Source organism: Monodon monoceros, unplaced genomic scaffold (genome assembly GCF_005190385.1).
Source record: "Monodon monoceros isolate NGI ecotype Baffin Bay Population unplaced genomic scaffold, NGI_Narwhal_1 Super_Scaffold_7, whole genome shotgun sequence".
Classification (NCBI taxonomy): domain Eukaryota; kingdom Metazoa; phylum Chordata; class Mammalia; order Artiodactyla; family Monodontidae; genus Monodon; species Monodon monoceros.
In genome coordinates, this window is record NW_021703784.1 from 12,789,056 (window position 1) to 12,930,517 (window position 141,462).

At 54.7% G+C, this 141,462-nt stretch overlaps 1 protein-coding gene across 2 annotated transcripts; it reads left to right on the forward strand.

Moving 5' to 3' along the window:
- Nucleotides 1-4,270: 4,270 nt before the first annotated feature.
- NECTIN1 (nectin cell adhesion molecule 1) lies at nucleotides 4,271-93,853 on the forward strand. Of its 2 annotated transcripts, XM_029208436.1 has the most exons (8): nucleotides 4,271-4,514; nucleotides 55,460-55,810; nucleotides 56,343-56,645; nucleotides 57,071-57,188; nucleotides 58,645-58,796; nucleotides 91,923-92,070; nucleotides 93,132-93,207; nucleotides 93,716-93,853. In XM_029208436.1, the coding sequence occupies exons 1-8, from the start codon at nucleotides 4,436-4,438 to the stop codon at nucleotides 93,851-93,853; spliced, it is 1,365 nt and encodes a 454-aa protein (XP_029064269.1). In that variant the 5' UTR covers nucleotides 4,271-4,435. The 2 variants fall into 2 exon arrangements, with proteins under 2 accessions (XP_029064269.1, XP_029064268.1); XM_029208435.1 differs by lacking the exons at nucleotides 91,923-92,070; nucleotides 93,132-93,207; nucleotides 93,716-93,853 and adding an exon at nucleotides 68,331-69,059.
- Nucleotides 93,854-141,462: the final 47,609 nt, after the last annotated feature.

Consider the following 141,462-nt stretch of genomic DNA (forward strand, 5'->3'; position numbering starts at 1 on the left):
GATAGATAAGTAGCTGGTCAAAAGAAGTAGAAGAGCATTGAGGCAGCTCCAGCTTCGGTGAAGCCCAAGGAAGCAAGTTTGGTGGCTGGAACCTCAGGAAAGCCCAGCGGCTCCTACTCAAAGCCCTGGAGCAGGCTGAGAAAGGGCTGCAGAAGCAGGCAGCCTCAGTGGCCTTACTGAGAACTTGACACTGGCCTCAGAGGCTGGCTGGCCAAGGAAGGCTTCTCAGGCATTGGGACCTAATCATTTGTATTGGAAGACAATCCACTGCTAAATCAATGGGGTATTGTGTACTGGATCCTGGAACATAAAGTAGACATTAGCAGAAGAAAAAGACATCGGAATAAATTCTGTAGTTGAGTTAATAGTATTATACCAATACTTATTTCTTAGGTTTAACGAAGGTACCATGGTTATGTAAAACATTAATATTAGGGGAAGCTGGATGAAAGACACTTGAAAACTCTGTACCATTTTTACATCTCTTCTGTAATCCCAAAACTATTTCAAAATAAGAAGTTTTAAAAATACATGTATCCCTCTGGCACTGTGGCAGAGAGGAGTGAAACTGGATGCAGGGAGAGAGATTACAGTAATAACGATGACTAACACTTAAACCGTTCTTCCTGTACACCAGGCATTGTTTCAAATACTTAATGTGTTTAACTCATTTAATCCTTGCAAGTCCATGAGTGAGTATTTTATTCCCCCTCATTTTACACATGAGGAAGCTGAGGACAGAGAGGTTAAGTCAGTGGCCCAAGGACACACAGCTGCTAAGTGACAGAACTGGAGTTTAAGGATTCAAATCTAGGCAGTCTAGCTCCAGAGTCCTGTGTGCTTGAGCATTACATTGTACTCCTTCCCCTCAGTGTGCACTGGCTCTACTGCAAGGATATTGCAAGGATCAGGCAGAAATCATGAGTGCACGGACTAGGGTGATAACAGTAGAAGTGGAGCCATGTCACTAGACTTAAGACATCTATTGGAGGCATACTCAACATTTGCTTTTGAATTGGAATATGATGGTCAAAGAAGAGGGAAGAAGCAAGAATGACTCCTAGGCTTCCTTCCGGCTTAAGAGTAGGGACCAGAACTTAGTCTCCTGAAGCTTGGTCCTATGTTTCTTCCCGTCACTGAGGGAAACATTCCAGACCTTTCACAGTCTACTTTCACTTTCTTGTCCCTTTCTCTTATGATCTTCAAAATGCAAAACAAGCTGGACCACCTGCTGCTCCCAAACAGGCCCCAACCTCTCCAACTTTCATGTCCTTGTACAAGTTGTTCCCTCCACGGAAAGTGTCCCCTCCATCTCCCTTGGTCCAAATCTGATCAACCCTTCAAGGCCACCTCTTCCAGAAGCCTTCCCTGCTCTCCACAATGAGAAGCACTCAGTGTCTCCTTTGGACGCCAGCATCTTTTTGGCTCTCTTTGGCAGCGAACAACTTCCATCCTATAATATAGTTATTTGAGTGGGGTCGTGGCTCTTGCTGTCTTTGGTGACCTCAGTACATATAGTAGATGCTCAAAAAGATATCTGTTCAGTGAATCATCTATCTGAGTAAACAAGCGCTATCTTATTTCTCTTTGTCCCTTCCTGGCTCCCTTTTCTGTCTACTGCAACCCACCGCACACGCACACACACACACACAACACATACAAGCTGGCACCCATGTTGGTGCTTTGCGTGTTTCAGGGACTGGTTTAATCCGCCTCCATCTTCTCCACCCAACCCATCCCCAGGCAGCCATGCCAACCCCCAGGCACAGTCTCTCTGGAAGTCCATTTAATGGCAGGAGATCAAAGAAGCCTTACCCAAGGATGGAGAGATGGGAGAACATAAGCGGGGAACTAGCAGGCATTGGTGCATCTGGAACTGCCCCTTCAACCTATCCAGTCCATCTCCTACAAGTGGTCCTATCCTGGAGGAGGTGACAGCCCAATGGTGAATGAATCAAGTATTCAGAAGCAGAGTCTGAGGCCACTGCAGTGAACTCAATCCAGCACTGGTCCTTGTAGGGCCAGACTGGACTACCACAAACCAAATTGATAAGGCATTCTCCAGGTAAAACCCTCATGGTGGCTACCCGGTATTCACTGCAGGTCTCTCCTTTCCCCGAGTCTTAGGCTCAGGTACAGATTAATGCCCCTCTCCTCCAGCACTTGCCTCTGTCTGATAGATAACTCACTCAGCCCCTGTGTGCCTTCCCCACAGAAGCCTTCCCTGATCCCCACCCCACCCCAGACTGAACTGGGCACTTTCTCTGAGACCCGTCAAATCATGTGTGCACATCTCTGGGACACACCACACACATTAAATGATTGTTTATAACATCTGTTTCTGTTTGTCTTCCCCCTCTGCCCCCTAACTAGACCGAGTGCGCTTAGGGCAATGACGATGTCTCTGTATCCCCAAGCCTGGTATGGTGTTTGGTACAAAGAAAGCCCAATTACATTTGTTAAATGTAAAAGATGGATGTATGAGTGTGAATGTTCACGTGAGCGCTTTAGTCTACAGGCTTCAGCAGGAAACCAACAGACACTCCAGGACCAGATCCCAAATAGTGGGAAAGCGGTGTCCTCCTTGCCCATCCTCTTTCTGCTCGGCCTACTCCCAGGAACTAGAATTTACATTTTATCAGGAATGGGCCACTCCCCCTCTGCTCCTGCCTGCTGGGCAAAGGGCAGCAATGGGCAAAGGGAGCATTGTCTGGTCAGGCGTCCGGGAAGAACTTGCTTCTCCTTAGTGGGAAACTCTTTCTGTCTGTCTCCTCTTGAGGGAGAGGATGGGGTCCGGAGGGAAGGAACAGAGAGCAGGCGCCGGGCTGCCAAGGGCCCAGAGGGCCCAGCCGCCTTGGCAGGAAGCCAACCACACCCGGATGTGGTGGGTGGTGAATGGGATGGGGCGGAGAGTCCCTGCCTTGCCGCGGACACTGGATGGGTCCCTTTCGCGGGTATCCTGCAAATCGCTCAAAACAGAGGTTCCACAAAAGGGGCAGAGCATGATTTCTTGCTCTATTTAGGGAGGGGAGGGGGCTTCACTTTTTGGAAAAGGAACTCCTGAAGGGAGCGTGTATTAGAAAAGACCAGAAACCTCAGCGGCCCCATCTCACCCACGAATGCCCACCACCGACTTCCCTGGCAGCTTCCGGAGGATCCCCCCGCATAGCTGCCTCTCCATTTAGCGTTCAGGTGATGCGGAGAAGCAGGAGCTACTGGGTTCTAATCCGAACCCTGCCACTTTCTGCTCATGCCCCTGGGCGAGCCGCCTTGCCCTTCTTTGGGCCTTTGTTTCCTCATCTGTAAAGTGGGGCCAGGGTTGGAGGAGAGGGCCTGGAGAAGACCTTTCGCCTCGGACACTGCTGGATCCTGGTTTCTCCGTACTGCACGCCCGCTCCTCCACAGCCCCGCCTCCACCCCGTCCTAACTCCACCCCCACCGAGCGGCTTCTCCCCTGACGCCGGCCGCTAGGGGTCACTGCCTCCCTTTGTCAGCGACGGAGGAGGGCGGCTAGCCCTTCGGCCCTCTCCCCGGCGGAAAGGCGACCGAAGGGGCATCTCCCGAGCAGTGGGCCTGAGCGCGACCCCACGGCCCTTGCTAGGGATCCGCCTCTGCCTGGGGCCGGAAGGTGTGCGCGGCGGGGCGGAGGCCGGGGCCGAGCGCGGGCCGCGCGTGGGAGCCAGGAGGGGGTTAACGCTAACCCCTCCCCTTCGGGCTGACATCACGGGGAGAGCGGCTGAGAGGCTGGAGCTCGGCGAGTGAGAGAAAGAGAGGGAGAGGAGCGAGCGCGGCTCGACTCGGTGCCCGGGCAGCTCCACATTGTTGCGGATCGCCGGGACCCGGCAGAGCGAGCAGCTGCGGCGCTGCGGGGACGCGGCGCCCCGGATCGCTCTCCTCGCCTGGAGCCGCGCCGCCCGATCGGCTGGGCCGCCGAGCCGCGCGCCCTCCGCCTGGGCCCCGAGCCCACCGCGCCGCCCGCCCGCCGCCCTCGCTCGTCCCGCCACCCTCGGAGGACGGCCGCCCATGGACGCCTTCAAGTTGGAGCCGAGCGGGAGGGTGTGAGCGCGCCGGGGGCCGGGAGCCCGCGCCGGGCAGCCGGGCGCGCCGGGGGTGGGTCCCTCTCCCCAGCCCGGCTCTGCGTGGAAGAAGAGGGCGGGGACCGGCGCGGGGAGGAGAGCGGAGGAGGAGAAGGGGGCATGACTCGTGCAACTTGCGGCGGGCATCTGCCGAGCCTCTGAGCCGGCGGTCGCCCGGGGCCCGGATTGCGTCCGCGCCGATCCCACCCAGCCCACCCCGCCCCGGCCGACGGCTGAGGTTGACCTGGATCTTCAGAGCGCCCGCCGGCCTGCAGGGATCGCCTTCGTCTTCCGGGCTGCTTTCTGGAGCGCGAGGAGCGCTCTCCTCGCGGCCCCTCTCGCCGGCCCCCCGGCCCCCGATGGCTCGGATGGGGCTTGCGGGCGCCGCTGGACTCTGGTGGGGACTCGCTCTCGGCTTGACCGCCTTCTTCCTCCCAGGTAAGCACGTTTCGCCTCTGCCTTTCCCTTCCACACACACCCCCCCCAATCCAGTGCCTCCCCCGGGGCTGGGAGCTGGATGGCAGGCACGTCTGGGTTGTAGGGAGTGAAAGGAGCCAGAAAAGTTGGGTCACGGCTTAGGTAAGGGGGTAACGGGTGGCACGGCGGAGAAAGAGAGGTTGAGCAGCCGAACAGCCTGCCCTGCAGGGAAGCAGTAGGATGCACGTCTCTGTGTAGCAAGAAAGCACTTTCTCCGCGCAGTTTTTCACACAAAAATAATAATATGTAATAGCGTTCTATTTATTCAATAACCAGCTCTCAGCTCCGGAAGCAGTTTGCAAACACTTCATGTTACATAAATGCAAAATAATCACCGTAATCACCGTCTCGGGGTACGAGACAACAGCCCCAGGGGGAGGGCGTCAGTCTCGGATCTGGTGGGCTGCAGGGCTTGGCGGATAGCAGGGGGGCTTCGTTTCTTCTACCAGACCCTTTGCCAGATGGTTTCGGGCGCTGCCGCACCGCGTCGCCCCACCACCGACGCGGAGAGCCCGCTCCTGCGGCAGGGCTCACCTGCGGCTCCTTTACCCGGAGGCTGAGGCCCCGGCGGCGCGAGATCGCAACCTCCCCGCCTTGCGCAGGGCTGGGCTTCGCCTCGGAACTGCAATCGCAGTTTGGGGGGGCTCTCCCCGCAGGAGGCACCGCGGGCTTCGTGCCAGCCAGGTAGCTGCATGACCCACTTTCCCGAGGGTGCCCCGCGTGTCCTTCCTTGAGATACTGGCGGCCGAGGGGTTAACGCGACGCCCGACCCCGGGGGTGGCCCGCGGTGGCCCCTCTGACGGATGGGGTGGGGGCGGAGGCTGGGACTGGCCCGGGCGTTTTGTGCTGGGGAATGAACTGGAAAATGCGTTTAGGAGGCAAATCCGACCGAGTCCCCTCGCCTGGATTTAACCCTTTGTGTCCCTGGGGAAGCTGCCTGGCTCCCACGGTGGCTGGGGACACCGCGCGCCAGTCGGGGCTGGCGGGTGGAGTGGGGGAGGGGTTTGGGGGAGTTCCTCCAGGCTTCGTGAAGGAAACCTGAGACTACCTCCCGCGCTAGCTAGATGGGGGGCTTGGGAAGGAGGCTGGGCAGAGTGGGGGCTTGGCTGGAGCACGTGGCCCCGGCCTTAGGTGGCAAAATAAGGGGTCGAAGTACAGAGAAACCGGCTCCGCGTGGGGCGAGAATGTTGGGTCTCGGCTGTGCCTGCAGCTCCGCGGAGGAGGTACGTGCGGTGTTGCAGACTCGGAGGGCTGTCTGTTATCTGAGGGCCAGCCACGTTGTGTGTTTTGCGGGGCTGGCCTGCACTTCTGGGAGGGAGGAACCTGGCCGCGTTCACTTTTGTACCCCGTCCGCCACCAGCTCACTGCCAGGGCTCCGAAAATGCCTCGGAGTGGCCGATGGCGGAGAAAATGGTTTGTGAAAGTCCGCACCACGGTGCCCCCGGCCCTGCAGCCTGGGGGGCGCTGCCCTGCTAGGTGTGCGGGGTAAGGGTAAGTTCCTGGGCACACAGGTGTCACTGCCCATTTCAAAGTGGCATGGTTGAGTCCCTCCACGCAGCAGGGTGGCGGTGAGAATAAGAAGTCTTTATCTTTCCCTGGACCTCCTGGGAAGCCAGCAGGAGATGCTAGAAGCTCAGGCTCTAGCACTTGTCCGACACCGGGGTTTGGGCTTCCGGGAACCCTTCAATCCCATATTACCCACATCCGGTACCCAGCAAAAGGACAGCTTTCCTGAGGCCTGTGTGGACCAGCATACTAGGGGTTAACCTAATCCTGGGTCAGACAAAGAGCGGGAAGGCTTGGGGAGGGGACGTTCACTGCCCCCCCCCACTCTCCCCTCCTTTTGTTACTCTCTTACCCAGCTTTGTGGTGCTGTGCTTGGTAGTTCATTCCTTCTTTGGGGAGCTGGAGGCCTGCCCTGCTTCCTCCCACTCAGGAAGTGGGGGCAGGGAGGTGACACTGTCACCTGGCTCAAGTGTAGACACTCCTTCCACCAAAAATCCAGATTGAGGGGGTGGGACGCAGAGAAGGAACCACACAGCTCAGACAGGCAGCTAATAAGCCTCCTTGATTGATCGTAATTGTCATGACTGGGTAGCGTCAGTCAGCGGGGCAGCCAGAGTTCCCCGACCCGAGAGCCTCCTTTACCCGGTGCCTGTGGCCCTGGTGCCTCTGTGAGGGGAGGAAGGTGGATGTGGTAGTGCCCACACGACACTTGGACAGAGGCTGGTGGGCCCAGAAGTTGCCCTCCCACACCCCGTTTACCATCACCCTCAGGCACCCTCCTGATTGCCCGCTGCTGCTTCTCTCTGGGGACTTGGCAGCCTGATGCTCCTTTCTGGGTTCTCCTAGGCTATGGCAGGGAGCGTGGAGGGTGGAGGAGAGGAGCCTGGTCGGGGGGGAGCCCCCCCCCCCCCGCGCTGTGTGTGGTGGCCCACGGACTTCAAAACACTCCAAATCCGGCTCTTGATGTGTAAGCACAGAAGTATATTTTCAACAACACAGACTTTACCGGGCAGGGTGGTGAAGCCCCACAAGCCTCTGAGATGAATCTGTTCACTCAGAGGACAGGGCCAGTGGGGCACGGGGGCTGCATCCCAGAGGGACAGGAGGAGCCCGGGAGAGGAAGCAGAGAACCTGTCTTAGAAGCAGGTGCGCTGAGCTGGTGTCCCACCTACACCACACCCTCCCTAATTGGCTTCCCCAAACCTTTTGTCTGGAAAGAGAACACACGCCCCAGGTGTCACGCACACCCTTGGAAGACCTGTCGGGGCCACAGCACCCCCTTCTCTGCAGCCTATGCAGAGCTCGCTGTCATGGTGGTTTCCTTCGAAACCTGGGGTGTCAGGACTGTTGGGATATTCTCCTCTCTCCCCATCGCTCACAGACAGTGGTGTGCTCTGGCTCGCTGGGCAGGACGTTATGGCAAAACCAATCCTGCTGGTCTGGGGTTTGCAGTGCCGGTAAGCAGGAATCCCAGTGCCCATTTCGGAGGCAGCGCTGTGGAATGTCTCAGACTCAGATTCAAGGCCGAATAGTCAAGGCTGGAAGGGAGGAGGAGATATGGCAGAGCCTGGGCCCAGCACCCTGGGCTGAGTGGTCTAGAAAGTGTCTCTGAGCCTGACTCTGTGTTTACGGGACAGGCCGCCCCTTGTCGCCTGATACTGGCCTAGACTCTGATATCCATTCCATTCTCGGCTGCTCAGCTTTGCACAGTAAATCCACCTCGTTGGCCTGACCCGGGACCCAGTTGTACACTGCCAGGATGGTCTCCGGCCAGAACCCTAGTGCTGACGGCTGAGCAAGTGGGCCGGGCTGTGGAGGGTGGGGGCCCGGGGGTCAGCCCCAGTTGCTGTGCCTGTGATACTGCCATTGTTTAGCAGCTGGCTAATGTTCATTGTTCAGCACAAACAGAAAATACCCAAGGGAGGCGTGAATATACCTTCAATTTTCCTGATTGTATCTTTCCTGGTTAACCTGGTAAACTGAATGGCTCCTACCTGCTGGGGGAGACAGTGAGGGTGTCTGTATATTCACCTGTTATGCTGATTTTTTTTTTTTAACTTTGAATGTTAGCCAGTGAGCCAGGCTAAAATGGACATTAGCCAGCTACGGGGCTTAGGCTGTAACATTTTTGACAATCTGCCTATGGCCTCACCTTCAGTATAGAGTGGGTGCACACACACATGTGCAAGACTGTGTGCATGTGTTGGTCATCTACAATTTACTGTGCACATGCAGACCCATGGGGACTAGGACAAGGAGGTGTGTGCACTGGGATCTATGGGTCACCATGGTGCAGGGGCCGTAAATATACATCAAATATATATTCACATGCAATTGATTTCTTACGGCTTTCCAACTAGGATTTTGTGAGTGGCCGTGAGCCTTGGTAACACCTGTGTTTATGTCAGAGGGTCAGTGAGGGTGACTTTGGAAGAGACCTGAGATTTGCCCTTAGCCAGCTCCTTCCAAGATGAGCTGTCATATCCTTTGGGCTTGGGAAGCCTGGACACTGCCTTAGTTTTCTGCTCTGCCCTTGGCCTTAGACTGGGCCACTGCATCCTCACCGGGAGATGCTCACCTGGAGAGACTTTCCGCTGCTTCTCAGGATTTCTGAACGGCTGGGAGGGGCCACAAGAAATAGAGTTTCAGCTACTATTTTGGCATCTTTGCTTCCTGCATGAATATTTGGGGAAAAGGATCAGCTGGAGAAAGGGGATGTACTCTGGGCATTTAAAAAGGAGCTCTTGAGTCGTGGGCTGTGAAAAGCCCTGCTGAACCATATGTGTGCCCAGGTTGGCAACATACATGTACCTGGAAGCATTCAGCAGAAAGCAGGAGCCCCCTTGTTGAAAAGGCAAGCGGGGATGAGGGGCAAGGAGTGGGGAAGAGGCCAGTCCTGGGATCCCAGGACCCTGTGCCCGAGTCCAGCTGGTAAATGTTTCTGCCCCATGATGCCCGCCCCTCTCCATAGAGACCAGGTCTGCGGAGCCAGCAGCAGATGTGCTGGCTGGGGCAGGAGGTAACGTAAGATCTGAGCAGGGATCACCTTGCACAGGGAAAGCCCTGAGCTGGAGATAACACCCCTTAGTCCGGTTAACCCTTTAAGCTCTGGATTCTCTTGTGCTGTTTGGAGCTGGGAAATGGGGAGAGGGAAAAGATAGGAGAAAACACATCAAACCTAATATCTGAACACTGACAGGGAGAGATGAACTCAGTGCAACAGGAGAGACCCAAGAAGGACACAAAGAAGGTCTTCCTGACAGCAGACTGTAGGCTCTTCAGGGCAATGGATAATCCCAAGGTTTATTCTGGGGTAGCGGAGGGGCAATGCTTATGTATTCTCAGGAACTCATGAGATCTGTGCCTTTCACAGTCTTCTGGGGTAGAGTAGCAGTGGCCCCAGGCCCCAGTCAAGAGGGAGCAGCAGATAACTCAGTTCCTCTTCCCACAACCCGGAGATCACCCCATCTTGGCCACCCAGCAGAGTGAGAGAGCAAAGCAAGGCCAGCTGGACTGGATTTGAATCCCATCTCCACCAATTGCCAGTAGAGTGGACTTGGTTAAGTTGCTTTGTAGGCCTCAGTTTTCCCATCCGTAAAATGGGTTTCTGCTAATACAGCTTTCAAAGGAGGTTTGTGAAGATTAGATCGACAGTAATGTATGAAAAGTGCTTAGTGCATTGCCAGGCATGTGATAAATGTTCAGTAGTGGTAGCTGCTCTTATTCCCTACACCTTTCCTCTGAGTGGTCCTGGCCCCCACTGTGTCTGCCAGCTGGGCAGTGCCAACTTCACAGTCCCTTGAGAAAGAACCACTCAGCTGCCTGCCCACTGCTGACCTCTCTTCCCCACCTGGAAATGATGGCAAAGGCTGCAGCAGCCCTGGGGGACTCAGGTGGCCTGGTTGGCTGCAGACACCTACCTGAGCCCAGCCCTGGTGGTCATGTATGGCACGAGCAGCAGGTGCTGTGCACCTTTGTTCTGCAGCCTGTCACCGAGCGCTCTCCCCTGCACCTGCCTCACTCCCTGGCTGGGACCCAGCTGGGCACCATGGCCCATCTGGAGTGCTGGCTGGGGCAGCAGCCTGAGGCTGGCATGGAGGGCCTGGGACTCAGCCCCTGCAAACTTCCACACTTGGGAGAAGAGTGGGCCACAGGACCCTTTCCCAGCAGTCCACGGTACCGGCTCTTCAGGCAAGATGGTACAGTCCGAGAGGTAGAGAATCTGTCCTGGGGTCATGCCCTTCTCACTGGCAGAAAGTCCTTTTGGTTTCTCCAGCTGAAGGCTTAGTCCTTTCACCAATAATAATAAAGATGTTTGTGACAGTCTTTTCAGTTCATAGTTTCAGCTGATCCTCTCAGTGACCCCATGTGAAGGGTATCAGTAGCTCTCCCATTTTACAGATGAGAAAAGTGAGGTGTAGGTTTAGTACCTTGCTGACCATTTCATGCCAGTGTAGCCAAATTAGATTTCAAGTCTTCTGACTCCAAATTCAGTAGATGAGGAAGATGAGATGGGCTGGGCTGGACAGATGCGGAAGAGGCTGAGCCAGGCCACGAGAGAATGTGTCCGGTGAGGTGGTCATTCACTTTGCCAGCAACCACCAGCTTACACTCTCCCCGACAACAAGCAGAGCATGGCGGCTCCCTGGAGAAATGAGGGATAAGTTAAGGATCTAGGTTGGAGGGTGGCCCAGCCGGAGCTGACCAGAGAGCCCAGGTTGGCACAGAGCACAAGATGCCCAACAACAGAACAGCTTGGGGGAGGGGGCATGTCAAGGGGAGCATGTCCTTTCAGATGCTAGAGCACCACTCCCGGGGATCCGACCTGAGACGTGGGCACGGCCCCTGAGGTGTAAGCACAGAGCCTCCGGGCACAGGCAGGCACACAGCCAGCGTGTGGGCCTGGCCCGGGGCAGAGCGGTGCTCAGACAGCATTGTGGACTTGACTGGAGCAGTGGAGGGGGTGGGGCGGGGATTTGGTAGGCAGAGTCGATTCCCTCTCCTAGGCTATCCCCCACCCCTCTCTGGTCCACGCAGACCCCAATTTCATTCCCAGTTTATGAGGAGTCTCATTACCAAGCCACAGACAATAAAACCCGCCTGGCCACTCTGGCCCGGATCTCATTAGAGGACATTAGTTCCGCTGGCTTGGTGGCTCCGTTGGGACACAGCTGCAGGCGTGGCCCAGGCAGCAAAACAGGCCAATGGCCATGGGCACAAGCATGTCCCATTGGGAGTTCGAGTTTGATCTGTGGGCCTAAGCAGGGTCCTCCTTGCCCACCCGCACCCGCACATTCCTGGAATGCACGTTCCCCAAAGCTGGGAACATGGAGTCCCTCCTGCCCACTTGGACCCTCAGTTCTGCTCCCCACCTCAAGGAGGCAAGGACACAGCTCCCTCCAGGGCTACGCATAGGAGTCCTCCTTCTCTGAGAAGCTCAGCAGATCATTTTCATTCCATAGAAGAGGGCACAGGGAACAGCACGCCCACCCCCACACACAGATCTGAGAGACACGTCCTAGCAGCAGAGGTGGAGTCTGGAGCCTTCCACACAGCCTTGGCCTGAATCTTAGCCCATCTTTCTGTCCAAAAGGTGGGGGTAGAGACCTGGAGACCCCATGTGAGAAGTGTTTTTCATTCCCTATAGATGCAGTTTCACCAGCTGACAGCCTCCACAGGGGCTTCCTGGCCCCTCTCCTCTCCCCAAGGTGGAGTGACTTGCCCACAGTCGCTGTGATGGAGCCCTGGTTCCATCTTGGGGTTCTTCCCACCAAAGACGGGATTCTTTCTTTCTTAGCAGATTCTGGTGTCTGTTGACAGCCAGCCCCTCTGCCTGTGCCCTCCCCCTCTGCTTTATCTTTCTTCCCCCGCAGACCAGCCAGTCACCACCATACCACCAGGGCTCAGTGAACGTAGCCATGAAAAACAAGACGAGGGCAAAGAAAACCGTGCCCCTTCTTGGAGCCTCAGTCTTGTAGAGGAAAGAGAGTGCCAGGCCGGAGTAATTGGTTCTTAGCGCACACGGGCTCACTTGGTGTGCTCCACGCGGGGGTCACACAGGCCAGCCCACACTTCAGCACGTGAGCGCCCGCCAAATCAGTCAGCGGAGGTGGGAGCGCCAAGCTGTTTGGGAAGACATCGGCAAGTCAGCCCTGCTCTGGAGAAACGGGGGCTGGAGATCTATGCCAGCCCCTGATGCTCCCCTGTAAGGCCCTGCAGCTTGTCTGGAATTCGAGCCCCAAGTGGGATTGGTGGGCTGACTCCATGGGATCCATTCCCTGACCCCTGAGCAGCGCCCCAGGTATCCCCTCCGTCACTCCTGGTCTCTCCTGGGCAAATGCTGTCAGCTGCTGGGACAAAGGAAGTAGACGAGGTGCCTCAGAGCCGAGCCAGCCTTGCCGCCACTTGACCCACTTGACGTGGATCCCACTGCAGGAGGGGCTGGTGGCAGTGTCCTCATTCGGGGACTCCTGCAGCAGCCCCTGGCTCGCCTCCATCCCCAACTCCTGGCTCTCTGGCTCCAAACTGCCTACACTGCTTCTTGGATGAATGTACCTAAAACATGCCTGAGAAGGATACTCACAAGCCCAGAAGCATTTGATGGCTGCCCCCTCTCTGGCTCAGCTCCCACCACCTCTCCGGGCATGGCAGGCCCAGCCAGCCACACACCTCATGCTTTCCCACCTCAGTGCCTTTACACGTGCCGTTCCCCCCAAATCGCCCTTATTTCCCATATCCAAAAACTGAGGTCGAGCGCTACTTTTATCATGAAGCCCCCAGCTGGAGATAACCTCTCTCACTCAAAGCCCCCACCTCCCGTCCCCAGCACCTCATCCATGCCACCCATGGCAATAACCACTCTGCATCTTGCTGTAGTTATTTGGGCCTGGGATTTATCTTCATAAGACTGAGAGCTCCAAAAGGACAGGGCCCATTGTTGATAGAGCTTGGAATCCCTAGGGCCTTGCACAGGGTTGGCCACACCATGGGCTATCTGATAGCACTGTAGTAGGTGGATACATCATTGCATAGTACATGCTAAGTGGATATGTCGTTGCTTGTTTGGACAGTGATGATGATAACAATAACAGCAAACTGTTATCAAGAGTTTTTAGACACTCAGACACTGTTGTAAACATCTTACGTGTAATAACTTATTCGGTCTTCATAACAATCCTTCTTGTGGAGGATCCTTCCCCCCGTCTTTAACTTATGAACAAAGGAGACCTGAGCAGAGGTTAGGTAACTCACCTCTGGTCACATAGCTAGTAAGTGGCAGAGGCAGGATTCAGATCGAGGAAATCAGGTCCAGTGTGCATGATCCTACCACTTGGCTAAGCGGCCTCTCTTCTGGGTGATGGAGGAAGACAGCTTACTAAGCCTGGAGTAACACAGGACCTTGCCTCAAGAATGCCCATCCCCCGGGCTTCCCTGGTGGCGCAGTGGTTGAGAGTCCACCTGCCGATGCAGGGGACGCGGGTTCGTGCCCCGGTCCGGGAGGATCCCGCATGCCACGGAGCGGCTGGGCCCGTGAGCCATGGCCACTGAGCCTGCGCGTCCGGAGCCTGTGCTCCGCAATGGGAGAGGCCACAACAGTGAGAGGCCCGCGTACCGCAAAAAAAAAAAAAAAAGAATGCCCATCCCCGCTGCATAGCATCTTATAGCCTACCCTCCTGCTCCGTTTGATGGTGCAGGAATGACCTGGGGCCTCCCTGGAGCACTGGGGAGTCATTAGTGCTTATCATCAGGGAGCTTCGGCCGTGGTTACTACTCATCCTTTGGATGCCTTACAGGTACTAAAAGTACAGTTGTTACATTCCTGGTATATCCTGCCACCGTCACCGTTGTGTCTTGGGAGTATTAATGTGCCTATGCTAGAGGGAAATGTCTTGCCATTATTGCTCTTTCATCCCCTGAGCCTTTGAGCATCACTGATGCCGTTTGGGGGCCTCCCACCATGTTTCACTGTGAGACTAGAGGCAGGTGTAATAGCTCCTCTCAGAGAATCTGCCTGGAACTGCCACCAGCAGGTGTTCCCAGGCTGGCCCCAGATCCTGGGTGGGTCCACAGCTCAGCAAACTGATCCTATGCCAGGGCCTGTCCTAAGCTTCCGGAAGGTTCCCGTCCCTCTTGCCCTCACCCAGAGATCCCAAAAGATGGCAAGGGAGGTGGCCCCTACCTGGGGAGAGGGGCAGGGAGAGGATTTAGGGTGTTCACATGTGCCAGCTGCTTTGATCTCCTGGGATGAAAGGGCCTGGTGCTTCCTGTACCACAGGCAGGTTCAAGACAGGGAGCCAGGGACAGAGGCATTGGCCGCCTTGCAGCTGAGGTATCGAACTGTCCCAAGAAGGAGGATCGTGGGAGTGGAAAAATCAAAACCCTTTCCCAGTGTTGTGGTCACGGACCAAGAGTGGACTCCAGATGGCTCACGTGTGATCGTCCTCTCGAGGGTCACCTGGGGCCAGTGCTCCTCCAGCACTCCCTGACCCTGCAGATTACCACGGGTGCTCAGGCCTCACAAACTCCCTTGCTTAATTAGGAAGGTAACTCAGCTGCAAAACAGTCATCTGATATGTTTCGACGCCAAAGAGAAATTCCTCCTAGACCCTCTGCTGTTCTAGATTATCCATGCTCCGTTAGTTTGAATTACGGTGCAACTTCTGTGGCCCAGACACAGGCCAGAGCTATGCGATCGGTTCCTGGAGCTGGAATCCTCCCGGCACCCGGGAAGTACTTGGAAGCATAGGAGGAAGGAGGGCTTAAGACCCATCTGCCCTCCATGCAAACCTAAGGATTGCCTTGTCAGCACAAAGGAGCCAGCTCTGCCCAGAGCCTGCCTGCCCCGGGGCCTGCGATGCCCACGGGCGCTTTTGAGTCAAGCCACTTTCGTGCCTTCTAGGCCAGGCCTCCTTTGAGGGCTTTAAGTCAATGGCAGAAGCTTCTACAGCGGCTTCTGGGTAAAACTTGGAGCAGAGGCAGGGACGGGCTTCTCCTTGAGTGTGAATAAGATCGGAGCGGAGCAGCCACACTGCACTGGATTATTTTATTATGATTGCCCACCTCCCCCGTCCCCAAACCATCCTGATCTCATTGGCCTAGATTGCTGCATATCTCAGAATGATGGATGGGCTGCCTCTCCCTTCCCAGGCAGGGTGGCCGGCCCTGCTACCGAGACACCTCCTCCCCAGCCCCTTCCCAGATTTATTCCCTGTGTTTACGGTGCCCAGAGAGTAATCAGTGTCCTGGGCCGGCTGCGCACTCTGATTATCTCTACTCGGTTGATGGATGAGCCTTTGGGGAACTTAGATGACAACCCCCTGCCCCTGCTCCCCTGTGCCCTCCCCTGCCTCGGCCTCAGCACCCTTCCCAACCTTCGACGCCTCCCAGGAGTCAGATAACGGGCCTCTGGGCTGGAACCGAAGGAGCGGGTAGTCGTGGAGGAGGAGAGGTGACGGTCTTTGGCCCCCCACCTCTCAGCACTGCTGTGGGGTAACTGGAAAGGGTCTCTGTGGCTCCCCCTTCCCTCCAGGGAGCCTGGGACAGCGGGCAGACAGTGCCACCAGCTAGCTTCTCTGCAAGTCAGCCCCCCCACACATACACACACACACAGCCCAGCTCTGCTCAGAAGCACCCTTCCCAGAAAACAGCTCCATTATCCTCTCCCATATCCCATCACTCCATTACTCCTACCCCCTCGGCACTTGTGTACACAGTTTGCACTGTAATGATAATTTGTGCTGGTTTATGTGTTTCTTTACAAGTGTTTTTATGTCCTCTGTGTGTGTATGATAGAGGTTTATGGTTTGTGTGTGTATGTGTGTGCCCATGCATGAGGTCACGTGCTCTGTGTGTGTGTGTGTCTGCTCCTGATCAGACTCTGATTGCCATCTTCTCCCCCACGGAGGTGGGGGGGGCTCTCACCCAGCTCCCTGCGGGGAGGGCAGAGTCTGGATCCTGGGGGGTGAGGGGAAGGGTAGGGAGAGGTAGGCAATCAAAGATGATGGCTGTCGAGGCAGGGTCTGCACTGTCCCCCAGCCACCAGGCAGAGAATGCAGAAGGTCAATCTTAGATAACTGTTTTGTCTATAGGATCACAAACAACTGGTCTGACTATATTTTTCCCAGCAAATTGACTGAACCCACTGTTTGTTTTGGAGCCAAGCGGTCTCTGCCTTTTATTACTTACGTGTGGCCGTGTATATACCTATGTCTTGTCTTCTCCAGACTTGAGATCCCGTCACTGGAAAATGGGGATGTGATACCGGGAGGTTTAGAAGTGGTAAAGAATGCATGTGGCCACGTGGTGTGATTAGCACGGTGCCTGGTACAGAGCGAGTCTTCACACCACTTGGCTGTTATTAGCTACTGCCCGCCTGGGGACCCCGGGTCTAGAGGAAGGTCACTTCCCAGGGGCTGGGAAGCCAGGCCCAGGAGCCCTCCCAGCAGTTCATGACCCGCTGGGTGGGGTATCCCTCAGCAGGGCTCCTGTGACCTCTCCATGGTGATGAACTCAGGAAGAGTCAGGCGCTCAGGCCCCTGGTCTCTTGGAAAACCACCCCCCTGCCCAGATGGTCACCTGGAAAGGTGCCTGGTGACCCTTGGAGCCATCCTGTGTTCCCTTCTTAAAGGGTAGTTAGAAGCAAGAGTTACACGCCCTCGACCAAGGTACCCCAGGTGCAGGAGTCCGGCTGCCCCCAAGGCCCGATGCCAGCCCTTACGGGACTCCCACTGCCCTGGGTGTATGGTGGGAGAGGGGTGGTGGGCCCATTCCTGCACCCACTCAACCCCGTGTGCACTGATGCCTCCAGCACAGCATGGGACAGCACCAGCCCTCTGACCTCACACACAGCAGGTGACACCTCAGAGTGCCACCTCTGCATGCCTGTAAGACAGTGGCCTGGCTGGGAGATGGAGAGGAGGAGCTGGGGCCTCATGAGGTAATCGCCTAAGCCCATCACTCTCCCTAAACCCTCCCTGCTGGGACATGAAGGGGCGGGGGTGACTATTAAAGGCGGGTTATACATCTGAGCCCACCTGTCCCCTCCCAGCCCCAGGTCTGGGAAGAGCCTCCCAGCCGGGCCCTCAGCTGAGGATACCTCCTGCCCTGCAGGTGAAGTTGGGGAGGACCAGAAGAGTAAGTCGCAGAACCCTAGAGTCTCAGGGTTGGAAGGGGAGTCAAATAACGTAACACCCATTCGCTTCTTAAAACCCCCCAACAACATCCCTACCTGTTGGTTGATCATCCAGCTTCAGCATGAATACCTGCAGTGATGGGGAACTCACCACCCTACATGGAAGCCCATACAGCTCTAACTGCCCCAAATTCTCCCTTGTACTGAGCTGAAGTCTGTATCCCTGAAGCTCCCACCTCTTAGTCCTGTTTCTACCCCCTTGGAATCCTGTAGAACACATCTGATTCTGCACATGGGGGTCCTCCAGGCATTTAAAGATGGCCTCTGGCACCCGGAGTCTTCTCTCCCATGAACTCAGCCAGCCAAGTCTGATACCCCCTCCTTCTCAGATGCTTTCCTGGGAACCAAGTTGTCTAGATCCCCGGTAACAGGTGTGATGCTCCAAACGCCGGCTGACTGGCCCAGGGATTTCAGCCTAGGCGTCCCCAGCTGCAACCACTGTCCCAGGGGCCAGGAGGAGGGAGTGGGTTAGCTGTCTTCACCCTTCCCCACCTCCGCCTCACCTCTTCCCAACCCCTGTTTTCCTTTGGATTAACAATAAATTGCAGTGAAAGATCCGTTTATCTCCAGTGGGAATTAAGGAATTAAGCTGGTGAGGGGCCTGAGAGAGGGAGCATATTGCAGATTCAGGGCATAGAGGACAGTGGGGAGGGCGGGGGACCCTCTGCCTGCAGTCACCTCACTGTGAGGGGGTGGGGGCAGCCCCCTAATTCTCCCAGCAGCCTGTGCCCTAACTGGCACAGGTGGGGACCGGTTGGAATGGGTGTGGTCACCAGTGGGAGGCGGTGCCCACAGGGATGCCTCGGGGGGGGGGTGGTCTCCTGGCAGCCTCTCCTGTCGCCCCTTGGTGTCTCGTGCCATTGTGCAGTGGCTCTGTGGCATGTCACGGCGCTGGGAGAGCGAGCCACGGCATGTGGCGGGGTGAGGCACCTCACCATCTGACCTTGTGATACACAGACTGTGATACAGATTCTGCAGCCGCAAGTCCGTCCCCCCCACCACCACCGCCGCAGGCAGTTCATCAGTACCGTCCAGGCACTGAAAGCGCGTCCCCTCCCCGCCCCAGAAGACCCTTGCGGGCTTCTTAGCCGTGGATTCCCGTGGCCATTGGTGAAATGAGTCTTTGGCCCCTGGAGAGTCTGGCCTTCTCTTTATCCTGAGGGTAAACCAGAAGCCTCCTTCCTGAACCCCAGAGGAGGTTAGTCAGACTCCGGCCCCCAACGCGTCTCCACACGCCTGCCCCCAAAACCCAGGAGGCGTGGCTTGGAGCCCCCTCTGCCCTGTCCCGCAGGCTCGCTGCTCCTTGCCAACGCCCCACCCCACCCAGCCTCAGACGGTGGTCCCCTTGCCAAACCTGCCAAACCCTGAGGCTGAGCAGGGAGAGATAAGGAGCTGAGCTACGCTTGGAGGGAGGGGGCGGGGAGGGGAGCAGTGAAGAGGGGATGGCTCCTCCCTTGGCCGCCTCTGGATCACCCAGACACGCCCCCATATAATATTTTCTATCGCTGCCATCCCTCTGTCTCCTGACACCCCACCAGGTTGGGGAGAAGGAGTCGATATTCGATGGTAGCAGCCACCGGGAAGGGCGGGGTAAGATAAAGAGCGAGGCGGGGCTGGGGACAGTCTGTGGTGGGTGGGGCGGAGGTGGGGCAGCCTCCAGAGCGGGGCTGGGGAGTTCCAGAGGTGCTCGGGATTCAACACTGGTGTAGGGGTGAAGGCGCAAAGTGGGCCCTCAAGTCCAGGAGTCTAGCTGGTTAATAATTAGTAACTCTGGTTAGTAAATCATTGGTGTTTTCTCCCCAATTTCAGCTCCCCCACCTCCAGCCCTGGAGAGCCTTCTAGGCTCTGCCCTCCCCCTCTCCCAGCTGCTTTCTGGTCTCTAGAGCCAGCGTGGTGTTTAATCTCCAAGAGTAATTAGTGACCTGCAGGCCTGCTCCCACAGGCCCTTTGGATGCACCTAGATATTGCCTGCTGGGAGGACAGACCCTTTGACCAGCGCAGAGAGCATCTCAGTACTCACTCTCCTTGGCTCCCATTGACTGATTTGGTTGGGCCCTTTCTGCTGGCCAGATGGGGTCCTGGGGTGATCCTGTGGGTAACTGTTCCCTAATCCTTTAGGTGAGGTCAGTTAGTTTACAGATGTTCTTTGAGCATCTATTAAGTGCCAGGTATGTCAAGAAAAAGTACTTTAAGCCATTCAACTTGACATTAAAGGCTTTATTCAAAGGCTCATGGCGTGGGGGGGGGGCACGTGTCCTTGAGGTTTGGCCTTTGGGTGGCATTTTCATCTGTAACTACTGGAACACTTCCCATTGGGAGTTGTCCTGGTTTCCACACCTTTTCGTGACTCCTTGGTGCAATCCCGTCCTGGTGGCTATCAGAACAGTTCTTTCTAGAGCTGTTTTTGTAAGCCGTGTGGTCAGGGGACGGGGGGTGGGGGGCGGTTGGCAAAGGAAGGGCAGAAAAGGGAAAGGAGACAAGGGCTGAAGCGAGGGCACTGGGAGCCTCTCCTGCCTGTTTCAGTCCTTGGCAAGAGCTGGGGCTGACCCCGGTTGTGATGTACCCTTTGAAAACAGGTGTCCTCCTGCTCTGGGCTCTGGGATGGCACACAGAGCGGGTCTAGGGAATTACTCAAGTGATTAAAGTCTGCACAGGGCTGCACTGGGCTGCGAAGGAGACACCTGGGCTCTAACCTGGGGGAGGCTTCCTGCGGGGAAGTGGCCTTGATGCTGAGACCTGGAGTCTGAGTGGGAGTGGCTGGGGGAAGCGGCAGAGAATGACCAGGGCAGTCTGAGGGAGGCCGGATGCAGACACACATGAAAGAAGACTAGAGTCTTCGGGAATGTCTTCAGGATGGGGGAGCCGGGAGCCTGTAGCCATGGAGGGGGCTGGGAAGGCTGTGTGGGGAATTTTGGCCTTCAGAGAACAATCCCCTCTATCTGCTCTGTCCAGTTTCAGCCTGACCTGCTCCCCAGACCAGCTGGTCTTAGCGCCAGCTGGACAGTCCCTCTTCAGGCCCCACGTACAATCCTCCTCTTCCCGGGACACAGCCCTCGCTGGACTCTGCCCATTTCTGTGCTTGGAACCCCAATTTTGCATTCAGTGGAGCTCTGGCCAATTCTTCTCCATCCTCTGCATCTGATTTGTCGCCAGTTTTTATTGGTCCCATTTCTGTCAGACCCCCACCCCGTGCCAGTCCCGACACCATCACCCTCTGAGACGTCCGGGGGCCTCTCCCCATTCCTGGGTGGCCTGCACACACTGAGAGCAAGGAGAAATTGGGGCATGTCATGCTCCTGCTCTGCCTGGAGCCCTCCTGGACTCCCCGGTGCTGCTGTCTTAAACACAGGCTCCGTGATCGAGGTCAGGGCTCTAACCCCCCCAGCTAGCACTGCTGACGTCCTGGGCCAAGTAATTCTGTGTATTGTAGGGTGTTTAGCACCATCCCTGGCCTCTACCAGGTGGATGCCAGTAGCCTCCTCCCACCACCCCCCACCATGTGACAAGAAAAAATGTCTTTACACATTGCTGAACATCCCCTGGGGGCAAAGTTACCCCCAGTTGGGAACCACTGGTCTAGGCTCTTGCTGTAGCCAGAACCTACTTTTCCAAAGATAACCTCCCCCTGCCTGACTTGGGCACATTCAAGTTTGCAGCCAGAGTTAACTGCTCCTGGCTCCTCCACTCCTGCCCCTGGGCCTTGGCTCCAGCTGCTGGCTGAGCCCAAAGCCCCAACATATGAAAATACCTGTGAAATACCTGGTTCCCAAATGGCCCCTTCCCCAGTCTCCTGGTACTATGTTGTCTGGTACTGTCTCGCTTTCCTCCCCTCACCCTAGACGCCGAGGTCTTTGCAGGAGAGGTCTCAGCCTTACAATCTCTGCAGGCTCTAGCTCAGTGCCCTGTACACAGTAGGTGCCCCGTAAATGTACAGTACACCGATGGGAGCTGCTGGCTTGCCCTCCTTCTCAAGCCCAGTAAGCCCTGAGGTTTCCTTCCCCCGCGCACCTCCCTGTTTTCCTGGCACTTTGTTTAACCCCATAGCCAAGATGCGAAAACTGCTCTGCTTCCCTCTCTCCTGACACCTCCCATACTCACGTCGTGTTGTTTGTGGCAAACGAAAGCATCTTTTTGCCATTTAGTCAACATTTACTAAGTATTTACCTCCCATGCCTTGACCCCTAGGGAGCAGGGGGCTCTGTAGTCGCGCATAGATGTGTGGTTTCCCAGGGTGTGTGTTGGTGCATTGCTAGGTGCAGGTGTTTGTGTCTGACTTAGAAGTTGTGCCATCCACGCCAGGGTTTGTTGGGGGTCTGCTCCTCCACTAGCTACTCCACTGGCTAGGCACCCTGGGCTTGTCCCCTCTACACGCCCTCCCTCACTTTTCATTCCTTTGCTCACGCTGTCCCCTCTGTTTGGTGAGCCCGATTTCACTGCCTGGTAAAGTCCCAGTCATCCTGCAAGGCCCTTTCTTCTCTAACTCCTCTCCCCAAGTTCATCATTTTCTCCCTGGTACCGTCATGGCGCTTGTGAACATTCCTACCATAGCACGTGATCACGGTATTAGTTCATGGATTCCATGTCCTTAAGCCCGGGACGATATCATTCGTGTGTGTGTGTGTGTGTGTGTGTGTGTGTGAGTGAGTGAGTGTGTGTGTGTGTTTATAATCCCTATTTTCAGGCACTTGATAGATTCTTAATACATGTTTATTAAGTAAATTGAAGTAAATTGTTTATTTTCCTAAAGCATTTTCTTTGTACTGTTCTAAGAATGTCTCTGATTAATGACTTTGCTTAATCATTCTGCACGTGCCCCCATGTGTTTCTGTGCCTGCAACCGTGCACATACATACACGTCTATATGTATACAGCACTATTTAACTGCACACGTGTGCTTGGTTGGACATGCATGCGTGCGTGGGTCTCTGTTTCAGTGTTTCTGTAGATTTAAATGTGGCTCCCCACCAGTGCAGCCCCTCTCCAGGCCCCTCACCTTTGAGAATTGAAGGAGTGAGGGTGAGGGGGACTGGGTGGTGACTCCCCCCAGGCAGCTTTCTCCAGCCACCTGAGATCTTCCTCCCAGAACTTCCTTCTGACCCCAGCCCATGGTCTGTTGGAAGTGACCAGGGGCTTCCTGTCCATCCTGGGGCAGCCTAGGGTAGGCAGGTTAGGTTGGAGGGCAGAGCCTTCTGTGGCCTAGTCACATCATACCCCCTTCCCGATCCATCTCTGCCCTGTTTAATTGGAATTTGTCTAGTGGAGACCATCTGTTCCATTCCGTCCTGTTTCCATGACAACCAAGTGGCTTGAGACTGAGGTTTGTGGTGAGAGAAGTGGCCTGGGGGATGCTGGGAAAAATCAGTGATGTCCTCCCCCTCAGACCGGCTCTGCCTCGCCCTTTCCTTTCTGCCCTGCCCTCACCCCCAAGCCCAGAGCAAAAATAAAGCTATTGCCTGCCAGGGCGTGAAGTCCCCCAGCATCCCCTCTCCCAGCTCAGCCCAGCCCTGCTCTCTCCCAGGCTCCTTTGGGTTTCCTATACACGGCTCCCTCCGGCTTCCATTCATAAGCTCTTGCCACCAGCAGACTGGGGAGCTAGCCCTGTCCTTCTACCCACACCTGGGACTAGAAGGGAAATCTGGGGGCACAAAGCCCTGCAGTTTCTGCCTGCACTTTTGAGCCTCAGCCACCCCTGCCTCCAAACCACTTCCTCGCCCCATCCAGGCATCTTAAGATCTCCTTCAGCCGGGGATGGCACACATGCACACCCCTCACTTTACAAGCATCAGAACTTTCAACCCACTTTGATGGTTGATGCATTTCCCGTCCCCAGCCAGTGTCCAGGGAACCTCGGTCCCCACGGACCTTCCACATGACAGGACTTTGAGAGTGGGGTCCCTTGCTTCCCTCCCAAGGGAGTGAGTGCTCCCTCCGCCGCCTTAGAGACACTCAGGGCGCCCTGTACCCAGGGCTCTCCCACCCACCCCACCCCCTGGCCCTAGTGAGCAGGGTGGCCCCGGCAAGTGCGTGGCAGATAGAAGAACTCTGAGCCTGGGGGGTGGTGGGCAGCTCTGCAGCTGGATGGTCCCTGGATTCCCAGGGGCTCAGACAGACTCGGACACACTGGGATGAGGGTGAGGCTTTTTCTCTCCTATTTCTGGACAGACAGTTCTGTTTTCATAGTGTTATTTTCTGCCCGAATTTCCCCATCTATGGCAAAGCCTCTTCCGTGCCTGCTCTATTACCAGGGGACCCGCCTGTCTTCAAAAATAAGTGGTGTGGCTTGTCAGGTGACCCGTCTGTCGCTCTGGTCCCAGGCATAAGGTGCCGCCCCACCTCCTGGATGTGGGGCAGGGAGCCTGCCCAGAGGTGGGGGTCCCAGGATCTCCCCAGTGCCCACCAGCCCAGCAGAATCAGTCTGGGGCAGAGGAGGGAAGACCTCAGAACGTCGATGCTCAGAGCAGCTGTGCTGAGCAGGGGACACCCAAATTTGGGGGCTCTGCACCCTTGCAGAGGTCTCCTAGTGGCCGGCCTGCCTGTGTCGGGGTGGGATCTAGCTCCCTGCCACCCATCCTTCTTCATGTGCCTCTTATTATTGAGACATAATTCACCTACCATAAAATTCACCCTCTTAAACTGTACAACGCAGTGGGGTTTAGTATATTCACAAAGTCGGGCAGCCATCACCACTCCCTCATATAGAACGTTTTCGTCACCCCGAAAAGAAACCCCGTACCCATTTGCCATCATTCGCCATTACCCCACCCCCTCCAACTCCTGGCAATCACTGTCTACTTCTGTGTCTCTGCATTTGCCGGTTCTGCACAGCTCATATAAGTTGAATCATACCCGGAGTGGTCTTTTGTTGCTGGTGTCTTTCACTGAGCATCCCATGTGCCTCTTTCCATGTCACCACCCTGATTCAAGAGCACCAGTAGCTCCCAGTTGCCAGCAGGGTGAAGGGGGTGAAGTGCAGACCCTTGTCTGGTACAGAGCCCTCTTTAAACTGGCGGCCAGTTCCCTTTGGTGTCACCTCCGCACCACACAGCCAGCACGTTAGCCACAGCCAGGCTTTTAAAGACCGTCTTCCCTCTTCCTGTTCCCTCTTCTGCCTCTGAGGGACTCCTGCTTATCCTGCAAGACCCAGCTAAAAATCTCACCTCTTCTGCGCTCCTCCATCACCCTCAGAATCACTCCTCATCTGAACTCCCATGGATTTTGGTTCATACTTTAAAAAGCAAACAAACAAAACACAGCACTTATCACTCAGTAATTATTTGTTTTCATGTCTGGTCCTCTGCTAGACTGAGCTTGCACAGAGAAAGAAAATGTCTTACTCTCTCTTGTTCCTCTACCTTCCTACCTCTTGCCGCTTCCACCATCGCCTCTACCCAAATGAACTAGCGCTGTGCTTGGCACACAGTATGTGTTCAGTAATGCTTCACAGACTCGAAAGAGCCAGTGTCCAAAATATCCTGGAGGAGAGAGCCCAGTGCAGGGGGCGGCGAGGGCAGCGTGAGGCTTAGGCCGGTGAGGTGAGCGGGAGGCCAGGTGCCCAGGGAGCTTTATGACAAGGTAAGGGTGGTGGCCTTTACACCTGTGTCTGATGAAAACCTCCCCATCCTTCAAGGGTCCCTTCAGGATGAATGGACTCTCCCTGACCACCCCAGCCTGCAGGGATATCAGTGGTCCTAAGTGTCCTTGCCAGATGGAAACTACTAGAAGGCAAACGATGGATTCTAAAACCCTCTCCCTCTTCACCCAGCCCCATGGGGAAGAATTGAGGGTCCTCTGGGACCCTCTCTCCTCCTACAGACATTGGCCAACTGAGTATAAAAGCGGGATGATAATACCACGTACTTTGAGGATTTCCTTGAGGAGTAAATGAGAGGGGGCATACAAATGCTCTGAAAGGGCCGGGAGGGCACCTATTCTCACATGTGCTATCAGCACAGATTAACTGAGGGAAGGGAGCGGAGGCCCGGGGTCTCTGGCTTGGAGGAATCACTCCTTCTCTTTTCTTGTCTTTTATGTCATTTCCAAGAGATTAGAAACCCTGATGGGGCAATTCCATACTGTTTATTTGAAATAGGCTGGAAAGCAGACAGAATTGTATTTTCTTGGGAGGACGGTGATGAGGGGGACAAATTAAGCCTCCACGCCTACTCTGAGCGCTGGGGATGTGGAAAAAAGAGAGTGGTGCTGGGTTGGGGGCATCGGGAGGTCCCTCCCTCTTCACAGATGCCAGCAGTTCTGGAGCAGAGGGAATCGGGTCGTTCCTGCTGCCGGCAGAGCAGTGAGGGGCTGGTGGCCAGGGTGGGGCAGGACCAAGTGAGGCCGGCAGCCTTCTCCACGGGGAGCCACCGGAGCCACTGGCCCTCCCCACGGTGCGATCCGGTTCCCAAGGAGGGTGCCTGGCAGACCTTCTGCCCCTGCAGAAGCAAAGCTGCCTAATTGCCTTTTAATCTGGGGATGTCAGTCCGATGGTGTTCGTGCTGAATTGTAAGGGGAGATAACATCTTTCCCTTTGAGTGAAACGCTATTTGATCTCTGTGTGTCAGAGGAAGGCCTGTGGGACGGAAGGTGGGACGGAAGGAAAGGTGGAAGGAGAGGAGCGAGGGCCTGGCTCCTGGCTGAGCTGAGGCTCTATTTCTCCCCATAACAATCATAAATAAAGGGGAACAAGCATCCTGCTTGTCTTGGCTCAAGGCCATTGTTAGGTGCAGGCTTCCTCCTCACCCCTGCCCCTCCCAACCTCCTTTCAGGCCCAGGATGGGGAAGACAGATTGTCTGCAGGGAGAGAGAGTGGGCTGCCAGCTGTCTTACCTGGAGAGGTGGGAGAGGTGGGCTCCCAAGACCTGAGTGCACCCTCCCCCGCCCTGCCCTGCCTCTGGCCTTGGCTCTCCCTCCCCACCTTTGCAGAGGCTGCTCAGATGTCCCAGGTGATTACAAGGGCCTCCTGACCAGTGCCTCTGCCTCCACTCCCTACTGTGTCGGTAGTCTTGTCCAAACCTAACCTAGTTCTCCGCTTGCTCCCACTCCCCAACGGCTCCCGTCTCACTCAGAGGAGAAGCCTGGGCCCTCCATCATCTGGCCCCTACACCTCTCCCCTCCAGCCACACCCACCAAACTTACCAGGCACACGCCCGCCTCAGGGCCTTTGCACCTCTACTTCTGCCTGCCATGCCCTTGTCCCAGGCGGCCACACGGTCGGCAGGCTCGCCTCCTCGGTCCTTCCCTCAAATGTCCTTCTCTCAGTGAGACTTTCTCTGGTGACCCTTGGTCTGAAGTTAAGCAGCCCTCGCACATACCCACACAGCCCCCCTGAAAGTCCTGCTCCAGGAGCTGTCCCTGACCTGTGCATCCCAACCCCCCCGACGGTGCCCCACTTCCTGCAGGGTTTTATAGCATCTACAGGGTGCTCTCGCCTCATCCTCCTAGCACCCTCTGCAGGCCAGGGTGGGCATCCCTGATTTACACTTGAGGAAGGCTCTGAGAGGTCCAGGACTTGCTGGAGATTTCCACATGTGAGCAGCAGGCTCTTAGCTGGAGCCGTGCACATTTTTTCTAGAAGCTTCTGCCGGGCTGAGTGGAAGAATGTCCGAGCCCTCCGCCAGCCTTGGATCTGTCACCGTGGCCTGGGATGCAGGCTGTCCTGTCGTGGGAGCGGCTCACCGCCTGCTGCTCCGTGTCCCAGCTCATCTAGGTCCCCTCCCACCTCCTCCCCTCACTCCCTGGCGTGCACACAGGCCCAGCTGATCTTTCAGCCCTTTTTCTGCATCTGTCCACCTGGCTGGAGAGACCCTCCTGGGAGGGGGCAGGGTGGCCTGTCTTTACCCCAGCGAGGAGAGTCAGACCCCCTCTGAGCCCTCGCAATGCTTAGTACTCCAAGTTATAGATGGAGAGGTGGACACTGAGAGGGCCCGGGAGGACCCCCCTGATGCTTGGGTCGGCTCTCTGCCTCCGGAAGCCCCTCTCTCGCAGCTCTGGGCTTTCTCCATCTCAAGAAATTCTGGGGTAGCTCCTGAAAGATCCAGAGGGAGAAGGAAGACAGCCCTGCCCTCGGTGCACCAGCAGGAACACAATGGCAACCAGGGACACCAGCTATGCGGCCTTGGGTGAGGCACTCCTTCCACCCCAGGTCCACGTCCCTGGTGCTAAGGTGGGGTCCCCAAGCCTGGAGCTGGAGGGGCTCACAGGAGCAGGTTTCTGAAGGAGCTGAGCCCAGTGGGTTGGGAAGAGCGGTGACTGGTCCTGGAGAAGAGGCGTGATGCGGTGGAGTAGATGATCTGGAAGGGCCGAGCACGCGTTAAATTAACCTGGCAGTGAGCTACCTTGCGTCGTATGTGATTGACCCTTTGGGGATCTCACTTGGAGCATTGAAGTTGGGGGGAGTTATCTTAGCAGTAATGCAGGGTGACAGGAATCAAATGTGGAAGTCACACAGGAAGCGGGATTGCTGACATGGGCCAAGTGTGCTTTCGGGGAAAGAGCGTCAGCCTCGGGGTTAGGAGTCCTGCTCAGCCACTTGTCGCTGAGTCACCCTGGGCACTCTCTGGCCCCAGCTTTCCCATCTGTACAGCAAGAATGTTAGACTAGGGCTTCCCTGGTGGCGCAGTGGTTGAGAGTCCGCCTGCCAATGCAGGGGACACGGGTTCGTGCCCCGGTCCAGGAAGGTCCCACATGCCGTGGAGCGGCTGGGCCCATGAGCCATGGCCGCTGAGCCTGCGCGTCCGGAGCCTGTGCTCCGCAACGGGAGAGGCCACAACAGTGAGAGGCCCGCGTACCGCAAAAAAAAAAAAAGTGTTAGACTAGCTGTCCCTGTGCAGTCCCTGCTGACCCATCCTCGGTGTACAGTGATGTGCGTGGGACCAGTGACTAGACTTCACCACTCGGGAAAGTCCAAGGCACTCAGAGACCAAGATGGACACAGGAGAATGTGCTGCCCCCCAGGGGCCAGCTGGTCCCTGAGCCCTGGGGATGTCCGAATGCCTTTGCTGTCAGGCATCTCTCTGTCCCTTTGGCAGCCAGCGTGAAGGCCCTTCCTGACTACCTTTGGGCCTCAGAGCGGAGCCAGGCAGGACCTGGCCCCCTCTGTCTCTGCCAGGAGCGATTCTCAAACCCGCCAGGGTCCCAGACCCTTTCCACTGGGGTGGGGGAAGCTCAGCACCTTGGCCCCTCCAGTTGTACCAGGCATCAATCCGTTCTCGGTGACTGATCACTAAGGCCTGCATGCAGGCGCTGGCAGGGTGCTGGGATCCAGCCTTGAGCAGGTGGGCGCCGTCTGTGTTCTCATGGAGCTTATGGTCTAGCAGGGAACAGTGAACAGGTTACTACAGGTGTGGCAGTAGCCAAAGAGATGGCCTGGTGAGAGCACACAGCAAGGAGGCTTAACCCAGTCTGGAGGGACCTAAAGGATGAAGGGACACTGGAGAAAGAGGAGAAAGAAAAGGGAAGAGCACACGTGGGGGCCCTGCATCTGCAGAAGGCATGGTACTCCTGGGTGCTGGTAGGCGCGACGGGCAGCAGCACCTTGAGCTAACGTTTCCCGCGCCAGGCTCCGCTCTCAGTGCTTCGCTTGTAGAAATTCACTTAATCTTCCCAACAACCTGTAGGGAGTTTACTGGCATTTTCTCCATCTTTATAGATGAGGAAACAAGTACAATACAGAAAGTGTATAGTCACACAGCTAGCCAGTGGCAGAGCTGGGATTTGAACCCAGGAGCCTGATGCCAGAGCCTCTCTGCTGTACAACTCGAGAGAACTGGGATCTCCAGCAGACGCCCCTGATGAGGTAGGACCAGGACAGGAGCAAGTGGCAGGGCCAGGCCTGGCCCAGCCATAATCAAAAGGGAAGACACGCTTTCTTGCAGCACAGAGAGGGCTTGGCAGTATACAGACAGCCTCTTCCCCCAATCTGGGACTGGCCTGGATGGCATCTGGTGGTGGCTGACCCTCTCCCGGGCTCTGAATCAAAAGACATGGGGAAATGCACTTGCTTTTCAGTGAAAGGGATCAAGATAAAACAGCAGGAAGAATTTCCCAGCTGTCATGACCATACGCTATTAAAACAGGCAGCCGAGGGAGGTGGAGGCCCCTCATGGAGAAGGTCAATGTCTTGGTTGCGCAGAGCTGCAGAAGAGGGGAGTGGAGGCTGGGGAGGTATGGGATGACCCCTCGGCTCAGCTCCGAAGGTGAGATACAGTCAGACAGATTGCAGGGCACTGTCCCACAGAAAGAGACATCCGCTGTCCCCAAGCTGGTGCCACCCTTTTCCTGGGACCCTGCCTGCCCCAGCCCTGCCATCAAACTTCATTAAATTGCATTTTCCCAGAGCAGGGCAGGCCAGTGACAGAATGAGTCAACGCCAGCTTGCTACAACTGTCGCCCCTGGAGCCGGCGGGCATGGAGGGAGATAATTGGGAGTGGTTTGACAGCTTAATGTCTGGGGTTGGCCTCCCAGAGCAGTGGAGGGGTGGGGCAGGGTGGACGCAGGCAGCCAGCACGGAGGAGGCAGGGTGATGGGGGCTGCGTCCATCCAGATTGACCCCACCCCCAACACCTTTCCCTCCATTTCCTTATCAGCAGCTTGTTGGGCAGGAAAGTAAACACGGGGAAGGAAATTAGATCTGGAGAATAAATGAGGCTCTCTTTATTAACTTGTCAGAACTAATTAACATCTCTACCAAATTCATCTCCTCTCCAGCTGCCCCCCTGAGCAGAAGGAAGGGAGGAGTCTGGAAGAGGCCGGATCTGGGCTTCGGGGTCCCGTTCTAGGGACTGCAGGCTGAGAGGGACCCCACCAAGTTCTCTTGTCCACTTACCTGGGGTGCTGAGTCCCGTTGTGGGTGACACAGCTCAGGGGTAAAGCCCCAGAAAACCCCAGCACCAGGTCTCAGCTACTTCACCTCTCTGAGCTTCTACCGAGAAACCGAGTCAGGGCCTGCCTCTCGGCCAGGGGTGTTGGGAGGGTGTGAAGCAGCAAGTATTGATACCTTCTGGGTGCAGACTCAGCTCTCGATGTTACTATGGGAGATGGAACATAAGTAAAGCACTGGAAAGATCTCACAGTTTCTTCGTATTCACAAGGTCATTTTGGTTTGACCCTAACAGTAACCTCAGGAGGTATTAAGAAACAGTCATTGGTGTTCCCATTTCACAGATGACCCAAAGGGAGCACAGAGTGGTTAAGGACCTTATGGAAACCACACAGCAAATCGCTGTAGAGGCAAGACCAGAACTCAGGGGGGCAAGTGCTCTGCTCCCCGGCACGGCCCATCCCACCCCCACCCCTGGGCTCTGCAGAGACCTGACTCATGGCCAGAGTCTCACTTACTAACAGATGCCTCACTTCCTGGGTTTGAGCTCAAGGTCTCCAGCCCAGAAGCCTGCCCTCGCTACCGGGCACTCCTTCAGGCTGGCCCTTGACATGGGCGAGAGTGGGGATTCGTCTTGCAGAGTGGGTGCCTTCCCTCACCACCCGCCCCCATCCCAGAACCGGGCCCAGCCCCACCACTTTGGAGAATAACCAGCTCTGAGAAAAGCCTCTCCACGCCAGGCAGAGGAGAAGCCCTCAAGAACCAGCCACGCCTTGGTTGCAAAATCCAGTCTGTTCTCTTGCCTGCCGTGCTGTGGTAGCATCCTAGAGGTTCCATTCCTGCCAACCGGCTGCTCCCGGGGGACCCTGGGAACACGTGGAGGCGAACACTGCCCAGCCGGTAGCATCAGCCCGAGAGCTCATTGCCTTCTGCGTGTGGAGCCGGTTGGGGGCTGCCTAGAGAGCAGAGGCTCCCGGACTGGCCAGGCCGGGGGGAACCAGAGGAAGCGTGGACTGTCCAGCTCCTGTATGTGAAATGAGGAAACTGAGGCCTCAAAAGAGAAAGTCCCATGTTTGGCTGGCTCATGGCACCACCAGGGTCAGCACCTGGGTCTCCTGACTCCCAGCCCCGGCCCTTTCATGAACTAGGTGTTACGCTTGGTGAATGGTATCACAACAAGATGAACGTGTTACATCGGGGACCCTCAGAGCCAAGAACAGGCTGAGGGCTGGTGGCAGCCGGACAGGGCAGCGTCCCTGCTGGAGGAGGGGAGGTGGGACATCTGCCTAGCGGGGCCAGACCTCAAGGCCCAGGTCCAGAGGCAAGATCACTACCCCCGTGCCCTCTGGGCCTCCTGGCAGAGCTCTCAGGAGGGGCCTCACCCCTACAGGGCACACGGCCCTGCTCCATGCCCTCAAATCATGGACCGGTAGTAGCCAGGCACCTCATGGGCAGCAGCACCATTCTCTTCAGAGCTTGTCGCATTTACAAATGCCCTCAGCAGACCCACTAGTGCCGGCGGGGTGGGGTTAGAATTCCCATTGTACCGATGGGGAACGGAGACCCGGAGAGGCTCTGAGTTTCCCCGTCTTCGTGGGCCTGAAAAGCAGCGTCCTCGTTCTGGAGGCCTTAGAGAGCAGGGGGTAAAACGTCCATGCTTCTCTGCTCACGGACTGTGGTGGTCCAAGCACCTCTGAGCCACGGTTTCCTCAGCTGTCTCCTAACGCCTGCTCTGGAAGGCAGTGCCCATGCCCAGTGAATCCACCAGTGTCTTTCAAAAGGCCACATCCCAGGCTCCTGCCGCCGTCCCTCACACGTCTGTGAGCGATGAGGGAGCCGGGAGAGATGCCAGAAAGGAGCCCTCCCAGCCGTCCTGTGACTCCAGCCAGGCCCAGAAGCCCGAGGTGCCCGAGCGCGGGGGTGTGGCAGGCAGCTGGGATGGGGGCCTCTGCCCTCCAGGACTCAGGGCCAGGCCCTGACAGCGCTGGATGTGGCCAGCTGGGGTGGTGGGAGAAGGACCCAGGGAGAGAGTGGAGCTGGCCGACTTGGCGTTGGCTGGCTGGATGTGGGACAGAGTCCCAGAGTTCCCACGAGTACACTCAGAACTTTCTTAGAGGCACTGGGAAAGGAGGTCGGGAGAAGCCCCTCAGCCCTCGTCACACCTCCGGCCCCTCTGGTCCTTCTTTCTCCAGCATCCTCAGGGCCCACAGTATGAATACAGGTCTGTGCTGGCACCCACCCCGGAGGCCCCTTACCCTCTGCGGGGAGCACACTCCAAGCTCTCCTGGGTCCCCAACCACTTGCCATAGGACTCCAGGACCAGGCCACGCACCAGATTAAGGATGCTGATTTGGGGGAAGAACAATTGAGCTGTCTGAGATCTATCATGGAGCTTTGAGGCTGTCCATTCTTCTGCAGGAGGGCACAGGGCAGCTTCTAGAACCCAGACAAATGGGGGTAGCCTTAGTCTTTGGGGAGGGTCTGGAGCCTACTTTGGGATGCTAGAAAGGGCCTACTCCAGCCCTGAGGGATGGTCTCAGCTTCTTGTCTCTGTCCATGACCCCTAAGTACCTACACACCAGCTGCCACGTCCTGAGCAATTACTCTATGTCACACTATCCATGAACATACATTATTTTATTGAATCCTTATAGCCATATAGTGATCAGACATTAAGTCCATTCTACAGATAAGGAAACTTATCTCATGAGCGCTCATTGCCAGTGAGTGGAAGAGCTCAGCCCAGGTCTGTCTGCTACCACCCGCGTCCCCTCCCTACCTCTCCCGTTCTCTCCTTAAGAGGAGGACCTGCCTGATCTCCAGCTCTGGCACCTGATCCAACAGGCCCCAGCACACCACAGGATAGAGTGTGCTTCCACCGCAGTAAGAGGAATTGAGGACAGACTTTAGGAAGGACTTCTCTGTCAATGAAGTGTCTAGAACATTTTAGCAGTTTCCCAGGGAAAAATGATAGGATCTCCTACTATGAAGACCTTGAAAGAAGGGGAAGAGATTTATTTAGTCACCTAGGTAGAGTTTTGGGGGGTAAAGCCTTGTCAGAGGCAGAGGGTAGTATATGACAGCCCCTCTCTCTAACCTCTGGTTGGGCAGTTCAGAGGCTCAACCTCTGGCTGGGCGTGACTGCCCTCTGTTGCTACCACCTGGCCCAGAGGGTCAGGTATGGATGTCGCCTTTCTAAGGACCTGCTTTCTTGCCCAGGTCCACTTGGAGCCCTTGCCAACTGATGCCTGGGGTGGCATGTGGGGCAAGGCAGGGCCTGGGTAGGTGCGGTGCCCGGCTACCTGTCCGGGGAGAGCTCTATGGCTGAGCTCTATGGGGAGAGCTCAGCCACTCCAAAGCCCCAGACTCTGCTCCTTTTCCCTCCCTTGCTCCCAGAACTGGGCTGGGAGGAGACCCAGACTGGGCAGGTCACCGAGGACTTCAGCCTGTGATGCCCCCCTGTCCTTTGGGGAAGTCCATCTTATTCACTTCAGCAAATCCGCAGAGAACCTACGAATGTCAGCCAATGAGTTGGGCACTGCCTGCCTAGAAAGCTGAAATCTGGTCTTAGGAGAGGTTCTAACTGAACAGACAGAAAAACAGAGGGCGGTCTCATTCTGAAAGTGCACAGAAACCAGACTCACCACTTTTTAGCATTGCAAGTTGGCAAATTTCTCAACCAGTGGGCCTCGGTTTCCTCCTCTGTAAAATGGGAACATCAGTACTTGCTCCAAAAGATGGAAGTAAGAATGATGTGAGATCCTAAACGGGAAGCACTTCCCAGTGCCTGGAACGTAGGAGTGCTTCAATCAGTGTTGGAGGAAATAAAACAGCTTGCTCTTAGAATTCTGGGAGGCAGGAAGCACGAATACCAGTACTGACTTTTAGGGGTGAGGGAGCCCACAAAGGAGGGAGGACTGAGCCTCCTGTCTGATGGGAACAGGGCTGGAGCAAAGATGAAGAGACACAACAGGGCAGATTGTGTAAAATAAAGTGCATATTTTTAATTGCTTGAGTTCACATCTCATAAAAGGAAAAAAACTAAAGCACAAGCCTTGGCCATCCCCCCCCCCCTTTCTCTGCCATGAGCCAAGAACCAGTTCCCGCCGGCCTGTCTTGGGTTCAAAGCTTCTCCCTGCCCTAGTCCTCACGCCAACCTGCCCACCCCCTGCATCCACTGCGGGTGAGGGGGGCCTTCCCCTGAGCAATGGGGGCACTGCCCCTCCCCGGGCCAGCCCCTGCCCGCTGTGGTGGGCAGCACCTAGAGTTGTCAGGCCTGATGGGAGATGGGGAGATGGGGTGGGGTGTGGGAGATAGGAGTTAAAGGCAGCTCCCCCAACCTCTGCCTGCCGGCCTCCTGTTGATTGTAGCTTATTGTCAGGGTGAAATGGCACAGCTAGGTCACTATTGTTAGGCCTCGCAGGACTTTTCCCCAGACAGTGGAGGCTAGGTGCTGCTTCCTCCCTTGCCCTATCTACAGCCAGCAGTCCTGCTCCCAGGGCGTGTCTGAGCCTGTAACCTGGGAAGCCGGGGCCTTGGGCCCAAAACCCGCTGAGCCAACTCTGCTTCCTCCCCACCCTGGGAACCCACCCTTTCCGCGGTTCCTGCCAGCCCTGGTCCCCACGTCCTCTGAGGTGGGACAGACCTCCCAGCCACCTGCCTGTCACTCTCAGTTCTCCCCTTCATTCTCCCCGCCCACCCCTGGCCCCCGAGCCCTGACTCACTCCCTCACTTCCCACTCAAGCTGTTCTCTGGGACGTGTCGGGACAGGGCGCCTGGGTTCTGGTCCTCCAGGCTCTGGCTCTGCCCACTCTCAGTGGGGGTGGGGCACGTGGGGAGGATCTGCTTTGACCTGCTTCTTCAGGCTTCCTCCCTCCTCCACCCCCAACCCCGAGGGGGCAGGCTGGTGGTGAGCTCCAGAGCGCCTCCTGATTCACCCTTAAGGGCCCCAGCCTGGGGCCACTGAGGGGAGTAGGGGAGAGGGGCACTGGCCATCTTCGCCTTGATCTGGGCCAGCTTGGGTCTCTGAAAACAGGACGTGAGACGCCAGCCTGCCCACCAATGACTCCTACCCAGAGGCCTTCACTCAGCCAGGTGCCATGTCTACACCATTCCTCTTCTTCATCCCTTTGGGACCAGAAGAGTAAAAGAAGCATCAGGAGACTTGGATTCACTCTCTGATCTCAGTTAATTTATTATATAGCCTCTAGTAATCACCTAACCCTTCTGGGTCTCAATTTCAACATCTACCACATGCACGGCACCTTCCTCTGGCTTGTTCCAGGATCCAGGATCATCAGGGTAAATGGGGCTGGAAGAGAAGACTGATGGGATTAGCCCTGGCACCCTGGACTGGACTGCAAAGGAAGGGTTGGGGGGGTCTTCCCACCTCCCGTTGGGGCCTGGAATTGGATGCATCTCTCACATATGGGGCCTCTCAGTCTTTCTCTTATAGAGAATCCTTCCTTTTTATACATAATCATGGCATTCTCCAGGGAGTCTTTGATCGTGAGCTTTCTAAGAAGTCTTGATTAAAAGATCTTAATGACCGGAGCAGTCAACAGAGCACCCCGTCCGAGTCTGTCCTCTGAGATGTGACTCTAGCTGGGCTCGCAGTTCACTGAGCAAACACAGATCGGGGTCCTGCCTTGTGTGGGCACTGCAGCTTCAGAGTAAGAGACAGCCCACGCTGGGCACCCGGGGAAGGCTTGTGCTGTGGGCGCTTGAGCACAGAGCTAGTGGCCAGGGGACCTGAGTGTTGAATTGGGTGGGAGCTGGTGTGGCGGGTGGGGACATGGGAGGGCCCAGAGGAGGAGCTGGGAATACAGGCAGGGGGACAGATTGTGAAGGCTGCTAAGTAGCTCAGATTTGCCTTAGATTTCGCCCGAGGCAGTGGAAAGTGGGGGTGGGGAGGGCACTGGTGTGACAAGGTCTGCTTTGTGTTCAAATCCACTTGTGGCTTAGACAGGCCACTTCACCAGCCTGAGCCTCAGCTTCCCAACATGAACAGGAAGGCTTCACTGGGAGGAATTTTGTGAGGGGGAAATGAGATTCCGCGCCTAACAATACCTCTTAGATAGTGAGCACTTACTAAAGGTCCGCTGTTTTTAGTGTAATCTGTGCCAGGACTCCAGATTAGAAATGGTGGAGGCCTAAATTCCCAGTTGAACTGCAGTGTCAAGGGCTGTATTCTAGAAATCCAGAGGAAGGAGAGTCAAATGGATATAATGAGGTGACTGATGTGATGGAGCCCTGGGAGGGACGGGGGTGGTGAGGGAGCAGCTGGAGAGAAGAGTTCAGTGAGGAGCTGCCCAGTTGGCAGGTGCACGCTGGGGACCCTCAGCATGGAGGCATCATTAAGGCCTTAGGGGCACGTGGACCCACCTAGAGTTGACCAAACATCCACAGCCAGGCAGCCGGTCCTCTCCCCTCCTTCATCTCATGCTCCTTCCTCCAGTCTCCTCCCTCTCCAGAATAGTACAAAATCTCTAGGTCACCATGAGGTTCCAGGGGTAAATGTCTTCATCACTTCAGGATGAGGCTGGTTAGTGTGAGCCAAGCAAGAAAGATACAGGAGATGCCTTAAGAGACGCCCATCTAGGGGCTTCCTTGGTGGCGCAGTGGTTGAGAGTCCGCCTGCCGACCCAGGGGACACGGGTTCGTGCCCCGGTCCGGGAAGATCCCACATGACGCGGAGCGGCTGGGCCCGTGAGCCATGGCCGCTGAGCCTGCGCATCCGGAGCCTGTGCTCCGCAACGGGAGAGGCCACAACAGTGAGAGGCCCGCGTACCGCAGAAAAAAAAAAAAAAAGAGACGCCCATCTAGCCCTTTCCATACAGACCAGACAGGAGAGAGAATCGCAGCTAGAGGAGGGGTAGAGGTCCGTAGCCTTCCACTACCAGCCCACCGCTCTTTCTTTCTACACCTGACTTGTCTCCCGGCTTGATGAGCTATTCGCTTATCTAATAACCCAGAGGCAGGGCCTTTGTAATCACAACAAGAGAAACAACCGCAGTATGTTGCTATGGGCTGGTGTCCGGCTGGTAACTGTCCCCAGGTGCTCTCACACCCACTCTCACAGTATTGAGTCCAGGTGGCTGAGGTCACGCCTTCCCACTTCTCTTCTTCCAGGGCCCAGCCCTGCCAGCTCCTCCTTTCCCCACTCCCGCCAACTTCTTGGCAACTTTGGATGAGTTGCTTTTCTCCGCACCTCTGTTTCCTCCCCTGTAAGTGGCAGCTTAGGCCAGATGGTCCCCATCTAAGGGGATGCACCACAGCTGAAGGATTCTCAGCCTGGTCCTTCCTCCCTGGGTCTGTCTGAGTGCTCTGTCCCTTTGACTTTCCTATCTATTTATACACAGAATTCACCCACAACATTTCAGTTTTCCAATAGCATCATTAACTACCCCAGTAATTAAACCCAATTAGCAGTTGTAGGGGCCTTTCTGAGCGAGGAGCCATTAGCCGGGGTGAAAATGCATGGGAATGAGAGAGAAAGAAAACCCACCCTTTCCCAGCATTAAAAATGAAAGCCCGAGACAGCACTGCAAAGCAGAGGGCCCCAATTAAAGCTGGGGCCTCACTCGTTAAGCTAATTTGACATGCCATCCCACCCAGCAGCCTCTGATGGGAAGCCCGCTGGTAGAGCTGGCTGGGAGATGTGTCCAAGCTTCCTGCTCACCTTGTGGGCTAAGCTGGGCCCCCAAGTACCCCCTCCAGCCCCCTGCTCAGGGAGGGACATGAAGAGTCTGCCCATTTTTCATTAGCACCCGCTGCCCACTTCCGGGAGCTTCAGATAGCTAATAACCCAGAGTGGATGGGGCGGGGCTTGTGGAGGGGACGACATGGTGGTGGAAGTGTGGTACAGGCCGGCTGGGAGGAGCAGGGATGAGAAATGAGAAGGAAAAGAAAAACCCGACATTTCTGGGGCCTTGGGAAAGGCAGAGGTTGCAGTCACTCTCCCGTCTGGGCCCGAGGCTGAGGGGACTCCCCCCCACACACCCGGGGATGGCGATGAAGAGTAAGTGAGGTTATATATGTCAATGCCTGACACATCATAGGTGCTTAATTGCTGGTGGCCGGCGTTAGCCCTTTGCACGCCTGGTCCTCCTAGCTCCACACCCCCGGAGGCCCTGGGGGGAGATGTGAACACCAGCCTTCACAGGTGCGGAATCCCAGGGACAGAAAGAGGAAGATCCACAGCCAGAGATCAGACTGGAAGTCAAGTTTCTTAGCTCCTGGACTGGGAGGAAAAGAGAGCAGAGGAAGAATGATTTTGGAGTGCCCAGAACTATCCCTTTGGCCAGGGCTGCCCTGGGCCCAGTAGTCCCGCTAGGAGTGGGGCTGGGGGGCTCAGCCTCACCCGGAGCCTGGATGAGAGGGGGGATGTTGTCTGCCTTCCCAACGAAGAGCCCTTCCCAGCCCCATCAGCATGGCTGCCAACAGACAAGCGTCCCAGGTGTCACGTGCACCCTCACCCACGATTCTGGGGCTCGGTAGGTGTGTGGGGAGGGGGGAGGCCGCGGGCAGCCGGTGTTGTTTTGAGGAGCATAGCCTCTGGAGCCAGGCTGCCGTGTCAAATCGTCTTCACCGACTATGTGACTTTGGGCAGGTTACTTGACCTCTCTGTTTCCTCATCTCTAAGATAGAGACAATAAATGGTACGTAGCTCCCGGAGTTGTTGTGAGGATTCAGTGAGTTAATATCTGTAGACATTCAGACCTCGGCCTGGCACAGACAGGTAATATACATGTGTTAACCGTTCTTACCGTCCACTGGCAGGGGGCTGGCAGGGGCCCGGCAGGGAACGTCATCCTTTGGTACTTTCTGTGCTAGGGAGGGAGGGGAGCATATGAGACCCCTGGCTTCTGCTGCTAAGGGGCTGGGCTCAGCCTTGGGGCAGTTGTGGGTAGCAGGCAACACCCTTCCCAGACTTAGTAGAACATGGGGGTCTGCTCCCCACCACACGCATACGCATCCCGCCAGGGACCACTCCTGGCTTTCGGGGGCCGCTCCCGGCAATGCGGTGGGCAGGGCGAGGAGGGCATGGGAATGGGAAGGAGAGGGAGGGCGGGGAAGGGAAGGGAAGCAGGTGGCCGCAGAGGCTGGGCTGCATCCCCGCCGCTGGGTATTGTGCCCTGCTGACTACGTGCTAGCTCTCTATGCAAGGCAGGACGAGAAGCAGGTCCTGGCATGCCGGGCCCCTACCCAGTGACTCCTGGAACCCTAACAAGTCTGAGCTGGAAGTGGGACTGGGCGAGGTTCCTGATAGATTCATGTTGGGCAGAGGGATGGCGGGGGCGAGAGGGTGGGGAGAATGGGAAAGACCACCCCCCCAGTCGAAACGACGGCACTGCCCGTGTCGGGGGAGAGTGGGCAGGGCTGGGGGGAAGTGACCAGGGCTTGGGGTTTTCGCCTCCTGCCTCTTGGGTTCCCTCTCACCCCACCTGCCCTGGCCCGACAGGGTGGGAAGAGGACAGGCTGTGACAACGGCAGGGACCTTCTCCTCTCAGCATTTTGCCAAGAAGAGGGTGATGATTTCAGCGCCGCTGAGAAAGGAAGTGGAGGAGAAACGAGGGGGAGGGAAGATGGCAGCCCCGTGGGGCCAGGCAGGAGGGGTCATTTGGCACAGATGCCCTCACTCCATCCTTTCCCCGGCCAAAGAGGTGGATGTGCTCAGGCCCGTTTTACAGGTGAAACAGGCTGGGCTTCGGGGAAGGTGTGGGACGTGATCGTGGGTCCCACTGCTAGTGATTGCTGCTGCTGAAGTCACAGCAGGACAAACTGGGTAGCATGTACCCCATCACCACCCCTTTCAGCCTCCTGGGCGCTGGGGAAGGGACAGCCCAGGAACTAAACATGTCTACAAGGTCCTGGGCCATGGGGTGGCGTGGGGAGAGAGCAGGATGAGCCCCCCGTCAGGCAGATCCACCCACAGAGGGAGGCCTTCAAGCTCAGCCAGCCTATCCCTGCAACTTGATGTCAGGACCCTTTGAAGACCCTGCTTTCTCTGGCCACCCCAGTCGGGGATTACTGGGTAGGAAAAAAACTGTGAGCTGTGACTGCCTTCCTTCCGGGGTACCACAGAGCTGAGGCTGAGCTCAGGTCTGGAGCGAGTTGAGGTTAGAACCACATGCAGGATTGTGCTTCGCTCTGTGGTTAAAACCAGGAAGAGGTTAGCACAAGTGTTAGGGTCGTGACCCAGGTCTGCGGTCTAGGTTGGCACTGACGCGACGACTTGGCTGGGGCTGGTTTGGGGGTTCATACTGCGGCTTGAGGAGGATGCTATTCTGGGTTACCGTTGGGGTAACAGTGAGTTGGGGGTGTCACAGCTAAGGGATGTTAGAGAGGTTGGGGATCCAGCACCTCCTGCTTATGTTTGGAGGAGAAATGGTCATTTTCGCTTGAGCCGTGCACTGGGGAGAGAAGCGGGGCTGGGGGTTGCAGCTGAGCCAGAGTGGGTTGAGCATGGGGGTGTGCAAGGGGAGGGTGTTCTGGATGTGACGGAAGGACCATTGAAAGACTCTCTCTTCCCTTTTCCCAAAGTTCTGCTCACCTGTTGCATCCCGTGACCCAGGCCACCCCAGGCCTCATTCAAATGCTACCCAGACCGAAGTCCGAATTTCTGAGGCATCGGGAAGTGTCTCCTCTGTGGGGTTTGGGTTCTCCCATCGGCCAAGGGAGCATAAGGACTGAGGTTTACCTCCTCCTCTCTACCCCAGCAGGCCCTCGGCCCTGACCTGAGGGACCCTAGCGGCCTGCCTTCCTGGCTCAGCTCCAGCCCCCCACTGGAGACCCTTTAGGGGAGGCCCCTGGGGCAACACTAGCTGAAGAAGGTCAATCAGAGAGAAACTGTGACCCGAGCATTTGCCGGTTCCCTGCTTCCTGCCCTCGCCTCTTGTCTGCACCCTAGACTCTGCCCAGTACGGAAGTTTAATGCTGCCCAGTGTGCGTGAGGTCAAGACTGCTCCCCGCCCGCCTGAAGCCCAGGAGCGGAGCTCATAGGGCGGCACGGAAGGCTTTGGGGGGATGGAGACAGTCCTGAACTGGGAGGTGTGGAGAGGGAGGCTGACCTGCTGACGTCTGGGGCCAGGTTGTGGCAACCCAGACATTCAGGAGGGGCTTCACCAAGGAGGGGCTGTGCAGGGAAGGGCCCTTCTGCTGCACCCGAGACACTTCCCCTGCACCCGAGTCCAGATCCAGAGAAGGCCCCGTCTGCAGGCCTGGGAGCACCCTCTTCCCATCCCCCATCCCCACAGTCAACAGAAAGCGTCCCAGGAGCCAACGCCCAAGGCCTGGCTCTGTCCTTGTACCATCTGTACAGGGAGGGGGCCCAGCAGAGACCCGGCCCCTCCTGCCCTGCCTGGCAATATTACGTCTGAGCTAAGCCTTGGACTGCAATGTGGCTACAGTATTGCTCATTTGGTCCAGACGGACCCATGTGTCCTGCCCAGGGATGAAATAGCAAGTTTGGTGCCTGCAGCAGCCACCTTCTCCCTCTCAGGCCCCTTCTCCTTCTTAAGCCTCTTCAGAAGCAGGTAGAGGGGAAGAGGTTGTCCTGGGCCCTAATCACTGACCCCCACACCCTGCCAAGAGTCCAGGGTTGCCACTGTGCTGTGGCTACAAAGCATCTTCGCAGAGGCCGCTGCATTTCAGCACCAGGGACAAGTGAGACCGAGGCCTTCCTGTGGGGTGGGGTCAGGAGCCCGTCTACCCCCCGAACCCCAGCATCCCTCCTGAGACCCTCAATGCTGCACCAGCCGGGCGAGTCCAGTGTAGTCCTGCCGCCCTGTCATTGTCCTCTGAGCAGCAGCGGCCCCACCCACCCTGCAGCCTGGACGATCCCTCCCACTCCAGCCCTAGAGTCCCTCCCGGCAGGAAGAATTCTGACCCTAAAGCCTTGCCCAGGAGGAGCCCCCAGAGGTGGGGTGGGCGGGGGCGACAGGACACAGAGCTGCCAGCCCACATGGAGGAGGCTGGGGTGTGGACGGAGGTGCTGGGAGCCGAAAATGCCGGTCCAGGGTGGGATGGGCACAAGGGCTGGTGCTGTAGATGCCACAGGGAGGGGTGGTGTTTGTGTGTGTGTGTGTGCGCGCGCGCGCGCGCGCACGCGCATGCCCACTCATCTCCTGAGGCCTCGAGGCTGAACAACCTGCACAGAAGCAATCAGGCCACCTGCCTTAAAAGGAAAGACAGAGGCGAGCAAGGCCGGGGGTGAGAGGAGCAAACGGCAAAACTTAATGACTTTAATATGAAAGAATTTGCCACTAATTAAGCACAAGCACTCCACTAATGCAGAGAGCACATGTTGTGGATCTCACTTAAGCAGGAACCAAATGAGGTGACAATCCTTCCGAAATGATAGCAGTTTACCAGCCGAAGGAAGATGCTGCCGACCTCATTTCTGCTCTTAGAAACACAGCCCTTTTGTCTTTGCGGCCTCTTGGCACTGAGTGTCTCCCTGTCTGCGCCTCTGTCCCCGACTCCCCCTTCCCCATGCTCTTCTGTCCTCTGAGGACTGCACGCCACTCTGTCACCCATGTTCTGACAGCAAACAGCAGTCAGGTGCAAACTCCCTAGGCCTCCTGTTCTCTCCACCTGTTCCCCCCAAACACACACCTCCTCCTACCGGGTAGGGAGCAGGCTCTCCAGACAGGAGCCTGCAGCTCCTCTGCCCCGAGAGAGATCAGGACACTTCCCCTCCGGAGTGCCCCCAGCCCTCTTCCCCACTCCCCTCCTCACCCAGCTGACTCAGGTCTGCCCTGCGCGTCCATCCCACACTCCAACACCCCTGCCTGAGCTTCATGCCCTTTCCTCTAGGCCAGTGGTCTTAACTGGAGGCAGTTTTGCCTCCCGGGGAACACTTGGCAATGTCTAGAGATGTTTTTGGCTGTCACACCTGAGGGAGGCTGCTACTGCGTGGAGCAGGCAGAGGCCAGCGATGCTGCTAAATGCCCCACGGTGCACAGAACGGTCCCCACAGCGAGGGGTTATCAGGCCCCAAGTGTCAGCAGTGCTGAGGTTGAGGGCCCCTGCTCTGGGAGAGTGGCCTAATCACAACAGGGACTTGCCCAAGATCACATGGTGGGTCGGTAGAGCTGGGATGGAAACCAGCTTACCTGACTCCTAGGTAGCTCCTTTCCCCAAGACTATAATAGTGACAATACTACAACCACTTGTGTAGCGTACCTGTGCCAAGCACTGTGCTAAGAACTGATGTGAATTATTTAATTTTCACATCCACCCCAGGAGACAGTCCTGTAAGTGTTCCCCTTTTATACATGAGAAAACTGAAGCACAGAGAGGTTGATGCAACTTGCTCAGTCACCCAGCGAATAAGGAGCTGATATAAGCCTGGGTCTGTCTGCATCCAAAGTCAGTGCTCATGGATGAATGAATTACTTACGTCCCCCCGCCCGCCGCCATATTCCTCTTAACCCCTTCCCCATCAGTCTCCCACCCCAACCCTGCCCTTTTAGATTGAGCCTTCCCTGAAGCTGGCACCATATACCCACCTGACTGCCTTCCCTCCCCTGTACAGGCCCAGCCCCCTGCCACTGGGGAAGGCAGCTGCCTGGGCGTCTGGAGCTGGGCACTGGGGTATCCGACAGGCCCCTCCTGGTAAGAGGTAGATCAAGAGACCTCCACTTCTAAACAGGTGGTGACCATTGGCATGGAACCCACAGGGCTGGGACAATGCATCTGTCACCCCTGAGCCTTGGGAGGCTTGGGGGATTCGCCCTGTTTTCTCGGCAGCCCCCAGCCTCTCCCACCCCACACTAGCCTTCCGAGGAGGCTGCTGCCTACACTCCCCAAAATGTGTCATTAAAAACACACATTTGCTGAGGGGAATCCGGGCTGCCGTGTGTCTGCTGCGAGATATGTCGTCTGCTGCAGCCGGGGTGGAGACGGCCGGCGTCGGCCACAGAGAGGGGACCTGTCTGAATCCTGGCCTGAGAGCCAGGTGGTTCCAGGTCTTTGAAGCCTCAAAAGCCTGACCAGGCTGGGAGAAATCCAGGCTATGTAGTGAGGGGCGTGGAGCTGGAGAGCGTGCAGGCTTTGCAGGGCTGAGACCTCGGCAGCAGGGCCTCAGGGCCTCAGGGCCGCAGCTCGCCTGGGTGAGAAGAGTATTTTTCACCTTACGGTCTGGAGTGAGGAAGGAGGTGGGGCCGGGTGCTAGGAACTGGGGCAGAGGACAGAGGAAAGAATCGGGAGGTGGCAAGTGGGAAGCAAGCGGAGGATATGGGGTTGGGGGGCAGACAAGCGGTCACGCTTTGGGGGTGTAGCTTCCTGGTTTCCATCAGGAAGGAGGAGATTCAGGCCCTGACCTGCTTCCCTTCCGTGCAGATGTGAGGCCTCACCTTCTGTCTCTGTCCTCCGGCCCTACCTGGCCACACCATGCTGTGTCCTCCTGTACAGGCCCCCCTCCTTGGCTAATGTGCAATTTCCAGGAAGGTGCAGTCGGACCTGAGAAATGGCTAACCCTGGCCTGGGACCCCAGCTGGCTCACAGCCTTCTCCAACCACTTGAGGCCCCCTTATGCTTACTTCAGCCCAGGCGCTGGGCTGAAGTCCTGATCTTTCCGCTCAGTAGGGGAAATGCTATGACAGGTGTATGCTGAGGTCCTGGGACCCTCGGGGTGTAGGAACACCTCACTCATGGGGGAAGGGGGAAAACCTCCCCAAAAGTCAAGGCTAAGGTCATTCAGGAAGGATGAAGAGGTGTGGGCAGGTAGCAGGGTATGTGGGTTTTATTGTTTTTTGTTTGTTTGTTTGTTTTGTTTTTAATTATTATTATTATTTTTTTTGGCTGTGTTGGGTCTTCGTTTCTGTGCGAGGGCTTTCTCTAGTTGCGGCGAGTGGGGGCCCCTCTTCATCACGGTGCGTGGGCCTCTCACTGTCGCGGCCTCTCTTGTTGCGGAGCACAGGCTCCAGACGCGCAGGCTCAGTAGTTGTGGCTCACGGGCCTAGTTGCTCCGCGGCATGTGGGATATTCCCAGACCAGGGCTCAAACCCGTGTCCCCTACATTGGCAGGCAGACTCTCAACCACTGCGCCACCAGGGAAGCCCCGGGGTATGTGTTTTTAATGGAAGGAAGAATGTGGCAGGGAACTGGTGGTCTTGTCCCACGTGGCAGGAGAGAGAGAGCAGGCAGGGGAGAGGCAGCTGGAGTCTCGGATGCCCGAGATGAGGTCCAGAGCCCAAAAGGACTTTGGACTTGATCCTGAGGGCTGTAGGAAGCCATGGAAGGGTTTTAAATCGAGAATGCTTTGTATTTTAGAGAGCAGAAAATGGATTAGAGGGGGAAGCCTGGAGGCAGGTATGTATCCTTGGCATTCTAGTACAGTAGACTGGGCAAGAGATGATGGTGGCCTGCACCAGGGGCAAGGCCTGGGGAGAAGAAGGGTGGCAGGGATGAGATGGTAAGTGCTGGGTTCAAAGGAAAGGGCTTGGGATTTACTTCACTGGGGGTTCCCAGCCCAGGAATGTTGAGAAAATAAGGAAGTGAGCCTCTGCTGGAGGTGCGGGTGGGTAGGAAAGGGGCTGAGCCGGAAGGAGGGGACTTAGGAGGAGTCTGGATTGGGGCCGGTGGGGATGGAGAGCAAAGGTGGATGCAGAAGCATTTAGGAGCTAGCACCAGCTGCGCTTGGTGATTACGTGGCCGTGGAAGAGCCCTGTGTGCCCCGGCTCTGCCGTCACGCAGCCTGGATTTTCCTGGCATCCCAGGAAAATGGGATGAGATGGGCAGTATACAGAGGTAGAGCACCCGCTTGGTAGAGACGTTCCAGAGGCTGATCCAGGGAAGGTGCAGAGCAGGGGCAGAGAGAGAGCTGGACAGGTGACATCCAAAGTGGAGTCCTCCAGGGACATGGGGTCCAGCACTCTCGTTTTACAGAAAAGGAAACTAAGGTCAGAGAAGCAAACTGCCCTACCTAAGGCCATACAGAAAAAAATGACCAAGTAGTGGGGGCCAGAGCCCACCTCTCCCAATTTCCAGTAAGTACCCTCCCTTCCCACCAGCCGGCCAGAGGAAAGGTGACAGGTACGGGATGAGCAGTACAGAGAGGACCAAGAGGTGGAGCCTGAAGGCTAGAGATGGAGGGGGCAGAGCCGAGAGAGGCTCCCTGTTTCTGGGATGCCAGGAGTGGAGTCAGGAGCTGCTCAAGACCAGCCTACCCTGGGCTTTGGGGATGGGCAGCCAGCGTGAAAAGAGGCTTGGAGGAGAGCCATCCAGGTGTCCCTGGCCACTTGCTCCTCAGTGGGAGAAGGCAAAACCCAGCTCCCTGATTCATCCCCAACCCCCAACCTATCCTCCTAGGGTTCAGGGAGAGATGGGACCAGAGCAGGCCCCACCGCCACCGCTCCCCGGGGGCTTCCGCACTGCCAGAGAGCAGGGCCCGCCCAGCCCGTCTGGAAGATCCCGGGCTTCCACTCTGGCTCCTTCTGGGGCTTTTCCCAGGCTGCCGCGCCCCCTCCTCTCCCATGCACTGTGCTTACCCGCCCCAGGCGCCGGGCGCCAGCCCCACAGCCCATCATTAACCAGCTCCATGTGGGGAGTTGAGGAGGGTGTGCATTAGCCAAGAGGAAAACATTGGCAGTTGCTGTGACCCCAAATGAGGGGTGGAGACGCCTGGGTTCGGACAGTAGCAATTAGCCCCTGGCTGTGGGATCATGGGATGTTAGCACCTCTGCTGGTAAGGTGGATGTGGAGGGGACGCAAGGCTCCAGGACACCTGGGACCGTCCCAATAGGCACTGCTCCCGGAGAGAATCCCACCAGGCAAAGCCCCTGCACTGCAGGAGGCCGGGGGGGCATTAGTGCTGAGCTAACAGTGGCACCGGGCCGGGCTGCTCAGCCTAGACTCGGCCCTCACGCCTTCTTGCCATGTCCAGACCCAGTGAGGGGGGGCTAGGGGTGCAGGGACGAGAGCTGGGCCAGCTGCCACTTCTCTGTTTCCTCACTGAGCCCCCTGCCCTGGCTCACCCCGGACCCCATCCTGGATGTAGAGGAGAGGCTGGAGGCTGGAGATGCAGCCTGGGCACTTGGGGAGCTCCAGAACTAATAGGGAAACATGCCCAGGGCATAGATACGAGACAGGACAAGCTCAAAGGACTCCAGTGAGAGCCCTGCTCATGTGGGTTCTTGCTGGCAGAACGATTGGGTCCAGGCGACACTGATTGGGAAAATCTTCCCAGAGGAGGGGACCGTAGGAAGGGGATTCCTTCCGAATCTCACCCTCTACCTCACTAGCCTCTCCCCCATGAGGTTAGGCCGTGACACCAGAAAGTGAGGAGCTAGGCAGCCCTGGGAGTTGACATTTGGAGAAGTCGCTGCACTGGGAGGAGGGGACCTGTAACCTTTAGGTCACTGCGCTGACCCAGCAGGGTTTCGTCTGGAGGCTCTCCCCCCTCTAATGGGTGAGTCATTCCCACTTACCACTTAGCTGGTTTCTCACCGGATTTCCTGTTCCTTTCTACCAGTTCCAGGGCAGGGAACAGGGGAGCAGCCCTGGAAAGCCCTAGAGATGGATCCCAAAGGATGTCGATTTCAGAGAGGCCCCTTCTGCAGGGCCCAGTGCCTCCCACCCAGGCCAGGCCTGCCACTTCTGCCCACCCAACTGAGCGCACCCAGGCAGAGTCTCAGGAAAGGAATGGGGCACCGAAGAAGAGGTAGCCTGTGCCAGAAACCTCTGAATCCCCCAGCCCCGGCCCTCCTCTTCACCCACCACATGGGCCCAGGCCCAGCTTGCTCAGCTAGGGAGAGAGGGGTGTGAGGTTTCAAAGGTGGGGACAAACTGGTCGAGGTGGGTACGGGGAGGAGAGCAGCCCCCGCTCTGGGCCACACCCCGCTGCGTGGGAACCCATGGCCCCAGCCTCGGATTAGCTCGATGGCAGGCAGGGCAGGCGGGCAGGGCCCTGGGGAGCAGGTTTGTCGGCCACAGCTGAGGAGCCTTTGTGTTTTGTTGCTGAGCTGGGGCTTTTGCAGGTCCGTGACGTCTCGGGGGCAGGCCTGATGCCTGCCTTGTTGGCTCAGCACTTCTGAGAAGCCACGAAGGCAGCCCAAACTGCCCGACCCCAGTGCCAGTGGGGAAACTGAGGCACATATGCACAGGTCCCCGGGACCTGGGTCCCAGACCCTGGAGCTCATAGGGTGGCCAGGGAGAAAATAGGCAGGGCATGAGGTCAGGAAAAGAAACAGACTCATTCTTTGGTATCCTTAGGATGCAAGAACTCCTCTACTGGGACTTCCCTGGTGGTCCAGTGGTAAAGAATCTGCCTTCCAGTGCAGGGGATGCTAAGATCCCACATGCCATGGGACAACTAAGCCCCCATGCCACAACTACTGAGCTCACGTGCCTCAACTAGAGAGCCCATGTGCCGCAAACTACAGAGCCCACACACTCTGGAGCCCACACGCCGCAACTAGAGAGAAGCCTGCATGCCGCAATGAAGAGCCCAAGCGAAGATCCCGCGTGCCACAACTAAGACGAGACACAGAGAAAAATAATTAATTAATTAATTAATTAAATAGAATAGCATTTTTAAAAAAAGAATAAGAAAACTGGAGAGAGAAAAAAAAGAACCCCTCTGCCAAGGACACAGGTCCCAGTGGATCTCTTCACCCTCACTCCCCACCGCCCTGGCTTTTTCCTGCTCTGTACATAGCAGCCTCCTGCAGGTGCCCCCAACCTTGGCTCCCAAAAGTCCCTGTTTCTGACCTTGCACCTGACACGTAGTCACTGGACTCCAATGTGGGCTCCAGCCCTGGCCCCCAGCCCCTTGACCCACCTGCCCGCCAAGCCCAGCACAGGTAGCCCGCAGGCACTGTGGCTGCAATATTGTAACTGGTATTTTTGTGCCATTTCTCCAAAGGAGCAATGGAGGCACTGAGATTACACAGGAGGGACACCACCCAGAATGAGGCCCTGGAGCGTTAGATTGAGAACCTGAGTCTATTTTTTTTTTAATTTATTTACTTATTTATTTTTGGCTGTGTTGGGTCTTTGTTGCTGTGTGCAGGCTTTCTCTAGTTGCGGCGAGTGGGGGCCACTCTTCATTGTGGTGCGCGGGCTTTTTATTGTCGTGGCTTCTCTTGTTGCGGAGCACGGGCTCCAGGCACACAGGCTTCAGTAGTTGTGGCACGTGGGCTCAGAAGTTGTGGCTCTCGGGCTCTAGAGCTCAGGCTCAGTAGTTGTGGCGCACGGGCTTAGCTGCTCCACGGCATGTGGGATCTTCCCGGACCAGGGCTCGAACCTGTGTCCCCTGCATTGGCAGGCGGACTCTTAATCACTGTGCCACCAGGGAAGCCCCCCTGAGTCTATTTTTATGGCAGGTTAGGAAGAGCACTGGGCTGGGTCCTGCTGTTCTGTGTTCCTGAGCAAGTGACCCAACTGCTCTGGCCCCTTGTCTCCTCCTTTGTAAAATGATGGGTTGCATGGTCCATTGAGCTCCACTGTGCTACCATTTTGGTGGTCCTGGTTCCCACATCTGGGACAGCCTCTGCTTCTCATGTAAGAGGGAGCCTGTGGGGAAGAAGAGATGGTACCTTCTGTGGACCAGCCCTAGCTGCTTGGGGAACCAGAGAGAGTCTGTAGAGTACTCTCCAAGCCCTGGACCCTGCCAGCATCAGCCGTGACATGATCAGCTCAACCCAAGGTCAAACCTGCTCCTTCCCTCTCCCACAGGGACTTGCAGTCTATTTGGAGACGGGAGGATACAGTAGAAAACATGCTAAACACACATGCCAGGAAACAAAAAAGGGTACAGATTCATGTTATATGCAGTTGGGCAATGAATAGACGTGTCAGCTAAGTAGGAGGAGTCCAGAAGGACTTCCTGGAAGAGGGGGACTAGAAGCACACATACAGTGCCTAGTACTGGGTAGGTGCTCGATAAATATTTGTGGGGTTTTTTGTTTGTTTTTCTTTTTTGCGGTACGCGGGCCTCTCACTGTTGTGGCCTCTCCCGTTGCGGAGCACAGGCTCCGGACGCGCAGGCTCAGCGGCCATGGCTCACGGGCCCAGCCGCTCTGCAGCACGTGGGATCCTCCTGGACCGGGACACGAACCCATGTCCCCTGCATCGGCAGGCGGACTCTCAACCACTGAGCCACCAGGGAAGCCCTCGATAAATATTTGTTGAATGAAGTGCGGGGAAGGGAGGCCTCCTGCTTCATAAATGAGAAATGATGATGGTGATGGTGATGATGGTGATGTTGATGGTGGTGATGATGATGATAGCAACTAACATTTACTGAGCATTTCATTTTGTGCTAAGTGCTGTCCTCGAGTTTCACATTTACTCGTTTAATCATTACAACAACTTTTACAATAGGTATTATTATAATCCCCATTTTACAGATGTGCATCCTCAGTGCAAACTGAGGCACAGAGAGGTTAAGTCATTTGCCCAAATTTTCACAGCTCGTAGGTGACAGAGGGGGCATGCAAACCCACACTGTCTGGCTCTTCACACCCCACCATACTGCCTGACGGGGATGGTGACCTCTTCAGAGGGTGGGAGGAGCTTGGGCAAGGTAGGGGAGACAGAAGCATCAGTTTTCGGGCTGTCAGGGCTGGAGTGCTTGGTGGAGAGGCACGGACCAGCCAAGGAAAGGGGCTGTGTGGTCTCCCAGGGGACTCCCCTGCAGTGCACCCCTTCTCTCAGGCCTTCCAGAGAAGGCTTACAATCCACCTCATCCTGCACAGAGGAGGGCCCTTGTCCTGGGTCCCCGCCCTCAACTAGCCCTTTCTCACTTTTCGGTGGTGCCTGCAGCAGTCTGGCCCTGGCTGTCAGAGCCACTGGGGTAGAGTGTGCCCCACTCTCTGAAAGCCTCCCAACCTGCCCAATCTAAACCATGAGGGACACACTCCCCTCAGCCCCGCATCCCCCAACCAAGACACGTGGATTGGGTTCCGGGTCCCTAAGCCTAAAGTGGGGGGAAAGCTGAGGGAGGGTCTTCAGCCCTTACCAGTCTTCCCAGCCCCTCCCAGTTCCACAACTCTAGGATCCCCGCCCTCAGTGACCCCAAACCCCATACTCCAAGCGTTCCCTTATGCCCACCCGCCAGGGTCCCCTCACCGGCCCTGCTAACAGCAGCGGTTCTAGGTGCTTTCACCAAAAACATTTTTACTGCAAACATTTTGCCACATAACTAATTGGCCATGAGGCAATTTTGCCATGAAAGAGAAAAAAACTGGTTGACAGTTTGGTTTGACAGTCTGGTTTCAACTAGTTGAGATGCGCTAGCGTTTCTTCCAGTTAGTGACGTTACTGATGGCTTTATCAAGCTGACAGAAGATGATGGTTTTCCCCAAGAGTTGGTTTTGTATTTTGAAACACACTACGTTGGAGGAGAAAGAGGCCAAGGGCCTCAAAGGCACAGAGTTGAGCCTACATTTCCCATAGAACTTTTTGGAAAGTCTATCAATGGACGTAAGACAATGTGCTGAGAGCACACAGCAGTGCAGAGGCTCTCCCAACGCAACACAAAGTTCAGTTACAAACATGCACCCTAGTGTTCGGAGACTGATACCTCTCTGAATGAAGGAAGACATTTTAGCAGAAAAGAAAAAGTTCGACACCAAATGAGGAGACGAATCAACAAATGTATAAAATAATATGAACGAAAGACTTGGAAGACAAGTGCTTACTGCTTAGACAAGTACAACCCACAAAAGAAAATCAGTTCTTTGCACTCTATTGCCATGCATCTACACACATTTTATTTATTTATTTTTAATTTTTGGCTGCATTGGATCTTCATTGCTGTGCGCGGGCTTTCTCTGGTTGCAGTGAGCGGGGGCTACTCTTCGTTGCAGTGTGTGGGCTTCTCGCTGCGGTGGCTTCTCTTGTTGCGGAGCACGAGCTCTAGGCGCATGGGCTTCAGTAGTTGCAGCACACAGGCTCAGTAGTTGCGGCACGCGGGCCCTAGGGCACACGGGCTTTAGTAGTTGCGGTGCGTGGGCTCAGTAGTTGTGGCACACGGGCTTAGTTGCCCCACGGCATGTGGGATCTTCCTGGACCAGGGATCGAGCCTGTGTCTCCAGCATCGGCAGGCAGATTCTTAACCACTGCACCACCAGGGAAGTCCCTACACACATTTTAAATTCAAATATTTTGTATTTTGCAATAAGGTCTTTTTAATTTTGTTACTCATTTCTCCTGTTTCATTATGGCCTTTTTAATGTCCCTCATTTATACTTTATTATTTTATCTTTTTCGGCAAAATTGACTTATGGACAATTAGTTATGCGGCAAGAAATGTGGCAAAGGCATTTGTGGCAAAGATGCTTACAATGGAAATAGCAGACAAGGCTAACAGTACGCTGTAGGCAGAGAGGCCCATGTCAGGATGCACCTGCCGGCTCCTTAGAGGTCCTCCCGCCCGCCTGCCCGCTCATCACGGGGGCAGAGGGGCAGGAGCCCAGGGAACCCACTTAGTGCGCAGTGAGCGGGCACCCAGGCACCTTCCTCGCTGCCCCGCCTGCCATGGGGTTGCTTCTGGGAGAGTCACACAGGAGAGGAGACAGCAGCCTCAACCCCAAAACAGACGTGAGATGGGGAGGGCCACCCCAGCCTAGTGAGGCGCTGATGAGAGGGGGCTTCTGGGGCACCTGAGCCCCTTGCAGAAGCCTCTCCTCCCCACGCCCAGGCCGCAGTCAGCCGTCTCCCCTCCTGGCTCACAGCTCTGCAGAGTGAGGCCACTGCTGAGGACGTGGCAAATGAATGTCAGCCTGTGCTCCAGGCACTGAACTCTGCCTGTCCCTACATCCCCAGTGGGTGAAAGGAGACGGGGTGGCAGCGGGCTTGGTGGGCTGTGTCCCATTGTAGGCCCCACTGTGCCCTGGTACCAATCCCAAGGTAGATCCTGGTGCCCACACCCCTACCCACCCCCCCACCGTGGCCCGAGCCTTCCCAACTGGCTTTTCCTGTTCCCGGCTTTGTGTGGTGGAAGTTCCCCAATTATACCCACATTATCCCAGCTGCTGGGCAGCCTCCAGCAGGCTTGGTGAGTAGAGGCTGGGCGTGTTGGAGGGAGCACCCACTTACCCTGCTAGAAGGCCTAGGGCTTAGCCGCTTGCCAACTGGCCAGTCAGCAGGAGTACTGGGCTTACTGGCCCACTGACTTCACTGTGGGACTGTGTCTGGGGTGAGGCCACAGCTGGGCTGGGCTGCAGTTCAGGGAATCAGACTGGCCAGAAGGGACCATTGGCACCGTGGAGTCCAGCCTGCTCCCTTACAGGGGAGGAAAAGAGGGCTCGGGAAGGGGAAGTGACCCACCAAGGTGCCAAGGCGAGCTCAAGACGGAGCCGGGCTAGAAGCCTGCCCTCCTGACCCCCTGCTGGGTGTCTCCGGCATAGTTCTCCCACCAGCCCACAGTGTTCTCCACCGGGGACATGTCAGAACCCCCCAGACCGGCCAAGGGGACGGCTGGAGGGGTGGGGTGGTGGTACCCCAGGTGGACCTTGAAGGGCTGTGTGGACGTGAGCGGGCATAGAGGAGGGAACCATCAGGGAAGCTTTCAGAGCATGGCGAGGGCCTAGCTTGGAGGGCCAAAGATATACTTATTCAGCAGGCATGTCTTGAGTGCCTACTGTGTGCCAAACACAGGGGATACCGTAGTGCCTGGAGAGACCTGGCCTGTACCTTCTTGAGGGGAGGCGTGGGGGCCAGCATACTTCACTGACCATTGTCTCGGGACCCTTCAGAAGAGTGTGGCCTGCTCATACCTCCATCATGCAGAGGCAAGCATAAGCCCCGAGTTCCCAATCTGGAGCAGCAGACTCCCTTAGTGGGTGGGGGGGGGGGGCACGTTTAGGCCATCCCTCGGGCTCTGGGTCAGTCCAGGGCCTGACACTGATGTTATTGATGGCACTCAATAAAGTAACTGAGTGAAATAAGAATGGAAGGACGGCTGATGACAGAGCTCAGGAGCGAGCCCACTGGAGTGAATGACTGAGCCAAGTTCAGAGTTAAGGAAAAGCTCAAACAGAAGCCACTTGAGATGGAATAAAGCAAAATCTGTAGGGAGACTAGAGGGAATTTATTCATTCATTCGATGCCACTGATCACTCCCTCCCTCTTGCAAACCTCTCCTCTCACGGCTTCCAGTGCCATTTGTCTGGCCACAAATATTTACTGAGCACCTACTGTGTGCTAGATAATGGGCTAGGCGCTGGGGCTACAGGGATGGAAAAGACACAGACGCTGCTCTGGAGGAGCTCACCGTCTGGCAGAGGAGAAGCCAGAGGTGTGAACAACCACATTCCCAGGCAGAAAAGACCTGTAATAGGGTTGGGAGGATCAGGGAAGCTTCCCAAAGGAGGCGGCCTGAGTGGGATATCCATAGGTGGGAAAGGGGCAGGGCCTTCCAGGGAACGAGAGGAACAGGCCTAGACATGTAGCATCTACGTCTCTGTGCTCCTTGGAGGCTGGGACTGAATCGCTCATTGACGTGACTCCCGTGCTGATAATAGACTCAGAAATTGACACCTAAATGGGAAGAGGGAGAAGGAAACACAGAAATATGGCACGTTCTGAGGAGGGGTCCAGTCTGACCTGGTTGGAAGGCCTCATGTATGGAGAGACGTGGACAGAAAGGCAGGACCCAGGTTATGAGGACGTCAGATGCCAAGTTAAGACATCCAGGCTTGATTGTGAAGGCGAGTTAGAGCCAGAGAGGCTGAGCCTCGTGCAGCCGCCTTGCTGGGTAAGAGGGGCCCAGCCAGTGCACCCCAGGGCCCGGGCCCTCAGCCCTTCCTGAGTGGAGGTGGCCATAATGATGGCCACTGTGGGCCCCGGTGCTCCCCCAGCGCTTCCTGCCTCCTGACACTTTCTCATCCGTCATACCATTTGGTTCTCCTAGCAACCTGTGAGCTAGAGAGGACTGGATTATCCGCCCCATTTATCAGACGAGGGAACCGAGGCCCAGGAAGGTGAAGCAGCTGGTGGCTCCTCTGCTGAGCCTCTGCTCAAAAAACAGCACATTCAACCCTCATCAAAAATAAGGGTGTGGACGGTATTTACTGCCATGGAGCAACACTGATGATATATCACTAAGTGAAAAGACAGTTTATGGAACAGATTACGGTACGCTTCTGATTTTGTTTAAAAAAAACAGATGGTTACCTGGATATATAGAGAAGAATGTAAAAGAGAGCACTTCCTATCAGATGATCAGTGATATGTGAGTGGTGGGATCACGGGTTGTTGTCATTTTCTTCTCAGTATATTTTAGTATTGCCCACAACAGTGTTTCTATAACAAGCAATTATTATTTTAGAGTCAGAATTTTTTTAAATAATGACTACTGGAAAATAGAAGACCAGCGCACAGGGAGTTGGGTCGGGGGCTGTGGCTGTCCCTGACCACCCTCTGCCATCTCCCTCGACCAGGCGCCCACACCCAGGTGGTCCAGGTGAACGACTCCATGTACGGTTTCATCGGCACGGACGTGGTGCTGCACTGCAGCTTCGCCAACCCGCTGCCCGGCGTGAAGATCACCCAGGTCACGTGGCAGAAGGCCACCAATGGCTCCAAGCAGAACGTGGCCATCTACAACCCGGCCATGGGCGTCTCGGTGCTGGCCCCCTACCGCGAGCGCGTGGAGTTCCTGCGGCCCTCCTTCACAGATGGCACCATTCGCCTCTCCCGCCTGGAGCTGGAGGACGAGGGCGTCTACATCTGCGAGTTTGCCACCTTCCCTGCTGGCAATCGAGAGAGCCAGCTCAATCTCACTGTGATGGGTAAGCTGACCGGACCACTCCTCTCTGCTTGGGTGGGGCCTGTGGCCTGGGGGCTTGGCCATCTTCAGTGGCCCCAGATGCGCCCCTTGGGTCGGCATGTGCTCCGGGCGCGGCACTTCTGGTCTCTTCTAACCAGGCTGTCTCAGTTCACTAGGGATGGGGGCTGGGCCTTCGCTGTGGACAGAGCTGAGGGTCAGTATTCAGGTTGGAGCCCCACCGTGGGGCACTTTCCAGGTGGCCAGGAAGCGGGCAGACGCCATGGTAAGGGAGAGAGCCTCCTGAGCACAGCAGGACTCCAAGAAGACTTCCACGTGACAAAAGGGGATACAAAGACTAGAGCAGGAAGGCTGCGGGTTAGAGCCGAAGAGGTCCCTGTGAGAAGTGCTGGGAGGGGCTTTGGTGAAGCGTAGCTGAGAGGCATGGATGGCCAGGGTGACCTGAAGCAAGGCCTGGCAGGTACCTGCCCTCCTGGCCTGTGTGTCCTTGATGAGGCAGCAGAGCCAGACTCATGGCTGTCTCTGGTTCCCCGCAGCCAAACCCACCAACTGGATAGAGGGCGCCCAGGCAGTGCTTCGAGCCAGGAAGGGGCAGGATGACAAGGTCCTGGTGGCCACCTGCACCTCGGCCAATGGGAAGCCTCCCAGTGTGGTGTCCTGGGAGACGCGGCTGAAGGGTGAGGCGGAGTACCAGGAGGTCCGGAACCCCAACGGCACGGTGACCGTCATCAGCCGTTACCGCCTGGTGCCCCGCCGGGAAGCCCACCAGCAGCCCCTGGCCTGCATCGTCAACTACCACACGGACCGCTTCCGGGAAAGCCTCACCCTCAACGTGCAGTGTGAGCGGGGCCGAGTGTCGGGGGGCTGCGTCTCCCAGGGTGGGGCAGGCGCCGTGGTCCCCTCACACCACCCCCACCCTCGCCAGCCCTCCCTCCTTTGCTTCTCACCTCTCATCACTCTCCCCACCCCTCCTTCCCTCACCCCCTTATCCTTCCTCTTTTCCTTCCTCCTCCCTCTCTCTTTCTGGGGGTTCTTCGTCCTCCCCTCCTCTTCCCCCTTTGCCCACGCTCTCTTTCCCCCTTCCTTGTTCCCCTGCTATTTCTGCTCCGAGGGTCCGTGACCTCCACCCTCCCTGTCATTCTACCCCCTCTTCCTGCTGTTTCCATGTCACTTCCCCTTCCATCCCCTCCCCATCAGAGCCTCCCTCACCCAAGCTCTGCTCTCCTGACCTCACCCTTTTCAAACATCACCTCTTGTCCCACAGACGAGCCCGAGGTGACCATCGAGGGGTTTGATGGGAACTGGTACCTGCAGCGGATGGATGTGAAGCTCAAGTGCAAAGCTGATGCCAACCCCCCAGCCACCGAGTACCACTGGACCACGTAAGTGCTGCGGGGCTGGCTGGTCGCTTTGCCAGGAACCTTGCTGGTCACAGGGAGGCCCACCCACCCCACCTCCAGAAACCTTGGGCAGAGAGGAAATGAAGGTCTAGGCTCAGGTTGCTCGGTGAGAAGGAGAGAGGGGCCATGAGAGACACGCACACACACATACACACGCACACATACACCCCCTTGTTTGACAGCATCAGGGTCCGTGGGACAAACCATTCTGCCAGGGGGGCTTCCCTCGTGATCTGCCTTCCTTCAGCTCCCTAATAAAGAATGTTGTGGTGATTCAGTCTGAGTCACTCCCACCCCAGCCCCCACTATTTATTTTTATCGAGATGTCCCCAGGGAAGCTGGCTTTCTGGAGCATCCCAGATCTTTCTTTGTTCCTTTTCCTTCTCTCCAGCACCCCCTGATTCTCAGGGAAGAGACAGCAGTCAGCCCAGAATGCCTGTATTCATAGAGTGCTCGTCCCAAGGCCCATCCTCCCATTCTTGGCTTCGTGGTCTTTGGGCCTGGACCTCAAAGGGTCTAGTCTCACTCCCCCCCGAGCCAGCTCTGATGGCCTGAGCCAAGGTTCCTCCCAGAGAAGAGCTGGATGGGACACACAGAAAGCAGAAAGACAGGGGCGTGGGGAAGCTAAGAAGCAGGTTGACATGGGTGGCCAGAATACGGCTGCCCAGATCGTGTCTACGTTCTTTTTCTAGGAAGTAGAAGGCGCTGACATACCTTAGCTGTTTGTTACCATCCACTTCCTGGAACCAGAAGTAGTTCCGAAGGTGCGAGTGGGCAGGGCCCTGCTTGCCAAGTTCAGCTCCGGGTCCAACAGAATACTAGTTTTGTGGCATGAAGGATCAGGAGGAAGGAAAAGGTCTCCTGTGTTCAGGAACCTTCTAGGACTCTCCCCCTATGAAAAAGACCTGTGACATGCCCAGCAAGAAAATGAGACGGTGAAATGGAACATAATTCCTAAACATGGGTCACATCTCGTTACCTGAGTAACTTGTTAAAATTCTAGGCCATGACCCCAGTGGTGCAGCTTTAGTAGATTTGGGGTTAGGACCCCAGACTATTAACCAGCTACCCAGGAAACCAAGGACCAAGTACCAGGAACCAGTGTGGTGGAAAGAGCACTGTGCCAAGAGTCCAGAGCTCTGGCTAGAGCTCCAATTGTCACTTTCTAGCTGTGTTTCCTTGGCCTTGAACCTTGTTTCTCTTCTGTTGAGTGGAACCAGTATCTACCTGTCCCGTCTGCATGTCAGTGCTGTGATGAGCAAATGTGAAACACTGAAAGATGATTGTTGTTTTTGATTGTTTTTACCCCTTCCGAGACAGATGCTGCCTATGAACTCAGCCAAAGGGCTGATGGTGTTGAAGTCAGGTGGGTGACACAGGGGCAGCTTCTCGGGGCTGGAGAGTCGTAACCCTCTGCCTTGTCTCCCAATCCCTGCAGGCTGAATGGCTCCCTCCCCAAGGGTGTGGAGGCCCAGAACAGAACTCTCTTCTTCAGGGGACCTATCAACTACAGCCTGGCAGGAACCTACGTCTGTGAGGCCACCAACCCCATCGGCACCCGCTCGGGCCAGGTGGAGGTCAATATCACAGGTAGGAAGCTGCGCCCTTCCCTGCCACTCCCCGCCCCTCTGCGCCCGCTGCCTCCACTGCCAGCATCTACCACCTATGGGCTGTGTCACTGTAGGAAATTTGCGTCTCCTCTCCCTGCTTCTCTGGTTCTCCCTTGAGCTCTGGCCACTGGTCTTGCTTTGCTTTTCTCTTTCCTCTGTGAAGGTTGTGTGTGAGACATGGTGACCCCCCGCCCCCGCCAGTCAGAGAGGGGCAGGAGGGAGGCTCCAGGAGGGAGGAAGGAAGTGCTGTTTACAGCAATGCTGTTTTGGGGGTGGGCGTGGTTAGAGCCTGCCCATGGGTCTGCACACCTGTGATGCTGCCTTGGTGGGGTGGGCTTGTGGGAGGAGCTCATCTCCTCCGAGCTTTGCTCCTGCAGCTCAGGAAACCTGCGTGGGCTGGAGGGCGAGGCTTACCTCAAGCAAAGATACAGAGGGAAAGCCAGGATACAGCCCAAAGCCATGGTGGTTTGTGTGCCCCGCAACTGAATTGCTATCTTCCCTGCATTCTTCTCTCTCAGGGCAGATGGGAGGGACACTCAGCCTCCTGACCTCTTAGAGCAAAGGGAACACAGGGGCTGGGATGTTCTGGGGGAGACATCACATGGAACGTGAAAGGAGCATGGGCTTCCGTGTCAGACAGCTGGACAAGCCGTCATCTGTGAAACGGGCACAGTATGACGTGCCTTGAAGGCTTGTCGTCAGAATTTATATAACGTAGGCCAAGCACCTAGCACAGACCAGTGTGTCAATAAATGGCTCGTGTTATTATCTTGTCTCTGTCATTATCATTATTAATGGAAAGATCAAAACAAGCCAACGGAGGGGTGAAGTACCATCACAACTTCACAACCAGGGTGTCTTTAACCCTGTATCTGAGCTAGTTCCAGGGTGAGAAAGTGACAGAAAGACCCTCCTAGGACAGGAAGTGACATCATGCTGCTACTGAGCTGGACAGGAAGTGACCTCAGAGAGATGTTGAGCTAGGTTCAGGGATACTGGATGTTGGGCGGCGGTTCCTGGCTCCAGGCACAGAGCTTGGGCAAGTCCTGAGGATTCATTAGCTCTGAGCCTGTTTCTCAGAAGTGGGAGGCCTCACCTGTGGGTACATTCAAGGCACAGCTGCTGATAAAACAGCCCGAAGCTGTCCGAGGGCTGCACCCACCTGTCCTCGGGGCTGTTCTGTCACCTCTGTCACCAGGGTTGGAAGGAGATGGAGTCACTTGTCACTTGCTCTTTTCTTCAACTCCCTGCTCTGGGCTCTCGGACTGGCTAAGGTGGTAGAAATGTCAGAGGGAACACACAGTTTTCAAGGCATGAGCCCGCTGTGTCCCCCTTTGCCTGGCAAAGCGATAGAGCTATTCTTTTCTACTTAACCCCCCGCCCCCAAAAAAAAGAAATGTCAGAGGTGGAGCCTGGGGAAAGCTGAGACAGCCCCTCCCCCACTCTAGGGTCTCGGCGTTCCCATAAGTTGGCAAGGATGGTAAGGCCAGTGTCACACACTTCTCGCCCCCTGGAGAAAGTCTGAGCAAAGCTCCATAAGAGCCTCTAGGCGCCTGAGCTCTGGCCCTGTGGTACATGAGGGTGAACAATGTCATAAGGGAGCGTGACCACCTGGGGGGATGGGGGTCATGTGAGGGACAGCACAGACTTGGCCTGAATGTGTTCACATACTGGCTCTTCCTGGCTGTGTGGCCTTCACCCCTCTGAGCCTCAGCTTCCTAGTCTGTAATACAGAGACCATCATACTTATCTCAGGCTTCTTTTGATCACGCCAAATCCGTATACCACGGCCTAGCACACAGCATGGACTTCCTGCATGGGAATACCTTCACCCAGCAGTGGAGCACCAACGTCACCACTGCATCCCCCTCCACCACTCAGGCTCTCTGGGGAAACTGCTGATTGGGAAATCAGGGGCGGAGGCCAAGAAACCCTGAAGCAATGACCTCCCATTGATCCCACTGCCCAGCATGAGCGGACGGGCCAGAGGCCCACTAAGCTTACGGGGCTAAGTGGTACTGCCCTACCCCAGAGGCAGGGCCGGGACAGGAAAGTCAGGGCCTCCCTTCTCCCAAAGCCCAGGAGAATGCAGGAGCACCGTGAACGCAGGGCTGCTCAGCAGGGAGACACAGCAAGTCCAGGGGCAGGGAGGAAGGAAAGGGAGCAACTTCCCAGGCCCAGGCTGGGAAAAGAGAGGAAAGGAAGGTAGGGAAACCAGCGTGGAGGTGAGCCATCTCCTTGGGCGTGTTTGCTCCAGTGGTGCCCTGACTGGGATCTGTGGTCAGGCCTAGGTGGCCTTGCGGGGAAGGTGGGCCGGGGCCGCCCAGGGCTCCAGCTGGAAGAGGCATGCAGCGTGTCCTCGCGTGCTCCCCAAATACAGAGCGGGATGGGGGTGGTCACCAAAGCCACACACATGGGTGGTGAGAAGGGCCTTGCGTAAGGGGACTCTGTCGTTAACAGCCCAGTTAGGCAGGAGCCAGGGAAGTGTGATGCTCCCTGAATCATCGATGGGCCCAGGAGCTGTTTCACTGGCTGTCCCGAGGGAAGGTCTCTCAGCCCCCTCAGGAAGACTCAGCCAGGCGGCCTGAACCTTTTCAGAGCTGTGCGCTCTGTTCACTCTCGTACTCACGGGCAGCCGCCGACCCCACCAGCCTTCCTCCCGCATCGGCTGGTCTCCGGGGGGCACAGCCATGCCCTGTGCTCCAAGCCCCGCTGGTCTGGAGGGAATGCATGAACGAGATGGATAAGTGGAAATTTAATTTTTCATTCTGGCCGTCGTACAGGTAATAGCTTTGCCCTGGGCGCATCTGGTGAGGGAAATGAAGAGCAGAGCAGAGGAAGGCGTGCAGCAGGGTGCGTGCCAGAGACACACGTGTGTGCAGGGCACACCTGCACAGGGCCGCTGCACCACCTGCACAGACACACTTTGGCACAGGCTTCTTGGGATCGCAGATCCCAGAGGAGGTGGCCTTTGAGTTGTTCCTCCAAAGACGAGTGGTGGGTGAGCGGCGGCGATGGAGGAAGTGTGTGGGAGGAGAATGGCTGGGGCCGAGGGGGCAGGAACAGAGGGAGCAGAGCTTCCTCTCTCTTGGCCATGGGCGCCCTCCAAAAGCAGCAGCGTGGCAAGGAGGGTGGTCGAGACTGAGCGCCTGGGAGGCTGTGTGGATGGCACCTGGGGGACCAGTAAGGGGCTGTATGTACAGTGAGTGTTTTTCTAGAGGGAAATGACAGGTCCAGGCTGTGGCCGTGCGACTGACAGCAGAAGAGACAAACCCACCGGAATTTGCGGATACACTTCACGGGGCCCGGGCCCACAGAGAAGCCCATTTCCCAGGGGCGGTTTCATGGTGTTGGCCCCTAGTCACAAAACAAACCTGTGAGCTCCCCTCCGTCCTCCCTCTGGGGGCAACACTGAGGACGGGGAGGGCTGCGAGGGTATGGCCTTGACCAGAAGAAAGAGGCCAAAGAAGGCAGCATCTGCCCCTGGGGCTGGGTTTGTCCGGAGAAGAGTGTCCAGGGCACTCCCAGGAGCCAGGCAGGAAGGCCACCGGGGTGCGGGGTGTCCCCAGTTTCCATTTCCAGCGCTGAGCCGGCTCAGCCATCGGGGGTGAAGGCAACAGGGTCTGCGCTTTAGGCCGGGAGTCCTTCAGACCAAGGGTTGGTGGGGCTTGGAGGTCCATCTAGGAGGGAGGGCTGTGTGAGCCTGCGAGCGTGCATGCCCGGGCGTGAGTGTGGGCGTGTGCCTCTGAGCGTGTCAACGTGCACAGGCGAGCGCTGTCTGCGCACTGAGTGTGCAGAAGGGGCCCGCAGCTGTGCTGTGGGCAAATGTGGCCGCCTCCGGGCCGCCCGTGGCAGCGCTGAGGAGCCTGTGGGGAGGCAGCTGCGTGCACACCCCTGGGAGGATTCAGTTCCCCTCCACCGCGATGAGGCCCTGCCCACTGGTCTGCACCGTGCACGGCTGCTGCAGCTGCAGGAGCAGGAGAAGGGCTTCCCGGAGCTTGACCTCAGGCCTTCCCCCTCCCCGGGCCCGCAGCACTGCACACTGGGAGGTGTAGTTCTCACAGCTTCCCGGCCTAGGCTTCTGGTGCCAGAGCACTGCCTGCCTGCCTGCCTGCCTGCCTGCCTGCCTGCCTGCGGAAGCAGCAGGCGTTGGTTTGAGAAGCCCGAACACTCTCTTTGACCCCAAACCTCCTCTGGATCCTAGAACCAGACTAAACCCTAACCCTCGCTCCACCTCCGATCCATCCAAAGCCCCCGTACTAGCCCACCCACCTCAGTCAGGAGACCCCCGGCCCCAAAGGAATGCGGAGCCTCCACTGCCCCAGGGTCCCAGCCAGCCTGCCATGCCCGAGGGGAGGCTGCAAGCCTTCAGCAATGGGGCTGGGCTGCCCCCTTCCTAAGTGGAAGTGAGGGGAGCCGGCTGGTCCCCCACCAGGAAGCGCAGATGACCCCACGGCCCAGCTCTTCTCTCCCACCAGCTGCGGCCTTTGAGGCTCTGCTACTGGCACAAAGACGGGAGCTACTGGCTGAATGTGACAGCTGCAGGGGTGGAAGGGGAGGGCGCTCCGTTCCACACCAGACAGCCACCTCTGCTTACAAATGAGTTAGGTCCCCACGTGCACGCCTTCTGCACCCTCACTTGGCATCTCCACACAAGTCTGCGTTGCTGGAAGGTCATCTTAACCCGTCTTCTGCCTCTAGGCAGGCTGGCCCTAAAGTAGGCAAAATAACCAGGGTTCCCTTTGGTCCCAAAAATCTCCAGGGAAGAGTAAACATACTTAGGACTCAGGTGGGGAAAAGGTAAACAGAAAGCCCTAGAGAGGGAGGAGACCCAGAGGCTCACCTCTGAGACATGACCTTGCCTCTGTAGAATTCATTCGCCAAATGTTCTTGAACTCCGGCCACGTGCCAGGCCGTCCAGGTGGCGGGGGGTACATCACTGAGCCAAAGTCCCTGTCCCCGTGGAGCTTACGCTTTAGCACAGGAGGACAGACAACAAATAGCAGATAAAATACGTTTGAAAAATTCTGTGGTCATTTTGAAGGTGATCAGGAAAAAGAAAAGCAGGGTGAGGGGTTCACAGTGCTGGGGGCGGGAGTTCGTGAGCTGTGATTTTCGATAAGGTACTCAGGGGAGGCCTTGGCGAGAAGGTGACCCCCGTGAGAAGTTGGAGCCAAGCCCCGAAGGCGTTGAGGCAGTGAGCATGGGACACCGGGGGGAGGAGCTTTCCAGGGCGCAGAGCCGCCAGTGCAAAGGCCCTGAGGAAGCTGGGAGTGGAGCGAGCTGGGAGGAAAGCACGAGATGAAGGCAGAGGCACAGATCATGTAGAGCATTTTCAGCTCAGACTTAACAGGATCTTTGTGGCTGCCGTGTTGAGAATAGCCTGTACGGGGAAGGAGTGGAATTGGGGAAGCCAGTTAGGCAGCTACTGCAACCATCCAGGTGAGAGATGATAGTGGCTGGGATCAGGGTAGTAGTGATGGAGATGGTGAGAAGAGGTCAGGTTCCAGATTTACTTTGGATTCGAATTTACAGACTAGTTGGGACAGCAGCCACTCTCGTGAAACAGGCAATACAGTAAACTCTACCATACTGTGATTAGTGGGGCCCAAAAAATTCAGTCTAGTCAAGTGAAATGTAGGAGGGATTTACTTCTCCTTGGGTCTCTGTTGCTACCGAAGGCATAAAGGTAAATATAGTTGAACTAATATTGTACACAACGGGAACACGCTGAATTGAGTCGGTCCCAAATTATCATGACACTGCCACTTCCTCAACCCCTCTCCCTGTTCCTGCAGAAGAAAAGAACTTTAGCCACTTGAAAACTGGCAGAAGGACCAGAGCCAATCATGGTAGATCCTAATTTGCATTTACTGTGGGTTGTTCTATCAGGCCTTACAGTAATATGTCAGTATATGACTAACGAAATGGAGTAAGCTATTGTTTATACCAGAATGAAAGCTGCAGACCACTGGTATGCAAACATTCTAAAGAGAAAGAGAAGTGTGAGCTGGAGAAGAGAAGGCTGCACAAAGAAGGGACCGAAGCACTGAAATAGGCAGAAGGAGATGAGGAAGGGCATTCCTGGCAGGGGAAACAGCATGAGCAAAGGTCTGCAGTAAAGAATCTACTTGGGGGCTTCCCTGGTGGCGCAGTGGTTGAGAATCCGCCTGCCAATGCAGGGGACACGGGTTCGAGCCCTGGTCTGGGAAGATCCCACATGCCGCGGAGCAACTAGGCCTGTGAGCCACAACTACTGAGCCTGCGCGTCTGGAGCCTGTGCTCCGCAACAAGAGAGGCCGCGATAGTGAGAGGCCCGCGCACCGCGATGAAGAGTGGCCCCCGCTCGCCGCAACTAGAGAAAGCCCTCGCACAGAAACGAAGACCCAACACAGCCCAAGATAAATAAATAAATTTAAAGAAAAAGAATCTACTTGGACAGCAAGAACGGTGAGTTGGCCAGACCTAAGATCAAGTTGCGTGATGGAAGCTTTGAAGACCAGACTGACGTGGTCCAACAGGCAATGGGGAAGTCATTGCTAGTCTTTTGAGAAAGGGAATGGTAGTGTCTACACAGTGAAAATTAGCCCGGTGACTGTGGATGGAGTGACTAAAGGCGGGGCAGAGACCAAATGAAGGTGGGAGATTCACGGATCTACTATAAAAGTAAAACCTGGTGTCAAGTGAGAAGCTATTGAATAGGAAGAGTCAACAAGATTTGGTGGCAGATTTTGACCCAAGAGATGGAGTAGGAAGAGTCAAAGGTAAATAAGATCCTAAACTGGAAGAGCAGACAAATGATGGTGGAGTTGTGGTGTTGAATGGAGTGGGTTTGGAGGGAAGACGGTGAACCATGTTGGGAGGGATGGGCCTTGAGTGGGTGGAGAGAATTCCAAGTGAGGTTGTGCTAGATAGAAGAGTGTTCAAAGTGTGTCCCCAAATACTTCTCCTGTGAATGGTCCTTGAGTCAGGAGGGTGGGGTTTGTGTTCCAGTAGGCTGGGAAACACTTTGTGTTCCTCTTACAGTCCACAGTGTGCATGAGAAGATGAAAGGGCTCCGATGCTTTGTCTCCACAGACATTTCCCGAAGCGTTTGACCCCAGTATTTTTGCCAGCCCTCTGAGCCAATGGCTTGAGGCTCCATGGCCACAGCTTGGGAACTGCTGTCCCAGAGGCCTTTGGAGATAAAGCCCCAGAGTTGGGGGAGAGCTAGCTACCCGAGATGGTTTGGAGAGCCAGCAGGATCAAGGGAACTCATGATACTGAGGCCAGGTCTGTCCCTAGGACAGAAAGCAGAGGGTAAGGTCCAAGGATGGAGCCCCCAGCCAGGCGGCTGGAGCAGAGAGAAGGCCCAGCAGTGCAGTCTGCAGACAGAAGGCTCCAAAAAGAAAGCTGAAGATCAAGGACTCCTTGTATGTATTGGAAGGCAAAGGAAACATGTCAGAGAGGAAGGGCAGGTTCCTCCACCTGATGCCTTTCTTATTCTGCTGGCCTCTCCAAGTCCTAGTCATCCTTCAAGGCTTGGCCTAAGTCTTCTCTCCTCCAAGAAGCCTTTTCAAATTCCAGGCCGCAGGACTTTCCTGCACTGCACTCCTGAAGCCCTTGTCGGCCAGCGCCCTTGATGTCCACATGCTGCTTTGCCTAAGAGTGTCATTTGGTTCCTCAGCTGGGCTGTGAGTTCCTTGTATCCTGTGACTAGCGAAATAGATGCTCGGTACATGTTTGCTGAGTGGATGGGTGGGTGGGTGGATGGAGCAATGATGAGGCAGGTGGCGAGAGGAGAGAGCACACAGGTACGGGGTAAGAACAGAAGAGGGAGCCGGCAGGTTGAACGTACAGAGGTGGCTACGTTCCTGCCAGCTGCCTCTTGGGCATTTCTTGTGGCAACATCTCCCACCTCGCCGGAAGCAAGTGTGCAGCCCTTTTCAGGGCAGTAAACAGACGGGACCTGGTGAACCAGGAGAAGACGCTTGAGGTTCAGGGAGACTGTTCTGGAAGTGGGCGGTGAGGACGAATATTCAATAAATATTTATTAGGCGGCCACTCGGTGACCTGCACTGAGGACACAGTGGTGACAAGTGGGAAGCTGAGTCCTCAGTGGTCGTGCTTCTCTCTGCCAACTCCCGCCCGTGGAGAGGCCCGAGCAGGAGCCTCTGGGTGGTCCCAGCTCAGCCATGTGACGCAGGCAAATCACCTCCCTTCTTCGGCCCCCGTGTTTTCATTAGCCCTTCCAGCCCGAACTCGTGGAATGCCCTTCCTCTTCTCTTCTAGAATCCTTGCCCTGCTCCCGCTGCAGACAGCACCCCACAGGCTCACACACCAGACCGGCTCCACCTCTGGGAGGAGGGACTGGTCTCATAGGAGGAACAGGATTCCCACGGAGTGCGTGATGCTGAATCGGGGAGTGAGCTGGCAGAAACAGATTCCCAAAGGCCAGAACATATGCCCAGATTGACCGCCTCCCTTGGCCTGAAGAGAGGAGGGCTGAGAGCAGCCGAGGTCAGCCCTCCAGGCCTGCCCTGGACCTGCCCACCGGCTCCTCCTGTCCAAGGCCAGCCGTGGTCTCCGGTGCCACCCTGTGGTGGTGCTGGGAACCGCCTCCCTCAGCCTCACCTGGGGACCCCTTCGGCCTCTGGCCGGGGCCCCACTGGCAGACAGACACCGGCCCAGCCTTCTCTCCCTGCCCACCCACTTCCTTTCTCTTTTCACCTTTTCTGCCTTTTTGTTTCTGCTCTGTCCTCAGTGTGTACATATTTGTACACACACGTTCATCACATCAGCACGTGTGTGGGCCGGTCGTGACAACAAGGGTGTATGCCGGCACGCGTGCTCGCTCGTGTATACTTGTCATCTTTGCTACTGACGTACTCTCATGCTCCCTTTCTGCACAGCCATGCTGAGCATCTTATGCTCATAGCCCAGCTTGGCTGCACCCTGGCCCCCACCCTGCCCTGCAGGGCCAGACTGCAGCCAAGAACCACAGCCCGGGCGTCTGGCACTCACGGGGCATCTACGGGGCCAGCACCTCGGAGCAGATGAAATCAGGCGTGGGGCACCCGGTCTGCTCCAGGCTCCGAGTCTCAGAAGCCAAGGTGTGGTGCTGGGGCGCAGTGACATTTGCACAGGCTTTCGGTGCAAGAGAATCAACGACGCGTCATTGGCTGATGGCCTCGGACAAGTTATTTGACTTCTCTAAGCCCCGTCTCTTCGTGTGCCAGAGGGAAATTAATAGCATACTTACTTCACGGGGTGTCATGGCGGTGACTGGCGTCTACTGGACCCTGGGTCACGGGTGGGCTGGCCCCACATCCAGCACGGGGGCTCTGGGGCTACGGGGCTGTCTCTGCCTCTCCCTGGCCCCGACTACCCACGCTGCGGCGTGCTGGGCTCCTGGATGGGTGGGGTGCGGGGGGGGCCTTGGGCCCACTTCCTGGCTTTCCCTCCCCTGCCACCCCTGCTGACTCCCCAGGAGCAGACACTGACACTGTCCCCCTCCATCTCTCTTCTCACCCAGAGTTCCCCTACACCCCGTCTCCTCCCGAACACGGGCGTCGCGCCGGGCCAGTGCCCACGGCCATCATTGGGGGCGTGGTGGGGAGCATCATGCTGGTGCTGCTTGTGGTCGGCGGGATCGTGGTGGCCCTGCGCCGGCGCCGTCACACCTTCAAGGGTGACTACAGCACCAAGAAGCACGTGTACGGCAATGGCTACAGCAAGGCCGGCATCCCCCAGCACCACCCGCCCATGGCCCAGAACCTGCAGTACCCTGAGGACTCGGACGACGAGAAGAAAGCCGGGCCCCTGGGTGGCAGCAGCTACGAGGAGGAAGAGGAGGAGGAGGAAGGCGGAGGGGGCGAGCGCAAGGTGGGCGGCCCTCACCCCAAATACGACGAGGACGCCAAGCGGCCCTACTTCACGGTGGATGAGGCGGAGGCCCGTCAGGACGGCTGCTACGGGGACCGGACTCTGGGCTACCAGTACGACCCTGAGCAGCTGGACTTGGCGGAAAACATGGTTTCTCAGAACGACGGGTCTTTCATTTCCAAGAAGGAGTGGTACGTGTAGCCCCGTCTGCAGAGCCCCTGCCCCAAGCCCACACCCGCACGCCCCCCGCCCGCCCCCCACCGTCCACTGCCCCAGGAGCTCGGCAGAGACTCACCCAGCTGCTCGGGGTACCTGGGAGCCCCAGGGCACACGACCTGGCTTTGTTTTGATTTCCTCCCTGCCCCCCCACCCTCCCCCATGGTGTGTGTTCACTGTGGCTTCGGTGTTGCTGGTACCTTTCCTCCCCTGACCCCACCTGCCTCCCTCCGCAGGGAGCCCTAGTCCCGTCTTGTGTACCTAGATGTCCCCTCCGGGGTTTGGGGAGACAGCCCTCCCCTGCCCCCAACACTGGAATTTGTCTGTGTCCTCTCTCTGCGAGCGGAGGGCTGAAGGGGCTCCAAGAGGAGAAGCCCCCTGCCGCCGACCCCAGATGCTGCTCCTTTTTCCCTGGGAGAGGGAACCCGGCACCCCCTCCCCCATCCCACCGTGAGCTGGCCCCTGGAGCTCGGACCCCCGGGCTAGGCAGCCATTGCGCCCAAGGGGTAGGGGAGGGGGGTGGCTTTTCTGAAGCATCCAGGGTTGTCTTTGTTTGTTAAGGGAATCAAGCTGAGGTCCCCACCTGAGGCCTTGGGCAGTGTGTTTACCTAGCAAGGTTAGTTTTACATTTGTTTTCCTCATTGGCCTCCAGGGAGTTAAGGTGGCCCAGCTCTGGTGTGTCCCTCCTCTTTACCCCAGTCTGCTGCCCACATAGCGGGACTCCAGGTAGACTCTGGCCCACACTTCCCATACACTTCTACCAACACGTACGCACACTTCACACACACACACACGCGCGCGCGCGCGCGCGCGCCGCTCGTGTCTACCCCTGTGCTCCCCCTGGGGTCACATGCCTTACCCAGGCTGGACACTGCCCAAGGCCCACCTCTCTGCTCCACCTCTCCCCCTTCCTTCCAGCTGAGGATGGGGGCAGCCTTCAGAAGCTTCCAGTGAGAGCTGACACTAGGCCCTTCGGTGCCTCCACCCTAGCATCTCAGGCTGGCTCTGAACTGCTCCTTATAGCATGGAAGTTTCTTGAATTTCTTCCTATCAATCAAGTGCTAGCAATTCTTGATTTTCTTGGGGAGTCAGAGCTGGGATCCCAGAAGGGAATTACCTCCAGGAGCTACAGGTGAAGGAGGATCAATGCAGAGGGCACCGGAGAAGGAAGCCCGCACAGTAGGAGCTCTGCAAACACAGGCTGATAAGACTCTGCAGAGCGCAGGTAGCTCCTGGCCCACAAAGGCCGATGTAGCTGCTCCGGGCCTGCCAGAAGGTGCGAGCGGAACGGGGAGCCAGGGATCCTGAGTCTGAAGCTCCTGCTTGCCACCCTCCCCGTCCTGCTTCAGCTATCGCTGGTCTCCATTCTGGATGAGGTGGGGAACCTTGGAGAAGCTTTCCCTTTGAGTTGTAGATTCCCTTCCTGAATGGGGCTCTGGGTCCCTGTCAATCACCGGAGACTGATGGTCTTCCCCAGGATACCATGGAGGAAGGCCCCGCCCAGCCCCTTATTTGCTCCCCCAGCTCCAAGTGCCTCAGTTCCTCCATTTGCCTACCCCATCCCCCCAGCACTCTCGATGGGAAAGGCCCTGGGATGGCAGAGGCAGGTTCATGCCTGCCCATGAGGATTCCAGTGAACTCAGCCCAGGGTGCAGGGGCTCTGTGGGATGGCAAGTGTTGGGGGGAGTTAGGCAGACCACTCTGTGCCCCACGGGCACCAACCTACCCTGCCATAGGCTTCCCAAGGGAGCCGCCAGCCTCCCGCCCCACTCCTCCCCTCCCTGGTGCTGCTATGGAACCCCCAGCCAGCTCCATCTCTGCCCTGGCAACCCTGGACCCGCCAGCTGGGTCACGCTCCTCCCCCCAGCCCCCACTGCCCTAGCCCCAGCCCAGACCACCCAGTAGCCACGTAGCAGAAGTCTGAAGCCATGCCAGCCCTGGGGCGGTACTCCCCTCTCTTGGCATTGGGAGTACTGGGTGGGGTGGAGTTGGGAGAAACTTCTGGGGTCTTTCTAGCCACAGGGCAGAGGGGGTGGAGGAGCTGGGCTGCATCTCCCAGCAGTAGTAGTGTCCCCCCACCCCACCCCAGGGCAGAGGACCTTTTCCATGTTACATCACTACCCCATCCCACCTCACACCACCCTGGCCCCTCTGCTTGGTCCCCTTGCCCCCCAGGCAGGAGGAAATCCCAGGGGCCTGCCTGATAGAGGCATTCTCTGTCCCCTTGAAATCACAAGACTGAAAGGACTCTTCCTCTGTGTCTCCTTTATCTGCACTGCCACCCCCTCTTCCTCCTTATATGATGGACTTAGGAGGCCCCCGGGCCTAGCCAAAGCACTGAGTCCCCCTTAAGACACCTCCAAGCCCTCCCCTCCAGCAAAGCACAAATTGTGGGGCCCACGCCAGATGTGTGGGCCACGTAGAAGGCTCCTGCCTTGGCAGGGACCCATCAGCAGCACGCCCAGCAGGGCAGCTGCTACCCGGGGCCAAGAGTCGGCACGAGGCCGGGGTCGGCACTTGGGCCTGGGGTGACAGGGTTTTCTGTGCCCCAAGTTTGTGGGGCGGTGGGTACTACTGCTGGGCCCATAGCCACAGCCGCTGGCACAGGGAAGGTCTGGCCCAGCAGAGAGACGAGGACGTCTTGCTTCTCCGTGCCCCCAACGTGAGCTGAGCTTCTGCCTTTGCTGGAAATGAAATAAACTTGGTCTGCATTGTGCCAAGGCCTCCCCACTTGTCATCCTGCCTCTTGTTGCCCTCCCCGCCCTTGCCCGTCCCCCACTCCACCAATACCCCTCTTTCCTTAAGATTTTGATATTGTTCTAATGTGTAACAACCCTCTGAGTCCCCTTTGATCAGAAGCATATGAAGAGCAGCAGCGTGGAATCAGGGAACACAGGCGCGCACGTGCAGCCGCGTCAGGCCTGGCCCATGCGTGCACGAGGGCGCACGCCCCCCGACAGACCCAAGCACAGGTGCCCCAGCCCCACAGACCTGCCAGGGGGCTGGGCTGGTCCTGCTGAAAGCCCTTCAGGAAAAACTGATTTCCCAGCCCTCGGGCCATAAGAGAGACTCACGGGGGCCCTGTTTCCCAGGCATGTGCCCCCATGCCAACCCCCTCCCGCGTGCCCGAGTCACTGGTGCAATAATTTTTCTGCCGTCCTCCAAGCAGAGGAATTGGGGATTGTGTCAGGTGGTGTGGGCAGCTCACGTGAGAGGAGGGGAGGGCTGCCAGACCTCCCAGGGGCCAGACGGAGACCTTCTAGGCCTGACTGCCACCAGGAACCCTCAGGTGGGCCCCACCAGGCCCCAGGCCCACGGGGAGACGTGCCCAGGCCCCTGTGCCGTGGCCCAGGCGGTGAGGGCTTCTGGGACCTCGCTGCTGCCACCTGATTGTACGGCCAGAGGAGCCTCTGCCCCACCCGTGCTGCTGCTTTTCTGACTCCTGCTGTGAGGAATGGGATTCTTGGCCGGAAACAAACAAAAAAAAATGGTTTTCTTTTTTTGTATAAATGGAAACAAAATCCAGGAGAAGCTGCCCCCTCCCCTCCCCCCGGAGTGTGATGCACTACCTTTGCTTCAATTTCTTAGTCACTGTTTTCGTCTTTGGTCCCAGGGACGGCCCAGCAGATTCTCCTGGTTCTAACCCAGGGGGTGTTTGCATCACCCCCTTTTACTTGTATAAAAAAAAAAAATGATGGGTTGAAAAATGTACTGAGGAAAAAAAATGTACTTTTTTATAAATAAAGTCTTTAAAACAACCCCGGTTGCTTCGTGTCCCTCGGGAGCTGGGCCCTTCCCCACGGACCTGGGGGCAGGACAGGGTACGCGGGGATGAGCCGGCGTCCTAATGCAAGGAAGGCAGCGTCCACCCCGGGCCCCGTTCCCATGGCTCTGGAACACTGACTCGGACCCCGAAGGAGCCCCCTGCCCAGGCCAAAGGAGCCCCAACCCGCCCTGTCGCGGGAGCCCCAAGGGCAAACGTGAGGGTCCTGCCTGAGTCCTCAGCACAGCTCCCGGGCTGCCACTGAACCGCCTTCCACACAAGTGGCACCACCGTGGACAGCTGCATCGGGAGGGGTTGGCCACTCAGACACAAGCAGGGAGCCCTTCAACATGCGGCCTGAGAGCCTGGGGACCGATGGTGCAGAGGGAGGGCCCTGTGCTGGCTAGAGTCCCCTGCCCTCCTGCCCCAGAGCTCCTACTCAGGCCCCTCCAATTCCCCTCCTCACCCCCCCGCCCTCCCACCATCCTGCTCCTTCCTGCCAAGTCCCCTCCTGTGGCGGTTTGGAGAAGAAAACCAGCAATGTCACACCTGTCGTGTTAGATCCCTGGGGACAGGGCAGAGGCGGGAGCTTTATCCTCTCATCTTTTTGGAGGAGACTGCCGACTGCATCCCCTGCAAGCTCTCAGAGACCCCGCCCCGCCTCCCAGGGGGCTGGTTGGAAGGAAGGCCTCCTAGTTCCTTGGTTACCTCGCTCCTCCCCGCTCCAACACCATCTGCTTCCCATCTTCTGGGCTGGAATGCAGGACAAATCGATCCAGGGGTGGCAGTGGCAGGGGCTTCAGTGACTGCCCCCTCCCAGCCACCCCCAGCAGCATCTCCTTTCACTGAAATCCACACCATACACCCCTGAGAAAAGGGGGTGGGGACGCTGGAAGCCTAGGTGGCTGCCCAGCAGCAAGCACTCCCGCCCATCTGGGACAAGACCACGCCCTCCATACATAGGACTGGGGTGGGCGGAACTGGCGGGAGCACGAGAAGCCAGCAGCTGTTGGCAGCTGGCTGGGTCCCTCACTGGAAGGTCAAACCCAGCACCTTAGACTGTGTTTGGATGTCAACACTCGAGTGAGATGCAAATTGGTTGTTTAAGCGGTCACTTCCTCAGTTCTCTAGGCTGTCCATTTAAGTTAATTTTTAATTTGCACAGGCAATAAATGCTTAATTACATTATTAATATATTGGAAGAGAGCAATGGACAGAATGTCCTAATTGGCATTTAACTAGAACGTTCCGGCAAATTAGCCAAGACTTTCTCCGGCAGCCGAAGGAGGGCAAGCCAATTAGTCCCAGGCACAGCCCCATCCCCCAAGATACCAGGAGGCCAGGACACACGTAGCTTTCTAGTCGAGCTCGGCTTTGGAAGAACCTTCTGCTACTTAGGCTACTTCTGCCCAAACTTCATCCCTTGCCCCTGTGCTCCACCCACACCCTCAGCAGAGCAGAGGACAAAACGCTGGATGGCTTGGAGACAGGATCCACCTGAGAGGCCAAGGTCCCCCTGGGGTGTGCCCACCATTGCCTTACCTCGACTGTGGGCCCAGAACTGAGATAGCTGGGCAGCCAAAGCTCCTCTCTGGATACCAAGGAGTCCTCTCTCCCATCCTCCTTACCTTACCCTCTGCAGACGGTTAAGGGAATGAACTTGATGAATTGAGGGATTCATTTATCCACTCATGCATTCCTTCATTTGGCCACCCTGGGCCAGGCACTGTGCGAGCCTATGACAGTCCCACCCAGGGTCCCTGGTCTCAAAGAATTCAGAGCCTCCAGGGTCCTAAACCCCAAAACAGTGCCATGCTGGCCATGGACTGAAGCAGAGCTATGTGTAAAGTGCCATGGTAGCACAGAACGGGAATGACTAATTTTGTCTGGGAAGGTCTGAAAGGCTTGATAGAAGAGGTGAATTTTCCCCTGGGCCTTGAAGGATGTGTAGAAGTTCCCCAGACCAAAGGTGTGTTAAGAGTATTCCAGGACGACTTGGAATTTAGCATCTTATATTAATTCTTCTAATAAAAGAGATCGTTCTAGTCCAACACACTCGTTCAGCATGTGGAGAACTGGAGCCTAGAAAGAAAACTAAGGTTTGGTAACCAGACCATCAGAAAGCATGTGCTAAATACGCTCAAGGACAAGGCCATGTCCTGGGAGCAGGAGGAGGAGGAGGAATCCAGGGGAAGGGGTGACACCAGCCTGACTCCCTTGGGGGTATACTAGATGTGACCCAAGGCTCGGTACCCCTCCCCCACGGCCCCAGAATAGGACAAACGCCCATGGGGTGTAAACTGGGCTTTTGGGAGCCACACTTGGTGTTGAGTGGAGCCATCGGTCAGACAGGGCCCATGGGGGAGACTTCCTGGAAAAGGCGGTGTGATTCTGGTCCCGGTGCTGATGTAGTTTTTTCCCACACCACCGAGCAATCAACTCAATTCTAACAGTATTTACCTGGAGGTAGCATCCGATCTCACAGTTAAGGGCTCAGTCGCACAAGACTCCTCCCACTTCAGCTGCTAATCACGAGTCCAGGTTGTTACCTGTGCTTCTGGCTGGCTAGCTATAAATCAGAGGTCCCCACGACCCCCTCCCTGCGTTCGATTAATTTACTAGAGCAGCTCACAGAACTCAGGAAACCGGTTTACTCGCTAGATTACTGGTTTAGAGTAAAAGGATCCCACTCGGGAACAGTTAAGTGGAAGAGATGCAGAGGGCAAGGTATATGGGAAGGGGCGTGGGGCTTCCATGCCCTCCCAGCACCAACCTGGAAGCTCTCCAAACCTGTCCTTCCGGGGTTTTATGGAGGCTTCCTCACATAGGCATGATCCATTAAATTATTGGCCATTGGTGACTGAACTCAATTTCCAGCCCCTCTCCCCTCCGCAGCGGTCAGGGGTGGGGTCGGAAGCTCCAAACTTGGTTCGTTTGCCTGGCACCCAACCCCCATCCTTAGGTGCTTTCCAAAAGCCAGCCCATTAACGTAAACTCAGGCGTGGTGGAAAGGGATGTCCTAAGGATGACAAGACACCTCTCTCACTCTTATTCCTTAGGAAATTCCAAGGGCTTTAGGATTTGCGCCAGGAACAAGACGAAGGCCATATATACACTTCCTGTTAGAAGTCAGAATATCATAGGTGGTATCTGCAATGGTTTTGAGGAATGAGAGGCACATAGGTTGGTGGGAAAATGGAAGAGGAAAGGGCTCTGTGAAAGCTGGAGGAGAACAGCAGCCAGACCCTGCTCCTAGACCTCCTCTGTCCTCTCCCCACAGCCAGACACTTCTGGGGAGCAACGCTTGGGCTCCAGCTTGGTACTGGCGTATAGGGCCCCCAAACCCTATTTTCTGCCTCGGCTTACAGGCCGGATGGCAGAGCCAGACCAAATCCCAGGCCCCAACCCCAGCATCAACTCCCAGATGAGAAGCTGCAAGCACTGCCCCCTTCCCTCCCTCCTCTCTGCCAGCCACGCCTTCCCTAGCCAGAGGGCACCCTCGCTTCATTGCCTTGGGCCACATCTAAGCTGGCCCTTCTGGCCAGACTCACCCCAAACTAGGAAAGGTATAGGAATGGCCTTGCTTGGCTCAAGAACCAGCCCCAGGGCATCATCAACACACACCGCAGGCTCCATTGAGCCAGGGAACTAAACCCTGGACACACAACCCAAATCACCCGGGGATTTACAAAACCAAATATCCAGGCCCCACCCCCAGGCCAATAGGGTCAGAGCTCTAGGGTTGGGACCCAGACAGCTGTATTTTCAACAAGCTACCCAGGAGGTTCCAGTGTACAGCCAGAATCAGAGCCGCCGGTGTGGAGGCAGAGGCCGTCCAAGGTGTCAATCATGAGGAAGAGGCACGTCATGAGATGGGAAACTGGGACTGAGGGGTGGGTAGTCAGGTGATTCGGTGAGTTAATGCACATAAGAGTTTGGGTGCCAAATATGCTCTGTATTGTCACCATCATCAATCATCTTCATCTTGCCATCCTCATCCCCTCTGAGACGGGATCCTGGATGACAGCGGCTGCAGTGGAGGCCAGTCCCTGGAGGCAAGTAGGGAGCCAGGGTGGACCCGTGCTTGTAACACTAACGAAGCAGGTTTTCTGGGTTGAGAACATTCCTGAGCGCTTGGCCACTGGGCACCTGTGAGAGGGAAAGTGGGATCCTGAGTTAAAAGCTCAGGCAGGCAGTCTCGCAGGCCCGCCCTTAATGGGGATGTCGCTCCTCAGTGATCCCACCTTAGAAGAAGCCAATGGGGTTTATGAAGGACAGTGATAGTACCCTTAGAGTCCAGTTAGGCAGATGAGGGGGGACCCTCGGAGAGAGACAGAGAGGGAAGGTGGCACACCGGGCCCCGTATGCCCTTTCCTCCTTGCCCAAGGACTAGCCGAGGGCCCCTCCAGAGCCTTCTCTGAGGAAGGCATTCCATTCAACAGGGAGCAAAGACCTTTGGGGGAATAACTGACTCACAGACCGGCAGGCTAGGGTGCCCTCAGCCTGAACTCCTCCCACCCACTGTCCCCTCAGTTAGTGGCCAGCTCATCTCCATGGAACCCTCAGCCGCGAGAGAGCCTCCATGGATGAGAAAAGAGTCAGCAAGTGATAGGACCACGCAAGCTGCCTTCCTACCAGGCTGTAAGCCCCTGGAGGGCTGAGACCCCGTCTTATTCATCCTCAGTGCCCAGCCCAGGGTGGACAGAGTGGGTGGTCAATAAAGGCTGAACCAAACCGAACTCATCCAAGTGAGAGTCAAGAGATCTTGCAGGTGGCATGGCCCAACCTCCCCAAGGCAGGGCTGTCCTCCAAGCATCCCAGGTGCCTCTGGAGAGGGGCACCGCACTGCCTCTAGAGCTAAGCCCTAGCATCAAAGGGCAACTTCTCTATTCAGACAAAATTTCCCTCCCCTAAGTTTCACCCATTGGTCTAGGTATTTCCCTGAGAAGCTACATGATCTGGCCTTCCCAGGACAGTCCTTCAGGTATTTGGAGATGATTGCTCCTGGCCCAACCTCTTTTTCATATGATTCTCCCTCTGCTCTAGTCATCAGGCCACTTAGCAACACATCTGTTAGGAACCTGGACTTAGGAGTCAGGCAAACCTGGGCTCAAGCCTTGGCGGAGTTGACTTGTTGTGAGTTGACTCACATCAAAAATCCCAGTTATCTTTGGACTTTGGGTGGTCATAATGTATCTCTGGAGGTTCACTGATGGTAACAAATGTACAACTTTGGTGAGAGATTTTGGTAGTGGTGGCTGTGAATATTTGGGGGCAGGGGGGTATATAGGAAATCTCTGTGTCTTTCAATTTTGCTGTGAACCTAAAACTGCTCTAAGAAAAAAAAAAGAGCCTTTAAAAAAACCCCATTACTCCAGCTGTTCCTGAAGAAAACCCATTACCAGCTCCCTCCCATTCTGAGGGCCAGGGAATACATGCTGTTTCCAGGAACTGACCTGACCAGCAGGCGATGGGGGTGGAGGGATGGGAGACTCTCTGCATGTCCTCCCTGAACCTGGTGTACTCTCTCTTACTCTGTGGCACAGCCAACCCAGCTGACCTCATGGTGATGGTATGGAACACAGAGGGGCTCAGTTGTGGTGGTTAAATTTCCAGATGCATGGGTGGATGGACGGGTGGATGAATAAACCTCTCAGTCTTTTTCACGTGTGCTGCCTCTGAGCAGACCTCTCTCACCTGCACTTGGGCTGCCTATTTTTCTCCTGAATGTGGCGCTTTTCATGTATCTCTGCTCTGTTTTATCTTAATGGCGAAGTCAGCATTTCAGCCTGTTGGGATCCTTTCAGATGCTGGTTCTATCATCAGTTGAGTTCACGCTCGACATCTATTGAAAACCTGGTGAAAGGAAAGAGGCAGGGCCTTAGGGTCCATTGATCTCGATTCAATCCCTAGTCCTACCACTTGTCCGCTGTGTGAACCTCAGGCGAGTTGCTTGCTTTCCCCCAGCTTTATTTCTCAATCCATGTGAACAGACTGCTGGGATGAATAAAGATAGTATAGAGAGAGAAAGTTAGTTGTAAAGCAGATAACACTGGCACCTACCACAGAGGGCTGCTGTGGGGATTAAAGGAGAATCATCCCTTTATAAAGCACTTAGCACAATGCCTGGAACAGAGTAAGTGCTCGGTTAAGCTAGGATAATATTAGCTCTTACTGTTATTTTCCCCACTGTGCAACTGCCCTTAGCAGCCGCAGGTTGCAGCATGGAGACAGAACCTGTCGTAGAGGCGACATCAGGCACTCGGGCTCTTGACAAGTCCAAGTAGAATCCCAGCTCTGCGCCTTCCTGGCTGTGGGGCGACCATCCCCTTAGTTCCTTTCTCCCTGATTTGCATCATCCCACGCAAAGACCCACCAGCTAGTGGGAGGGACACAGGCATCGAGGGGCTGTGATGTGCCCCTCGAGGGCATGGCTTTGGTGGGGATTCCGATGCTAGGCCACCGCCGGGGGGTGGGGGACTGGGGCCAGCCGTGGGAACATGAGGCCACAGTTACTCCAGAGCAAAGGCTTCCAGCATGCCCTCCAGAGTTTCATCTTCAGGAATGCCCCAGAGCCTCCTGAGGTGGGAGGCAAGAGGATGGGTCTCAACTTTCCACTGTTTTACTTTCCAGGATTCTGTGTCAGGTTTTAACCCTTTGTTATTTTTAACTTAAAGGAAAATTGTATTGAGGGATACAAACAGTAAAGTGTCAAACCTTAAGGGAAGAGCTCCATATTTTTATAACCATGTTATATGTATACCCCCACGTCATCAGCCCCAGATCAAGTCACGGAGGCTCGTTCAAGCTCCCTCTCAGGCAAACACCCCCATTCTGGAACTTCACATAAATGGAATCATGCAAAGTGCGCACTTACTTGTGTGCCTGGCTTCTTTCACTCAGTACGATGTCTATGAGATGTATCTGTGCAGTGTGCCTCTCCTCGCTGTGTAACGTTCTATCGTGTGAATTTGCCACAATGTAAGTCCTCTATTCTGTCATTAGTGAATACGTGTGTGGTTTCCAGTTTGGGGCAATTATGAATAAAGTTGCTGCAAACAGTCTTGTATGTAACTTTGGAGCACTTAACACTCATTTCTGTTTAGAACGGAATTAGGATTGATAGATACAGCCAAACGGTTTTCCAGTTTATGCCCCAGTGTAAGAGGGTTCCGATGCCTCCACTTCCTTGCCCACACTTGGTATCATCTATCCTTCTAGGTTTAGCCATCCGGCAAGGGCATAGAGGTATCTCGTGATTTAATTTGCATTTCCCTGACGACTAAGTATGTCAACACTTTCATATGACTATCAGAGATTTGGAGTTCTGAAAGGGTCCTAGACTTAAAAAAAATTTTTTTGGGAAAATCCATTGTCATGCATTCCCTGGAGGATGGGTTAGTGTCCATCCAGCCACTCTGTGGTCATCTGGGGACAGGTCCCTGTTCTAGGTAGCTAGGAGGTCCTGGGGAGGCGGGGACAGGACAGGTAGAGCCAGAGGAGGAGGGAGGATGGTGTGTGCTCTGGAAGAGTCCCAGAGTAGCAGGAAGGAAGGGCCAGCGATTGGCAATCGGGAATTCTGACACAAGACACAAAGCAATGCCCTGTGGCTGAAATGAGCTGTCGAAGTATCACGAGGGTGACACTGGGTGGAATTAGCTGGGAAACCTTCATCTGCTCCCCACGATCGATTCCTAAGCAATGCAGTTTTCCTGGAGTTTCACCAAAAAAAGGGCAGGGGACGGTGAGCCACACCCGGATGGGCTTTTCACTGATGATGACGATGGGTTGGCAGGGAAGTGCAGGTGGTCAGGGCTGGACCGAAGGCAGGAGGCAGGTAATGTGCTGGAAAGATGCCTGGACTGGGAATCAGGAGGCTGAGCTCTGTTTCCTCTCTGCCACATCTCACCCAGTAACTCTGAGCAAAACCCTTCGCCTCTCTGATTTCATGACTTTCTACGTGTGGAACAAAGAACCGGGGAGATGGGAGCTTGGTGGCCTCTCCTGGGCTACCCCTGGAGACAAAGCGGGGCTGGGGTTAGAGGTCCCCCGCAGCCCTGACAGTGATGAATCACCACGCCCCATTCCATTGCCTCTATCTACTGTAATTGATCCTGAGGCCAGGTGTCTGGGGTGATAGTGAGCAGGGGTAGCTTCCAGAGGAGTCTGGCTTGCTGCAGGAGGGGGAATATGGGGGAGGGTGGGCAGCAGCCCCCTCACTGGTGAGAACACCCCACGCCACCCTCCTCTGCAGAGAAGTGACGGATCTGCTCTGCTAGCAGAGCAGAGATCCAAGCCTTTACAAGGGCTGAGCAGAGAAGCGGTCCCCACTGGGAAAGCCACAGTGGGAGTGGGCTCCCCATGTCTCCTCTGACAGCGTACTTAGGGGGTGTCAGCTGCTATGTGTCTCCAGGGTTTTCCTCCGGAGTTCACCCTAGAAAGACTTGGGGTTTCGTTCAATGAAAAGTGTAGGTCCCTTACATGCAGCTCTTTCAGGAGACATCACAGGCTCGCAAGGGAACTGGGGCCCAAAGCTGGTTGGTACTGGCCTTCCTGCAGGCTCTGGGTGAAAATGGCACACAGGAACCCCCTGATTGGGAAGACTCACCCTCCAACACCTGCTGCCTCCTTTTAGGTGTTTTCTGCCATCACCTCCCAGCAACCATCCTCTCCCTTCCTGAGCCTGGGTCCTGGGGTGCCCCGCCCTTTGCCCTATCCTTTTGCCCCTACAGCACAACACGTGCAGATCCCAAGCAAGACATCTATCTACCTATTTTAGAATTATAGACCATTAGAGACAGAGCAACCTCAAAGATCATTTGCCCCAACCCACAAATGGGGAAATCGAGTCCCAGAAGGCTAACAACAGTAAGAATTCCTTACATTTATATAACATTTGGAAATTACACAGTGAATCAAGAGCTTTTACTAATAGCTAAGACTTATAATATCACTCACAAGTGTCAAGCACTGTTCAAATTACTCTATGATATTAAATCCTTACCTCAGACTTAGAATTACTATTCCCATCATTACCAGAGAAATGAAGAGAGTTGTCCAAAGTCACAGAGTTTGCTGGGCTTCGAACCCAGGCAGTCTGGCCTCAGAGGCCATGCTCTAACCGTTGTACCACCCTTCCCACTGCCTGCAGCCCTCCTAAAGGGCAGAGTCATGTCCTGACAACAGAGTGGGAGAAGAGCCAGGAGAGGGGGCCACACCAGCCTAACTCCTGGGGGGATCCTGGGCCTGACACAAGTTTCAGTACACAAAGCAGCAAGTATCCCAGGCAGGGATTGACTGAGCTTGTGGGAACCACGTTTGGTATCAGATGGAGTCATCAGGGGCAGGCGGGGCTCACAGGAAAAGCTTCCTGGAAGAGATGGTATCAGAGATGATTTTGGAAAACGAAAGTGATCTGGAGAAGATGTAGAATACCCAGCGTGGGGAGGACCTCCAGGTAAATGTTTGCATCAGGAATCAACTAGACTAGACCAGGCGCTTTGGGTAGCCGGAAGGCACTCGGCACCCCAGGACCCTCACAGCCAGCTGAGGAAGTCAGCAAGGAGCCCCTTTAGCTGATGAACAACCCGGGGCTCAGGGATGTTAAACGTCTGGCCCAAAGCCACACAGGCGGCGGGTGGTTGACTCATAACCTGGACCCAGGCCTTCCGACTCCAAGCCAGGTGCTCTTCGCTCCCTACTGAACCTCCCATTGAAAAGAAACAAAATGCCACCATGGTCACAGTTTTACACCCGCTTATAACTTATGAAATGTGTGGAACACACACAGGCCCCTTTGAGGTAGTACTCCGGGATCCTGAAGCGTGGCCTAGGGGCACGCATGCATTGGTGGGCGGGCCCAGTTTGGGAGTCATACAGACCTAGGTTCAGTCACCAAATCTGTCTCTTATCAGCTTGGTGATTTGGGGCAAGTGGGGTAAAATAGAGACAATAAGGCCTACTTCGCGGGCTGCAGTGAGGGGCAGGTGTTACGAGGCACGTGACCTGCGCACAGGCAATACCATCCCACACCTCCCCCACCCAGACGCCCACCCCCAATCCAAGTCTGACCTCTTCCAGTGTTTTTCCCAAGAAGGACCCAGAGTCCAGGTGTCCCCTGTTTCTTTTCTTGAGATTGTTTTCCCCTCAACTTGAGAGGGGTGAACAAATTTAATCAAATCTCTCGGGCTTGCCATGGTGCCACTCAGAGAACTTGCCAGAACTAGCTGTTCCTCTCCTCCTCACCTCCCCAGAAGTGTCCAGATCCTGAAGGCCTCCAGATCTGCTGCGCCTTCCGAACCCCTGGCCCCCAGCGACCCCAGGGCATTGGAGCTCATCCCCCCCCCGCCAAGCCCAGCGCACCCCCTCTAAGAACCAGAGCTCCTCCTGTGTGCGGTGCATTCCCCACCTTGGCAAGGCCCAGAGAAGCACCATTGAATTTCACAGCATTTTAACGTAGAATTTCCATATCTAAATCCCCTCGTTTTCAGTACTACTCTCAGTATACGCTTGATTTGAGAGATTTGCCACAAGGAGAGGGGTCCCGCAGAGGACCCCTGCCCAGGATGGACAGACAGCTAAAACATCGACACCCGTGACTCGCAGGGAGACAGACATAGCCCCTCAGCTTCTGGCTCTTTGCTTCCAGAATTCTAGCCTTTTCAGGTCTCCTTCCCCACCCAGCCCCTCCCAGAAGCCTCAAGAGCCCCCAGTTTATCTGGCTAATGTGTCCCTGTAGAGGTGTTTCCACTCTCCCTGCTGAGGCCCCATTAACTCCAGAATCACCTCCAGCCACCTCCTAAGTACCCTGCAAATGTGGTCCAACCCTGGAGGAAGGGGCAGGTAAGTGGGATGGGCATCCACGAGAGACTGAGTCAGGAAAGAACCACGGGCGCCCTGAGGGTGGAGCAGCTTTGCCCTGGTGGCTCAACATGTGGATCCCAGCAAGTGTGGCCACCACCTCCCTGTGACTTTGGGAAAAGCCACTTCTCTCTTGTCCCTCAGTTTTCTCGTCTGCGAAACAGTGATGTTAATCCTTGCTGTGCCTAATTCCTAGGATTACACCAAAGACTCCAGAACGCCGGCGAAAGCCCTTTTGTAAACCGTGAACTTCTATGCGGAAGTGAAGGACCATCATTATGTAGTGAGCGTCAAGGTCATTCCCCACCAAGGAAGCATCAAGGCCCTGCTAGAATACCTCCAGTGACAGACCTCACACTTCCTCCCAGGGCTTTCTGCCCAAGCTTTCTGCCAGCAGCACTGACCTTCAGAGATTTCTAGTGAGTCTGTGGCTAGATGGTAAATTACCTTAGGAGAAGAAGTAGGTCCTCCATGAACTTGGCCACCCCTGTATGTTTTTATTTCCTATTCTTCTTATTTTCCTAGTAACACTCCTTTTGGAAATGGCTCATCTTGCCCCAGATAAAATAAAATGGAAGAAGTTTATCCTCATAGGCAGTGACTGTTGTAGCAGGAAGTTTAGGCAGTAGGTGAGGGGGTGTGTGGGGACCATTATGGGTCCATAATGAGACCCATGGGACCCCTCCCCAAAAACCAGAGCCTGTTCAGAGGGGGAGCAGCGGGGGAAGAGCCTGAAAGAGCTGGAGAGGCAGCCCCTTCCCCGGCCATCCCTCAAACCGTGCAGGGGAAGTCCTGGGCTTTGTGGGTGGTGACGGTCCCCCTGGGCACCCACCAAGACTGGGAGAGTGATGGGTCCCCAAAACAGGGAGCAGGGGCTTGGACGATAGGCTGTCTCCGAGACCCCGGGCAGCATGCATGTCGGGGTGGGGAAGGGGCCGTCAGTCTGCTGTCCCCTCCTCCCACCCACCACTGGCACCCTGAACCAGCTCCAGACCATGCCCTGTGGCTGAGCCTGCTCTGGAATCCACCGGCTATCGTAGCCTTCAGCCCAACCCCCAGACCATGCCTAGGAATCGTCTCAGCTGTCCTGGACTTCACATCTTTCTGCTCCACGCACAGAGCTGATACCATCACGCCACAGTGAGGCAGGGTCAGACGTGACCCTGTCACTCATGACGTCTCATCCCAACCCCAGGGAGGCAGGCCATGGCTGTAATAGTTCCAACCAGACTAGAAGAGAGAGGAGGCTCCCGCAGGGCCCCCCTGACCCCCTGGTCTCTCCCCCTCCGCAAGGGACAGTGGAGGCTCCAGCAGCGCAGGAAGTCTCTGTGCAGTGCCCAGCAGCTGAGAGGGGGAAGGGGGCTGGCGAGCCTGCCTGAGACGTCACGTGACACCGACCCCAGCCCAGGGAGGTTTGGTTTCTGTGAGGGCAGAGCCCGGGGCCCCTTGCTCTGCCCAGGCTTCCTACTGCTGGGTGCTGGACCGTGGCTCCCGAGGGCAGCAGTGAGGGGTAATGAAGGAACACCTGCTGGGGCTGGAAGAATCTGGAGCTCACCAGAGGCGGTCAGTCCCTCCCCCACAATCCAGGCAAAGGAGGGAACCAACATTGTGCTTCAATGTCGGAATCACCGAGGGCACCACTGATGTTAGAACACTACTATTGCTGCTGCTACAATTCCTAGAGGCCGCTCTACCCCAGGAGCTCCGTGTGCGTTATCTCACTTATTTCTGCCATTTCTCCACTTTACAGAGGAGAAAACTGAGGCTCAGAGCAGCTAAGGTCACAGCACTAGAAATACTGGAGCATCCAGGCCATTATTTTCCCCACTGCTCTGTGTGCCTTCTCAGATTTGGTCCTTCTTTCCCCTTCAAAGCAGCCCTTTGTAAGAGAGGGAGGAAGGAGATAGGAGCTGACAGATAAGGGGAGAGGGCACCCAGGGGGGCGGAAGGGAGTGCCCAGCCCAGCCCACAGGGTGCATGACAGACAAATGGCTTCCCTGTGCCCCCCGGCCCTCCCCAGCTCGCTGGGCAATAGCCTCGCTCATCTTCCTCCCTCTGAGAGGGCTGGGGCTCAGGGTCCTGCCTGGCAGGGTCCCCAACAGGGAGATAGTCCCTCTCCCCCCAGGAATGTGCATGAAATCCCAGTAACTCTCTCCAGCTGGGCCCAACTTTGCAGAGGGCTCTGGGAGCAAACCCTGTGGCGAGGGGTGGGCTTCTGGGAAAGTTAGCCTCCCTCATGTTCCTTTTTCCCCCTAATGACAACTCAAGGTGTAAAGGGCTGGGTGGGAGGGGCTGGGACCCTGGTGACACTGGCGAGAGCATTCCAGATGGCGGGAATGCTGTGTGCAGAGTGGGAAGTGACTGCCCTCAGCCCTCCCCAAGGAGTGTCACAGCCTCTCTCTCTGTGTCACACACATGCACATGTACACATATACACCCACATACATACGTATACACCCATACACATATACATACAGACACCCATACACACATAGACTCACACACACATACACTCACACACACTTGGATGTCCTAAGGCCTGCACAGGCCTAGACAAGTTGGCTTTGCAGATCGTGACCAGCAAGGGACTAGGGAAAGCTGAGGGCGGGGATGAGAGCAGGTCACAGGCAAGATTAGAGGAGGGGTCCCAGCCCGAGCTGCCTGGGAGTTGCCCAAGGAGCAGACACGTCCCCTGCCCTCCTTGAACCAATGCTTATTAGGCACTGAGTGGCGCAGGCACTGTGCTGAAGGCTCTGACACGCACTAGCTCATTTACAGCTGACAACAACCCTGTTGTGGTTCCCATTCTACGGGTGAGGCTCAGAGAATTGGAGTGACTTGCCCAAGATTCTACAGCTAAGTAAGTGGCACACTCAGGAAGGAGCTGGCCTGTCTTCCCCCACAGATGAACAGGTCTCTCCTCATCAAGGTCGCTCGGAGCTCTGCACTGAGGACCCGGACACCTGCGTTCCTACCTCACTTCCAGCATCAGTGAGGTGTGTGACCTTGAGCATTTTATTAACTTTCTCTGAGCCTTCAGTTAGCCATCTGTCAACAGAGGCAGTGGGGTGGGGGCATCAAATGAGGTAATTTAAGTAAAAGCACATGGAATACAGGTATGGTATCATATATATTATAGTAAGCTAAGGTGGCCACAGGTGTAATTTGGCCCAGCATACTAGCTCAGGGAAGAAGCCAGGACTCCAGGGAGGGGAGAAGCGGCAACATCATCACCACCAACCTCGTCATCACCACCAACATCACCACCACCAACATCATCACCACCAACACCATCACCACTGTCAATATGCATTTATGGAGTAGCTAACAACAAAAATAGCAGCCATTTACTACATATTGACTATGTGCCAGGCACAGTACTAAACACTTTCCATAATTCATGTGTGCTCCAGACAGATGACATGGAAGTCAGAGGTGAGGGAGAAACAAGGGCAGGGCTGCAGAGCCCAGAGCCCCCGGTCTCCATCCAGAGGGGCCAAAGAAGGTGATTGCAAACTGACCTCCACCTGAGTGCAGAACCAGAGAAAATTCTGTGGTCAAAGGTTTTCTGCACTAATACTAACCCACCAGGGCAGACACAAAGCCGAAGGGCAACCCAGCCCAGGGCGGGGGGAATGACCAGGAGCCCACCTCAGGGAAGAGGGAGGCAGGGTCTCCCAGCAGCTCCTACGGGTCAGCCTCTTCGGCCTGTAGCCCAAGGCAAGGAGAAGGCAGAGGCCTGGCTGAGTCTGAGTCATGCTGGCCAGGTAGTCGTGCTGGTTGCATCCGGCTGAGGAAAGGGCTCTGTGACTCACTCAGTTCCAGGCCTCTGAGTGGGCTCCCTCACCACCTGGGTCACAAAAAAGCACATAAAAGGGTGCTCTTCTATATGGACTGAGCAGGGGAGGAGGGATGTATTCCCTCCTGGGCAAGGAGAGAGGATATTCCCACAATCCCCCAGTGTGACAGTGCAGCAACCGCCCCACTTGGAGTCATGGGAAGAAAGCATTGAAATGAGAGAGAGACAGGAGCTGGAGCAAGCTGAACACAAGGACTCGAGTCCTAGCTGCCCACCTCTGGCCAGCAGGAAGGAGCCACTCCCGCACCCCTGGGCTGGAGAAACGGCCAGAGGGACTCTGACCGGTGGGTGGGCGGGCCCTTGGCAGTGAAATCAGCCCCACCCCCAGCCAATCCTACCTACCAGCATCCGCGCCGAGTCCAGACACCCAGCTTCCTCTGAGCTCCTGGTCCCCCAGAAACACCTCTTCGGCCTGTGCCACAGAAGGCGAGCAGACAGCAGACCGACCCAGGACAGCTTCGTGGGCAGGAGGGCCAAGTGCTCCCCAAGGAGCCCTGGAAGGTCAGCCCACAGGAGAGCCTGGCTCAGTCCAGCTCCTGAGAAAGCAGCATCTCTGTCCCCAGGCAGGGGCAGCAGGAGAGAGGGGTTACATTACCTATGGATAAAACCTAACCTCTGAGCCAGGTCCACTCCCTACATACCTCTCCCCAGATTCATGCCCTGTCTATCCTCTTTTGAACCCAATTTCCAAGACATAGCCAATGCTTGGAATTTCCCTTATACACCCCACATCTCATACACGTGTCCCTGCCAACACTCCTTATCCTGCCTACAATGTTCTCCATTTATTGTCCTGGAGAACTCCTATTATGCTTTCAAAACCCTGTTCAGAAGGCCCCTCATCTATGAAGCCAAGAACTCCCAAAACTAATCACTCTCTTCCCTACACCTGTCCTGGACCTTGGACAGACTTCTCTTGAGGCATGAATCATAAAATAGAGTATTTGTATACATGTCAGATTTCCCCATTAGCCGGGGGTAGAACCCCCAGCAGCTGGCACAGTGCGTGGCAAATGGAAGGTGTTGGGATGTGTTTATGGAACTGAGCGGGGGGCAACAGGTAGGCAAGTAAGCAGGCTGTGAAGCAGGATGTCTGGGTCTGCTTTCCATCACTGAGCAAAGGCTGGGACTCAGGACCAACGAGGTATGGCTGAGAAGCAGGGTGGTAGGGAAAAGCAGACTGAGACTGTTGGACCCTTGTGTGGGACCTAAAGCTCCTCCCACCCCCACCATGGGGCCTCAGGGCAGCGGGCTGGTCTGGTTCCAGGAAGAGCCAAGAAGCTCCTGACTGTCACTGGCCTGCAGCCCCCTTGACAAAACCCAGGTCTGTGTTTACTTCCCAACTGGGGATTTTAGTTTCTCAGTCTGAGGGACCCAAAAACCAGGCACGCTGTCCCCAAGTGACAGGTGAGAGCACTGAGGCATAGGGGATATCACTGGTGTGACCCCAGAGACAGGTAAGAAGGAGTTGGTTGGGGGCCATCCTTGAAGCCTGAGCCAGGACAGATGCAGACTCTGCATCTGGGACGCAAAGCGACCAGCCCCTGCTGACAGAATAGGGCAAAAAGGGACTTCAGAAGTCGACCTGGATCCAATTCCAGCTGTGAAGTTCCTGGCCGTGGGACTCCAGACAAGTAACTTAACCTCTCTGAGCCTTTTCAGTAGAACAAAGCCAATGTGACCAACCTCAGCCCAGCACCCATCCTAGCTCACAGGAGATGCTCCCGGGAGGCCCCTTGCTCCCCTCTCCCTCACACCCTGATTCCCAGCTCTCCCAGGCCCTATGCTCCAGCCCTGGCCAGCCCGGCTACCTGCAGGTGACTGGTCCTGCGCTAAAGCCTGTGGAGCTGGGGCTAGGGGAACGGATTTTTCCCGGTGTAACCAGAGAGTGTCTGGGGGCTCAGTTCCAGGGCTCCAGCTGGGGTCAGTGCCAGGCCCCCACCTCACAGCTGTCAGGGGGAGGAGGCCCGGAGACAAAGCAACTGGGAGTGAGGGGATAGGTAGGGCTGTGTCTGGTAAGGGAGAGGGGGTGGCAGTTCCATGCATGTGAGGGACCAGGACTGCTAAGAAGACCCCATGGCCTGATTGGGGAATGTTACGCAGATGCAGGTTCCAGGGCCGCTCAGCCACTGACAAGCTGGGTGACCCTGGGCGAAGCGCTTAACCTCTCTGAACCTCATTTTGCTCACTGGGAATAGCATTATCTAATTTTGCAGGCTTGATGTGAGGATCTAACCCCAAATCAGCCAAGGCGCTGGGCAGTGCCTGACGTGTTGGAGACTTCAGAATGATTCTCCTCTTTGCCTTCCCCTTTTCTCTTCCCCATCTCTCATTTTCCCTCCACTAGTATTTCTTCCACCAGGGTGGGGCCCTCCGTGTGGAGCAGGCAGGGCCCAGGGCCTCCAAGGGAATTTGCACTTATATTTTGAGAGGGACATGGAGAGAGGGCAATTTGAGGGAACAAAATCAGAGTTATCCCCTCTGGCCCTGGCACCTTTGAGGCCCTGCCCGCAGTATCCCACCCTTTTTGGCCCTTGATTTCTCTAATGGCCACGTTAGTGCCTTTACAAACTCATTTGCGTATATTATTGCTTGCAGTGTAAGCATGCTATAAGGCCCCATAGAAGGACGGCCGCCTCCCTGTCTTGCTCAAGTGGCCCCAGAGTCACTGAGGGGGTGATGGGTGAGAGAGCGTGGGAGAGGGCACCCGGGAGCAGGGAGCTGAGGGAAAGGGCTGACGTGAAGCTGTCTCTCCCTCCCGCCTGGATGCCACACAGGGCTGGCCCACCCAGCTGAGCTGGCTATGGCAGGAGAAAAACGGGAACTTCAGGAGCCAGGCAGGGTATGTGCACTTATGCATCTCTGCTGCTCAGGGTCAGAATAGTGCCTTGGAATACAGTAGATCCTCAATGAATGCTTGCTAAACCAAAGGAGAGGCAGAGGCAGAGGCTGCAGGAGTGGATAAAGAAGAGGGACCAGGAAGGAGATGATGGTGGGTGCTAAGAAGCTAAGGTTTAGAGAAAAGAGGACAAAGTTTGTTTAATTGATTGCAGTATCCCAGCCCGAGAGGTCTGTGAAAGGAGAGGAGAGATGGGGGAGGGTAAGGGTCCATGGAGGTCTGAGGTTCCTAAGTCCCTGTGATACACACACACAGACACTGCCCTCCCAGCGGGACCATAGCCCACCAGCTGTGGATGGATAGGTGCTGGGCCCAGAGCCTTTGCAAAGAGTCCTCCTTCCAGTCACGGTCAGGAGTCCGGCCAGAGGGGCTGCAGATTCACTGGGAGCCAATCTGTTACGGAGGACTCTGCCAGACACCCCCTCCTTCAGGGCATTGGAATGGAGCAGAGAGACAGAGACAGAGAGAGGCAGGTGCTTGTCAACCCCGCTTTAGGAAATTGGCTCCATGATGTTTATTGCAAACTGCAATTTAGCGTCTCTATTCAGGTGCTCTCCTGTTTAATTACGTATAATATGGTGTGGGGAGGAAGGAGGGAAGGGAGTGCATATGATTTTCTCCTCAGTCCCTTCCTCCCCGGGTGTTGGGAAGGTCAGAGATGAGAAATGGAGCCCAGCAGAGGGAGGGAAGGGAAAGGCCTGGCACCACCCACGGCTTCCCATTCCAAGCCTGGGCTGGCAGGGCTGGCCAGAAAGCAGCACGTGCCCCTGGCCACAGGTTCAGTTCCAACAGCTCTGGTGTCCTTGTGTTCAGGGACCTCCCCCAGTGGCCGCCCCTCAGGCTGAGAAATCATTCGACAAAACTTCACGACTTCCCAGGCCTTTTTCTTTCCAAGGCCCAGAGAGACTGGGTGATTTGCCCAGGTCATCAGAGAGCAAGCTGAGAGGGATTGCCACCTACCCCAACCCCACTTCCCACCCATGGAGCCAGGGCTCCCGGGGCAACGCCCGGGCAGGTCCAGACAGCGGGGCGGGAGGCTTAGTCCCCTCCCCTTAGACTCCAGCCCTATGTGTTTTTCAGCTTCTCAGGCACTGGACAGACTAGGTTTCCCCCAAGGATCCCCATTCATCCTCAAGCTCCCATCTTCCCCTCCCCAGATCCTCACACTTTCTCCAGAGCTGGGAGGGCAAAGCATCAATTAGTTCATTTGCCTGTTTAATTGGGTAGGAAGGGGAAGGAAATTAAACTCCTCAACAGAGATCTTCCCTGCAGGGCCAGAGGTGGAATGAGGGTGTGGGGACCCCCACCCCTGAGCACCCCTGAGCCTGGCCTGTGTTCCCCAGCCCCCATTCCCACCTCCATGCCCCAGATCCCAAGATCAGAGCAGAGGCTGGGATTACAGGGCCCTGGGGAGCCAGCATATGAGGTCTGTCCTGCCCTAACTGGGACAGCCCCCCCAGAACTGGAGCATGATGGGGGAGGGGAGCTGCAGGTGAAGGGGTTAGGGCAGGACACCGCCTCAGCCTCTGATTCTTACTTTTTGCCCACCTCTCTGACTCTAAAAGTTTTCCTTCTCTCCCTCTCTTCTCTCTATGTCTCCCTCTGTCCTACTCTCTCATTCTCTGCCTTGGTCTCTTGGTTCCAGAAAAACCCCTCCCCCAGGGGGGCCCAGGAAGTATGGCCAGGTTCCTGGGGTGCACCGTGGCCGTGGTCCTCATCCTCAGTGTGGCTCTTACTGTCTTCTTTCTGTATCACCGGCAGCAGAAGAGCAGGCTGGAGGTGGACGGGGGCGGGTGAGTGCAAACCAGCCCATCCTCTGTACCCCCAAACCTCCCCCACCCCACCCGCTGCCCACCCCCATGGGCTCCTGCTGAAGCACCCGGACTTGTAAGGGGCTCAGGGCTACCCCACCCCCCACGGCTCTGTCTCCTCCTCCTGCCACCAGAGAGGCGGGAGGGGGACCCTAACACTCCTGCAGTAGAGCTGAAGCCTTCAGAGAGCTCACTGCGCACAGGCACCTCCCAACGTTTACGCTGGCTTACGAAGATGCATTTTATCCTCTCAGCAACTCTGAGAAGTACGTGTGCGATTATAATCCACAGTTTATGGTGAGGAAACTGAGGCATAGAGGTGAAATGCCTCGCACAAGCTCACCTTCTCCCAGCTGGGCCAGGGTGAGCTGAGTGGCACACTCACCTCTGACACCAAGTCCAATGAGGCACCAAAAACCTCCATCATTGTGAGGAATAATACTCTAATGCAATATTTTTAAAAAATCCAAATGAATGCCCAAAATACACAATGAACAAAATAGCAACACTTTAAATAAAGACAGGATCAGTAATACTGATTTTTCTTTTTGCCTCAGGCTCTGATATGGCTTGGCATAGCCCTATTACTTACCTCGTCTTTACTTAAAATGTTGATATTTTGTTCGTCATGGATTTTTGCATTCATTTTGGTTTTTTAAATATCGCATTAAAACATTCTTTATCGCGATGACTGAGACTTACAGCGCCCCCATAGGCTTTGCACCTGAGGCCTCAGTCCCCCCGCCTTGGTCCTGGCCCCCGCTGAGGGCCCATGTGGATTTCCCACTGTCCTTCAAGCTAGGACACCTGACTTACTTGGCTCTGGGCCCAGGCTGGAGGGAGGGACAGGCTGGGAAGATGGGAGAGGCCTTCTCAGCCTCCATCCCACTACGCTGAGTAACCATCTCCCAATCTCTGGCCACTCAGGAGGCCACCTGGGCCTCCTGAGCCCGGGGCCATCCTTGCAAGGGATCCTTGCAGTAACTGTCAGGTGGCCTGACTGGGGCAGAGACCCCCATGTGAGCCTCATTCTGTTCCCCCAGGACTACCCTGCCCTTCGCCCAGAAGCTGGAGCCTTCTCCCAACAGGCAGAGCCACCTTGCACCTGAGGACATCCAGGTGGGCCTGGGTCACTCGAGTGAGGGAGGGGGTTGAAAAAATGGGAGAGGGGCTCAGGGCAGGGGCCCAACCTGAAGGCAGAGCCCTCCCAACTCCATGAACTCCTGGACAGTCCCAAGTGCACCACTAGCCCTGGCCAGTTCCAACAAGGCCAGCTCCAGGCTAGAGACCGTCGTCGGGGCTTTTCCCTCCTCTACCCTGAGAAATGACACACTAGGACCCTTCCTACCCAGGGCCCCCCCCCCCCGCCCCCGAGGCGAACCTCTTTCTCCACCTCTCAGATCATTCATTTTAAAATAACCATTGATGCGTGGCCCCGGGCTGGTCAGAAAGAGCCTGCAAAGCCAACGGCTCAGGCTGCCCTGTGCCTCCCAGATGTCGCCAAAGTGGTGAATGCAGGATGGGGGCACATGGGAACCTAGGAGGGGAATCCACGTCCCTCCAGGAGGGCCGCCTGGAGCAGGCCCGTGCAAGAGTCCGTGCAGCCGCTCAGCCCCTTCTCTTCCAGATCCTTCGCCTGGAGCCTGGGAAGCAGCATCCACAGCAGGAAGAGGAAGAACTGCAGAAGCTGCCTGCCCAGCCCCCCTACTATGATCTGCGGGCCTCCCCTCCCTACTGCCCCTTGGTAAGGACCTCTGAACCTTGAGGATGCTGTCCCCAACCCAGCTCCACCCGGCCTGGCCACAAGCCCAGCTGCCTGAGAGAGCAGGGGGTCAGAGGAGGCTGAGGAGACTGGACAGGGAGGGCACAGGACAGCCCCCCGCAGCGGGGGGAGGACCCTCCTTGTCCCACCACCACAGGCACTGTGACGACCAGGGCAGGAGGGTGGGGTTTCCAGCGAGGGCAGAGCCCCAACCTGATGCGCAGCTCTCCCTCCCCCAGCCCCGCCCCCTGGCTCGGTACCCTGCACCCCAGTCCCTGGACCTGCCAACGACCACCAGAAAGCCAGCCCCAGCCCCTGCTCATGGTCCCACTCCCAGCCGCTCGGAGGGCCGGCGTCCACTTGAACGGCTGCCACCTCTGCCCAGAGCCCACTCCTTTCAGCGGACTTGGGGCCAGGGCAGTACCCATACAGTGCCAGCCCAGAGACCCAGGCCAGACCTGGGTCTGGGCCCAAAGATAACACGCTCTCTCCTGGCACTAGGGGGAGAGCCAGGTCATGGTCTCCACAGCTTAGCCATCCTCCCTCTCGGTTGGAGGTGGCAAAGTGAGCCCGTCTTGAGAAAAGTGAGAAAGCACTTTATCCCCAGGCCTGAAAGTGGGTAAGGTAGGAGGCAGTGCGGAGACCCCAATGTTTCCAGAAAAGAGAAAGTTATTCCCCCTCAGGATTCTCCAAATCAGCCTTCCCCTTCCTCAGCGCAGCCCCGAGTTAGGAGTCAGTAACCTTGTCAGAGCCCTGGGTGAAAAGAGAAAGCGGGCGAGAGAAGAAAAAAAACAGGAAAGGGCAGGCAGGGGGCCTGAGGCCTGGGGGAGAGGGAAGATGATGGAAGGGAGTGATTTGGAAAGTCATGGAAGACTCCAGCGGGATCTCCTGAGGAGTGGGCCCAGGCTCGGCATAAAAATCGCCGTGATGTAATGGGACAGCTGCAGCTGGCCCTAATCCCCACTAACGACTTCTCGGCCCTGCTCTCTGACTGCTGCCCCCTCCGCCTGGCATGCACAGCCCTCCCTGGGGGCACGGCGGGAACCAGGCCAAGCCTGGCAGCTCCAGCTCCAGGACAGCCCCCGCCCACCACCATGACCCCTCCTCCCCCTCTTCTCTTTCATACAAGCCCCAGACCCCAGCACGTGGCTCTGACCCTGTCCCCTCCCTGATAGCCTTGCCTCCCCAGGTTCTGCCATATTGGATTGACAGAAACCCCAAATGAGTTGAAGCATTTGAGACACAAGATGACTACTTGGGACGAAGAGCAGAGTGGGCTAGTGCCCACCCACCTCGCCACGGGCAGGAGGGGCTAGGTGATGGGCACACTCTGTGTCCTGAACCCAGAGGCCACGGGATTAGGGCATCAAGGTGGATGGACGCTTGTGAGAATGGCCTGTGGGGTGGTGTACGGAGGTCAACTCCGGCATCCTGGGGAGGCGCTGATGTTGTTGCCAAGAGAAGTGTAATTCCTTTTGGCTTACAGAGCAATTAGCGGGCCAGGAGAGGATTTATCCCCAGCACTCAGGTTTGTTGGCAGTGCAGCTTGTATACAAGTCACATTATTGATGATGTCATCAATTCTCCTTCCCAAAAAGTAGTGAGAGGGAGCCAGGCAGAGAACATGCACCATTCACCGAGGCAGGGCTCCAGAGGGGAGGCGGCAGGGGTCTGGGGGGCCAGCAACCAGAGGCTCATCCCAGCCCAGTGGCCCCAGCCTGGGTGGCCCAGGCCCCATGCTTCCCACACACACCAGGGCACTAAGCAAGGCGTGACCCTCCCCTCAATTTCCGTCGAGGTTTCTGGGCTAAGAGTCCGCTCAGGTGGCAGGTACCATTTGAAGAGCTGGCTGGCTCAGGACTAGATCTCAGGGAGGACTTTCAGAGTCTCCAAAGTAGATGTCTCGAAGTGGTGGGAGGAAGAAGCACTGCCTTACCTTTAAGGAGAGGGGCTTTCATCTCCTCAGTCTTGTGAGGATGGACAACCCAGGCTAGAAGCAGAAGACTGGATGCAACGACATTTGGAGGGATGGAGTTCTGAAGCTTTTGTGTTGGTTCAGGTCCCCCAAGAAGGAGACGCCAAGATGGAATCAGACACACAGAGTCATTGGGGGGGACACCGGCGAAGGATCAAGGAGGGAGGAGAAGTAGACAGGGAGAGGGGGAAGGAAGGAAGGTTGAGTAGGAAGAGTCTCGAACGGCCACACACTCTACAGAAGCTCTGGGCAGGCCACAGAGAGCCCTTGAGCCACAGCTGCCATTAGAGGAGCCCCGCATCCCGCAGGGATGAGCTGCACAAGGTCCCCATCACATTCCGTCATTGGTGGGAGCAGCCTGGGGAAGTGTGGGTGCAGCAGAAACGCTGAGGTGGATCCAGAGGGGTGGCAGCTCGCTGCTCACAGCAGAAATCTAAGTCGTGTGTGTCCACAGCTGCCACGGGTCACCCTGGCACCCCGGGGATCTCCACCTCCATGATTCCGGGGCCTCTCTTCCTGAGGGTGTAGCCCCTATTGCTCCAGTAGATCTCAGGGCCACAACTGTGCACATCCTCTCCTTCCCGAAACCGTTCTAAATTCCCCTCGCTCAGCTGCCACCTGCCTTCATTCCTGAGGCGTCTGAGCCCTCGATGATGACACCCTTCGCAGGCCAGGGCTGTTGCATGTGTCCGTTCACAGCTAAAGCAGAAAAGGCCCAAGTCATCACCCATGCCTGTCACATAGCCCTCCCCGCCTCATGTGTGACAGCAGGCTGACCTCCTCCTGCCCTTCAGGGCCAGTTACACCTGCCAAGATGTGACTCCTTGCCTGCTGGCCTGGAACACAAGGAGTCCAAGTGTGCCCAGCAGAGCCCAGAGGGGCAGGGATGGGAAGCACACCATCCCCACACTGGGTCATTGGGAGTGATGGTGAGTGGGGTCACACCTGTTTTCATCCCTTGTAGTCTTCCTGTTCGGGCCACAGCGCCATGTAGAGGCCTCCCAGAGTACTGCCACCGAGCTGGCATTTCAGCAGGCATTGGGAGCTACAGTGGGGCTGCCGCGTGATGGAGCCTGTGGTGGTCGACAGTGATCCTCTAGCACCCTGTACGGCCAGACTGAGGAATTAAATGGAGACAAGACAGGGACCCCCACCCCTGCGTCCTTTAGGGCTCGACGACGACACTGATCTCTCCCCGACCTCGGGTACTATATCACTTTTGATTTACTCTCTTGGTGGGTGGGGGCAGTCGCAGAGGTCTCCACTTGGCCCTTGGCCCGCAGACCATGGACTTATTGTGGTGTCAGCATGTCAATTCCACTTCTGCACTGGGGAATGCCGTATCCCCAGCAGTGAATTTGCCCTGTTCTCTGTGGTCCTTGCCAGGCTGTTGAATCCCATATCCTGAGAAAGTGCCCTGCAGGTCAATGCAGTCTTGCTTATCCCCCCAAATCCCACCCAGGAATGCTCGCCTGGCTTCTGCTGGAACGTGCTAGAAGTGTGTGCCACTCCTTGCTCCTTGGGTGTAATCTCTCCTCCTCATCAGGTCCCGCTGTCCCCAGCTTAGTTATTAGCCTGGCAGCCAGGAACACAGGTAGAGGCAGCTCTCAAGGGGGGCACCTCTAGCCCTGCAGGGCAAGCCTGGAATGGTGTTAGCCCTTATAGGGGAAGGCTGGGCACCTCCATGTGCTCTGAGGGACACATCCTCCGGCAGGGTGGGGGGCTTCTATCCATTTATCCGCAACACAGTTTCAGAGTTGCAGATTTTTCCAGCTGGAGCTCGCACTTAGCATAACAAAGCCGGCGTGCCTGCGCATCTCTGGAGCCCTGTGATTCCCGCTCTCAAATCCTACATCTGCTCCGCCGCTGTGTCCACTGCTCCACAGCAGGAGGAGACGGGGCCTCTGTGTAAGCTACCTGAGAGGGTCTCTAGCTCTCACATTGAGTCTTTAACGGTCAATGGCCCTCAGTTTCTCATGAACCCTCTGTAAGTGCCAACATCACTAAATAATAACCAGCCAACTCTGCTGCCTCTCCAGCGTCACTTCCCGGGCATCTCAAAGCCTGATTCACTGTGCCTGAGAGAGCGTTCCCCTCCACCATGATGTCCTCCCAGGCCCCCGCTGGTGGAAGCTTCACCACTGGGCTGCCACACTGTACCAGGGACTCTCCGGGCCCTACTTTCCACTCAAGGTGGGGCCTCCTTGCTGCAAGGCAGTGAGTGAGCCAGGCCCAAATCTCCACTTTCCCTTTTGCATCTATTTTCTCAGACCACTCCTAGTACCACTTTTGATCATCCGAGGCCTCCAAGAAGAGACAGCAAGACAAGATTTGATGTACAAGAGCTTCATTGGGGGAAACACCTGTGACAGATAAAGGGGAGGGGACAGGAGAAGGCGGGGCAGGCTTCTGACCTCCACACAGGTCTGGCCCTGAGAAAGGAGAGGGGAAGGAAGGAGGGGCCTCAGACTTCAGCTCAGCTCTGGGAAGCTTGCCCCGGGCCAAAGGGGAGTCCTCAGGCCAGCCTCAGAGGAGTCCTGCCTCTCAGGAATGGGTCTCCACTAGGACAGCCATGCTCAGTCACTGGAGGGAGGAGCCAGGGGACATGAGGCCTCTGCAAATGCCATGGTGGATCCAGCCAGGCGGCAGCTGGGTTGTTGTTCAGCCACGCTCCCCACAGCAGATCTGAGCGTTGCGTTTCCATGGCTGCTCCAATGACAAAGCGGGGAGTATGGGAACTCCAGGGCAGGAATGACCTTGGGATGGAATTGATGGTTGAGTTTGCCAGGGGCCAACTCAGGGTGAGACTTCTACCAGTTCCCCAAACTTATACCAAGAGGTGTGTACCTTCTGGGATGAGATGGGGAGCAGGGCCTGAGAAAGGCTGGTGCCTGGGGCCAGAGACACACCTGGCCTACAGGGTGCTGACTCCCTGACCTGTCGCCGAAGTTTCCCCCAGTCCAAGCAGGAGTCTCAGGGCACTCCTCCCTTGCCTCTTTGAGATGGATTCTTTTAAGACAGAAGGCAAAGTGCCAGGGCTTCCAGGGCAGCCCCTCCTGCCCTGGAGAACTCCCCTCCACCCACCTGCATGAGATGGTCCCAAAGCACCTTTGCCATCACCCCATAATCTCCCAGGCCTCTGTGGGGATCAGAGCCAAGTCTGCTCCATACAGATGGCCCTCAGTTGGGAAGGACCCATGGAGAGAAGTTACTGGGCCCACTGCTGGTGGTCTCGCAGCAGACAGCCTCGGTGGGAATCCCCCTGAGGGGTCCCTGCCTGTGTCTGGCAGCCCCAGGACACCCCCGGCCTCACATCCCCCTGAAGCACCTGTCCACAGGCATCCTCACGTTGATGGGAAGGTCAAGAGGTGGGGTCTGTTCATCCTGCCACACCCTGGGTGTGTGGAATGAGGACACCCAAGGTGTGGCATCCGTCCCCAGCCTCCGCAGGATGGTCTTCACACCATCCCAGAGTGCCAGCCACCCTCCCACCTTATGGGAATCCCGACTTGTGGCGTCCACGCTCCGCCTGCCTCCAGGGCCCCGCGGGGACAAAGGGAGTCAGGGCTTTCACCCTCAGCAGCTCCTACTCACATGCCGCCCTGCTTGCCTTGAGCCCACGTGCCCAGCCCTGGGCCATCCTCACCGGCCCTCCAATTCATGGCTTGGGAGACAGACCTCCCATCTGTTCAGCCCCCTTCCCCTTCCTCCTACCTCTGGCCTCTTGTACCTCCAACCTCCTCCCCCAGACCCCTTCCTCCTGGAAAAGAGGTGTTTCCTCCACCCTCACCTCCAGGCAGGCTCTGGAAGCACAGGGGGCTGAGGAAGGAAAGCCATCAGGGTGTGGCTTTCGCTTCTGAGAAATCAGGAGCTAATTGGTCTAATCTTAGCCCAGCCACGTGTTCCTGACTGCAGTCACTGATGGGCACCAGACAGGCGCTGCTGAAATCAGGACACTTGCCCTTCCTGCCATGCAGGCAGCCCCGCCAAGAGGCAGAGAGTGGGCACCAGCTTGGGTCACAGGAACCTGCCTCCCATGACGTGGAGCCCTCCTCCCTGCCCTCCGACCTGGGGAGAGCCCTGTCTCCCTCGGCCCCTGCTCTGCGGACAGGTCCTTCCGTCTGCCTGCCTAAACGTCGGCAGTGAGCTGAGGAGAAGCTTGTGAGGAATGGTCCAGGGCTGAGAGCTGGAAGCTCCTCAGAGATCACGGATCATTTTGCCAAAGGGGAAACCGAGGCCCTGTGAGGGAGAGGGGCCAGGCACAGCCATGGCAGGGGCCGTCGGTAGAGCTAATGCCCACGCAAGGCCGGGAGGGTCTCTGCCCTTTCAGCTTCATGGCAGCCCCTGCCCTCCGAGCCCTCTTATCTAGTAATTTCCAAATCAAGGTAAGAGTCAAGTAATACAGAGCCGTCGAAGAGCTCAGGGGGGAAGTTGGAGCTCGGGGTTCTGACAACAGTGATACACGTAATGAATCGTTTTATTGTTTTATTTATTTAGGCTCAGGTGGGTTGAATAATCTGACCAGCCACAGCAAGTGGTCCAGCTACATTCAAAGCCAGGTCTTCTGACTCCAAGTTTGACTTTATGCCACCGCTGCTCTGCCAGCTACTTCCATGTGACCTTGGAAGGTCACATCACTTCCCCTCTCTTGGCCTCACTCTCTTCCCTCTGCAGAATGAGAGGGGTGGCCCGAATAGTCTCCGGGAGGCAAGTGCAGTGGGCCCAGGAGCGGGGCCCACCCTCTGCCCATCCCCACACCAGTCCAAGGGGACACAGCGTAGTGGAGCGCAGACAAATGCTTGTGGTGACTGATTGTTTTTCTGGTTCTCTCTCCTTCTCTCCATACTGTACAATTCTCCCTGGTTCCCTTTTCTCCTCATGCACCCACCTCACTCCCACACCTCCCCATCTCATCCCGACTCCTGGCCCTGGGACGCTTCATCTGGTCCTTACTCCCCTCCCCCGCCCCCTCCTGCCATCTCTCCCTTCTGCCTCATTCCTAGGACTCTGGTCCAAAGAACACTGACATCCACTATGCAGAGCTGGACATATCAGCCCTGGAATTCATGCCGGGGCCACGGAGCACCATGCTCGGGTCTGAAGAGGCTGTGGAATATGCCACCATCCAGCTGAGCCCACCCTAGCACATGACCCCTAGCGGCCCACCCTGCCTCTGGACCACAGGGACACTCTGCCCACTACACTTCCCAGCAGAGCAAATGCCCAGCTGCACAGAGGCCTGGAGTGATGCAGGGCTGGGGGCTTCAGCGATGGATAAAGGGGGGTGGGGGGAGCCAGACAGGTGCAGGAGAAGGAATCCTGGACCAGGAGGTCTGGAATGTAGTCCCCTTCTGCTACCAATGTACTGTGTTACCTTCATTTCCCCTTTTGGAACCTCAGTTTCTCCACCTGTGAAACAGAGAGGTTGGAAATAATCTCTAGGGCTCCTTCCTGTTCCAGCGGCCCCCATTTATCCTTCTGCGGATCCAGTGGGCACATGCCTCTCCCAGAAGTGGCCTCACCCCCTGCAACACTGACGCCCCTTAGCCATCATGGGCACCTGGGTGCCACATTTTATTTTCTTACCATGGCTCAAGGCTGCACCCCCACATTTCCTCCTGACCTTGACCTCTCTTGGCTCAGCTGAACAGTTTGAGGCAAAGTTCCTATCCCCTGAGGGGCTCCCAGCAAAGTGACAACCCAGGGCCCCTGAGCTGAAAAGGGACCAGCTGGGCTCTGCAGGGTGCGGTGAGCAGGCCTCTCTGCAGCATGGATCCTGAGTCACTTAGAGGCCACAGGGTTGAGAACTCAGATATTGACTTGGGGAGATGGTGAGGTCAGAGGGGTTTCAGCAAACACGTGAGCCTTCTTGAGGGATTAAAGTAAGCTGAAGGCCCCTCAAACTGAGAAAGTAGAATCATAGGGCTGGAGACTTGGGTCAAAGGGTCCACACACACACAACCCCCCCCACCCCCCCCACCCCCGCCACCCAGCTACAGGTGAGGAAATCTGACCTTGGGGCCCTGTACTTGAGATGGTTGGGGGATGAGCAGGGTGGAAGAGGATAAAGAAAGGGGCAGGAGGGAGAAAGGAAGGATCAGCCAGGAGAGACATGGCAGTGCTGAGTGTGAGAAAAGTCCCACAAGACCTGTGAGGGCTGGCATGGGGGCAGGACCCAGGAGGGACTCACTGGCGGCCCCCGCAGACCGTTCCCCACCGACTAGGAGCCAGTTGGGTCCTGGGACCCAAGAAGGGCCAGGACTCTGCTCCCACCCATGCCACCCATCTCCACCCCGCTGCCTCTCAAGCTCTGTGTTCCTGCAACACATCATCCCCCAGCCGCCTCTGCAGAGCGATTTCCTTGAGCCTCAAACCCCCGCAGTGTGTATGGAGGAGTGAAGACCCAAAGGGATGCAGGGACCTCCCCCAGGGCCCTGCACAGCCACCCCTGGAGAACTTGCCGCTGGGATCGGCTGTCTCCCTACTCTGACAGGGCCTCCCCCTCGCCAAGGAAAGGGTGCTGCGGGCTGGCGTGAGGAAGGGGCTGGGCGCCAGGCGGGGTTTCTGGCCTCCCCCCTCCCCCACTAACCAAGGGAAGAAACTCAGCTATTGCAGAGCCTTCTTGTGAGGTCTGGGCCCCGGGGAGGGCCCCCCCCCCCCCCCCCCCCCCCCCCCCCCGCCACCGCCCGCCACCGCCCGCCTAGGAGGAGGGCATGAGGCTTGCAGTGAGGGAGACAGGCAGGGGGAGGCAGAAAAAAGCCATTAATCCCATAAATCCTAATTTGGAAGCCCTCCCGGCCCCTCTGAAGTACAGGGAGTTGGGGTGGGTGTAATCCTGGGCGCGGCTGGCAGAAACCCAGGAAAGGGAGGGGTTCTGCTGCCTTTCCCCTCCCCCACTGCCCACCCCACCTCACCCACATTCCCACCGTCAGCAGAGCTAAGGATGCCATCCTGCGCCCCGGGGAGGCCCTCTGTTTGGGTCCAGGGTCTGAAAGGTGCTGGACCAGGGTGCCCGGGACAGGGGAGAAGCTGTGACAAATTGGCAGCTTCCAGGGAGGCTGGGCAGTGTGGAGGGGAGGGAGCGCAGAGCTAGGGCCAGGGTCGGGTGGGCAGGGGCCTCTGAGCTGGTGGCTTGGTGGAGCGGAAGGAGGCTGCCAGCCGGGAATTAGCTGGCCCCCCGCCCCTTGTCCCTTCCCACCACGTGTTCTCACTTCCCCTCCCGGCAGGAGGAAGGAAGATGTCAGACAGGAACAGGTGCATGGGCTGCAGGCAGAACACCACCCCCAGTCTCTCCCCACCCCCTTGCCTGGGCACAGGCCTGAGCCATAAACTCCAGGGAGATCCCCTCTCCCTCACTCCATCCCTTGGGCCATCTGATGCCATCAATGAGGCCTTGGCCAGAAATTTGTTGGAACCTCCAGACCGTTAGACACCGACAACTGGCGAACTAGTCTGAGAGAGAGGTGCCTCCCCTGGAAGGAGAGGGAGGATGGGAGGTGAGGGACCAGTGGGCCCCATGGCACAGGCTCACCCCGTAGCCCAGATTCCCGGGCAGAAGAGGCTGGAATCTGGGACCCCGGGATCCGCCTCTGCCCCCAGGTCACCCTCTCCCACGTCGCCTCCTTCCTGCCCCACGCAGCCCACTCAGCCCTGTCTCCTTTCTCCGCCCCGGGACTGGCCAGTCCCTCTGTCTGCCCGCAGCATTTCCTGTCCCCCAGTCCCTCTTCCCCACCGGCCTCTCACTCTCCCTTTCACCAGCTGCCTCACCCCCTTTCTCGGTTCACATCTGTTTCTCTCTCATGTCTCTTCACGGCCCCCCACGCCCTCCCTTGTCTCTCCCACCCCGGCTGCCTCTGCCCTTTCATCTCCCCCTTCCCTGGGTCCTCCCCACTGAAGTTGCCGGTTCCAGGGGCCGTAACTTCAAAAGGAGATCAAAGCTGGGCTCCCCCATCAAAGACCAGACTCTCCAGGAGCGCACCCCCCCACAAAGACTGTAACTCTTCCTGACAGGCCAAAGTCCTGCATCCCAGCACCCTGGGAAGCACATTCTCAGCCAGAGCCTGGTGCTGGAAAGGCCATTGTGTTTGATGGAAAGCTCCCAGCACTTGGGATTCAAACAACAAGCTGGAAAACTATAACAGCCACCCCCTTACTGGCTGTGTGACCTTGGGCGAGTCACTGAACCTCTCTGACACATAGCTACATTATGTGTTAAACGGGACTGTGATCTACTTTATGGGATTGTTGAGTGGATTAAAGGAGAGAATGCAGGTGAAATATCTAGTACGATGCCTGTCTTGCAGCTGGTGGTCAGTAAGTTGATGCTCTTAATACTACTGCTACTACAATAGTACTCCCAGGGCTGGAAGTGTGTAGAGACCAGGGCAGATGTGCCCAGGGAGTAAGGCCTACTGCTGCCCTGTAGGACAGGGGTCCTAACACCCCCAAGGGGTCACAGGGCACATGGGCTCCACCTGAACCCAGACCTCTGGGTCTCATCCTCACCAGGATGCAGTGGCCACTTGATAAGCCCCCTCCCATCACCCCCACCAGACACTCAGCTCTACCTCCAGACTGGGCTCTCCTGCCCCGGCGGCCGCTTCTCGCCAAGCCTCTGGCCCAAGTCCTCACCCTCAGCTTCGGCCCAGCCCCACATCCCTCAAGGGGATGATGGCGTCTAGATGGGGTGGGAGGTGGAGCTGGAAGGCCGAGGCTGCATTTATGAAACTTTTCTTGGCTCCAAACATCAGGGAACTTCAGGAAGACGTGACTTGAGTAAGTCCCTAAACCTCCCGAAGCTTGTTTTCTCATTTGTAAAATAAGGGGTTAGCGGCCTCAAATCCTCCTTTGGCAGCAGGCTCTGCATGCATTATAATTTTAAAGAACCTAGGAAGTAGAACTGAAGGCCCTCTGAGGCCCCCTCCGGACGGGGACGGGGAGACACGGCACAGATCTTCAGTCTGCACTGCTTCCCACAGCCAACAGCCCTGAGCTCTCAGCTCACCGGAGCCTCCACTGGTCCTGCTTTTCCAGGGAGTGACTGAGGCTCCGGAGGTGACGGGACCTGCCCCCAGGCCATACGGCCAGCCCTGGCCTCCCTCAGGCCCCCATCCCTACACCATCTGATGGGAATTATTCTTCCCAGGTTGTAAATGTACACATGGGGGCTCAGAGCCTAGGTACACAGGCCGGGCTCAACGTTGCTGGCCTGCCCCACCCGCTGGGACCCACTGGACCCTCCCTTGGATGTCTGCCCCCCTTCCAACAAAGCCCGTCCCTGACTCCCTAGCCCCAGGGCTTCAGATGGCAGCACCCCACCCTCCAGATCACCTGCCCCCCCGAACACACTGTGAGGAAAGCAATCTGCTCCTACCTGCTTCCTGGCTCAGTGCCCCCCACACACCCCAGGGCCCCCATAGGACTGTCTGCGCTGATGGAGGTGCTCTGTATCTAAGCTCTCCAGTACACAGCCACCAGCCTTGGACTTGGATGTCAGTGTAATCTTATTTTTCTTTTTAATTTAAACAGACACACACAGCTAGGGGCTGCCATACTGGACGGCAGAGATAGAGGTGCCACCAAAATGCCTGGCCGCTGCCCCTCTCCTCCGCAGGCACATCCGGCAGTGGAGACTTTTGAAGTGTGTCCGTGGAACATTTAGGGTGGCGAGGTGGACAAGGGAAGTTCCTGCCCCCGGGCTCCCCACGCCAGGCCAGCCTCCTCGGTTGAGCCCCGAGTGGCCATGGCTCAGATGCGGCCAGGCACGGGGCACGGTGGGAGGTGGAAGGTGGAGCAATGCCCGGGGAGCCAGTGGCCACCTTACCCGCTACCCCCAGACACACACCCGCAAATCCCTGCAGGGGGTGTGCAGACTGAGCAACCTCCCAGGCCCTGGTTGCTCTTTCCTCCCCTTCCTGAGGACGGCCTTTTCTCCCAGGACCCCTCACAATCTCACATGTTCTTCCTCCCCTCTAGGCCTGGAGGAGGTGGGAGGCCCAGGCTCACCCCTGGAAGGGGCTTGGGAGCCGAATGGCCAAAGTCTTTTTTTTTTTTTTTTATAAATTTATTTATTTATTTTTGGCTACGTTGGGTCTTTGCTGCTGCGCGCGGGCTTTCTCAAGTGGCGGCGAGCAGGGGCCACTCTTCGTTGCGGTGCATGGGCTTCTCACTGCGGTGGCTTCTCTTGTTGCGGAGCACAGGCTCTAGGCACGCGGGCTTCAGTAGTTGTGGCATGTGGGCTCAGAAGTTGTGGATCACGGGCTCTAGAGCGCAGGCTCAGTAGTTGTGGCGCACGGGCTTAGTTGCTCCATGGCATGTGGGATCTTCCTGGACCAGGGCTCGAACCCGTGTCCCCTGCATTGGCAGGTGGATTCTTAACCACTGTGCCAGCAGGGAAGCCTGGCCCAAGTCTTATGTCCAACCTCTTGGGAGGCCAGGAGTTGTGCAGGCCGGGCAGGCCAGGGAGAAGAGGGCCGGGGAGCCTCCCCCAGAGCCAGCCAGGCTCCTCCACTCATTGGCCTCAGCTGTCTTCAGAGGGCGGAATGGAAGCTGCTGCATCGGCCCCTCCAGCCCTGTCAGACCCTAGGAAAGTGGGCTGGTGGGGCAGAGCTCCCCCTGCTGGGCAGCCCTGGAAGCGTGCCCCTGCCCCCAGGCCACTGCAGCCAGGGAGTCCTCAGCCCCAAGGTGAGCTCCCCCATGGAAGCAACTGGAGGACTTCAGGTGGGAGTGGGAACAGGATGGAGTGACTGGGGACCCCGAGACATACTGGCCAGGGCTCAGGGTCGCGGGGAGCCAAGTGAAGATCAGTTCAGGATCCCAGTCACCCCATTGCTACTCACTTCTCGCCCCAGAGAGAACGCCTTTCTCCTCCTTCCCCCGCTCCATTCGTCTAAACCCTCCTCTGCAGCACGGGGAGGTCAGCTCTGGACAGACCTGAGTTCAGGCCCTGCCACTTACTTGCGTGTGGCCATGGGTGAACGGGTTAACTCTCCCCCACCCAACGCTGGAGTAGGGAGAATAACGGCCCCCTCCCACATTGCGGGGAGGAGGGGATGGACTGGGAGGTGCCCAGTGGGCGGCACACCCCGTTATCACCAGTTCTTTTCCCTGCCCTCCCTCTTCCCCTCCTGTCTTTCCCTGGAGCTCCAGGATGAGACCTGCCAGGCCCCTGGCCCTCCAGAGCTACCCTTTCCTCTGGGAAGACCGCTACCTGGAGCTGGCCGCCTACCTGACCACTTCCCCAAGCCTCTTTTCACTGACCTCCCTGGGCTCTGTACCTGCCTCTAATGGCCATCCATGTAGAGGACACTGTCCCCTCTCCCATACTCATCCCAGCCCCCAGCTGCTGCTCTGGGCCAGCCCAGGACAGAAGCCTCATTCTGTACGCCAGTCGCCTCCACCCAGACCTACAGAACCCTCAGGCTCCACTTCCCTCCGGCACACACAGGGCTTTTTTGTGGGTCAACAGTAGAATATTACTCAGCCATAAAAAGAAACGAAATCGAGCTATTTGTAATGAGGTGGATAGACCTAGAGTCTGTCATACAGAGTGAAGTAAGTCAGAAAGAGAAACCATATGCTAACACATATATATGGAATCTAAAAAAAAAAATTGTTCTGAAGAACCTAGGGACAGGACAGGAATAAAGACACAGACCTACTAGAGAATGGACTTGAGGATATGGGGAGGGGGAAGGGTAAGCTGTGACAAAGCGAGAGAGAGGCATGGACATATATACACTACCAAAGGTAAGGTAGATAGCTAGTGGGAAGCAGCCGCATAGCACAGGGAGATCAACTGGGTGCTTTGTGACCACCTGGAGGGGTGGGATAGGGAGGGTGGGAGGGAGGGAGACGCAAGAGGGAAGAGATATGGGAACATATGTATATGTATAACTGATTCACTTTGTTATAAAGCAGAAACCAACACACCATTGTAAAGCAATTATACTCCAATAAAGATGTAAAAAAAAAACAAACCAGTTGGTTGAATGCATGGAATCTGGCGGAGAGTGAGCGGGCGTGCCCAAGTGCGTACCTCTCCCCTGCACCACACACTCCCCACCCTCTCTGATGCTCCCAGACAGAGCCCCAGCCCTGACTGCTCTCTGCCCCCCACCTCCCTGAAGCCAGGGCCGAGACCGCTGCCTCTCCTCTCCTGCTGGGGAGCTGACCGTTAGGGTCACAGGAAGAGGTCAATAGAGCTGACCCCATGAGGTGGCTCCCCCAGGTCTCCAGCCCCCCACAAATCACCCCCAAACTCAAATAGCAAGTTCCTTCTTCCCATTCCCCACCAGCAGAGGCATTGTAGGCAGGTCACCAAAAAAGGTCAAGCCACGCGCTCTGCTGGCTGCTCAGAGCTTGGGATATCTATCGGGCCAGGTGCCCTTGCTCACCATCAGGGGAAGAGATCCAGGAAACCTGGGGGCTCCCAAATTATGAGATCCTCCTCCTGCAGGAGCTACACAGCTTCTGTTCCAACCGGGCTCTCCTCTGACTGGGAAAGAGCCAATCCAGGAGGCCATGGAGAGACTCCCATCTTCCAGCAACCTCCAACCCTCGGGCCTGGAGCAGAGTTCATCTCCAGAGTGTCAAGTGCCATTGATTGAGAAGGCCCTGGGGGCATCTGGGCTGGGCCTTATGAAGGTGCCATCTGTCCCCCGTACTCACATCTGCCCACAAGCTAGCAGGCCCTGGAGAGCTGGGAGCGGGCAGCGGGGCCTGGCTGTCCCAGTCCCCAGATCACTGGACCGGGACGTGGTCATCTCAGAGGCAACCTTCTTCTTGTTCCTGGGCCAAAGAATGCAAGGAGGGGACCAGGCTGGCTCTTGTACACAATCATGGGTGGAGAGCCAGAGCGGGTCACTGCCAGGGCAGCTCAGGAATGTCCCTATCTCCTGGATAGGATAAATCTTTTCTCCCAGAATTCCCAGTTTCATCTAGGCCCCCCATGGGCTGAAGAGGCTTCAGGGGGCCTCCATCTCCCCCACCAAGTCTGCCCTTCTCAAGAGCTCCCTGGGGATCTATTTCTGGGATCAATCAGATTGAGCCCTACCCTGGCAGAGGGCCAGGAAGCTCAGGAGGAGAAAGGTCCAGCGGAAGGCAGCCGAAGTGTGTGTAGCTCGTCTGAGAGGCCTGAGATAACCTTTCTGGCCTTTGACAAGAAAAAACTTATGCTATCGTTCTACATTTCCAGCCAGCAGCCCAGCCTCTAGCTCTGCCCGCCTTCCCCCACCAACCCTGACCTCAGTCCTCATCCCCAAACCAGGACTGTGGACCCAGCTACATTTGCAGAGAAGACTGACCGTCCGCCCACCACATACAAACTTGTACAGAGAAGGTCATAACCCCGGGAGCACACTGACCCAGCATAGGTCTGCTAATTTGAGCTCCTTTTTTTTTTTTTTTTTTTTTGTGCGGTACGCGGGCCTCTCACTGTTGTGGCCTCTCCCTCTGCGGAGCACAGGCTCCGGACACGCAGGCTCAGCGGCCATGGCTCACGGGCCCAGCCGCTCCACGGCATGTGGGACCTTCCTGGACCAGGGCACAAACCCGTGTCCCCTGCATCGGCAGGCAGACTCTCAACCACTGCGCCACCAGGGAAGCCCTGAGTTCCATTTTTATAAAGCGGGGTGAATCAGTATATCATAGTCACTACATCCTGATTTCAGCAAGGCATTCTTCCAAAGGTGAGCAAGATAGAGAAATATGGGCTACCCGGTACAGCAAGGTAGGTTCAGAATGTCTGTACATTGGTGCCCTGAGGTTCCAGTGTAGTTTTACAGACTCTCTCTTTTGCTTTGCTTCAGCTCTCATCATTTCTTTGGATGAAGAAAGTGTGCTTATTGAAACCTTATGGGTAAAAGAGGTAGAGTTGAAAGGAATTAGGAATATTCTGTATCATTAAATTGGTCATTGAAAAGGTCTATAAAAGATAAGAGCTTAGATCAATTAGATCGAAACCAAAAAATAAAATTTAACAGAAATGAAAATAAAATTTTAAAAGTCAAATGTAAAGTCCTTTATTTAGGTTCAGAATTCAGTCACATACATTTAGGTTGAGAGAGTCCTGGTTTATTTGCAGTTCATGTTAACTTCATTGACTACATGTTTCAAATGAGTTAGCAGTTTTTGAGGTTTACTTAAATTGGTAGATACAACCCAATGCTGTTTAACTTAGCTGTTCAGTGACTACGCCAATTCCCCCATTGTTTGTTTGTTCACTTGCTTGCTTATTTGTTTTATTTTTAAATGGTTTTGCTCTGTGAGCCTCAGTCTTTCCACCCTGTCTTCAACATAGCTTCCCTCATGGTCACAGGATAGTGGCCACAGTTCCAGGCATCACATCTAGGCTCAAATTTCTACTAGAAGAAGAGACCAGCTCTTCTTGTGTCTTTTATAAAAGGGAGGAAACCTTTCCTAGAAGCCCTTAGCAGGCTTCTCCTCCACCTCATTAGCTAGAATTATGTCACGTACCCATGCCCTTGTCAAAATCATTCACTGGGAAGGGAAATGGGGTGACAGAGAGAAGAGATACGATTAGGTAACCAAAAGTTCCTGCTCTGATGACAACGAACTTTCTATCATTAGAGATGTTCAAGACTGAATCAAACCTGCCAGAGATATAAGAGGAGATTCTGGTAGTGGGTCGGAGTTGGATGTGATGAACTTGAGGTCCTTTCCAGCCTAGAAGATGTCAGCCTTCTATAATTCAATAATTATACATGGCTCACAAGTGTACACACTTCCTCAACCAAGGACCATGTCTCTGGTTGAGATCTCATGAAGCAGACTTTGTGACTGAAGGCAATCTCCATGCCCTACGGGTGTCCCTCACTTCACACTGATCACCCTTCTCTCTCAAAGACCCCCTTCTTTGTCTCTTTCTCTCCATGACCACATCTGCGCACCTCAGAATATCTCAAGAGACTGGAGTAAAGAAACAGACAAAAACAGAACAGGGGCTGATCCCAGCCTTCTGCCCAGGTGCGGGCTCTCGGGGCCCAGCCAGGGAGGGAATTAACATCCACAGTAGCAACACACCTGTGGAGCCACTATTGTGTGTAAGACAAAAGGAACCAAAGGAGAACTGTCCGTTCGATTTCTGACTCAAAGAGCTTGCAGTATAATTGGAGGCAGGAGACAGAATACACCATGGAACCAGAAAATAGTCGTTCTGTTTCCATAAACCACATGTGAAAACCAGCCAGGTTTCTTATATCTAAAGAGAAAAATAATCATCTAAGATTAGTACTCAGCGACAGAGGATGGAGACAGACAGTAAATGCTCCGGGGACACAGAGGATGAAGAACAGTGTTATTAAAAATAATAGTAGCCGACAATAACAACAACAATGGACATTTCCAAATATGGTAAGACCGTCCCTTGCCTGGAGACTGTGACCAGCAGCTGTGCATCCCCACCAGGGAGACTGGGTGCCAGGGAGGATACAGGAGGGGTCCGCACCTGCTCCTGCACACGTGCGCTCACCTTGGTTCTGATGAGATTTTTGTACCCTTGCCAAATATAAAACAGAACATTATCATGTGTTTGAAAATTAGCAACTCCCAAATTTTGAAGAGTATCCTAGGTGTTGGGCTCAGTGCTAGGAGCTGTAAGTACATTATCTAATTTAATTCTCAATGAGCCAAATGCTCTCTTGAAGCCCCTTTAAGGCTTTGAGATTCACCCTTTCCTTTCGTCTTCAGATAAATATGGTTCCCCTCCCCATGTTCTCCAAGATTCCTGAGAATTGCCAGGGCCTGGCGTTTTCAGGATTCCCTCTCGTTCTGACGATGTCCTCTTCTGTCTCAATCCTGTTCCTGCCTCAGTTCTGGAGTTCATGCCTTTTCGTCTTCTTGTTGATCTACAGAAGCGGCGTACTCAACCCGCGGTGGGGTGGGTGCAGGGAGAATCCAGGAGGGAAGGCTTCCAAAGAAATGACAGGTGGAGTGGCTCTGCTTTTCCCTTAATTTTCCCCCAAACATTACTAACGTAAGGAGGGACTTAGAACTTTACCGAAAGTTGAGAGTAGCTGGGGAGAAGATGGGCGCTTCTCTAAGCCCAACAAACAACTGGAAATTTAAAACCCAGACCTGTTCTTGCAAGTTCCACCCCCCTCCCCAGGCACATCCTCTGAGTCCTCTCCTCAGCCTCTGCCCTCCAGTCCCACTGCTAGACCCTCCCCACACCTGCGCCATTTTGGCCCCCTCTTCCCGGATTTCACTCTGCGGGGGTGGGTGAGAGAGCAGGCTGGAGAGCTTTACCTGTCACACTCCAAAGTGTGTCACTTTCAAAACAAAGATTCCTGTCTCTCTGCCAGCAACTGGCACCTTTCTCTAGAACGCAAACCAGCTAGAGACACACACCCCATTGGCAACAATCTGCGACACAGTGACCACAGTTACGCAGGGAGAAACCGAGCTTAGGGTGATTATGAAATTTGTCCAAAGTCACAAATCATGGTGATCTCTGGTTTGAACCAGGTCCGTCGGCTCCAGAACCACTCCTTCTAACTCTGGCAGTAATCTTCAAAGAGGTGAGGCTTGAGGGAACCTTGAAAGAAGGGGATGTGCCCGACAGAAATCAAAAGGCATGAGGCAGAGCCTGAGACCGGCTGAGATGAGGGGAGTGAGCAGAGGTGAGCCCGGAGGCAGGGAGCCCGGGCGGAGGCTGGAACAGAAGGAGGCCTCCATGCCAGGCTGGGGACCACTGGAAAGGAGATAAGGGAGTGGATTGGGAAGCTAATCAGGAGGGGAAAACCTCATGGAAAACTGGATCAAATCAAACAGGACTGAACTTGGAGGGTGAAAGAGAGAATGGCTCCAAGAATCACGCCCAGATTTCTGACGGATGTTCACTGAGGGGTGATCATGGTGGGAAGGCAGGGAGGGGCATTTACAATGCGTTCAATCAAGTGTGCGTGTGTGGTGATGGAGGTGCCTGTGAGGCATCCACGCAGACATGTTCGCAAGCTGCTCTGTGTATGGGTTTGCTGCTCCTGAGACAAGCCCACACTGGAGAGGCAGTCATGGGCCTACAGATGGTAATTAAAGCCATGGGAGGATGAGCTCAGGCTGGGACAACGTGTGAGAGAGGAGGCGAGGACCTTGGACAGAACTCCAGGAGCATCCCCAGAAAAGGGAGGGGCCCAGGGAGAAAAACCAGCAAGGAAACCAAGAGAGGAGAGGCCAGGTGGTCAGACGGAGCGGGGAGGACTCATGTCAGGGAATCCGGGGGCGCAGGAGGGTCGGGGGGCCGGGGCAGGAGGCGGAGGTCCACGTTGTCCAATGCTGCTCCAGAAACATCCTGAGAATGACCATTGGATGGATTTAGAAACAGGGTGTGGGGTGTTGGAGTGGGGCGGGGGGGGGGGGACTTCAGAGACCACTGGCGATCCCCTTCAGAGGAATATCACCTGAGAAGTAAAGGAGAGATGAGAACATAAGACAGCAAGATATGGAGGAGAAAGGATAAGATGTTATGAGATGAGACAGGTAGGGGTGAGGGAGATAGGGTTTGGTTTTCTTTTGCGTAAGGAGAGTTGAACAAGGGTAAATGATGGTGGGAAGGAGCCAGACAGTGGGTGGAGGAGGCTGTAGACAGCAGAAGTGAAGATGCAGATGGAGACCGACCAGAGACTTCTGAGGCTCAGGGACGGAAGGTCCCACTGGCCTCTCCTAAAGACAGGCTCTGTCAAAAATATCTGACTCCACAGAAATCCATTAGAGATCTCTGCACGAATCCATGGTCCCAGGAGGGTCATAGGAGAAACGGAGATGCTCCCGATGGAACATTCTAACCCCTGGTGAGGCCAGGCTGGCAGAGGAGAGGCAGTGTTCAGGAAATCCAGTTGCAGTTTGGGTCCTTCTGGCCATCGGTGACCAACCCCCCAACCCTGAGCACAGGGGCCACAGCAAAGCTCTCTCTGCCCACCCCCCAGGGGCTGTGTGCATGGCCCTTGGACCACCCACTTGAGCTGCCCCTGCCGGTCTGCATGGACTTGGGCTTCAGTATCCCTCTGCACTCTGGGGCTTACTGTGTGCCTGGGTGCAGAGTAAGCTGGCTCCTGGCCCCTTGATTCAGAGCAGAGGTGTCCCAGAGCCTTGGTGCCCAAGAACTCAAGTCCTTCCTTGAGCCTGTCCTCCTCACAGCCACCTGGGAGATGTCTGCAGACGCAGCGCCTCCAGCCTCCCCTCCATGTCCCCAGACTTGGTTAGTTCACAGGCAACCCCATTTCTCCAGCACAATTACAATGGTGGCCCTTTATTGAGCACATGCTACTCATTTATCCGTCCGTTTAATGAATACTTTTGGAACACCCCCGTGTACCCCGCGCGTTACAGATTGCTGGGGATTCAAAGGTGAACGAGGCAGATTCGTCCCTGCCCTTGTGCAGTTTGCAGCCCTCTCCCCTAGTGCTGTGCCTGACACTTGGCTTCCTTTATCCTATTTATTCTGATAGCAACCCTGTGAAATAGACATTACTACCTCCATTTTACCAAAAAAGGAGAAACTGAGGCCCAATGTGGTTAAAAATCAGGCAGCTTGTGGTTGAAGAACCTTGATCTACCACCCTCAGAGGCTCTGTCTCCTCCAAGCACAGCTGATCCCAAGCTTCTCTGCGTTTGGGGTCTCCCAGTTCCCTTCTTTAGAGCGACTCCTTCCCCTCCTTCCATTTCCTCTCTCCTTCCTTCTCTCCCTTCTTTTGCTCTTTGGAGGAAAGCGTGAGTTGTCTGAGTCCAGAGTCCCAGGTCTAGCTGGCGAACCTGGAGCTAGCAAGTTGTTAGTTTCACTGCTCGAGGCCCACATCCCCTCCTCCCTGAGAAGAGCATGATTATCCCGGCCCTACCCTCTCCAGAAGGCGCTGGGAGGATTAAATGGGGTCAGAGATGTGAAAGTGCTTTCCAAGGCACTCACAGGCAAGGGGTTATTCTTATCAAAACCTTCTCTAAGCGGAAGCCCTGGGATCAGCAAATTACTTGTTAACGTACATTGCAGTCACTGTATTTCCTGTCCCAGGCTGTTTACACTGCAAGCCCTTCCCTAGCTGTGTAATGAAAGGGTTTTCCTCTCCTGAAGGAATTTCAGGTGTCATCTAACAGGGAGCAAAAGGAAGTGGGGGCCTTCCTCACACTTCTGAGATCCCAGCCAAGGAGGGATGAAAGACAAACACGTATCAAGTATTTATTACGTGCCAGGCTCTGGGCTAAGCACTTTGTCCACAGCACCTTTGTTTATTTCTCACAACCCCTTAAGACTAAAATACTACTCTTTTTACTTTACAGGTAAGAAAATTAATTTATCTGAAATTGCAAAGCTTTGAAGTGGTAGATTTAGGACTTGGACCTAAACCTGTCTGATTCCCAAACTCATGCTTTTCCCACTGAGAAAAACCCAGTCCTGCCTGGCATCCCTGCTGAAGCCACCTCCTCCAGTGCAGCCTCAGCAATGTCACTCTATGACAATCACTGATTTGCCTCCCTGCTTGCCCTGTACCAGACAACCAGCCCTGTAAGCACACGGGCTGTGTTAAATTCATCTGCGTATTCCCAACCATCAACACAGTTTGCCTGGTTCACGGAGGCTGAATGGTTAATGGTCAAAGAATAACTTCTGTCTTAAAGATAAAATCATGACTCTCACATACAAATATAAAATCAATCTGTATCAAAAATCTTATTTCACTCGTTAATTAATGAGGGAACCACTGATGTTACGACTCGTTCAAAGGAAAACTCAAAGAACCTCAAATATGTATGTCTTTGTCTCCTCGAGCTGTCATGACAAAATACCACAGGCTGGGTGGCTTAAACAACAGAAATTTATTTCCCATAGTTTGGAGGCTGGAAGTCCAAAATCAGGATGCCAGTAGGGTCCTTTCTGGTGAGAGCTCTCTTTCTGTCTTGTAGGCCGCTGCCTTCTCACTATGCCCTCAAGTGGCCTTTCCTTGGTGCCTGTGCAGGGAAGGGGGAGAGAGAGTGAGGTCTCTGGTATCTCTTCTTATAAGGACACTAATCCTATGGATCAGAGCCCCACCCTATGACCTCACTTAGCCTTAATTACTTCCTTAGAGTCTGCATCTCCAAATACAGCCACACTGGAGGTTGGGCTTCAACATATGAATTGGGGGTGGGGCGGGGGTGGCAGGGAGCCCACAAACATTCAGTCCATAACAACATGCAAATAAGGAATGCTGGCATGAATTTACAGATAGATGTAAAATGGATCTATCCACAGGCAATAACCAATTGCATTCCACTGAACACAATTCAATGACATTTTTAAAGACAACAAGCCTTTGCATTATTATCGGTTTTCTACCACTTGCAGAGCTGTAAAATAGCTCAAAGACAATGAAAGGTTGAACAAAAACAAGAATATGCTAGTCAGGACACCTAATTATCTTTTTGGTCCGTTTCAGCCTTTCACAGTGTTTCCCTGTAGAATGAATCAATAAAAGCAGTTGTCTGGGCTGCCACAAGAATTGTCCACTCCCCCAGCCATCCCCTTATTCTGTCTCTCTTGGATTGCATTTTTGCACATGTCTTTTATCACCCTATTTCCACCAGACAAGGGGTGGCCCCATAGCCTGTCCCCTAGACCTTTCAACTGCCAATCAACTCCCACTCACAGTGACACTAACATCCCAGGCTCACAACTACAGCTGCCTGTGGAATATCTCCTTTGTCTAGACTGGAGAAAGTAGGTTGCATCACAATGTACTAAAAGGCAGAGGGCCTCTCACATCAAACAGCCAACATCAAGGGCACAGGTGGGCTGGGGAGATGAGGGTCCTGCAATGCTCGGATTTCCTAGCCACTCACATTTGCATTGGCCCATGGAAGATCTCCATAGCCCAGAAAAGAGATGCATTACACAGTCATACAGGAAAGGGGTATCCCCAGGTCACTCAGGCCCCAAGGGCTCCTTTACCAGCTGGGCACTTTGAAAAGTTTCAGGTCTTTGCCAGAAACTGCATCTGACAGAGGACTGAGAATGTAAGAAAAGACCAGGGATGTGGAGAAGGCTTCTGCTGGAAAATCAATGGAAAGCAAACCCTGGGATGTCTAAATGCCAAGTGGAGCCCAGCTAGCTCATTGAGAAATTCAGCCTTGACTTCAGATCCTCTGGAAATCCAACCTTTGCTCTGGGAAAACAATTTCTGATTCCTTTCTCTGCCTTCCTTTTACAAAGGTCAAGTTCTATCTGCAAAATGGAATTTGTGGTGCAAGTCCATGGTGTTTATCACTAGAATAGTCCATGCAAACTGGACAAGGTCCACAACAGCAGTTGACAGCCTCACATCTCTAGCCTGGACTAGCAACAGCCTATAACCAGTTTGCTGGTTAGCTCGGGCTGTTAGCTTAGTCAGCTCAGGCTGTTATAGTGGTGTACCATAGACTGGGTGGCTTACAAACAACAGAAATTTATTTCTTACTATTCAGGAAGCTAGAAGTCAGAGATCAGGGTACTAGCAGGGTTTGGTTCTGATGAGACCCTCTTCCAGGTTGCAGACTTCTTATTGTATCTTCAAATGGTGGAAAAGAGAGTGAAAGCGCTCCCTTGGGGTCTCCTTTATATAGGCACTAATCCCATTCATGAGGGCTCCATCCTCATGACCTAATTACCTCCCAAAGGCCTAGCCTTCTAACACCATCACATTGGGTGTTAGAATTTCAAATATGGATTCAAGGGGGACACAAACATTCGGTCCACTGCAGTGACCTCCAGTCTCACCCCTCCAGCTCATCTCATACAGACACCAGAGTTACTCTCTAGATATATTTGCCCGTATCATTTTCCTGCCTAAAACTTTTTGATGGCTTCTAATTGCCTATAGGATAAGGCCAGTGATGTTCAAGGCACTCCACAGCCCTGCTCAGTTCCCCACCCTCCTCTCTCATCATCACTTCCTGATCCCCACCTTATGCTCCAGCATCACGAACTCCTAGTAGTTCTCTACTCATCCCAGGGCATTTCTCCAGGCCTTTACTCATGATGTTTCCTCTGCCTGGAATACCCATCTTACATCCTTTCCCTTACCAACTCCTATCCCCCTAGGAGGCTTGGTTCAAATGTCCTCCTACTCTCCCTCCCCCTGTCATGAGCTCTCTGCTCCAACATGCCCTTCACTCCATCACTCCTGTTAGTGTGTCTGCTCCCCCTTCCACTAGACAATGAACTCCTTGACAGCTGGAATCATTTCTTGTATTACGTTAAATAGCCTCCCCCCAAAATTCATGCCCACCCGGAACCTGTGAACACGACATTATTTGGAAATGGGGTCTTTGCAGATGCAATTAGTTAAGATGAGGTCATACTGGAGTAGGATGGATTCTAAATGCAATGTGACTGGTGTCCTTTTAAGAAGAGGGAAATTTGGAAACAGACACCCAAGAGAATGCCATGTGAAGACAGAGACAGACTGGAGTGATGACTCTACAAACCAATGAGTACCATGCATTGTCAGAAGCCACCAGAAGTTAGGAGAGAGGCATGGAACAGAGTTTTCTCTTGAACCTCAGAGGGAGCATGACCCTGTCACCTCAATGATGGGTTCCTAGCCTCCAGAGCTGTGAAAGAGTGCATTTCTATTATTTTAAGCCGCCTAGTTGGTGGTACTTTGTTACTGCAGCCCTAGGGAAGTAACAGATTTCTTATTAAGGTCCCTAGCATGGTGTTTGGTTCACCAGTATGTGGTCAGTAAATGTTGAAAGAATGAATGAATGAATGATCCTACAGTGCTACTGTCTGCCTCACTCCCTGGTCTCAAGGAGCAGCCAAGGGAGGGAAGAGGGACTCAGGGCTAGAGGACTCATTCTGACCAAGGGAGGCAGGCTTAGTCAGCACATCTTTATTGAGTACTTATCATGTGCAAAGGCTCTACAAGGTATAGTGAATCAGACAGGGCTCCCATGCTGACAGAAATGCCCTAAAACCACAGATAATTCAGCCAGTACCCATGGGTGGATCTGCCTTACAAAGAAATCTAGGTGATGCTCCCATCAGCGTGGGTGACTGGAGCAGAGCAGCTGAAGGAAGTGAAGATGTGGAGTTTGCAGAGGAGAGGCTTTGAAGGGCAGAGACTCCGAATATGAGACAGACATCGTGGATAAGAAATGTCTTTACTGTGGCTGCAAGACCGGGTATTTGAAATTCACAGAGAAACAAATTAAGGGTCAGTCTAAGACAGAACTTTCTAATACGAGGAGAAGGGAACTAACAATGTTGAATGCCTGCTCTGTGCCAAAAAACCAAATCTGGTTTATTCATACAATGGAATATTATTCAGCCATAACAAGGAACGAAGTACTGACACATGGTACAACACAGATGAACCTTGAAAACATGATGCTAAGTGAAAGAAGCCATGCAAAAGGCCACAGGTTATATGATTCCATTTAAATAAAATAGGCAGAATAGGCAAATCTACAGAAATGGAAAGTTGATTAGTGACTGCCTAGGAATAGAGGTGTTGAGGGGATATAGAGAGTGACTGCCAATGGGTACCAGGTTTCCTTCTTTTTGGGGTGATAAAAATGTTCTAAAATTGATTGTGGTGATGGCTCAGCAATTCTGCGAAATTACTAAAAATCACTGAATTGTGTACTTGAAAATACTGAATTTTATGGTATGTGAATTATGTGTCAGTTTTTTAAAAATAAGCCCTTAAAAACCATTAAGGGGGCTTCCCTGGTGGCGCAGTGGTTGCGGGTCCGCCTGCCGCTGCAGGGGACACGGGTTCGTGCCCCGGTCTGGGAGGATCCCACATGCCGCGGAACGGCTGGGCCCGTGAGCCATGGCCGCTGAGCCTGCACGTCCGGAGCCTGTGCTCCGCAATGGGAGAGGCCACAACAGTGAGAGGCCCGCGTACCGCAAAAAAAAAAAAAAAAAAACAAACCATTAAGCCATGGTTTTAAGCTGGGAAGTGATATTTTTTGTCTGCATTTTAGAAAGAAGGTGCTCTGGCCATGGGGTAGAAAAACAAAGTAGAAGCAGAGAAGTCCTGACCGTTCTGAGGCTGTTACAGAGTCTTGGTGAGAGAGAATGGTGACGCAGACAAAGGAAGTAGCAGTGTAGATGGTGAGGAACGGTCAGATCCAAGAAGTATTTAGGATGGATGTAGCAGCTTTAAACATACAGTCATAACTGAGATATGCAGAAGTGTGAATTTCTTTATCTCTCTATAACTGAATTCAACTTCATTCTTGCAGTGGTTTTAAAAATGTCCTCAAAATATTTTGACAGTCATTTCGTCAGAAGGTGGAGTCTAATTCCCCTCTCCTTGAACATGGACCAAATTTAGTGACTCACTTCTAACTAATAGAATGTGGCAGAAGTGAGGCTAAATAACTTCCAAAGCAAGATAATAAAAAAGATTTCCCTCTCTCTCTCTCTCTCTCTCTCTCTCTCTCTCACTGCTCGCTCTGGGGAAAGGCAGCACCATGCCATGAGGACACTAGAGCATCCCTGTGAAGACCCCCACATGAACAGGAATGAACTCTCCCATCACCAGTCAGCACCAACTTTCCAGATGTGCAAGTGCATCATCTTAGAAGCAGATCCTCAGCCCCAGTGAAGCCCTCAGATAAGTGCAGCCCTGAGCCTTCGGGTTTTCTAGCTGTGGCGACATGGAGCAGAGACATGCTGTCATTGCTGTGTCTCCACTGAGTCCCTGACCCACTGAAACTTGTGAGAGAGAATAAAAGTGATTGCTGTTCTAAGCCCTTAAGTTTTGAGATCATTTGTTATGTAGCAGTAAATAACCAATATGGTTCTGAAGCCCAATGTCTACTGAGAGCAAAGAGGTTTTAACCTTGCCAAGTAAAGGTAATTGAGTCACTTCCCTTTGAAAACCTAAGTCTCTTTGGGGTCAACACGCAGCAGATTCCAGATTCAAACTCGCTATCAGGCCTTCTGGTTTTCTCCACTCTTGCCTCCTCCCCAGGATGCCTCGTACATGGCAGGGGTTTAATGTAACATCATGGCCCTGAGCAAGGGCTCCCCTGTCCTCCCCGAGGGCTAGCTTGTCCTCTCTGGTCCTTGGGCATTGATTTCTGCCTTTGCTGCATCTGCCACTGAAGTGGCTATGGGCCAGGTGACCTGCGTGATCTGTCCCCTGGATGAGGTCACTCTATGTAGTTGTACAGAGCTTCGTCCAGGAGGTCTGCCAAGGGGGTGAATGGGAACTGAAATCCCAGGAGGAGGAATTTTGTTTCAGTTTCTGGAATTCACCCTCTCCAAATTGAAACAAGATATTAAAGTTTTAATAGAGGCAAGATCCAACCCAGCTCTTGCACGACCTTGTCTCACTCACCTCACTGTAATCCCAACTCTTGTTCCAATAAAACTTTATTTATAAAACCAGGCAGTCATGATTGCCAATTTGATTTTTATTTTTTTAAGTGCTACAGTAAAATAATATTTATCTTGATTATTGGGTTGCTCCCCTCCTGCTAGCCCTGACTTGTCCCACCAGCCCCCATCTCTCAGATTGGGGGCCACTCTGGATTTCCTCATTTCCAGCCACAGGCCAGGATCCAAAAGGGTAGGAGGGGAAGGCTGCTGCCAAAGGCAGTATCTCAGGCCTCTCCCTTACGCTCTGCAGCGTCCACCCGCTGCTGGTGCAGGACATTCTGGGAGTTCCAGAGGGAAGCAGGGCACAAATTGCCTTGGGCTTGGCAGACCCCCTGGGTGGTCTCCATCCCCCCTGGAGTTCTGGTCTCTAAGAGAAAACGGAGGGTGGGGAGGACAGAGAAAACGCCCATCAAAACTCCAGCTCTCGGACTTCCCTGGTGGCAGTGGTTGAGAGTCCGCCTGCCGATGCAGGGGACACGGGCTCGTGCCCCAGTCCGGGAAGATCCCACATGCCACGGAGAGGCTGGGCCCGTGAGGCATGGCTGCTGAGCCTGCGCGTCCGGAGCCTGTGCTCCGCAACGGGAGAGGCCACAGCAGTGAGAGGCCCGCGTACCGCAAAAAAAAAAAAAAAATACCTCCAGCTCTCTCCCTCTTTGTGCTCCCCAGCTTCCCAAGGAGGAGCACCTCCACATGTGGTACAGCAACTACCCTCAAGCCCCTAATCTGTGGTTACTGTTTTTTCATTCATACATTCATTTGGCCATTTATTTCACAGTCAATCCTCGATCTCAACTACGTGCCAAGCATTTGCTAAATTCTAGAGATACAGAGAAAATTTTCAGTACTCGTGGGTCGAACAATAAGAGGGACCAACATTTACAATTATTAAAGTCATGCATGTAGGGACTTCCCTGGTGGCGCAGCGGTTAAGAATCTGCCTGCCAATGCAAGGGACACGGGTTCGAGCCCTGGTCTGGGAAGATCCCACATGCCGCGGAGCATCTAAGCCCGTGCGCCACAACTACTGAGCGTGAGCTCTAGAGCCTGCAAGCCACAACTACTGAGCCCACGTGCCACAACTACTGAAGCCTGCATGCCTAGAGCCCGTGCCCCACAACAAGAGAAGCCACGACAATGAGAAACCCGTGCACTGCAACGAAGAATAACCCCTGCTCACCACAACTAGAGAAAGCCTGCACACAGCAACGAAGACCCAACACAGCCAAAAATTTTAAAAATAATAAGTAAATAATTTTTTTTAAAGTCGTGCATGTATGTAAAGTGCAAAGTCACTTTATAAGTATGCTCAGGTTCAGTTGTAGCAGGGAAGAGAAAGTGATTACCTCTCCCCAGAAGCCTCAGGACAAGGGAGGTTGGAGCTCCCCAAGCTGACAAAGAACCTGGAGGAGTAGCAGTAGTGGAAATAGAAGTAACAGCGTTGATTTAAAGAGAGAGAGAGAGAGAGGCCTGTTATAGGACATAGTATTAGGCAATTGACATGAGTTCATCTGTCACCTGGGGACAATCGTAGTACCCTTTTATGAGGTTGTTAAGAGCATTAAATGAGATACATCAAACACGGCACAACGCCTAGCACACAGTAAGCGACTGTGTAAAGCACAATGTAAACTACTATTAGCCATTCAATCTTCAGTCTAATATGAGAAGCATTGCACGAGAATACAAGTTTAGTTGCATGGATAGATTTTCGAACATGGAGAAGGTTAATTCAATCAACAGTTAAGCATCTACAACATCCCTAGATACTCTGTGGTGAACTTTTAAAAATTCAATGACCAATCCTGAGTTTAAGCTAAGCCTTTCTGGAGTTTAAAGCTAAATGGTTTCTCTCTTAAGCTCTAGATCTTGCCAGTCAAAATCGCTTTGCTCATAGACTATTGTTATCTGCGTCTGAAAAATCCATTCGGCAACTCAATTGATGTCTTTGTTCTAGGCTGTAGGCACCCTCCCCAGAGGCATCGATGCCACTGACTCAGTGGGTGCAGGCTACCCAGTGTAGGGGAGCAAAACCTGCCATCCCAAAGTGCCTCTTTGGCCTGTGGATTATTTCAAGCTGAAACAATCAAGGCCCAAAAGACTCAGAAACCTTGACCTTCTCCCTAACTGCCTGAAGGATTTAGATGGAGGGCCTGTTACAGGAATAGAGATATCACCAGAGAAATCTGGGCTGGGGTTGTGGGAAGACAGAGATCAGAGACCACTCTGTGTCCTATTGTCTCTGCAGGGCCCAGCCAACATTTGTTTACCAAACATTTGCTTTTCCATTTCCTTGTGAATCCCCTTCCTCTCCTTTGAAGTCCCAAACCACTACCCCCAACATCCTCTTTTGTCTTTAGCTGAAGACGGTATTTAAGGTGAGGGTTCCAGCCATTTTGGTGAGCCACTCAGTTTTTCTGGGTCTCTCCCATGTATACATGTTATTAAAATTTTGCTTTATTTTCTCCTGTTAATCTGTCTCACGTCAATTTAATTCTTAGAACAGCCAGAAACCTAGATGGGTAGAGGAAAAAAATCTTCCTCCCCACCACCGGCAATAGGACACATTGGTCTAATAGTTCAAAACCATTATTCAGCCCCTTAGGAAACTGGCAAGATTTAGGGATGAGGCTTGGTTAGATAAGGGGTGAGAGAAGGCTTAGACCCAAGGGGCTTAATTTACAGAAAGGTTTGTCTTTGGGGGGACTTTTTTGTCCCTCCCAGGAGGGAATAAGACATCCTGCTAAACTATTCCACTTTGTGGGAGGTGGGAGAGCATATATAATATTTACTGAGGCGCCTACTCTGTGCTAGGCTCTGTTCAAAGGGGTCCCCCCGAGGACTGGGACAGTTCTGCTTCTGTGACTTCCACCTGAGGCACTTCATGGGGATCTCATGGGGGTAGAATTGTCCCAGCTCTTGGGAGGTTAGAGTGAGCTTATCGTGTGATTGGGAATTTAGAAAAGGAGCCTATACTTCCACCAGGATTCCTAGCGTTCGAAACCTGCCCTTTGGACACTGATTCTGCTATTTGTGTTTTCTATTCCTATTTTCTATCTTTCGAATACAGTGAAATTTGAAAATACCAGCCTGTTTTTGGCCATGTTCAGAGAACCAAAGAAAGGATTTAATTTCAGCCTGAGTTGAAGTTAAAAAAAGAAAAGCTGTCCCCTCTCTCTTGGGGGAGGTGGAGAGGGGGCTGGTCCCCAAGGGGATGTGAGGTCCCAGGAAAGAATCTCAGCTACTGGGGAGGCCTCAGGAGATGGAGAGAGGCTGGGCTCCCGATTCCCCTGGTGTCCCTGTCCCCCCACCCCGAGTGGTTCGGCTGCTGTTCCCCTCCTGCCCTGGGGGATCCATGAGAGCCCCTTCCCTGCCCTCTCAATATCTCCCTTGTCACTTGAGCTAGTCTGAGGGGCTTTCTTTCTGTTACTTGCCAGTCACCATCTTAGCTCAAAGGGGTGATTCTAAGAGTGAGAATTATTCTGGGCTAAGAGAGAAACCGCCCCGCCCCAAAAAAAACACCCTCAGAAGCTCCTGATCCTGTCTTCCACACAGCAGGCCACTTAGGCCTTTGTTCGTTCCACAAATATCTATTAAGTGCTTACTGTGTCCCAGGCACCAGGCATAAGAACGAATAAATAAAGACACAGCTCCTGCCTTGAGGAGCTCCCTTCTGACGGGGATGCAGATGGGTAAAAGGGCCCGTTGAGCGTCACCGGGGAAAGCAGCAAGAGCCCCAGTTCTGGAATTCCCTCCTCCGAGGACCAGTTAGGCCAGTTAACATTAACTCCACCAATTAAAGGCATCGTTAGAAGACAATGCGGACTGTCTTCCTCTTTATTTTTAATTTCAGGGCCTGGCCTAAAGTTGTCAAACCATTTATAATCAGAGCAGAGCTTGTGAGCAGGAAGCCTGGATTGGGGAAGAGAAGAAGGGGTGGAGAAGACAGGGGCTCCCTGCCCAGCACCCCTCCTCCACCCAGTCCTCTGGGCCTGGCGCCGGGGTCTCTCTGCCTCTCGGACTGTGACAAGCTACTGCCCCACTAATGGACTGGGTGGCTGGGAGGGCACTCTCCCTCTTGGTGCACACCCTGATTATAGTCATTAAGAAGTCACCCTGAGCGATGGGAAGACCAGCGGGTACATCAGTGGCCCAGAGGCGGGAGGCGGCGGCAGGCTGAAGCAGGACCAGCTGGGACTGGAGCACAGACGCCTGGAGAAAGGGAAGCAGGTGAGGCTTCTCTCCTGCCCTCTCCCTGCAGGGAGTCATCCATCTCACCCATAAAACAGCCCACGTTGGCACAGCACAAACTGTGAGAGAGGGCCAGCCCAGTGCACGGGGCTCCAGACAAAGGCGGTGCCCCTCGATCAGCCTCAGGGTACCAGCTCAGCTTCACATCACCCGGCACCCACGACGAGCAGCAGGGCCGAGTCGTGGCACTCTTCCCATAGGCCAGGGCCAGGGAAACGGCTGGGGGGAAAAGGCCAAAGTAAACCTGCTCCCGGGACACAGAGAGTCCATGAACTTGACTTGGTTGGACCTGGGCTCCCACCTCCACCCTCTGCTCAGATCCGGAGGGACGGGGCCCCTCTTCCCGTCGTTCAGGGAAGCTCCAGGCAAACACGGAGGGTGATCCGAGGTGGCCCAGACCCCTGAGTTCCCAGCCCCCCGTCTACCTAGACCAAAGATAGGGAGGCGGGAGACCCATCAGGCTGTGAGCCACCCAGCACCAAGGCCTCCATCTCACCAGGCAGGACCCAGGCTCCAAATGCCCCCACCTCCCACCCTCCCCTTTCCAAGGTAGGGACCAGGGGAACCTGGAGCCAGCCAACCTCCTCTCTCTCCATCTCCCACCCAGCCTGCAGTGACAGTGCTACCCTGGACTCAGTCCTATGTTCCTGGAAAGCATCCACGGTTCAGTAATCCCCTGCCCTTTCGTGTGCCAGGAAAAGGCTCACTGCAGAGAACTTCACTTCCCCAGATGACTTAGATCAGACTCGAAGATGACTCCCTTGTTCACCTATGACAGTGCCAGAGACCCTGCAAATGCCCACTCTCTGTCTATGAGAGATGATAGCCCAACCATCTGTCCCCACTGGCCAGTCTGGATGAAATGCCCACTAACTTGACCAAACTTCAGTTAGGCTGCTCCCCCCTGAACTTTGACCCACCCCCCGCCTGAGCCCACATAGGGCTCAAAACAACCCCTCCTTAGCGACCCCTCCCAGGACTCCCGGCTGACTGCAGGGAAAAGTGTTCCCTGATCAACTGTCCCTTCAGGCCACCTGCTCATCCCACCCCAGACCCCAGACACCTGATTTCTTCTAGCCTTGTTTACTTTTCTCTGTTAAAAAAAAAAAAAAAAAAGCCCTTTTTGTCTTATCTTTGAGATGCTGACTTCCTATAGCAATTGTCTTTTTGAATAAAATCTCTTCCTCACCTAAACCCAATTTGTTCTTTATCTGACACCAGCCCAGGAACAAAGACCCTTCCCACTTGACATCGCCTCTCCCAGGCCAGCACCTAGTGACCTCCACGTGACTTTTGTGCCTTACCAGCTCTGCAGGTCACCCGGTTAACAGTTAACGGGTGGGAACTCCCCTTTCTCTGCTCCCAACTACTTCAGGATTGTCTGGTAAAAGGCTTTCTGGTTAGTAACAAAAGCAAGCGTATCTTAGACGTTGATTATGTGCTGACCACTGTGCTAAGTACTTCACAGGCATTTTCTTGACCCTTGTGAGCTGGGCACTATTACTGCCCCCACTTCTCAGATATGGAAATACACGTTCAGAGATGTGTGTAGAAAATAGGGTACAGGAATGAGGACAGAACCATTCAGCCACAGGACGGCAGACTCATGGGTACACCCCACGAGCCTTAAAATATCATCGTTTCCTCCTTGCCTTAGAGGTTGAGTTCTGAGGATTAAATAGCTGAATATATGCCACGCTTAGAACGGTGTCTGGCACACCATAGATGCCATATAAATGCTAGCTATTGCTGTTAGCATTCCTAATACGATGATAATGGTAATGTCATTTTGTCCAAAGGGTTGGACAGTGCTGGGTTAAGTAACTTGCCCAAAGCCATACAACTAAAATGTATCTACTTCTAATGTGCTATATAATTTACTTCTGTATAACCCCACTACTTACTTATTACTTTCAGTGCGTATTGGCTCCACAACTAGTATGTGAGCTCCACAAGGGCAGAGATCTCTATTTTGTTCACTGCTATAGGTACACCTAATGCTTAGAACTGGGTCCAAAACACAGAGAGTACTCAATAAATATTGTCGAATGAATGAATGAATTCCAAAGCTTGTGCTCCCAATGCTTATGCTCTAAGGCAGCCTTCTGATCCTAGACCTGCAGCCTCCTTTTAAAGTCAGTCTAAACAATTCCTGACCCAGAAGGTAAAAAGCAAACAGAAAACAAAAAACCAAAACAAACCAAAAATCCACCTCATCCCCCTATAGCCCCGTTAATAATAATTCCTTTACTTAGGTATGAGATTTGTGGGTTTCCAGAAAACTTCCCCATGCATCCCCTGGCTTTATTATCCATAGATGTTTTTATTATCTCCAGTCTACAGAAGGAGAAAATGGGATCCAGAGAGGGAACCTGACCTTTTAGCCAGACCGTCACCCCCGGGTTCCCGGTCCCCGGTCCCCGCCCCCGCAAGCCGCCAAGCCGGTGAGCATCCCGGCTTCCTTTCTGCTCTGCTAATTATCCTTTTAACTCGCGCTGGCGTGTTTTTGCGGCGCGATCTGCGGGTTTATTTTTATCTACCTCTCCATAATGGTATCGGGCGGTTACTCAGGGAAGCTCCCGGCTCTGAGCTGCTCCCCAATTTACAATTGCAATTATGATCTCCGACAGAAACACATGCACCTGGCGTCAATTTTAAGCAATATTTTGATCATAATAATTAAAAAAGTAACTTATGGCATGCACGCATTAGATAAATTAATGTTCTTCCAAGGCTCTGCTGAAAGGCATGCATGGGAGAAAGGAGTGAAAAGGAAATGGTGCTCCCGATCTCTCAGGGGCAGGGGGAGTCCGTCTCCAGCACGGGCTCACTCTCCAGCTGGCCCGGCTCACAAATTAACTTTCACATTGAGTTTAATATCTGTATGCCCTTCAAGTTGAGTGCCACCTGTCCCCGCCCGCCCCCCCTCACCGACACACGCGTGAAATTGACGGTTATTAAGGTATTTGGATATAAACAAGCACATCTTCTTGTCACTGCTACCCAGGCAGGTGACAGGCAGCTGAAAGGATGTCCGCATCTCTCTCCAACTGGATGTTCAAGACCCAAATGAGAGCAAGACCTGAGGGTTGGGGGCTGGGATGGGAAACGGCAAGGACTTCTGAAGGCCCTCTTTCCCAGAGCCCAACACACAGAGCACATACAGGCACTGCGTGGGTATATACAGACCTGGACGCTTGCACTCATTCATACCCAGGTAGCCATACGCGCACACACACACGCTCTACCTGCCCCAGACACAGGACTGATAACCACACACACACACCCTCACACCTCCAGCCATATCCACAAATTCACATAATTTACTCACACTTATATACATCTGCCCTCTTACACATGACCCATGATTATCACAAAACACTTCCATCCACATACAAGCTCACATACATGCACACACACACACAGGCACCCCCATTCAGAAATGTACCTGCTTCCAGGCACATGACTCATGACAATAGACACCCTCACATCTCCACCCACAGCATGCACGCAGACATGAACACACACACGTCTGAACACATACCTTGATTTACGGGCATCATGTACACAGCTATCTGCTCACAGACACACAATTCATAATCACAAACAAGGCCTGCACACAGTCACACAATGAAACTCATAAGCATGCATGCACACATGCACACACATGGACACACACATTCCCTCACACATGCCCTTCTCAGTGCACAGGCAGGGCACCCCCTGCCCCAACCTGAAAGCCAGGCTATAAGGCAGCATCAGTAGCTTTTCAACGTTTGAGGGGTCCCCAGGTTGGCTGCTCCCTATAGAGAAAAACAGACAGATGCAAAACTTTTGCACACCAATGCAAGGACCTGTATCCTTTCTGAAACCCACCCAGAGTCCCCAGCTTAAGTCCCCTGACGTGAGGGTCCCAGGCCATCCTGTTCTTACCCTCCTCAGGGTAAATACAGAAATGGCTGTGAGTAGAGGAGGGGAAGGGGAAGTCCCATTCGTCATCTTTCAGGGAACAGTATACTTTTTTTTTTTCTTTAAAGGGCTTCAAATGCTTGGCTTTTTTTTTTTTTTTTTTTTTTTAAATTTATTTTTGGCTGTGTTGGGTCTTCATTTCTGTGCGAGGGCTTTCTCTAGTTGTGGCAAGCAGGGGCCACTCTTCATTGCGGTGCGCGGGCCTCTCACTATCGTGGCCTCTCCCGTTGCGGAGCACAGGCTCCGGACGCGCGGGCTCAGTAGTTGTGGCTCACAGGCCCAGCCGCTCCGCGGCATGTGGGATCCTCCCAGACCAGGGCTCGAACCCGTGTCCCCTGCATCGGCAGGCGGACTCTCAACCACTGCGCCACCAGGGAAGCCCTAAGTTTACTTTTTAAAAACATGATGATCATCACTACTTTTGGTAAATGGAAAAATAAATCTGCCTTTTTAATACTAATAAGATATTTTAATTTTGAAAAAGTACTGCTCCTGTCCCCTACCTCCTAGGCCTGAAGGCACAGGACCTTCAACACGGCAGAGCTGAGCTTGTTTCCAAGTGTCTGAGTCAGATGCTTGGATTCAGATCCCGGCTCCACACCACTCACTGATGAAATGACCTTGGAAAGTGCTTAATTTCAGCATCTTCAATGGTACCTCCCCTACTTCACGGAGCTGCGCCAGGACCAAATGAGAGGAGGAGCTGAGCACAGCACCTGGCACAGAGCGTGAGCCCAGTACATCTCATTTGCTGTTGTTTTTGTTACTAACATCATCTTGAGGCCCGAGCTCTCTCCCATCTGTACTTGCCACTTCCTTCTCTCTCACCTTGCCTGACTTCTCTTTCTCTGCCTCTCCTGCCCCTTCCCCGGGGATGTTCGGCCCCCTGGATCTTCTTCTCCTGTCCCTTTACACACCTCCTTCAGAGGCAACATCCACTCCCAATACCTACCACGGTGGAAAAACGATGGAATCTGAAGGCAAAAGACAGGAGTTTTGATCGTGTGCCCATGGAGTAAGTCATTTAACCTCTTGGGAGCCTCTGCTTCCCCACTGCTAAAACGGGGATCGTGATGCCTGCCTGCCCCATCTTGCAGGGCTGAACAAGGCTGAGTCTGAGAAAGTGCTTTGAGGTTGGGAAGCCCTAGAAACACGTCAGGTGTCACAGTGGGCTTTGTCCCATCACCTGGGAACGCTCCTCTAGAACTTCAGTTCCTCCTCTCCTAACCCCCAGTAAGTCCTTCTTACTTGCAGGCCAGTCCCTCTGCCACAGCACACTTCCAGAACCCATCCTAGATCCCTCCACCGCTCCCTCCTGCGCCCATATCTCTCCCCATGACTCCACCCTCTCACACCCAGCCCTCATCACCTGGGCTCCTCCCTCCACCCGCTTTCCTCCAGTCACCACAAGCTCTTCTCTTTCAACTTTCAAACATTCTTCCTTCCCCTCCTTCCATCTCCACTGCCACCGCTCGAGCCCATCACTGGTTTTCTGCAAAGTCATTGGCTGGTTTCCTGCCTCCAGCTTCTCCTACGGCCCCATCCTGCTCATGGCCGGGACATTCACCATCTTCAGGCACCAGAAGCAATACCCAGTCGCTCCAGCCCCCCACCACCACCCAGGTAACGTTCCTCTGCTTGGCTTTCAGTCTCCCTCACAATCCACCTCATTTTCCACCTGTGAGTCAAGTACCGGTGGGCATTTCACCCAATTAGAGCAAAGAACCTACTAAACACACCTCCATCATAGCCCCCCTGAGCCTTTGCTCTGGCCATCCCTTCCTCCCTTCCTGCTTCCCCCTGCCCATATAACTCCTCTCTACATACAATACCCAGCTAAAGGAACCCCCCTCTCAGAACCTTCTATGGCAGCTCTAGCCCTCAGAAATCCCTGGCCTGGGGTTTTTCCTTTAAAACATTTTTATTATGAGAGATTACAGACATACACAAATGTATACTACTGTAACAAAATGCATGCAATGCACCCAATTTTTTTTTAGTTTTATGTCCTTTATTTTATCAATGTTATACATGCACATAGTTTGAAGAGTGATAGAATTCTACCAGGTTTGGTATTAAAAACAAAGCAAAACACAACAATCTCCTGCTTTTATCCTACCCACCACCCCCAGCCCTGCCCCCGCCCAGGAGGAGGCAACCAATCTCTAGAGGCAACTATTTTCGATGCTTTTAGCTGATTCTTTTGATACTTACTCCACATCTTTTTTTAAATGTGCTTATATTGCTTTTTCTTTGTTCTTCCATTTGGTGCATTACCTGTTGACTTTCCACCATGTAGAATGAGGATTTGGCCCTTTTCGCACTCCTGTCACATCACTCTCACACACAGGTGCGTGCACACGCACACACACACACAATACTGACAATTTACTTGTATTATAAGTTTTGTTAGGTAGTAGTTACAAGATTATGACTATAAAGATGCCATTCTGATGTCTAATCCTTTGTAGGAAGCTTGTCGAATCTTCTCTATTTCCTGTGTTCTGAAATTTTGCCATGTTGTGCCTTGGTGTGGTCTATTTTTCCATTATTGGGCACTTCGGGGGGGCTTTTCAGTCTGGAAACTTGTATCAGTCACGCCTGGTACATCTCTCGAGTTAGTTTACGACTTCCTCCCTCCTGTTTTCTCTTTCTGGAAACACTCTGATTCACATAGAGGACCCCCTGGATGGCTCCCCACATTTTCTTATACTTCCTATTTTCTATCTCTGTCTTTGTTCTACTTTCTGGAAGATTTCCTAGACTTTATCCTCTACTGCTTCTACTGAATTTTTCATTTCTGCTATCATATTTTTAACTTCCAAGAACTCTTTTTTCATTCTTTTTTATAGCATCCATTTCTTATTTCAAGCAATTATCTTCACTTATCTCTCTAAGGACATTAATGATAATTTTTCTGAAGTTTTCTTCCTCCTGCATAGTACTTATTTCTGCTAAATTGCATCTTTCTGTTTGTTTTAGTCCCTGTCTCCTGTCTTACACGTTAGTAACTTTGCTCATATAAGTGATAATCCTTGGTGGTCAGCTGCTATGTAAGAGTAGGGGACCAAATGCTCATTGGAAGCTTTTTGTAAGTGATGGGACTTGTTGACTGTGGGATTCCTGTATGCTGATTAGCTGTTTAGTTGGGGAAACTCTGATGTCTGTATCCTCAAGTCTCTCCTCTTGAGCTGGTCAGATTCCCCAGAGGAAACCCTTCCAGTCTCCTGCCCTGAGAGTAGAGGCCTGGCTCCCAGCATTCTGCGGAGGGGGGTGTAAAGGTCTTAGCATCTTGTATACATGAGTTCATTTCATCTCCCCTCCTTTTTCAGCATGGCATCCATCCTGGCATCCCCAATCTAGAGATCCTCTGTTTACCATGTCCGGGAACAAACCTCAGTTTTCTGCTGGTGTGGGGAAACTGCACAGACTTGGGGAGGGTCCCAGGGATCCAAATTCTCAAGTTTCAATACCTATTGTCACCAATGCCTGAGACTCTGGAGGGATTTGAGGTGAAAAGTGGATTTTTAGCTTTCGCCTCTTTGGGTTTAGGCTTTAGTTTTTCTGGGTGGGCTAAGTCCACTCATTCATTGCTTTCCAGTCTCCAAACTTCAGCTTCTATTGCCTCCTCTCCCATTCTGTCTATCTTTTGGGTTTCTGACTTTTCAAAAATTCCTTTGTAGCCACTTTAGTAGGTTTTTCAAGAAGAGCGAAATTAACTGTGTGTTCAGTTCACCATCTTTACCTGGAAGTGTCCATCTGCATTTCACCTTTGAACTGAAGGACTTATGCCTTTTATTAAAATCCCCTTCCTGTCATTTTCATGGGGTTTGAGGAGAGTATAAACTAATGGATGGTTTCGACTTGCCATCTTTAACTGGAACTGGTTTGTTCTTTACTGAACTTCTTTCTAGATGTAAATGTCTGTCTCCCCACTGCGAGCTTCTTAAGAGATTCCTTCTTTTTTCTGTTTTTTTTTTTTTTTTTTTTGCTTTTTTTATTGTTTTGCCTCAAAAAAACAAACAGCAAACAGCACAATGCCTGGATATGATAGGAGCTTCTAAGTATTTATGGCTGGACCTGTGCCTTTGTGCTGTCTAATCTAACTTCTCTAGCCTTGACAAATGGGCATTCAACAAATAAATATTTACCAACTATTTACTCTTTGCCAGGTAATAGTCAGGCCCCAGGCATCCAGCAGAGATCACACCTGACTGGGTCTTCTCTTATGAACTTGCATTCAGTTCTGTTAAAATATCTCCAATGCTGTGAGCTCACTACCTCTCAAGGCAGCCCACCTGTTGCCAGGAAGCTCCAGCTGAAACCTGGCTCCCTGTTACTCTGGTTCAGTGGTCCAGATTCCTCCTGGCAGAGCCTCCCTCTTCTACAGGACAGATCTCCAGTTCACTAAAATCACCAGACCCTGGCACCCTCCCCGATTCTCTCCCCATCACAGCCATGGCCTGGACCCTCTCATGAATAGGAAGGTGTGTTCAAATAAAAATATATATATTTGGTATTTGTCCTAGGAATTTCCTGAATGATAGGAGTATCTTTTGCTGTAAAGTGTCTTTGTCATAAAGTGCTTCTTTCAACCACACCTGAGTTTATGCTAGTGAGGTGATTCAGGGTAGGTTCCTAGGTAGTTTAGGAATAAGGGCTGGGCTGGCTGTTAGGAAAACCAGCTAGGTGACTAGAGGGTTGGAAATTTCATCCCCCACCCTTGGCCTCCAGGGAGGAGAGAGTAGCTGGAGATTGAGTTCAAGCAAGTGGCCGAAGATTTACTCAATCATGCCTACGTAATGAAACCTCCATTAAAAACTCTGAACAATGCGTGCTTCCTGGTTGGTGAACAATCAATGTAGATATACTGCGAAGGAGGTGCGCCCTGACTCCACGGGACAGAAGCACTTATGCTTGGGACCCAACAGTCCTGTTTATCCGGCTAATCATTTGTGCTTCTTATAACAGAACAATAATCGTAAGTATAGTGCTTTCTATGAGTTCTGTGAATCTTTCTAGAAAATTGTTGAACCTGAGGCGTGGGCAGGGGCGTTGCAGCTGGCACCTCAAGTGGACGCAGTCTTGCGGGACAAAGCCCCTTAACCTGTGGGGTCTGTGTTAACTCTGGGTAGTTAGTGTCAGAATTGAATTATAGGCCACCCAGCTGGTGTCAGAGAACTGGAGGATGGAAGATGAACTTGCCATGATGCCTGGCACACCCATGTCCCTCCCTCCCAGCCTCACATGCTCCCTGCCCAGCTGAAGAGGACTCCATTTCCCCAAGGAGGAGCACTGTTTGACGGGAGGGCATGGTGGGGGGCTAAACAGCTTCCTTCCTTCTACCTTTGTGGGTATGGCGGTCTATGTTGCCTCTTATTTCCCGTATTTGAAGGGCCACCTGATTACCTCAATTGGACTGTAAAACGCTTCAGAGTTTTCTTAGGTCCTATAAAGTGCCCAGCTCAGAACAGGTACCCAGGGGATGCTCAATGGTGCCAGTTGACATGGGCTGGCTTGGTCTGCGTTAAGGAAAACTTCCCCTCTTCCAACCTCCCTACCTTTTGCAGGCTCCCATGAAAGCTTGCATGAGTGTTCAGAGGGTCCTCACCTGGCTTAGGTCCTAGAAGCCCTTCTCCAAGTCTAAGTCTCCTGTTGGATGGGGAGGGACCCATGTGGATAAGCATCACCCCCCCCACCCCAGTTTTGGTTGGTGTTGGTTGTTGTTTTGCCTTTTACCGTGGACCACGCACCTGTCTGGGTGGGTAGTGGCTTGATGAGCCATGCACGCTATGAGGTAAAGGGACCTGGCCAGGCTCTCCCTTCCTGCACACAGGAAAAGCACATCTGCACGTCACACTGCAGACTACCCAGTCCTTTCCTGTACCGAAGCTCACTTAATCCTCACATCAAGAGTTAGTCTCACATCATGCCTAATTTACAGATGAGAAGACAGAGGCTAAATGAAGTTTTGGTGACAGTTACCAAGTGAAGAGGATTCAGGTCTTCCGGCTGCACATCTCTTGAGCTTCTGTCCCTTCATGCTGTGATCCACCTGAGGACAGAGAGGGCTGTAGTGGGTGGGCCGTGAGGAGGGTGCAGCATCCTTCAGTCCCTCTGATCTTCCTTCTGTCCCCTGAGCTGCAGCTCCTCCCTCACCCACTCCAACCCACAGGCCCATTTATGTGCCTCTGTCAGTCCAGCTGAGAGGCTCAAACCCATGTGCCCTGTTAACTAGCTCCCCCCCACCCCCACCGAGGGATGGCACTGGGGACTGGCAGGAGGGAGCTGCCGGCATCGGGCTGCGGCAACCCACACCTCCCTCCTTCCCTCCAGCCCTTCCTAGTCTCTGCTTGTGTAATCTGCTCTCCCAAATCTGCTTTCCCAAGAGAGGTCACTTTCAGGCTGATTCAGAAGAGGACCAAGGAGGGACTGAGAAAGCAGCCCTCAGGAATCTCTGGGCTTAGCCTAAGTTTAGCCCTTGGGTCCAGCTCAGCAACCTGCAGCAGGGGGTGGGAGAGAGAAAGGCCACTTGGGATCCTTGCCCTGATTTGGGCTTGCCCTACTGCCAGAGCCTCGGCAGGGTCACTTCATCTGATGACAAAGGAAGTGCTTCCTTACCGCTACGTGCCAGAGGCTCTGAAACCCCCAAGGGCCATCAAAGTTGGTCTTATTTGACCAGGGAATAAAGCCCAGGGTTAGTTTTTTGTTTGTTTGTTTGTTTTTAAGTCTTAGATTACTTAAATAGAAAATCTTCAGAAAAGATGACCCAAGAATTTATACATGATGTCACCCGGTAACTTATCTTCTAATGCAGGTGTAAATGACTTGTAGAGATATAGTGAGGGAGCAGAGAACATGGGGACATTAAGCCCCTGGAGAGGGTGGGGAAAGGGTGTGGCACAGGAAGGGGAGCTAGGAGTATTGAAGAAAAGTTCTCCTGACATACTTTGTTGAAGGTTGCCTCAGCATCAGGGCCCAACCTCTTTCTTGTGATGTGTCAGGATGAGGTTTGCCACCCTAACTTCCCTGTGATCATGGTATCTTCCCCACCTACGTCAAGTTGTAAGCCAAAGAGATATTTTTAAGTGGCTCTTCTCTCTGCAGATTCCTCCAGGCTCCTCCACCTCTCAGCTTTCTCATCCTGGGATACTTGGATGGCAGCGTCAGGGGAGATCCATCACCATTGCTCTGGAGGAAGCTGGGAAGGGGGCTTGTGTAGGAGCAGTCAGCATCAGCTGGGCTGGGGGCTACAGAGTAGGTGTTTTCTGATTTGAGAAGAAATCAGAGTGAGACCAGACGGAAAAGACATCCGTCTCTTGATTTGTAAGGTAAATTATCCACACTGTGGCTTTATTGGAAGCAAACTACCCACACTCGTGTTGAGAACGTCCTCCATTCTGTTTGTCCTAGGCTTTCAAGAACTCAGAGGGAGCCATGCAACCTCAGAAACACAGCTCATGGAAAAAGAAAGGCAGGCAGGGCTGGGGAATTGTGTTCCCAGTGGGCTATCCTGGGCATGCGCCGGAAGACCCCAGGGCTGATGGGAAGGAAGGTGACATATTTCCAGATGCACCTCCATCAATCAGCCACTTAGTTCCAGCCCTCTGGAGGTCTGAAAAGTCCTGGATCCTTCAGGCATGGGGAGTCTGATCCACATGCCTCTTTGTCGCAAAGAGCCTGGATTAGCCAACCTCAACACTCCCCTGAGGAGCGTGAAGAGAAGACAGGGCCACTCCATAGCCTAGAAAGTGTGGTTTCCTGGGCCCTTCCAAACCTCAGGGACCAAAAGCCACCCCGGTTGCTCCTGTGGCATCTCCAGAACCACAGAAAGACCAGGCTGGATGGAAGAAAGCCCCAGCCCCTGTGTGTCACAGATGAAGAGGTCAAGGGCAAGGCCCTTACCCAGGGCACACAAGTGGTTAGCAGAAACCCCAATGTCTGGCTCTAGATCGACCCCTCACACCCACCCCTCGGGCTCCTTCCAGAACTGCTGCCCGAGCAGATGGCCTCTCGGGTGTGGGGCCCTGAAGTTGAACCCTGGCCCGGCTCAGGGGTGCCCATGGACACCCCCCCACAATCCCTGCACTGAGGGGCCCTCCGGGTGCATTCAAGATAGTCTGGAGGGCTGCTACAGTGGGTCCCTCCTCCCCCTGGGCTCCCCCTCCCGGGCTGGGCCAGGCTCTGTCCCCTGCTGCGCCCTGGCTGCTGTCTGCCGCTGCCAGAGGTGATTGCCATGTTTGCAGCTCCTTTCCTTGTTTGGAAAGACGTGGAGGCAGGTGAGGCTGGAGAGAAAGCGGTCCTGACAGGTTGTGATCAGCCTCTACTGCAGAGCAGAGTCTCGGAAGGGCGGGCTGGCTGGCCGCGGGGGCTGTGCTTGGCCTCCGCGCCCCGCGCCCCGCGCCCGCCCTCCAGGACCCAGTGCAGGTCTCCTCCTCCAGGCCCTGCAGGCTCTCCACAGCCGCCAGACCCCTGCCAAGGTCCCCTGGCCCTCCCTCTACCTCCAACAGACCCCTAAACGAACCCGCACCCCCAGCCAGTAGCCCTCCCGCCCCCTGCCAGTCCTTTCTGATGTCTAGCTCAAATCTCTGGCTCTGGCACAACGCCTTGTCTTCATAAGAAGGAACGTTATGCGGCCGTGCTGGTTCCCTTCCCCGCACCTGGAGGGACATCAGTCACGGTGGGATTTTTCTCTGCGCCTGACAAGGCAATTTGTGAGGAGCAAGTCTTTCTCTCTCCCGCAGGATGCTAAGTGGGAGCCGAGGAGGTGAGGGGGGTGTGTTCTAAAGAGATACCCAAATTAAGCATCCAATCTGCCATGTCCGGTGTCATTCAAAGTTATTCATCTTCTCCCGGGCTCCCCGCTGGGACGGCTCCCAGAAGCCCGCGGTCGTTAACCGCGCTGTTTATCTGCCTCCACCGCCAAGGAGAACAAATGGACGCTCCGCGGTGCCCCCGCCCCATTGTCATTCAAAGAGCCTGCGCTCCAGCGCTCCGCAGCGCGGGAAAGTACCTCCCAGTCTGCGAGCTGGAGAAGCATTGGGCTGCGTTGCGACGGTCAGCGGGGGGAGGAGACAGTGGCCAGGGGGAAGAGCTTGGGGGTTTCTAGAGACCCCTCGCGGTTGCAGCCGGGCTCAGGAAGACCCCTCCCAAGCAGCCGCATAGCACAGGAAGATGAGCTCCGGGCTTTGTGACCACCTGGAGGGGTGGGATAGGGAGGGTGGGAGGGAGACGCAAGAGGAAGGGGATATGGGGATATATGTATATGTATAGCTGATTCACTTTGTTATACAGCAGAAACTAACACACCATTGTAAAGCAACTATACTCCAATAAAGATGTTTTTAAAAAAAGATGTAAAAATCAATAAATAAATAACAAGGAAAATAACTAAATCAATCAATAAATGAAGCTTAAAGAAGAAAAAAGAAAGACCCCCTCCCAACTCCCAATGTCTACCGCAATGACTCAGCAGGGGGCTGGGGCCCGCAGCTGAGGGCTGTGCCTAGGTCTTTTTTGAGTTTGCACATTCCAGAACCTGGGAGGGACTCTGTTTGTCCTAGGCCTGCTGAGACGCTTCCTCCAACCACCCAGCTAACTGTGCCCCACACCTGCCAGGCCTGCCTTCAGGCCAAGGAGGAGGGGCTCAGGGGCACATCCCCAAACCCTTGGAAACGGCTGTTTGTTGAATCACGTATTTGCAATGTTGCTTCTTCCCAAACTCAGGTCCTGAGGCTCACTGGAGAATGTCCCCACCAGACCAGCAGGGGGCACTCTGCCCAGGCTTGGACAGATGAAGACATTTCCTAGAGGAAAACCAAAGGTGGCCTCAGAAGATCGGGGGAGAGGGGTAGGGATGGACACCCCAGCAGTCCTGGCTTTCTGCTCCCAAGGGTTCACTGAGATTGGTTGATGGCTACTCCAACCATAATCACCCAGAGCTCACCTCCCAGGTCCCACTTTTCCCCAAGTCTAAGGATTAGCCACCCAGGCTCTCTAGAGCTCATCTTGTCCTTCCCCTGCACCCAGACCTACCCTCCTGCAGACAAGCCACCACCAGCTGGAGCAACAGAGAAGGGATGGAGAAGCGAGAGAGAAGAGGGAAGCAGCGTGGGGCTGGGTTTCCTTTGAAATCCTGCTTTGTGCCAAAGTAAAAGAAGGAGCAGGTACAGCATTGGATTCTGGGCTCCCTCACCCAGAATGGTAGCAAAATCTTCACATCTTTTAGTTCTGTATTTTTCATCCTGGCTTCTAGTCTCAGCTCTGACACTGATCTTCTCTGTGAATCTGGATGGCCACACATTCTCTCCCTTCCTCAGTTTCCTGTTTCTAAACTGGAAGTTTGGATACTGATGCCTGAGGGTCCTTCCAGATTCCTTTCTCCTGATCTCCCTCTGGACCCTTGCCTCCTGGTCTGGGACAGCAGTGATCATGCGGGAACAGAGTCCTGGAAATCAGTGACACCAGGGCAGCCCCGGGTACAAGGTGCCCTGCCACCTTGTCCTTAGAAGTTCACTGATACTTGTCAGACAGCGAGACCTGACTTATGCTTTGGAAAACTGGTCCCAGAAGTTCAGAGCATTCACAATATTCTCCTGGGTGATAGGGCAAGGAGTTGGGAAGCATCTTGCCCCAGGGCATATTTTGACTCCAAGAGGGGTGGTGACTTGCTTAAGGCTAGACGTGGCATAGCAGGCTCAGAGACCAGACAGCCTGTCTCCAGACTGGAGCTCTCCCCTCCGATGTTACAGAGCTGCCTGTAGGAATGAATGCCTCATATCCCAAGCCTGAGCCTCTCCAGCTGCTCCTCCAACGCCTCCAACATTTTCTCCCAGTGGCAGCAGGGACCAGTCACTGAGCAGGCCCAGCTGAGTCAATGTTTGCTGGCTGGTAGCGAGAGGAATTATGAACAGGTCCTCATGGATGGAGAGGTCCGACACAAAGCTATGCTAATTCTTCATAAGCTCTGCCTGCCGCCTTTTATATATCAACCTGAAATGTAATTATCTTTATGGCTGGTGGAGTAAATCACCAGTATGTGTCAAAGAGATTTGCTCCTGTGTTTTATTACGTAATATATTAGCTCTACAGTTTTAAGATGTCATTACTTGGCTAATCACATGAAACGTTTTCATGAGCAAACAGTGGTGCTGGCGGGAGCTGGGGACAGAAGAGACCTATGGCTAAGTCCTTCTGATAAATGTTGAGAGAGGCCTCAGGAGGTCGTCTTGCTCAACCCTCTGTCTCTAGGCTTAGAGAGGTCTAAGCAGGCAGGGGTTCTGCACCATCTGAGGGACTTCAAGAGGTAGGAGAGAGGGAGCAGCAAATGACCCTCCGATTTCACTCCTGGGTATGTACCCAACAGAAACAAGTGCTTTTGCCTTATGTCCACCAAAGGACATGGATAAGAATGTTCAAAGTGACTTTATCCCTAATAGCCAAAAACTGGAAACAACTTAAATATTGTTGTAGGAGAGGGAAAACTTTTCCTCTACCCTTTAGTTCTGTACCTGGGCTCTGCAAATGAAGCTAACAAAATACAGATTAACAGAAGAAAAGGCATACAAATTACACCGGTGTTAATAGTTATATGTGCATGGGGCTTCACAGAAAAGAAACAAAAACCCAAAGAGGTGGTTAAATCCAGTGGCGTATGTACTATTTTAACAAAGGGTAATAAATTGGGAGATGTAACTAGACAAAGGAAAAGTCACCACCCCTCTTGGAATCAAAGACAAAGATGTAACTAGACAAAGGATTTGAGATTCTGGGTGGTAAAAAACTGTGGGAAGGTGACCAAAAAATGTATTTATTTTATGGTTGCACTTAAAAGCGGTATGTGTTCAAACTCTTTCTTCTCCTGCTATGATTTTGGTGGCCAAAGGTAGTGTGGCGTAATAGAAGTAACACAGGGTCTGCAATGAAACCCACCCAGCTTTGAATCCTAGCTCTACCACTTTTTCTTTCTGTCATCTTGGACAGATCACTTAAACTCGCTAAGCCTCTATTTCTACATCTACAAAATGGAAATAATAATGCCTTCTTTGCAGTGGTATTGTG

Coding starts and splice junctions, on each gene's coding strand:
- NECTIN1 (XM_029208435.1), top strand. CDS start 4,436: ATGGCTCGGATGGGGCTTGCGGGCGCCGCTGGACTCTGGTGGGGACTC. Junction 56,646..57,070: donor CCTCACCCTCAACGTGCAGT/GTGAGCGGGGCC, acceptor CTTGTCCCACAG/ACGAGCCCGAGGTGACCATC. Junction 58,797..68,330: donor GGTGGAGGTCAATATCACAG/GTAGGAAGCTGC, acceptor CTTCTCACCCAG/AGTTCCCCTACACCCCGTCT.